Consider the following 144,179-nt stretch of genomic DNA (forward strand, 5'->3'; position numbering starts at 1 on the left):
ATTTAAAATTTATATTCCTAATTCTTCAAAATTATATTTTCTGAAGGTCTCACATATCCTACCACCATGTTCAGTAACATCAACTCAAAAGAATGGATTACTGATAAACACCACCGTTGTTTCAAGTATTGAAAACTAACTAAACATATTAATAAATACTGTACTTGTAATGGTTGAAATGTTGCAGTTTTTCCTTGAAAGTGGAGGCTTAGCTCATTTAATGTCGAAGTGCTATCTGCGAAGAAATTTAAATCTCGGAGCCATGGGATCTTGGCAAGTTCCTGACAATATTACCCAGTATATGACTTTAGAAAAATCTATTATCTCATGCAGAAGACTGTACAATCGTTCCAGAGTTCCGGAACAGTGCTCCTGATACGGTCGCAGGTTCGAATCCCGCCTCGGGCATGGATGTGTGTGATGTCCTTAGGTTAGTTAGGTTTATGTAGTTCTAAGTCTAGGGGACTGGTGACCTCAGGTGTTAAGTGCCATAGTGCTTAGAGGCATTTGAACCATTTTTCGTTCTAGAGTTTTCCCTCTACTACGCCGCCTTAGGTGTGGGTGAAAAATTGTGTCACCAGGCTCAGAATCTGATATAGTCAAAAGATTTCTGAACAATCGGTGACGTGCACGAAGATATCGCGGCAGTGATCACTGCTTCCTAAATTACTTCCCGTCGCTGAAAGGTTTCTTCCTTTTCACTACAATATGACAGACTTTCTAAGAGGCTGTTGGCACGTTACTTTCTTTCGTAGCTGGCTTTGTAAACTCACCTTGCTGTCATATTAATTTAGATTTTAATTCTCTAACTTCATATTTTCGTAATTCAGAATTAACAGGCAAGAGCCCGTTAAAGTTTGGATGATTTCTCGAAGATTATCGTTCTACATTACTCTGTTAGGGAACAGACACACTGATGTTACACAGTAAACACACGCGTTTTACTCTGAATCCGATAAAACAATACTGCTCTTCCCAATCACTGTTAAAACTGTATGTTCATTAATGTAGGTTGATTCTTATTTATTTCAGTAAATAGTGCCGTAACCGGTTTCGAACTGACAAGTTCATCATCAGACGGCTGTTCACAAGATTTACAAGATGTACTTTGCATAATCGTCAGTTTTCGCTGTATTAGTAGTGGCTGGTTGCTGTCTTCTTCTTTGTAAGAATCAACCTACATTAATTGTGCACAGCCACGGTCTCGCCATGTCAGTTTTAGACAAAATCTTTTAGCCGTATTGTATTAAGAACAATGGATCCATACGAGACGCGCTCCCGCGCGGGGTAGCCGAGCGGACTTAGGCGCCTTGTCACGGTTCTCGCGGCTCCCTCCGTCGGAGGTTTGAGTCATCCCTCGGGCATGGGTGTGTGTGCTGTAATTAGCGTAAGTTAGTTTAAGTTAGATTATGTAGTGGGTAAGTCTAGGGACCGATGACCTCAGCAGTTTGGTCACATAAGACCTTACCACAAATTTTCCAAGACACGCTACTGAACGTACACTCTCGAGCTATCATGTTATATTGGATAGGATCGAAAACGTTCAACAGGGGGAAGTTACCGGTAGAAAATACAATGTTGAAATAGAGCGAAATTATTGTTTGCGGCAAAGATTTTTGGGATTAGAGTGACTCTGTCTCCGGTTCTCAACAGCTGAGGTGTAATATTTGTTCAGGGAAATAATGGGTATATCTTTGAGTGTAACAAAAGTTATCTTCTGAAACTGTATTTACTTTTAGAAATCGTCGGGACAGAAATTAGCTTACGAGTGGCGCCAGGAGAACATATCCCGCGAACCATGGCGGTCGGGGGCGCTGCATTGGAGCGCCCTGCCATAGGCCATACAATGCTTGCAGAAACATATAAACTTCGAAACATCTGTCGATAAATGTAGAATTAAGGCACTGTAACACAGTAGTAATACCGTCAATTCTCTATGCAGCCGAGTGCCCAACCCAAACCAAGAAGATCCCAATAACGTACCTCGAATTACAAGAAACGGAATTCCTGCGAAAGGTATAGGGACCAACATTGCTGCCAGATGAGAGACGATGGTGCAGATCTAATTGTGAACTCTAACAACACTAAGAAACATTATAGATGCCATAAGTAGAAGACGAATAGTTTTCTATGGCCACCTGTACAGACTGGACCTTTCTCTTCCATAGGCTGTCCTATAAGATCTTCAGAGCAGCCAAGACGGGCAACGCTACTGGATCCCTGTGGATCAAACAAATAGAGAAAGATCTTTGCCGAACTTCGTATCAGGACGGACGTAATAACTAAGAAAAGTAACTACCATTTAGCTGATGAAAACAGACACTTCGTAACATCCCTTACAGAAGTTAACCACAAGGAGAAGAAGAAATGGTCTGAGGAACACGGGATAGAGTTCAGTAGGAAAATGAAGTAGCACTGACCTAACATAAAAGCTCAACTTACTAACAATAAAACGGCCACTAAACTCCACCTAGAGCATCTGAAGTGGCAGACGACCACAGAACAGCTTAAACACTAGCACCACTGTCCACAGGTGGCCCAAACAAATTAATAATAGTATACAGAAGCATTCCTATTGTTATCTGTTGGTATTGTTATTAAACCCACTGCGATAAATATTAATAGGGCAGAAATGTATGATTCCTTTTGTATTTTGCGTTTCTTTCGTTTATTTACGTCGTGCATGTTACTGAATTTTGGGACATGCAGAAGAAATATGGAAGTACTGAAAAGTTAATCAACTCCTCTGTTTTATTCGCAGTTAAGTATACGAGATAAATACCAGAGCGTCCTAAAAAGTAATGTATCCGAAAGTTATGTGTGAAAACTATCAAAGCTTATTAAATAAAACAAACATTATTAATATTCTACATCTTTATTCCTTATTTCTACATACTTATTTCTCAACATAGTCGCTCTGTCGACGGACGTATTTCTTCCAACGAGAGACCAATTCATTGATACCGTCACTGTAGAATGTTTGTAGATGGAGATAAGGCGCACGCGAACGTTCTCTGAACATGCTGTGTTGCGACCTCCTACTGAAATGTTACAGTATAGTGACGGTCTATAGAATGTGAACATCGAATCAAGTTTCTGGAATGAAAAAAAAAGAAAAGAAAAACATTACTAACCAAGATAATATTTATTGTTATTTGTGCGTCGTACATGAGCCGACGGTCGTCAAACCATAAAGTAAACCTTACTACGGGAACCTAATAGAAAACGCAATAATATTCAAACAAGTGAAAGTTTTTACATTAAAATATATATGAAGAATATTCAGTAGTGCCAAAATATGTGACAGTGACGAGTCAGAAATTCGAGGGACCAGCATGTCGAGAGAAATCTGTGAAAATGCAGCTAACAAAAGACTTAGAAGAAATTAATTCAGTTATTGGAAGAAGGTGATAGCAACAGATCATAAAACGAGTAATTCAAAACAATAAAGTGGGAGATGTGTCACGTGGCGAAATCATCAACAGGTAAAGTAACACCTTCGTGTGCAGATATTACCTGGAGGCACGCCATCTCTTGACGTCATTGGGCGACACCGCTCTAAGCGGTTTATGGCACGCCGTATCTGGCGGCCTGTGCCCTTAATCTGTTGTGTGGGCGCACCTCGCCTTCTGCTCCACTTCCTCCGCAAAAGTTTCGACAAAGTACACTAGGAGGCGACACGCGCGAGTTGCTACGAATAATGTTTCAGGGTCCCTCATTCTCAGTCACCCCTTAGATATTAACAGGAGAGGATCCTTCGTTTTCCTAGTCAGGTTTAAGTAAATTGTTTCATCCAAACGAGTGCTATAGTCAACGAGAAAAAAAGTTCTCACAATAGAGGAACGTAAATGGACAAGTTCGTAAAATAGTAAGTCACTGGGTTGAGTCTGCAATACAGCTGAAGTTCTGCAAATATTCACTACGTTGATGGTACGTGGCCAGAGGTACACTGGAAGTACACACTCACGCTCAGGACATAACTTGCCTATAAAATATGATTTGTTAGCGGAAGAACCTTCAGTAGGTACTTGATGACAACCAAGAATTCTACGGTAGCAAAGATCAGAGGATGAAATGGAACTTCTTTCCGTTATCCTCAAACTAGTATGATATGATTCTTGAATTTCTGGATGGATAATTTTCCTGCTGGCTGGTAGCTCTCACGCTTCTGTCGGACTCAATGAGGCATGACCACAAGAAACACAAACTGTACGTTGGCCACAGTTTTATGGGTATTAACTGTAACAGTCACAATTACCAGGAGATCCAGGCTAATATCTTAGTCTTAGTAAATCGCCCCTACTCATTTCCTTAACATGTGACACCATGATTAAATAGGGGAGGCTTTTTTTTTCATTAAGTGGACTAAATAGTCTGTTGATGCAGAAACATATTCGCTGTAGCTGAGAGCAGAATGTGGATTTCGCTAAACAGACGTGTATTTGCCTTCCGCGAATGTCCCTACTGTTTTGAGAACACTTTTACAGAACTTTATTGGATATTCTAACTGTCAGAGGCTTTCTTGAGAATGTAGCGATAACTTTTTTGGAATCCATAGGTTCATGGTGTAAATAACGGCACCGAGTGACTGTGCAAAGGAAGCGGCACTAAATAGAGAGGCGTAATTCTAGAAGAGGAACCAATGAGAAATTCCAGTACAAAGGAAATACTAATTAAAATGTAACTATAAAGCTATCGGATTATAAGATTAATTGTTGATCAACCTTCCGGAACTGCAAAAGACTAGGAAAATTAGGTGATGAGGAATGGATTTTCGGACAGTGAAGTTGGGAGGATTGGGAAGTTAGGAAATTTGTGGTAAGATGCTATGAGACAAAACTGCTAAGGTCATCGGTCCCTAAGCTTACATAATGCTCAGTCTAACTTAAACTAACTTACGCTAAGAGGAACACATCCATGGCCGCGGGAGGAGTCGAGCCTCCGAAGGGGAGAGCCGCGCGGACCGTGCAAGGCGCCCTAGACAACGTGGCTGCCTCGCGGGGCGGGGAGGAGGATTTGGTATTCTGCGAAGTGCGGAGCACTGGATTCCACTGTCACTTACTCAGCTACTTCCCATCCGTTATATTTTGGATGGAGAAATAGTCTTCTAGATCTGTGTCCTCCAATGCAACATTGAAATGGAAACAATTGCCATCAAATAAGAGTTTCAGTATCGTTTGGCACTTTCTACCTACACTAAAAGTGAACAGAACTGAACTTGTGAAGCACGTCGTCGTTTTCATATTTTTTCTCAGTCCCCAGACCATGACATACCGAGCCTTGTGAAAAATCAGTGATATCTTCAGCACCGGCAGTTGTAAGATGATCTGCCTTCTGAAACTGTATTGACAAGCCTTGAATAATAAAATATCGCCAGTTGATATTTTTGTGGTCTTTCCAAGTTGTTTGATTGTGCAGATCATGTTACTTTCTTAGAAGAACCTAAGTTGTATGGAATTGGTGGCCCTACGCAAAACTGGTTTGGACAATACTTAACAACCAGAACGCAAAAATTGGTGCTGAATAATTCAATCAATGTTAATAGGAGAAACTGACTAAGGAGAAACCATCATGGGAGTCCCACAGGTTTCAATAAAAAAGAGGGAGAGGGAACAGGACGCAAATCGTTATATGTCATGTACTTTTAAAACTGGATGATTTATTCAAGTGGAAGAGCCTCACAAGTTGAGCAAGACAGAAATGCGTTGGTGCACCACTGGATCTTACGAAAGCAGTTTTTCGTTTTGGAATTGATGGTTGGATCTTCTAAAGGATACCGCGTCAAATTCTATCCAACAAGCCTGTTACATCAACGAACTTCCTAGCTGGTTGGAGGGTCCTGCCCACAATGTTCCATACGTTCTCAGCTGAGGAGAGATGCGGCGAACTTGAAGCAGGGTGTGGCAAGCAAGAAGACAAGCAGTAGAAACTTTCGCCCAGTGCGGACGGGCATTATCTTGCTGAACGTTAAGTCCAGGATGGCTTGCCATGAAGGGCAACAAAACGTAGTTGCAGAATATCGTCGGCGTACCGCTGTTCTGCAAGGGTGGGGCGGATGACAACCAAACGCTCCTGGTATGAAATGAAATGGCACCCCAGACCGTCACACCTAGTGGTCGGACCACACGGCGAACTGCAGCCGGGTTGGTCTCCCATCACTGTCTCAAGCGTCTGGAGACACGTCAGCGGCCTGGAATCTCATTGACTGGAGTAGAATTGTGTTCAGTGATGAGTCCCGCTTCAGCTGAGCTCCGACGATGAGCAAAGACGTGTCTCCCGCTTGTCGTCCGCCTGCTTAGCTGAGTGAAGTCGGCCTTAGGCTGTGGAGCGATGCGGTACGTCCCAGCCCCTCCTTGACGTGTTTCCGGGTGTGTTGTTGTTTACCGCGCCACGGCGCTAATGTTTAGCGTTACAGTTACGCTCCTGAAATCCGATGGCTCTTTCGTATCAAGCTGCGTTTCCACACTACGTATCCAAGGATCACGAAGTAGAGGAATTTGTACGCTACGTGATACATGTTGGCCCGAAAAGCTGCTAGGTATCAAAATTGGTTCAAATGGATCTGAGCACTATGGGACTTAACTTCTGAGGTCATCAGTCCCCTAGAACTTACAACAACTTAAACCTAACTAACCTAAGGACGTCACACACATCCATGCCCGAGGCAGGATTCAAACCTGGGACCGTCGCGGTCGCGCGGTTCCAGACTGTAGCGCCTAGAACAGCTCGGCCAACACGGCCGGCTGCTAGGTGTCCATTTATCTATAGTCTCCAGCGTTGTTTATCTTTACCGAGCGAGGTGGCGCAGTGGTTAGCACACTGGACTCGCATTCGGGAGGACGACGGTTCAATTCCGTCTCCAACCATCCTGATTTAGGTTTTCCGTGATTTCCCTAAATCGTTTCAGGCCAATGCCGGGATGGTTCCTTTGAAAGGGCACGGCCGATTTCCTTCCCATTCCTTCCCTAACCCGAGCTTGCGCTCCGTCTCTAATGATCTCGTTGTCGTCCGAACGTTAAACACTAACCGCCGTTGTTTATCTTTAGTTCACTGACGACGAGGCCTGTGACGAACTTCTCAGACGCTCGACGGAAGGTTATAAGTTCTGCCACGCTGAAGGAAACGTGAGTGTGGTAACGCTTCAACGTGCTGGATTGGGAATACAAAATGTGAGCGTGTTTGAGCTATCATTTGAAGTTCCAGTGGAGGTGGTCACCCTTGCTGTTCAACCCTACGGCACAGTCCTCGGCCATACGGCCGAAAAATGGAAGACCTTCGAAACTTACCCTGTCCTTAACGGGGTGCGACAGGTCCGTATTGAACTGCAGCGCCTTATACATTCGTATCTCACGATCGGTGGTTGTAGGGCGATAATTATATACGACGGTCAGCCGAGAACCTGCTCCAGATGTGGACAGGTAGGACACATGCGTACCGAATGCCTGCAACGCAGTCTCTTGCAGACGCCCTCAGCCGATCAGATTCCACCGTCGATAGCGACCTCTATGTCGTTTACGTATGTTGCGGCGGCGAGACGGGAGACTTCAGCTGTCTATGACGACTCTTCTGTATTGGTGCAAGCCTTGGAGGCCCCTGCAATAGTTCCTCGGGAGCCCCGAGCGTCTTCCAGTGCCGATGCTTCTGTTGCCCTCTCTTCGAGCCCAGGCGCATCGCTACAACGGCAAGCCGACGGTGTGGTGGCAGTTGAAGAACAGGATGCCGCGTCCCCCCCTCCCCCCCCCCCCCCTGCCCTACGCCGGACACACAAGCGAGACAGCGTAAATAGAAATCGCTAAAGCGCCATAACAAACGGCACATAAGAACCGACGCAGTAGAACAGCCCGAGACAGCAACGATGTATGATGAGGTGCGTCAGTCCATAGACCAATCCGACACGGGCGATACTAACGTACCACACGGTACGACGTCTTCTCCCGCTACCGGTGGGTCTGGGCACTGTGGGGATGCGGGAGATCACCGAAGCTCCGACTCTCGGGATGCACCCACGATTACGTCTACCTCTCGAGATCCAGTGGTATCGACGTTCCTGAGACACTGGGCGCAGGAGATGGGGATGCAGGATGCGTTTCAGGACCCTGACGATACACCGATGCCGTTGGCAGCGTCTACGTTGACGGCGACAGACGCCTAGGCCGGCATGACTCACACACGTCGCTTCCTATCTATACGCCCTAAAGGCGCTCCACACCACGACTACTGCCCACCTGTAAAACCGAGGTCACCTCTCGCGACTTGATAGACCAGGCATACCGCCTCGCCACGATCAATGTCAACGGCGTTACTTCCGCTATCAAAACCCGTATGCTACAAGATACGTTACGGTCTGCGAATCTGGATGTTGTTTTCCTTCAAGAAGTCCGATGAAGACTCTGTGTCGATATCTACGGATATGACGCTTACACTATGCCTACAGATGTGGGTGGAGAGGGTACGGCTATTCTGCTAGGGGAAGGGATTATGGTAACTGATTATCCTATTTACCGTCGGCCCCGGGGGGTCGCACTCAAAGTCGTTACAGTTCGTCTGGTTAACCTGTATGTTCCTTCCGGCACCGACTGATGGAGAGAACGCCGCACTTTTTTTGCCGAAGTCATGGCTCTGCTCCTCCAGGGCAATGCCGGCCACTTGGTAGCAGGCGGAGATTTCAATTGTGTGCTCAGACCATCCGACCAGGAGCTGCACTGTACCACCTGCCCAGCCCTTCAGGCACTTGTAAAGGACTTGGCTTTGTTGGACACTTGGGTCATGCAACACGACGACCGAAAGGCATAAACCTACTTTAAAGGTCATTCCGCGAGCTGTTTGGATCGAATCTACGTCACACGCGGCCTGTGGTCGGCAGTTGTCGACGCTGAGATGTGGCCGGCAGCGTTCACGGATCACCTAGCGTTTGTGTGTACTCTCACCCTCCCCGGCCAACGCATCCGACGAAGTAGATGTCCGTGGCGCCTCAATGTGACCCGTCTTGATGAGGTAAACTGCAGACGAGAAGTTGTGTCCACATAGAGCAAATGCCACCGGCGGTTACCCGCCTACGGTTCCGTACTTCAATGGTGGTTACAGTGTGTCAGACCCGCCTTGTGCCGAACATTAGCCAGCTATGGACGACACAGAGAGCGCTGGTATACTGCGACCACTGATTTCTACTACACTGCTCTCCATAAACTGTCTGTACAACCGCCGTCACCGGAACGACAATCGGCCAAACACCACGTCAAGGCACAGTTTCTACGTTTCACCGTTGTATGTCTCGCGGGTGAGCGCGTGCGAGCGAGAACAACAGATGATGCTAGTGGAGGACGGCCTTCCCTGCACCATATCATTCAAGATAGGAGAAGATTGGTTCAAATGGCTCTGAGCACTATGGGACTTAACATCTATGGTCATCAGTCCCCTAGAACTTAGAACTACTTAAACCTAACTAACCTAAGGACATCACACACATCCATGCCCGAGGCAGGATTCGAACCTGCGACCGTAGCAGTCGCGCGGTTCCGGACTGAGCGCCTTAACCGCGAGACCACCGCGGCCGGCGATAGGAGAAGACGCAAGAGGCAGCTCATTACCGAGGTCGAGACGGAGGATGGACGACGATCTGGAACGCAAATTGACAGTTTCCCAGCGTTCACACAGTCATATACACTTCTCTGCGAGCGAGAGTACAACATGGATATAGGAGTAAAGGAAGTTCTGTCTCACCTACCTATCTCTCGGAACCCACAAGATGATGCTACGCTCTTGTCGGAGGTGACATTGGAAGAACTACGAGAGGCTATGTTGCGCGGTGCTCCCAACAAAGCGCCAGGCCCTGACGGACTCCCTCTTGAATTTTACAAAAGGTTTTTTGATCTGATGGGTCCAATGTGATGTACAGAGATCTCCCGAGCCCCGATTTTCAGGTACCATCTGAATTCACTGAGGGTCTCTTGATTCTGGTGACCAAACACGGAGGAGGCTGTCGCCCACTTGCTTTTCGCCCATTGTCAATGCTAAACACCGATTACAAGCTGTTGACACGCATACTCCGCGAGAGGCTCAAATCTACGGTAATGGCGGCCATTCACACTGATCAAACCTGCCTCGTAGGCGACACTAATGTGTTTACGACTTCAAGCACCTATAGGACGTGCTGGCCCTCATACAAACATGCTGCCTCCACGGCTTTCTTGTTGCACTGGATTTTGACCATGCTTTCGATCGTGTCGAACATGATTCCTGTGTGTAGTCATGGAATACATCGGTATCCCGCGCGTGACGACATCTATTGTGCTTAGTTTGATCCATGGGGCTGTCTCAGTCTGGAACCGCGCGATCGCTACGGTCGCAGGTTCGAATCCTGCCTGCGGCTTGGGTGTGTGTGATGTCCTTAGGTTAATTAGGTTTAAGCAGTTCTAAGTTATAGGGACTGATGACCTCAGATGTTAAGTCCCAAAAATGCTCAGAACCATATGAATCATGGGGCTGTCACGAGGATTATGGTAAACGGCTATCGGTCCCTCCCCGTTCGAGTCAACAGGTCCGTCAGACAGGGTTGTCCTCTTTCTGCCATGTTATTCGCCATTTCCCACGAACCAGCTCTTTACGGACTGCGGAGACGCTTGGAAGGATTTAGCCTCCACTCCGTGACCTTCCGATGTGCTGCATATTCCGATGATGTGGTGTCTTATCACGGACTGGTGAAGAAATACAAACGGCGCTTTCCTAGCTCCAACAGTATGGGGCAGTAGCAGACGGTGTGATCAACCTCCGGAAATCACGCCACATGAAGGTGGGACGAGGCATGCCTTTAGAACTGGCCACACCCCTGACAAAGGTCCCAATGCTCAAATGCTCAGGGATATCGCTCCATCGACAAATACAACGTGCGGTGGCCTTTACGTATCGTAAGGTCTCACGGCGACTCCACATAGAGGCTCGCCTCAACTAATTCAGATCGTGGGACATTTTGCAACGCACTCAATACGTCAACGTCTACATGGGTTTTCACCTTAACCATTACGCCCACATATTACCGATGACAGACACGATTGCTTCCAGGATATAGGCAGTGTTTGGACACGTGGTGAGCGATGGTGTTGTTTTTAAGATCTTACTCTTATTTAGGCCTTCCACAAAGGAGGTGTTGGACTCACTCACGTCAAGCACAGAGCGTTGGCGCTGTACCTTCCATCAACGCATCGATTCTGGCTTTCACCAACAGACAGTATTCCTAGCATCCTGATAGCAGAGGTATCCCCACACACGCTGTGCCCACACGTACCTGTTGGCCATTTATCGCTCTCGCTATCACATATTATGGCGTTTCCCGTGGAGCACAGCTATATGTTGGGGGCTATACCGGAGACACGGAATCCGACAGCAACGACTAATTATAGTGTTCTCCAACGCTGGTATACTGCTAACGACGTTGTACGACGCACCCCACGGTAGACTGGACGCGGGTTTGGCGAGCCATCCACGCGCCCTTCCTGTCAACTTTAATGCGGTCGACGTGGTATGTGGTCACTAACGAGAAATTTCCTACCCGACAAAAGCTACATGCCATTCACCTAGCTGACGACCCTATGTGTCACCGTTGCGTGACGGTAGATACGGACGAACACAGACTGAACTGTGGTCCCACACGCGAGTGCTGGAAACTGATCCGCCAGGTACTGGCTTTCCTGCTACGCCGCCCCTATATTTCAATTGTGTCCCTGGACCTCTTTCATCCCGACGCTGTCTATTTCCTGACGACCCGGATGAATGCGGTCAATTGGGTACAAGGAATAGCGATACACTACATGTACCGCGATGGCGAAAAGGAAGTGCTCGATTTGTGGCAATACATGATCGACGAGTTTCTGGTATTAACGAACAGAACGGAATACCGGGACCTTTTAGCTAACTACTGAGGGTTGTCGTTCATGGACCCAACGCCCAGCTGAGGTGTGCTGGCTGTGCGAAGAAACTGACTTGCCGAGTAATGTTTCTAGGATTCCCCTACGGTAACAGAAACAGTCTCTGTGTGCATCGGCCGCAGACGCTCCAGCGGTTGACGACTGGTGATGTCCACTGCAATTACGACCGCCTCTTACTGGTCGCCCTCTTCGATAAGATGGCCCTTTTTAGTTTACATTATCGGCATAATTTTTGGAGCATGGCTCCCTTGTTTTTCTTGCTTCTTACATTACAAGAAAAAAATTATTAATGGTGCGCTTATGTGGTAGGAGGGGAGAGACATCGTGGCTAGGTCTCAGAATTTGACCCGTACCCACCTTGTCTCCTCCAGCCTGCCGCTGACTGTGTTTATTAAACTTGGTTGGCAGCCCGGGGTAGATAACCGTCCAAAGGTTTGTTTTTAATTTATTGTTCCGTTTCCGTATACAAGAGGTAGAAGAAATGCAGTAATCGTTTTTGTCATAAAACGGGAAAAACCTCTCTTTTCTTCAATTAAAATAAAAAAAGTGGTAACGTGCTTCCCACCGTTGCAGTGGGCTCGATTTCGATTCCTGGCCGGGTTGGCGATTTTCTCAGCTAGTGGAGTGGGTGTTATATAGTCCTCATCATCACCGACGCGCAAGTCGCCCAATGTGGCGCCACCTGCATTAACACTTGCACCTGGTAGCCGATTTCTCTCCTCAATTCTTATATCCTTAGAATGTACACACCACACATTAGTGGCCAACGACAGCCGTAGTCTTGGCGTTGACCTATGAGACATGATAAAATGCTCGTTTCTCCCCCTACCATCCTAAATATTTTTCGAAAGCTTATTAACTCTTCCCACAGTTCTAGTAAACACCTGTGACAATCTACCGGGGCGTAACTTTCTAATTAATCAGCAGGTTGCCAACGTTCGACCGGCACCAGTATATCGTCTTTGGGCTAAACGATAATCTGCTTCTCAGCTAGATGTCTCAGTCGAAGTACAAGTAGTGAGATACATGCCAGCATCTTTCCATGTTTCTTTTATTAATTTATCCCTTTGTCGTATGTCGTCAGACTGAATGCTCACCTTAGTTTACCTAAAGCGCAAATCTAACGAAAACAATGGCACATTTCTTTCTGAGAGGTGGGTTATATTTGCAAACATTTTACAAATGACAAAAGGCAATCAACAGTTTAGAAAAGCGGTTATTATTCAAGAGTTGAAAAAAGCAGAACGATATAAGAGGGATCTGACAGATCTCTCTCAGTAGCTGACGAAATGCTTCAACGTGGGTGATATCGGATGCTGCAGTTCGCAGGGTGGAATCTGTGAAGCGATCAGATAACATTATTTCGATATACTGGTAGAGTGGCAACTTTGTACTATGACTTGGTACGTTATCCTCGATTTGTAAATGAAATCTCTCCATGCACATTGGCGTTGTACGGTGTCTACTTGATTATACATAGCCCTTATACCAAACAGCTGAAAGCAATAATTAGCCATACGGTATCTCGTAAAAAGGAGTGCTACAAAACACAATAATATTTTTCCCCTGTATTGGTTATCCTTTCCGACCTGTGGTACGTGTCATTGAATGACCGCCTTCTGTATATCCATATAAATCCAGTAGCCTGAGTGACCTGTAGAGACAGGCTACCGTGTTATGAGGGAATATTTACAGTCTTATTACATATATCATTCTACACGCTATCATATGTGACCAGAATAGTCTTGTGAAACTATCACTGTAGCGACATTCACATCCATTACGCATGATAGAATTTATTTTCTCCACGTCCTTCGTGCTCAGCATTAAACAAACTGTCTACGTCTACTTTCAAACTCTGAATTAAAATTATTACAGAATATTTAACCTCAGCCAAACAGGCCAGGAGGTTCGATCGACAAGGCGTGGGGGACGTGCGAATACATTATTGTGACGAATTATGATGACACTGAGCGGCAGGTTCCGGTTTTCAATCCCACGCCTTAAATGGGTAAAAACTAGCACACCAAATGCTGAGATCACGCACAAAGCTTCTCCAGGTTATTTATTACCTCGAACAGCCAACGCAACAGAATAGATTCCATACACGATAGGAAAATTTTAAAATACGTTCTCATTTTTTTTCATTTTTTATAACTGAGGCACTGGGAAACAGAACAGAACAAAGTACAGAAAGACAGTTTTAAGAAAAATGGTGTTCGTGAAAATCAAATTTCTAGACAAACAACGTGTCTTATAGTACTGAATTGTCTTTTAACTAAGTCTCAACATCCTATACTTCAAATGGTTCAAATGGCTCGGAGCACTATGGGACTTAACTACTGAGGTCATCAGTAACCTAGAACTCAGAACTACTTAAGCCTAACTAACCTAAGGACATGACACACATCCATGCCCTAGGCAGGATTCGAACCTGCGACCGTAGTGGTCTCGCGGTTCCAGACTGTAGCGCTTAGAACCGCACGGCCTCTCCAGCCGGCCATCCTGTACTTCCTATGAAAAAATAATTTACCCAGTTTATGTTATGAAATATTAACTAATATTTAAAATTAGATTTATTATTCATATCAAGTCACAAAATTTCCATTCAAAGGCTAATGACAATAGTGTCTTTTGTCAGGTGTAAAGTTTGTAATAAATGAAACTAGAAATAGAATATAAAGAACAGATGCTAAATGGACCACACACACAATTATGACCTATTCCAACACTTCATGGTCCTCGTTATCATTTTCATTAAGCACATTCTGTGGCTTGAGGTTCCGATAAAACTGCCGATATACTTCCGATTATCGAGTATTATTACTACGCCCATGATGTAGACACTAAATCATATTGTCAACCCTAGATAACAATTGAGCAGTAGAGAAGCAATATAAAGCTCTGTGCTTTGGGCTCGTGTGGAAATGAATATCCGAGAATTCGGTAAGACCGCTTTCCGTGAATGTTCATATAAACAATATGGGGCTACAGATGTAGATAAATCTGTTTCGCTGTAAGATGAACCGATTTCAGGATCATGCCTACGTCCTACAATCTCAAAATCGATGGTGATGATGTGCTTTAGGCCCTTATTGTTTTCAGTGCCTCAATTAATTTGTGGCAAGAATTTTAGAAGTACGAGGAACGTGCAGCAATATTAGAATCAGAAGATCTAACTATGGCTATGAGTGCACTATGAATCTTCCACCTGGAAAGTTCTAGTATCCCTGTGTGGTATGCAAAGGGCGAGCGTCTTTAAAGTTTAATATCCCAAATAAATATCCTCGTGGGTAATCGGCAGTATTAGAGTTGTTGAAATACTGCATTCAGAAATATCAATCAATAATACGAGGGTTGGAACTTTAATAGTGGCAACTATTTATTTACAGCTCGTACAAAATAGATACGTATTTGCAGCTCGTACAAAATAGATATGTGTTTCAAAGTTTTACTGACCTTCAAAGTAGTCACCGACATTGTGTTTAACCAGTTGTCAACGATGTGAAAGTCGTAGGATACTATTAACAGTGCCAGTTGTGTTAGAGCGGGGTGGTCTATTGCCCGACGAATATGTAGCAGTTCTGAAGCGAACGCCATGAAGCGTTTCCTTCAGTTTAGAAATCGAGTTGAACTCACTAGGGCTGAAGTCAGGGTCATTCGCTACAGAAATGCTACAAATTCGTCGGGCAATAAACAGCGCCGCTCGAACTAACACAACTGGCACTGCTAAGGGTATCCTAGGACTTCCTAATCGCTGGAAACGGGATATACACTATGCTGGTGATTTCTCTGAAGGTCATTAAAACATGAAAACACGTATCTATTTTGTACGAGCTGTAAACATATAGTAGCCACTATTAAAGTTCCAACCCTCGTATCAAAAAAAAGTACTGTGCTACAATATTTGGACACACGTAAAGATGTCTCTGGACAAGGCCTAGGAAAAGTCTAATATGTTTATAGGTATAGGTTTCATTCCCTTTTACTAGGTAAAAATCATTGTCATGCGTCATATTTCATAAATGAAATTTGTTTCAGTGACAGTCGTGTTGATAATGTCTGCAACATGAATAAATGAAAGCTGAGGTTTTGACTGATTCACCTTTATAATTAAAGCTGCGTACTCGTCATTGTGTTGAGGAAATACACATTGAAGGAGTGAACTTCATTATGCAACTTCCTCGTCAGTTTACACCTTGAATCTACTTACTCCACTGATCTCCGTTCTTAGATGAGAGACCATCTCTTGTGAGTCTTTTTCAGTGTAAGAATGGTTAGTTTGTTTAACAGTTTTAATCCTATTAGTATCAAATTATTTCCAATTATGCAGAGCTTTTTGTCTCTTTCGTGCACTACAAGGGTTATCTCTACTTCTATGGGAGACTTAATATTAACACGGACGTCTGCATAAAGAGAGAAGCTTTGGCATAAAAGTAATACGCTAACTTCGTACTTCTAAATTTTGCACTTAAATTATGCACAGAACCATGACATACAGTGTGATAAAAAAGTTTCATTAATGAAGTGATATAAAACACAGCAGCTAAATTCCTGAGATTAATTAGCTCTGTTTGCAGACAGGAAGACTCAACTACACCGTTTATTGTCTCTTCAGTCATAGACAGCCAAACACATTCCTTCTAACAAGCCTTCCCAATATTGCAATTAGGTCAGCAACATAACATGATAATGTATTTTAAATGCCATGTGCTGCTGGAAAGAAATACAACCGAATACATACAGTGGACTCTGCCCACTCAGGTAAGCTTAACTCGCAGTTAGCTGCCGGCCGATGTGGCCGAGCGGTTCTAGGCACTTCAGTCTGAAACCGCGCGACCGCTACGGTCGCAGGTTCGAATCCTGCCACGGGCATGGATGTATGTGATGTCCTTAGGTTAGTTAGGTTTAAGCAGTTCTACGTTCTAGTGGACTGATGACCTCAGATGTTAAGTCCTATGGTACTCAGACCCATTTGAACCATTTGAGCCGGCCGCGGTGGTCTAGCGGTTCTAGGCGCTCAGTCCGGAACCGCGGGACCGCTGCGGTCGCAGGTTCGAATCCTGCCTCGGGCATGGATGTGTGTGATGTCCTTAGGTTAGTTAGGTTTAAGTAGTTCTATGTTCTAGGGGACTGATGACCTCAGATGTTAAGTCCCATAGTGCTCAGAGCCATTTGAACTATTTTTTGAACCATTTGAACCAATCAGCTTTCTCTCTCTCTGTCTCTCTGTGCACTTGAACTGTCACTTAGCCGCTCCACCTAGATCACAGCTCTAACGTCTAAAAAATTAGAAAAACAGAGAACAATCATAATGTAAAAACTATATCTGGTTAATAACTGGAGAACTCCTCAGGCCGAACCCTTGATTTCCCCAGTCTAGACGATTAACTTAACAGCCAAACAGCCCTGTGCTTAGGGACTAGCTGGCGCTCGTTACCTTCACTTACGCTTATTTCTGTTGCTCATTTGCTTCATACGGAATGCCACAGGCGTGTATTTGTTTAAAGACTTTCTGAAGGTTTCCTTCTGGGCTGTTGTTGAGAAATTTTCACTTTACTGCGTCTGCCGCGATTGGCCAGTTTAGGCATTACAGGTCATTTTCAAGAATAATCTACAGACAAACACATCGAAAATACAGCAAGAATATTTTTGGCTTACTGACGTGTAAAAAACATATTTCACAACGGTCGGCCTACAAGTGTACTTACAGGAGTCAATATATTGCAAAATTATCCGAATCTGTTCGCACCCTTCCACTTCTAATAATTACACTTCCATTGTTGGCGCTACCTGCAGGTTTATTTAATTCATATAACCAGGAAAATTTCCACTGAACATGCGGGACGTTTTCTGAAGTTTAGGCCAGCCCAAGAAGTTCTACAAGAGCTGAAGCGTACACTGCGTAATTAATCGAAAGCGGATTACTTTGCGTCTGAGAGAAATCCAATATCTGCTTTCATACTGCCAACGGAAGGAAAGGTACCTTCGTCTCAAATTGGCTAAAAGCGAGCTTTCAGGCTATGGCCAATAAGAATATATCTGCTGGTGTGGTTTCTCAAACCAGCTAAAAACACATAATATGAAGAGTACTTATTTATTCGAGTCAGAAGCAAATATAACACGCGTCAATTACCATTAAAAACAAAAACAGGAAATAATCATTTAGCTACAGAACTGTTGTTCGAAAGCCGGCCAGTGTGGCCGAGCGGTTCTAGGCGCTCCAGTCTGGAACCGCGCGACCGCAACGGTCGCTGGTTCGAATCGTGCCTCGGGCATGGATGTGTGTGAAGTCCTTAGGTTAGTTAGGTTGAAGTAGTTCTATGTTCTAGGGGACTGATGACCTCAGATGTTAAGTCCCATAGTGCTCAGAGCCATTTGAACCATTTGTTGTTAGAAAATGGTGCAAAATCAGTTCCGTTCGGTGTCGCGAGCAGATTTTATACTGCGCAAGATGCAGGACATAGTTGACAGATCAGTCAATGTTCCATGGTGTGTAGTTACCTCAGACAGGACCGGCGCATATCCTTACATCAATGGCGACATGCAACAAAGTCCTCGAGGCCAAAGTATAACTAACTAACAAATGCTTCAGGAGCTGTAGTTCATCGAGTAGATGTGGTATGGAGGTTCAGAGGGGTTAGTGTTTCAGGCGTCCAGCAGCGTGTATTTCATCAATTATTCACGGCAATGCTGAGACGTCTTCGTTTACTGTGAAGATAGTTACAACGGGAGTGGATCATTGTGAGTGGAGCAATGTGCTTTATGTAGATCAGTACCCAGATACCCCGATAATCTGTAAGATAACTGTCATCAAATGTTAGTCTGGAGAAAAAGCGCTGACACATCTTGGAAATGTCAGTTCTGCTGTGGTGACTCCTGCTGTTCCGACGTGCCATGTTTGACGGGCTTTTGAAGTTAAGCCCTACATACACAAATCGTTAATCTCAACTCCATTGACGAAATTTCAGTAGTCATTAGAGATAGTGAGAGAGCAGAATGGGGCGCCCCGCGGAACTCACGGACTTCAAACGTGGTCAGGTGATTGGGTGCCACCACATGCGTTTGTACGCAAGATTTCCACACTCCTAAACATCCCTAGGTCCACTGTTTCCAATGTGATAGTGAAGTGGAAATGAGAAAGGACAACTGCAGCACAAACTCGTAAAGGCCGACCTCGTCTACTGACTGACAGAGGCCGCCGACAGTTGAAGAGGGTCGTAATGTGCAATAGGCAGTCATCTATCCGGACGATCACACAGGAATTATAAACTACATCAGGATCCACTGCAAGTACTATGACAGTTGGGCGGGAGGTGAGAAAACTTGGATGTCATCTTAGAGCGGTTGCTTATAAACCACACATCACGCCGGTTAATTCCAAACCGCTTGGTGTAAGGACCGTACATATTGGACAACTGAGCAGTGAAACAACGTTGTCTGGAGTGACGAATCACGGTACATAATGTGGCAATCCGATGGCAGGGCGTGGGTATGGCTAATGCCCTGTGAACGTCATCTCAAATGGCTCTGAGCACTATGGGACTTAACATCTTAGGTCATCAGTACCCTAGAACTTAGAACTACTTAAACCTAACTAACCTAAGGACATCAAACAACACCCAGCCATCACGAGGCAGAGAAAATCCCTGACCCTGCCGGGAATCGAACCCGGGAACCCGGGCGTGGGAAGCGAGAACGCTACCGCACGACCACGAGATGCGGGCGAACATCATCTGTCAGCGTGCGTAGTGCCAAGAGCAAAATTCGGAGGCGTTGGTGTTATGGTGTGGTAGTGTTTTTCATGGAGGGTGCTTGCACCTCTTGTTGTTTTGCGTGGCGCTATCACAGAACAGGCCTACATTGATGTTTTAAGCACCTTCTTGCTTCCCACTGTTGAAGAGCAATTCGGGGATAGCAATTGCATTTTTCATCACGATCGAGTTCCTGTTTATAATGCACGGTCTGTGGTGGAGTGGTTATACAATAACATCCATGTAATGGACTGGCCTACACAGATTCTTGACCAGAGTCCTGTAGAACGCCTTTGCGATGTTTTGCAACGCCGACTTCGGGCCAGGCCTCACCGACCCACAGCGATACCTCTCCTCAGTGCACCACTCCGTGAAGAATGGGCCGCCATTCCCAAAGAAACCTTCCAGCATATGATTGAACGTGTACCTGCGAGAGTGGAAGCTTTCATCAAATCTGTGGGTGGGACAACACCATATTGAATTCCAGCATTACCAATGGAGGGCGCCACGAACTTGTAAATCAGTTTCAGCCAGGTGTCTGGATTCTTTTGATCACATAATGTAACTATGTAACGAGCCACTGGAGACCAAGGATGCTTTAAGTCCAAATACTCAGAAAATATCCCTCAACAGCTTCTGAAATTTTGTCGGTGGTGTGCGGGAGCAACCTGTAGAGGTGTGGTATTGCAGCCTCATGTGTAACTTTTCAAAGGAGAAGATTGTCTGGACTTGGACCCTAAAAGCCTTACTTGTTGGTCATGTATAGGCAATCACTCTTGTATAGGTGAATATATTCGCTAAATGGACTGAATAGTGATGCCTCTTCACACTACATACTCCAGAATGTAATGCTGCAGAACATAATGTCTAGAGTGCACTGGGGAGAGGAAACGTAGCAGTCTGCCCGTTGCCATTGATGTCTCTTACTCACTTCTACGCAGATCCTTCTCATTATTAGGATCAACATCTAATACACGTAACTGCCCGTCTCACTGTCAGACATGCATAGTACATTCGTACGCTCACATATAACATTTTTGTGGTATAACAACTTTTCTCCTAGTTTTTACTAATGTCTCTTTATTTCCAATCAGTTCCTATTACATGCTGTGGGAAATGTTGAATGACAAATGTATTGCAATAAAATTCTTCTGAGGTTCTGCTAAGTAAATATCGTCTCGAAACTTCTTGGCGCTGACTGAGAATTCCTTGCAGGTTAAAACTGTGTGCCAGACCGAGACTCGAACACAGTTTTAACCTTCCAGGAAGTTTCATATCAGCGCACACTCCGCTGCAGCGTGAAAATTTCATTCTGGAAACATCCCCCAGGTTGTGGCTAAGCCATGTCTACGCAGTATCCTTTCTTCCGGGAGAGCTAGTTCTGCAAGTTTCGCAGGAAAGCTGCTGTGAAGTTTGGAAGGTAGGAGCCGAGGTAGTGGCAAAATTAAAGCTGTGAGAACGGGTCGTGAGTCGTGCTTGTATAGCTCAGTCGGCAGTCTGCCTTTGACAGGGCAGCAGTGCGGACCACGCTCGGCCGTCCACGCCGCTGCGCGCGAGAAGTGTTTGTTTACTTCCCCGTCACCGCGTTTCTCAGTCCAACAAGCTATAATGGCCAACTATTACAGGAAGAACACTCTTCAGCTCACCTTTTCAAATGAATACGCATTATCCAAAGAACTGGTTGTCGAACGCTTCCGACGAGAAGATGTGAAGACCACCATGACAATCTCATCGGCATACACATATCGATCATTAGTATCGTCGTTTATGTGAAGATGACTTCCGACGCTGCCTACAACGAGATCATTCAACGGACGCGACCTGGACTGAAATTTCGACGCTCCGGCGGCAATATCGGGCTTGTGGATGTGGATCACGCTGCACTTGGCCTTCTAACGATCCGTATATTCGAAATGCCTTTCGAGGAGAATGAAGATGAAGTCCTCGCGGTTCAAAACGGTTCAAATGGCTCTGAGCACTATGGGACTTAATATCTGAGGTCATCAGTCCCCTAGAACTTAGAACTAATTAAACCTAACTAACCTATGGACATCACACACATCCATTCCCGAGGCAGGATTCGAACCTGCGACCGTAGCGGTTGCGCGGTTCCAGACTGAAGCGCCCAGAACCTCTCTGTCACTCCGGCCGGCGAAGTCATCGTGGTGCTAAGCGCGTACGGAAAAGTCCACAGTCATATAGACGAGAAATGAGCACAGTTTACGACGTATCCTGTGCTTAATGGTGTGAGAAAGTCCGAAAAGATCTCAAACGGCACGTCCCATTGTACATTTCTGTAGGCGACTGCCGTGCGGTGATCATTTACGACGTACAACCCGAACATGGTCCGGTTGTGGCAAAGAAGGCCACGTCCGTAGTGAATGCCTGCAACGCCGCATCACACAACTACGGCACGACGATACCAACGCCGGCCGCGGTGGTCTCGCGGTTCTAGGCACGCAGTCCGGAACCGTGCGACTGCTACGGTCGCAGGTTCGAATCCTGCCTCGGGCATGGATGTGTGTGATGTCATTAGGTTAGTTAGGTTTAAGTAGTTCTAAGTTCTAGGGGACTAATGACCACAGCAGTTGAGTCCCATAGTGCTCAGAGACATTTGATTTTGACGATACGAACACCGACGGAACCACAACCGCCCTTCCAATCACCTATGCGGCGACACTGCAAGTCCAGCCTTCACAAGACGCAGTTCATAAGCGTCTTTCAGGACCGATACACCCGGAGGCGTCACAGCAACTTGCCAACGCCAGTGCTGCCCGCGAACATGACTTACAGCCACACACCCCTACGCTAGAAGTTCACAAGGATACCAGTGAGAGTTTTACGGAGACTGAAGACCGCATCATAACACCCGCGGCTTTTTTACCACAACAACTTGAATCTCTTCCTTCCTCAGACTACGATACACATTGCAAAAGTCGCCCAAACGACGAGAAAAACGGTACAAGAAATTAGAATCGGCCCCTCCGCAGGGCAAAGAGGTGGCGCATAAATTTAACGGCGTACACGATAAACCTGTCTTTCCTCTGTCATGGCGACGCGTCATCCACAAGACGGTAAGCCGCCCAGAAGCCACGGAACATAGCACGCCCGTCGTCACCGAAGCAATTGAGCCTACTCGGCCAGCGCTCCCACCTCTCACCAATGTTGAAACTGGCGGACATTTTTCATGGGCGGATGACGGCGATTTACCAACTCCGCCCGAAACGGAAATGAGATCTGTTCCTCCGTTCGACCAACGGTAAAATGAGCGATGTTTCTACGACGACTCCAGCGATTACTATGAATTTCCACAATCCACCACGGCAACCTTCACCAGCTACGAAATTATCAGCGGCACGGATCCCCCACCAGGCGTACCGAATAGCTACCATCAACAGCAGCCGGCCGCGGTGGCCGAGCGGTTCTAGGCGCTCAGTCCGGAACCGCGCGACTGCTACGGTCCCAGGTTGGAATCCTGCCTCGGGCATGGATGTGTGTGATGTCCTTAGGTTAGTTAGGTTTAAGTAGTTCTAAGTTCTAGGGGACTGATGACCACAGATGTTAAGTCCCATAGTGCTCTCAGCCATGTGAACCATTTTGAACCATCAACAGCAATAATATAGTCTCCCACGTTAAACGTCAACTGCTTAGCAACGAGCTAATCGCAGCGGACATCTAAATCGCCCTACTACAAGAAATGAGGACAGCAACTTCGTCCGGGAGTTATGGATACGACACGTACGCCGCCCCGGCGGCTATGGATCACACGGGCGCACCCATCCGCCTCCGAGAAGCGACTGCAGTTTACGATGTCGTGTATCTCCCAACGGCACAACGGGTGGCCATAACAGTTGAGGGAGTCAAAATCACAAATCTCTACTCCCCATCGGGCACAGATAAACGGAGGGACCGCTCCCAGTTCTACGCAGAAGGTATCACACCTTTTTTCCTCAGCAGATACGATTAGCTGATTGTAGGTCGAGATTTCAACTGTGTTCTCGTGCGTACAGACTAATACCCCCATTCCACCACATGTCCGGAACTTCTCTTCCTCGTCTGCCGCCTTCGTCTCCTCGACACTTAGAGAGTAGTACACGGTTAGCGCCCGGGGCATACACACTTCACGAGCCACTCCGCCAGCCGATTCGACACTCTAAAACGAGTTCTTCTCGACGCGGAACGTTGACTGTCTCCCTTTTCGGATCATGAGATCTACATCTGTACCATCAACCTACGTAGACAACCTACAGGGTGTTTCAAAAATGACCGGTATGTTTGAAACGGCAGTACAAACTAAACGAGCAGCGATAGAAACACACCGTTTGTTGCAATATGCTTGGGACAACAGTACATTTTCAGGCAGACAAACTTTCGAAATTACAGTAGTTAAAATTGTCAACAACATATGGCGCTGCGGTCTGGGAAACTCTATAGTACGATATTTTCCACATATCCACCATGCGTAGCAATAATATGGCGTAGTCTCTGAATGAAATTACCCGAAACCTTTGACAACGTGTCTGGCGGAATGACTTCACATGCAGATGAGATGTACTGCTTCAGCTGTTCAATTGTTTCTGGATTCTGGCGGTACACCTGGTCTTTCAAGTGTCCCCACAGAAAGAAGTCACAGGGGTTCATGTCTGGCGAATAGGGAGGCCAATCCATGCCGCCTCCTGTATATTTCGGATAGCCCAAAGCAATCACACGATCATCGAAATATTCATTCAGGAAATTAAAGACGTCGGCCGTGCGATGTGGCCGGGCACCATCTTGCATAAACCACGAGGTGTTCGCAGTGTCGTCTAAGGCAGTTTGTACCGCCACAAATTCACGAAGAAAATCCAGATAGGTTGATGCAGTAATCGTTTCGGATCTGAAAAATGGGCCAATGATTCCTTTGGAAGAAATGGCGGCCCAAACCAGTACTTTTTGAGGATGCAGGGACGATGGGACTGCAACATGGGGCTTTTCGGTTCCCCATATGCGCCAGTTCTGTTTATTGACGAAGCCGTCCAGGTAAAAATAAGCTTCGTCAGTAAACCAAATGCTGCCCACATGCATATCGCCATCATCAATCCTGTGCACTATATCGTTAGCGAATGTCTCTCGTGCAGTAATGGTAGCGGCGCTGACGGGTTGCCGCATTTGAATTTTGTATGGATAGAGGTGTAAACTCTGGCGCATGAGACGATACGTGGACGTTGGCGTCATTTGGACCGCAGCTGCAACACGGCGAACGGAAACCCAAGGCCACTGTTGAATCACCTGCTGCACTAGCTGCGCGTTGCCCTCTGTGGTTACCGTACGCGGTCGCCCTACGTTTCCAGCACGTTCATCCGTCACGTTCTCAGTCCATTGAAATTTTTCAAGCAGATCACTTATTGTATCGCTTTTCGGTCCTTTGGTTACATTAAATCTCCGTTGAAAACTTCGTCTTGTTGCAACAACACTGTGTTCTAGGCGGTGGAAATCCAACACCAGAAAAATCCTCTGTTCTAAGGAATAAACCATGTTGTCCACAGCACACTTGCACGTTGTGAACAGCACACACTTACAGCAGAAAGGGCGTACTGAGTGGCGTACCCACAGACTGCGTTGTCTTTTATATCTTTCACATCACTTGCAGCGCCATCTGTTGTTGAAAATTGTAACTACTGTAATTTCGAAAGTTTGTCCGTCTGAAAATTTACTGTTGTCCCAAGCATATTGCAACAAACGGTGTATTTCTATCGCTGCTCGTTTAGTTTTTATTGCCGTTTCAAATGTACCGGTCATTTTTGAAACACCCTGTATATGCCTCAGTGCAAGACCTTGGAAACTCAACGTCACGCTACTGTGGGACCCTGAAAGTCGACGATAGGTCACCGAAACGTGGGACGCTTGTGTTAAAAGCATCATGCGTTACCCGAGACCACACTGAAGTTGTGGTTATTGTGCGCCAAACAGACCGTCCAACGCACATTGACACGATATGGAAGAGCCAAAGCCAGGTGGAATCACTACACAAGAGATTTCTACTATAGCGCTCTACGCGAGCTCATGGACCATCGCCGGCCAGAGTAGCCGAGCGGTTCTAGGCGCTACAGTCGCAGGTTCGAATCCTGCCTCGGGCATGGATGTGTGTGATGTCCTTAGGTTAGTTATGTTTAAGTAGTTCTAAGTTCTAGGGGACTCATGACCTCAGAAGTTAAGTCCCATAGTGCTCAGAGCCATTTGAACCATTTGAACCATCCATCGTAACTGGACCGCCTAAAACAAGTTCAGCGCATCAAGGCAAAGATTTTGACATTACCAGGTGCCGTCTGGAAGGAGCAATTATACGATCACGCAGTGAAGATAGGATTAACGGTGAAGAACCTTCTATGCATCATTTTGTTAAAAATGTTCGCCGACGCCGACAGACCTCAATGACAACTTCAGACCTGCCTGATGGACGATGGCTGATTTCGAAAGCTTCCACTGGTGATGACTTCACAACGGACTACAAACTTCTCTATCAAGAAGAACCAATCGGTGCAGAGGCCATTGCTGAGGTTCCCCAGGAGATCCATTGTACACTAAACGCACTGATTTTGTCTCCCGGCCCGGATGGTTTACCACTCGAATTTTACAGAACCTTGCAAGATTTGATGGAGCCACGGTAGAGAAACATATACTGGGAACTTCTGTCCGACGCGGCATTTCCGCCACCAACGTTCATGGAAGGCTTACTCATACCCGTCCTGAAACCTGCAGGAAGAACACGGTTCGACTGTTATCGGCCGATCACCTTACTCAGTTCCGACTTCAAGATTTTCACACGCCTTCTATCTGTGCGACTCAAACATGTATTACCAGAAATTGTTTCCCACCGACAAACATCCTTAGGCGACAATAATAATATAAAGATTGCCCTCAGTGAATATCGAGACTGCCAGGCGCTTTAATCTCCATCGACTTCAATCATGTGTTTGACGCAGTGATGGACCGGATAGCGATTTCCCCGACTTTCACGCAGGTGATTTTGTAGCTCCTACGAGGGGCAACATCCAGGCTTCTCGTCAACGGCAGACTTACATAGCCCATACAGATCGAACGCTCAGTACGGCAGGGTTGCCCAATGTCGACGGTGCTTTATGCCACTGTGATAAAACCATTCACCTGCGGATTACGGCGGCGCTTGACAGGTCCGCCACTCCGGGATCATGCAGACGACTTGGCCCTCGTCGCACGTTCAGCAGCAGACGTACAAGCTGCGATGCAATAGATTACCCGTTACAGTTGTAAGTAGGTTGTTTAGGTTTTTTACATTGGTAACGCCACGTAGCGCTCTGTATTAAAAATCACTGGCTGTGCTGTGTGCAGTCAGTGGCTGGTTGGCATTGTCGTAATACTCGCCATTGTAGTGTTGGGCAGCTGGATGTTAACAGCGCGTAGCGTTGCGCAGTTGGAGGTGAGCCGCAAGCAGTGGTGGGCGTCGGGAGAGAGATGGCGGAGTTTTGAAATTTGTGACACTGGATGACATGAACTGCTATATATATTATGACTTTTGATGATATTAAGGTAAATATATTGTTTGTTCTCTATTAAAATCCTTCATTTGCTAACTATGCCTATCAGTAGTTAGTGCCTTCCGTAGTTTGAATCTTTTATTTAGCTGGCAGTAGTGGCGCTCGCTGTATTGCTGTAGTTCGAGTAACCAAGATTTTTGTGAGATAAGTGATTTGTGAAACGTATAGGTTAATGTTAGTCAGGACCATTCTCTTGTAGGGATTTTTGAAAGTCAGATTGCGTTGCGCTAAAAATATTGTGTGTCAGTTTAAGCACAGTCATGTATAATTTTTCCAAGGGGACGTTTCATATGTCGACCCTTAGCCGAGGATACCTTACTGGAATCTTCTGATTTTTTTCTTGTAGTTTGTGTAATTAGTGTAGCTTTTGTTTATTGCTAGCGCGTAATCATAGAGAGAATTTCCTTTGTAGTTGCTGTCTTTCATTGTTGTACAGTAAAACAGTTGTGGCATGCATGTAGTAAGAAGTATTTCGCAGCTGCGCTTGCAATTAACTAGATATTATTTTCAGTGCTATGTTAATGTGTTCTCTTATTTTTGCTCTTCAAATTGTGGTTTTCTGTGTTATCGTGTGAAATATTGTGACAATAATGGCGTGTAAAAAACGTAACACTAGGCTTCAAAGTACACTGAGAAATAATAGCGACGACGAGCGTAGCTTACCAGCACCACTGTGTAATGAATTAACAGACATTCAAAGTAGTAATTTGGTAACTATGCATAGGGAAATGGAGCGGGCGTCAAATAATGGTGTAGACAGTGAAACAGGTAGTGAACAGGGAAGCATTATCGATCGATCGGTCGGCAACAGCTCGCCTCAGGAATCGGGAATGACAGAGCACAAACTTGCAAATAGTGTAGATTCAGGTTTTGCGTCCTCACCGTTTTCTCAAATAAGTCAAGACACATTTTCTGTTTTTCAAACTGCGAATATTGCCTGTTCAAATGCATTGCCGAATAGCACTGAGGAACATGTTTCAGACACCAGTACATTGTTATTATAATTAATGCAACAAATGGGACAAAAGCTTCAAAAGTTAGACACAATGGAACAAAATCTGACACAAACACAGCAAAAGTTAGACGCAATGGAACAAAAGCTTCAAAAATTACACTCAGTGGAACATACTCTTGAACAAACACGTGAAGATTTAACTACTGAATTACATAAAATCGAATCGAAATGTCAAAATTCTGTAATGACGTAAAAACACAAATTTGTGAGCATTTCCAACCTATTTTTTCGCGGCATGAAAATGCATTACAGAATCACGAAGCAGCCATAAAAGAACTGCAAACTATTGTTCATGAAAATCATGAGACCTTGTAAGCTAAAATTGACTCAGTTGCATCTACCGATTCGGTTACGCAACTTGCAAAAACTCAAGAAAACTTAAAGGACACAGTAGATACTCTGAAAATTGGTTCAGAAAGACACATGGAGGAAATTAGTTCATTATCAGAGAAAGTAGTCGAACTTTCGGATCAGCTAAATAATTTATCTACGAAGGTAGATGATAATCTGAATGACACAAAACCGGTAGTCTTTAATGACACAGAAGAGTGCGAACAAATTATGAAATTCAAACAAAATCTGAATCAAATTAATACGCAACACCAAAGAGAAATCCGGGAAGTACAAGATCAGCTGACACAGGTAATACAAGAATTACGTATTTCAGAGGACACTCGCGCTCCAATACAGGAAGAGGGACATAGAAGTACCGAACTGCCACAAAATAATAACACAGGGCACTTCGGAGATTATGAAAGAAATTGGCAAGGTACACCGAATTTTGAGATGGAACCGCCGAAACGACGTAACAGTGACCGACATGCGACTCGCCGACATTATGATTTTGACTATACGCTGTTCATTACTACACGTAAATTCAAAACATTTAAGAATTCTGGCAACGACATTCATCCACAAGCGTGGCTCCATCAATTCTCTCATTGTTTTCCTCCCAACTGGTCATTGGAGCACAGGTTAGAATTTATGTGTGGCTACTTGGAGAATGAACCAGCTGTAAAAATGCGATCGGTCATTCACGAGTGTCACAGTGAAGGAGAATTTTATCATGCCTTCCTCTCAGCATATTGGTCTCAAGCTACACAAGACCGAATGAAACATAGCATAATAATGATGAAACATTTCTAACAATCTGAATTTTCCAGTCTTGTGAAATATTTTGAAGACATGTTGCACAAGAATCAGTACCTATCAAACCCATACAGCCCTTCAGAACTCATCCGCATTTACTTAATCAAATTTCCTGAACATTTAAGAAACATTATTTTGGCAGGACGTTGCAAAGACGCCATTGAAGCTTTTCAGGGATTCTTACAAGAATTAGAAATTGACACAGACCGTAGCCGGATACGAAAACAGGAACACAACAATTACAGGTCACATCCGTCGCAATTCCGCGATGAAAGAAATAATAACTGGACACGACAAGGCTATTCTCACAACGTAAATCATGACAAAAACAGACACCACCCGTATGACAACCGTTGGCAGAATAATAGTTACAGAGAAAGATCGCTTTTCCATAGTAATGAATGTGACAGAGACAACCATAGAAACAGGCAATATGGGAACTAAAATAATTATTATCAAGGGAGACAGAATAACTTCAGACGCAACGGTCCACCACGCATTTACGATCCCGGGAGAAATTCTCCACCACATGACCGACAAACAAGAAACTATGTAAACTACCGACATACCGACAGACCGGAATTTCATCAGAACTGGCGAGCTTCAAACAGGGCAGGGCCCTCTCGGCAAGGTGAATTTGTAGAAGTTAGGTCTCCAAATCCCAATAACGACGCGCGCCAACAAAGAGACAGACAATGACTCGCACCGCAGGCAGCCACCTGCGCCGGCTGGCTCAGAGAAAAATAACTTAGACGCTAACCTTGAGAAACATTTTAGCATTCTTTACCGACATATACCGCATGATAATTGCATTCAAGTTCAAACTCTGAGTACTATAAAGGGTAAAAATTGCACCAAATTTCAAATGCAAAACCGTTTATTGAAAGATAATCTGCTTTATAACTTAGTCTTTGCCATAAAATTTTTCACTTCACGTTACTAGTATGCTTTGTCAGACTTAGAAACTGTTAACATGCAACAATGTTTTGAAGTTCACTATCCGGTCTAGAACCTAGGGAACACATTTAGACAGTATTTACGAGTGCATTGTTATAGAGAACAGACGGCACAGTGTTATTGTGTGTGTACATTCTTGCTTGTTAGTTGCAGATTACGTAACGACTATAAGGCTGACATACTTAAAACATGTAACGGTACTGCTAATGAGATTTTAATGTAACATTTTGGTTTACTTGACAATACATTCTAGATTTAAAGTACTTTCTGAGAGATACCAGATGACACAGTGGTTAGTTTAGGTGACAGCTACATGATTTTCTCACGACGCTACTAATATGTGACACAATTTACATTGTTGCTTTTGGGGTGTTTGTGTTTTATATCTGCACAGTTTTTCTGAATTCTTCTGGAAAGTAAAACATGTTTTAGTAGTAACTTTGTGGTATAGCTACAATGAGACAGCCTTTTCCGTAGCACAACAATACGTTACATTATAGTACTTTCTTGATCACGATAAGGTACGTAATAACTACGATATCTATACGCATAGCATTTCACTTTTGTTTATCATGAGGTAAGTACATTGACTTCTGCAGAAATTAGCTTTCGGAGGACGATAACTACGACACTTCCACAGAGATTATCTTACAACAAGACACACAGTTTAGCGCTACAGTACACGTATTTGATTGATTAATATTGTACTTAATACATTTACTTCTAAAGATATTTGAAGTACAATGATACAAAGGTTTTCCGTGATACATTTCATTCCACTGCTATAATCTGTAACACCTGATGGTATAACTACATTAATCCTCAGGGGGGTACTTGCTTACTTTGTGTACCATGTGTTTGGCAAGCACAAGGAGCCCTAGCTAATATGGTATTTGCTTATACAACTTTACACATCGGTACCATATTTCTCTAAAATAGAATTACACAGCTATCTGATCATTTAACTGAGAGAGACAAATATTTATTTTACTATATCAGTGACAGATGTTTACGTAATTACACAGTTGGATAACTTCACACTTATGAAATTGTATTTGTCTGTACTGTGTGAACTCTTCATATTTTTTCGGAACCATTGTAATACTATGAGAGCTTTGAATGATGTATTTGGTATGGGATGATGATTTTTAAAGTACGTTTGAGGTAGATGACACTATTGAAATGAGCAGAGAATTTTTTTTTAGGTTTTGAAATTATTGGAGGAAGCTACGACGATTTTGAGAATTGACTGAGATGTTATGATATTATTACGACGACGATGTGTATTATGCTGTTGAGATATGTTTATGATCAATAAGATGATGCTACCGTATATGAGGAATTTGATTATGCTACGTATTTCGTATGTGAAATATTGAAGAAGTGTCGACGAAAATGTATATGTATAATAAGGTAAGGAATAATGAGTTGTGGTTAGGGACTCTGATTTGTGGAGAAGGATGTTGGAAACCAAGAGTCGTACTTTAAGAATTATGACATGTGTGTACATGCGTGAATGTATTACAATGTTGTCGAAAATTTTTTGGACACTGTTATATTTATAGGATTTTATTTTCTACACATTTGTAACGCAAATTCTCAACCTGTGAAAATATTTTTATATGAGACTGTCACTGTAGCGGAAACTTCTGTAGTAAATATTTCGGTAAGAAAGGTAAGTGACCGTGACGTAATGCGTTGTGAGCGGCCAGGTGTGCCAGCCGCCTTGAGAAAACGTCATTAGTGTGTGCCCTTTCAGAGGCACAGGTGGAGAAAAAAGGAGGCCATTAACCTCGCTATTAACATTCCTGTGTAGAAAGCATCGCAAATACGACACGCCAAAACTTGAAAACATGATTCTACTGTAGAGTCCTTAATTTTTATATTTACTAAAATTCCTAATGAAATGTTGCGAAACATTTTACATCCATTGTCTTTCTAGTTGAGAGATTGCTGATTTTGTTTAATATCTAGTTTCTAGCTCCTGCTGATTTTGTTTAATATCTAGTTTCTAGCTCCACTGCAGCATTGGTTCAAATGAAATTTTATAGATGTACTAACATAAATATGTTCTGTCTACAGATCCAGTATATAATAATAACAGGAACTGCATACATAATTTTCTTTTCAAGTACTTGGTAATTTATTTCATAGAATCAGTTGTGGTGCACCACTTTAATTATATAGGCATTAAGATGTGAATATACATTTCCATTATCTGCATTGTTGTCTTTAGTGTACTATATTTTCTGCTTGTGGGTTTGTCATGTTTAGATATAAGTTATTACATTTATTGCTGCTTGCTTTGACCATTTGCATTTTTATCATTGCTGTCTGTGTTAATTGTTTTGCACTGCTGCATTACCTCGTCCCTTAGTTTAGCATCTGAGCTCAGTAGATTTAAGTTAACTTAAGAGGGGGTAGACTATATAAGAGAATGAGTTGCAATGAATTGGAAGAAATGCACTGAGAAGTTATACGAAAAAAGTACAGAAACCAGGTATAGAGAGGACTTTTTGGAAATAATGAAAAACGAAGGGAGATCTCCGAGAAGTAAAGAAAGTTTTGCTTGCAAAATACTGCAGGAAAGCAAACCCTGTCCTTTCCATGTGTTATCCCACTATGTGTTTGTTTACCCTTGTGTATTTATGTTCTTCCTGTCTTTAAATGTTTATCTGATAGGACTTATGTTGTAGAATTTTTCTAATACTCAGCTACATGAACTATGATGAGGAATACTGTTATCATCAAATATAATTTGCATTAATAATATGTTATTTACTTTGTAAAGATGTTAGACATTATTAATTATGTTTTGTTTTAATGCTCATGTGTGAAGTTGATGTTTCAAAAGTTATTCTGATCTTTTATGTATGTACTTATGTTTTAATTCCTGTAACACTGATGAATATGTTATTTCGATTCTTTTGTAAAGCCTGTATTACTACAAATGTTATCTGTATTGTTATGTTCTTTAATGATGTATTTTGTACCTTTGTTATTGTATTCTTATGTTATAAAATTGTAACTGTCACCAGTTCATCAAATTAAGTAACTTGTAAATTACATTTCACTGCACACGTTTCTGTTGGTCATAGTATATGGACAATATGTGAGAAGAAGGGACTGATAGTGTTTGCACGTGTGTTAATAATTCAGTAAGGGACTGGATAACAGCATTGCTGGTTGTAAGGACATTTCCAAAACAATTTTTGTGAGTGCACAAGTGGTGGTTATGGACTTGCTGTATTCTCTGCAAGCCTCTTCAATGGTGATTGTGCACCTGCACAGTTGCAACAGATGGCTGCTGGCCGTCTCTACAAGGATTACAGTGGGTCTGCACCTTTGATGTCCCACCACTAACATTATTTCTACAAGGAGTGCAGTGGGTCTGCACCTCTGCTGGCCCACCAATAACATAATCTCTACCAGGACTACAGTGGGTCTGCTCTGTGATGACCTACCTACCAATAGTCTTCAACTTCGACTGACTCTGCTGTGGGTTTGCTCTGTTGTGGCCCATTACCTGTCTGAATGTCAAGCGTCAACACTGCCTTTCCGTTGCAAGGACAACACTACTTCAAGATGGCATGAAAATCCACTACTTCCGTGAGCATTCTCTTTTACTACTCAGACTTTGAGAAAAAAAAAACACTGTAATTTTACTGTGATGAATGATCAGGACTGTCTTTATGGGACTGTGGGAAAATTTTAGCTTTTGACCCACATTGTAACAATAAGTGTGTGCATTTGATTTCTTTGTTATTGTAATCATAATTATGAAAAAAATTCAAATCTGTATTGGCCAGTGCCCAAAACAAATTTTAAAATTTTTTGTGGGGAGCATGGGGGCTATGTAACTAGGCTCTTTAGGTTTTTATATTAGTAACGCCACGTAGCGCTCTGTATGAAAAATCACTGGCTGTGCTGTGTGCAGTCAGTGGCTGGTTGGCATTGTCGTAATACTCGCCATTGTAGTGTTGGGCAGCTGGATGTTAACAGCGCGTAGCGTTGCGCAGTTGGAGGTGAGCCGCCAGCAGTGGTGGACGTCGGGAGAGAGATGGCGGAGTTTTGAAATTTGTAAGACTGGATGACATGAACTGCTATATATATTATGACTTTTGATGATATTAAGGTAAATATATTGTTTGTTCTCTATTAAAATCTTTCATTTGCTAACTATGCCTATCAGTAGTTAGTGCCTTCCGTAGTTTGAATCTTTTATTTAGCTGGCAGTAGTGGCGCTCGCTGTATTGCTGTAGTTCGAGTAACCAAGATTTTTGTGAGGTAAGTGATTTGTGAAACGTATAGGTTAATGTTAGTCAGGGCCATTCTTTAGTAGGGATGTTTGAAAGTCAGATTGCGTTGTGCTAAAAATGTTGTGTGTCAGTTTAAGCACAGTCATGTATAATTGTTCTAAGGGGACGTTTCACAGTGCAGGGATAGGAAGCGCTACGAATGTCGCAAAATCGTGCTACATGAATCGACCGTGGCCTTCTCACAGACATCGTAGACCCCTTTCAACTGATGGGACACCCTTTGCTGTCTCGGCTTGGTGTACATGTGAGACATTCAGCGCACCTCGGCGTTCAGTTTTCGGGCGCTACTGCAACGTATCCGGGCAAACATACAGAATCACCCCCTGAATATGTGCCAGAGAGTCACCATCGTGAATACTCATGTGGCAGCCCGGATATCCCACATCACACTGATTCTGCCCATCACTGAGACAATGGCGGCTAGACTACAGGTGGGTTTCTGGTATTTTATATGTTCCGGACACATCTTCAAAGTACAGCTTTATGCCCTCACCTTACCGAAACGGGATGGTGGCCTTTATCTGGTTAACGTGAGAACCAGGACCACGGCACGTTACACGAATTCTGTGCTCCGGTTACGAAAAATCCAAAATGCTAGTTTTACTGGTATGTTGACCACCGAGTTCTTACCTATTTCGAGACGCCCACCGTCATTTGGCAAACATCCCATTGGCCGTTTCTTTTTGGAATCCAGCTACATATGCACCGAGCTCCCCAGGACCAGGAAGACGAACACACGCGACATGTACCGCCTTCTCCGAACGTGCCCACCCCAAAACTCCGTCGAAGCACATCACCCCCAGCTTTCATGGCCATCAACCATACCACATCACTGATACCACCGCGACGTGGTACCTCCTCGTCAACGGCAAATACACTACAAGACAGAAACTGCATCGCATCGCGCTGGTGGACTCATCCCTGTGCCTCAAGTGCAATGTCGAAGATACAGATTTACACCGTTTTGATTTTGGGGCAGCAGCAGCTGTCTGGACCCTCATACAGAAAGTTGTGGCTTTCTACCTCCGAGCCCCCTCACATCCTGTCCCTCCTACCATGCTGACCTACTTTCCATCGTCTAAGTCGCACTCCATCACATAGATCAGTGGCATGGCTATCAAATACATTTTCCGGAACGACTTCGTCGATCCGGCGGACTTCCGGACACGTCTCGGTCCGGAACACAGATTTAACTTGCCAGGAAGTTACATATCAGCGCACATTCCGCTGCATAGTCAAAATTTCATTCTGGAAATACCGTCTCATTTATTGCTGACGTCCAACTTTTGGACTGTATTGTAGCAGCATACTCTATTACCTCGCTGGAATTCATGCAGCTAGACGTGAATGTATACTCCACAACCCAGCATATGGCATGTCTTGTAGGAAATGTAGCATATACGTACATCGAGCTATACCTACTTTGCTAATGGAACTTACTTTTCGACTGATTACCATCGTTCAAAGTTTCACGGAGTAGCCTGACAATTTCTCTACCAAAACCTCATAAAACATGCTCTTTGAAGCAAGATTTTGTCCTGAAGGATTGACGTCAATAGTACTTGCATAAAGGAAAGGGTCATTGTGAATTTAGGAGTCAGTGTTGAAATTCCTCTTTCCGCTACAAGTTAGAAGTAGGAATCGTCAGTTGACAGTCTCGAAAATACATATCTACTGTATGTTCCTAAGCCATTCGTGAAACTGTACCTTGTCTCGCCTGACACAGACATTGCTTATACCCAAGCAGTCTCCAAATAGGTTAAGCTTGTCTGGAGTTCTTGTGTTCTGTAAGTGAAATATTACGTGTCGCTACAATGAAAAAGGTAAACTTTTAATGCAAAATTTGTTACTTTTCGTCTGGAATGTGAGACAAAGAGTGTACAGACCTTGAGGTAGTCGTATATGTTAGCTTGTAGAGCGAGCTACCTGAGTCTTGCAGACAGAACCAACACGAATATTGTTTTGCGGATGAAATAACTACTTTATTTGTGCTCATAATTCGTTACAAAGCGTAACTAAGTAATTCACTTATGTAACATGTGTATACAAAACTAGTGGTAAGCAAAATATTGTACGAGGGTTATTCGGAAAGTAAGGAACGATCGGTCGCGAAATTGAAAATACAGTGAAAATATGATGAAGGTTCACACAGATGCGTTGAGCCCTGTGTCTAGTACGCCCGTCGATCGCATCATGTCGTTCTTTTCAGTTCTGAGCTCACAGTGAGAACGTAAAGATGGCTAGAAATTAGCGTCTCCCGCCAGGTAAGAGGGCCTGGCGAAAGATTTCGCCTGGAGCTTTGCAATCCACATAACACAACTCTCGTGCAGTTCGTTCTACAAGACAATTCTCAGACACACTTTGCAGGGTCTATGAAGATGCTCCTGCAGCGTTTTTTATGGGAAATGTTCGATCACCCACAATACAGCCCATATTTGGCTACCCCTGAGGTTCATCTGTGCTCAAATGAACCGCTGGCTATGAACACAATATTTTGACACAGAGTAGAAAATTGTCGAAAAGCACTGGCGGCTGTCTTCTATAACGAGGAAATTGAAAAGTTGGTGCAACGCTAAGACAGATGTCTAAGTCTGAGCGGAGACCGTGTAGAGAAGTAGCTGGAAGGTACAGCTAACCGTTGCAAATAAAACAGTTTTGATTTTCACTGTGGTTTCCATTTCGCGACCTATCGTTCCTTTCTTTCCGACCAGTCCTCGTCATTAAGTTACTCTAGGTGACGAAAGTCATGGGATACCGGCTAATATCGTGTCTGATCTCCTGTTGCCCCGCGTAGTGTTACATCTCGATTTGGCATGAAATCAACACATCGTTGGAAGTCCCCTGCAGAAATAATGAGTCATGCTGCTTCTATAGCCGTCCATTATTGAGAATGTTGTGCACCATCTGACCTCCCGATTATATCTAACAAATGTTCGATGGGATTTATGTTGAACGATGTGGGAGGCCAAATCATTCGCTTGAACTGTCCTCAATGTTCTTCAAACCAACTGCGGACAGTTGTGGCTTGGTGACGTGACATCGTTGTTTGGGATCTTGAAATCTATGAATGGTCGAAAATTGTCTCCAGGTATCCCATTATAACCATATGCAGTAAATAATTGGTTCATTTGGGCCAGAGGACGCAGTCCATTTCACGTTAACACAGGCCATGCCAGTATGGAGTCACACCACTGAAATCGGGACTCATCTGACCAGGCCACGATTTTCCAGTTGCCTAGGGGCTAGCGATGTGGTCACAAGTTCTGGAGAGGCGCCGCAGGCAATGTCATGTTGTTAGCAAAGGCACTCGCATCGGTCGTCTGCTGCCATAGCCATTAATGTCAGATTTTGCCGCGCTGTCTTCATGGATAAGTTCGTCGTCCGTCCCTCATTGATTTCTGCGGTTATTTCACGCAGTGTTGCTTTCCTGTTAGCACTGACGACTCTACGCAACCGACACTGCTCTCCGTCATTAAGCGAAGGCCGCCGGCCACTGCGTAGTCCGCTGTGAGAGGTAATGCCTGAAATTTGGTATTATCACCAATGTCTTGACTTTATAGATCTCGGAATATTGAATTCCCTAACGAATTCCGAGATGGAATGTACGATGCCTTTAGCTCAAACAACCATTCCGCTTTCAGAGTCTATTAATTCCTGTCCCGGCGGGGGGGGGGGGGGGGGGGGGGGGGGGGGGCGTGTCAGGGATTTTCTCTGCCTCGTGATGACTGGGTGTTGTGTGATGTCCTTTGGTTAGTTAGGTTTATGTAGTTCTAAGTTCTAGGGGACTGATGACCGTTGCTGTTTAAGTCCCATAGTGCTCAGAGCCATTGGAATTCCTGTCCTACTGCCATAATGACGTGGAAATATTTTCACGTGTATTACCTAGGTACAAATGACAGCTCTGCTGATGCACTGCCGTTTTATACCTTATGCAGTGTGAACACGTGATAACAGTTTACCACAATCAACTGTTTTTATTTTTACTGGTGCGTAAAGGCATAGGACCAAAGCGCTTGACATTCATTAAAGTCCTACAGTTAGTCTACAAAAATATATTTTAATGGGTCACAACACTATCCTATCAAAAACAATCCACAAATGAAACATTACAGTCTTAAAATATCTCCAGACTTTATCACTAAGGCGAGGATCACGGAAACACCAACAAATTACTCTAAGTTTCGAGGTAACGTATAGAGTGTATCTCTAGTCAAATGAGAAAGTATAAAACCGACGAGGATAATTCGCTACTGTGTCTTACATACCCTCGCACTCTACCTAGCTTCAAGGCAACCATAAAAACTGAAGGAAACAGGTAACCATTCACATTTGCAACACTCTAAGGCTATAGGTAACATTTAGAGAGAATCACTACTCTTCGCTAAACGGGAACATTAGACTACCGATACACTGAAATAACCTTGGCGCAAGTGGCCGTACAAGCGACACAAATCAAATTTTCGAGTAACCATGATTTAATTCAGCTATAAATAAATTCACTAAAGGATTTAGGTGTTTCTCTTAAGTGGTTAATGCATTACAACCATGTTTTATATTATCTAAAAAAATATTATTCCTGAAAAATAAACAAAATAGAAATGGCTGTCAAATAGTTTTCTTGACTTTCAGATACATTTCTCGCCACCTATACTTACGTTCTCAGGCAGAAATGTTGCACTGGAAATATCTGTTATATTCAAAATATGCACTTATCTGTTTGGTGATATAAACCTGAAATGGAACTCAAAGTGATAAAAACCAATATAGAGGTACTAATTAGGCTACCGTTCTGTCCGCATAGTAGCTGCAAAGTCACTGCTCAAATAGACGCCTACGTTAAAGTCACCTAATGATATGCTCAATGACTTAAGATGTTGCAAAGTAAAGACAAAATCCCTGTTCTTGCGTCACTACCTGTAGTTCTTCATTAAGTCCATATTAAGTCAATAAGATGCTTGAATATTTTATTTAGAGATCCCCAGTAACAGACCGCTTTCTTCGCATGAAAAGCTAGCTAGTAAATAAAACATTTGTTCTACGAACGGAGTGAAGAAAGTGAGTGTGAAGATGGAGATCTAAATCCAAACAATAGTAGACGTTGACAGGAACATTACGCCACAGCTGCTTGAGCAGGAAAAGAAGTAAGACGATAGATGGAGTGTATGTTGCTCTTTGGATCGTCTATCAGTGTTATGGGTTGTGCGTAGAGGTATGCAGTGACGTCCGAAGTCCTGCGGCTACTGACGTCAAGTCTCATAGTTCACTCGGATACAAACCGAAGAGACATCCTCGATGTGCGGCGTTTTCTGTCAGTTGCTGCCGTGGAGTTGACGTCAGTACACAGTTTCACATGAACTGTAACCCTACTAGTAGTGCACCTCTACCTTGAAAAACAGCACCAAATGCCAAAACGATATGTTCAGGGCAGGAGATGACATAGTTCCTCGCCCTTGGAAATGTACGTCAAACCCATTGAGGAGGAGAGGGTGTTTGTAATTAACAAGTAGAGATTCTCCACCAGAATTTACTGGACAGTCGAAGGAAGTCAATTCAAGAAACTGCACGTGAATTTTGAAGGCCAAAATATACAGCCTCATCTATATATTTATTCTGCACTCTACCGTACCCTGTGTGCATAAGGATGCATGTTGTACGAGTAGCATTTCTCACAAACTAGTACATTCACGGGAGCTAGGCTGGAAGAAACTATATTACTCCTCTTTTGTGTGAGCGTGAATTTCTGTGCAAGTAGCCTCGTGGTCATTAAGAAAGAAATATGGTGGAGAAATTAGTATGCATTTTCGACTTGTTCTGGAACGTGGGCTCTCGGTATCTTTTGTAAGTAAGGCTCTTCACGCTGAACGACGTCTTTCCTCTATTGTATCCCACTATAGTTTGTTGACAATTTATGCTAAGACTAATCAAACCCATGAAGAACTGTGCTTCTTTTCTTGGAATATTTTCCGTTGTTCGTCCGAGTTAGGGCCTAGACAGGGGAACAATTCTCAAAAAATTGATATAGGTCACAAACACATTCGTTCTATGGGAAATTTATATTGAAATGAGACAAAATAGGTTACGTTTGAGAACGAGGACATCGACTTGGTTAATATCTTTATAGGGGTTGGACAAGGACGTGTTTTGTCGCTCCTGTTATATAATTAGCACTCTAAGAACATCTATCAGGAAGCATCTAGTAACATATACAAAGTCATAAAGGTTAACTGAGTCTTCGTCAACAACATTCGCTATGCTTATGGTACAGTACTGATTGCTGTTAATTATATGATCCTGAGCAGCTTGTCAGTGTGGTAGGAGATTACAGTAGTAATTTAGGTCTGCCCCTCGACACCAAAAAGACACATTTTATCAGTGTCACACGACAGCCCGAATCATTTAAAGAAGAAAATCAACTATTTAACATCTTCAAAACACAAATATTAGATAAGCCTTAGTACCTTGGGACGTGTCTCTGTGAAGACTGTAGATCAGATATGGTGATAAAATGTCGCTCTGAGAAGGTCCATAATGAAACTTCCTGGCAGCGTAAAACTGTATGCCAGACTTAGACTCGAACTCGCAACGTTTGCCCTTCACGGGCAAGTACTCTAATGACTGAGCCACCCACTCACGACTGCGGACCTCTCCATACAGCTTTCCTTCGACCAGTGCCTCGTCTCCTTCCGTCCGAACTTCACAGAAGCTCTCCTTCCAAGTTCGGGAGGTTGGAGACGCAGTCTTGGAGGAAGTACAGCTGTGAGGAAACGTCCTGTATCGTGCTTGGGTAGCTCTGTCGGTAGAGCACTTGAATGTGAAAAGCTAATGTCGCGAGTTGGAGTCCCTGTGCAGCACATAGTTTAAATCTGCCATCAAGTTTAATATCAGCGCTGACTCTTCTAGAGAGTGAAAATTTCGTTCTAGAAACACCCATAATGCTTTCACAAACCTCAAAAGAATTCTCACATATGCAGACTTAGAACTTGTTTCTATACGTGAAATGCTACATTTGGCCTGTACTTCTTTAAGGTTCCGAAGGATGGAAACTAAATATGCCTTCATCAAATAAGGTCGAGGATTCTGATGTGTGATTTATCTCATAGTGCTTAAAATAACGTCGATAATAGTAAAAATAAAAATTGTATTTTGCAAGTAAAAGAAAAATTAGCTGCTTGCGTAACTTCTGCGCTTTTCCGTAACCAAAGCCATTACTTTCGATGCAAGTACAGTTCACACTGAAGAACACGTGGAAAATCTATATACTTAATGTTGTTATTTTCAATTTAATAGGGCGTCGTTCATCATGATCAAAGGCAAGTTTCCTTTTGAAACTGATAAATGCGAAAGTTGTTTAGCAACAACAGAAACATGTTTCATGTAAACCCGACGAAGTAGTGAAGCGATGTATGATACGTAATTCTTTTTAATTTTTACCTGTTTTTGGGGAAATTATGTTTTGTAGTCGTATATGACAAACCTCTTTTTTTTTACTACAACCTGCCTCTGTTTCACGTTTCACATCAACAATTTTCGAATGAAACCTGAGTTAAACAATGACAGTTTCAATTTTTCTATATATGCTTTCCATTTAAAAAAGGTACCAGATAGAATATACAATGGTAAGACAGAGATTTAGGAACCAGGTTTTAAATTGTAAGACATTTCCAAGGGCAGATGTGGACTCTGACCACAATCTATTGGTTATGACTTGTAGATTAAAACTGAAGAAACTGCAAAAAGGTGGGAATTTAAGGAGATGGGACCAGGATAAACTGACTAAACCAGAGGTTGTACAGAGTTTCAGGTACGGCATAAGGGAACAATTGACAGGAATGGGGGAAAGAAATACAGTAGAAGAAGTATGGGTAGCTCTGAGGGATGAAGTAGTGAAGGCAGCAAAGGATCAAGAAGGTAAAAAGACGAGGGCTGGTAGAAATCCTTGGGTAACACAAGAAATATTGAATTTAATTGATGAAAGGAGAAAATATAAAAATGCAGTAAATGAAGCAGGCAACCTGCCTCTGTTTCACGTTTCACATCAACAATTTTCGAATGAAACCTGAGTTAAACAATGACAGTTTCAATTTTTCTATATATGCTTTCCATTTAAAAAAGGTATCAGATAGAATATATAATGGTAAGACAGAGATTTAGGAACCAGGTTTTAAATTGTAAGACATTTCCAGGGGCAGATGTGGACTCTGACCACAATCTATTGGTTATGACTTGTAGATTAAAACTGAAGAAACTGCAAAAAGGTGGGAATTTAAGGAGATGGGACCAGGATAAACTGACTAAACCAGAGGTTGTACAGAGTTTTAGGTACGGCATAAGGGAACAATTGACAGGAATGGGGGAAAGAAATACAGTAGAAGAAGTATGGGTAGCTCTGAGGGATGAAGTAGTGAAGGCAGCAGAGGATCAAGAAGGTAAAAAGACGAGGGCTAGTAGAAATCCTTGGGTAACACAAGAAATATTGAATTTAATTGATGAAAGGAGAAAATATAAAAATGCAGTAAATGAAGCAGGCAAAAAGGAATACAAACGTCTCAAAAATGAGATCGACAGGAAGTGCAAAATGGCTAAGCAGGGATGGCTAGAGGACAAATGTAAGGATGTAGAGCCTTATCTCACTATGGGTAAGATAGATACTGCCTACAGGAAGATTAAAGAGACCTTTGGAGATAAGAGAACCACTTGTATGAACATCAAGAGCTCAGATGGAAACCCAGTTCTAAGCAAAGAAGGGAAAGCAAAAAGGTGGAAGGAGTATATAGAGGGTCTATACAAGGGCGATGTACTTGAGGACAATATTATGGAAATGGAAGAGGATGTAGATAAAGATGAAATGGGAGATACGATACTGCGTGAAGAGTTTGACAGAGCACTGGAAGACCTGAGTCGAAACAAGGCCCCCGGAGTAGACAACATTCCCTTAGAACTATTGACGGCCTTGGGAGAGCCAGTCCTGACAAAACTCTACCATCTGGTCAGCAAGATATATGAAACAGGCGAAACACCCTCAGACTTCAAGAAGAATATAATAATTCCAATCCCAAAGAAAACAGGTGTTGACAGATGTGAAAATTACCGAACAATAAGTTCAATAAGTCACAGCTGCAAAATATTAATACGAATTATTTACAGACGAATGGAAAAAATAGTAGAAGCCGACCTCGGGGAAGATCCGTTTGGATTCAGTAGAAATACTGGAACACATGAGGCAATACTGACCTTACGACTTATCTTAGAAGATAGATTAAGGAAAGGCAAACCTACGTTTCTAGCATTTGTAGATTTAGAGAAAGGTTTTGACAATGTTGACTGGAATACTCTGTTTCAAATTCTAAATGTAGCAGGGGTAAAATACAGGGAGCGAAAGGCTATTTACAATTTGTACAGAAAAAAATGGCTCTGAGCACTATGGGACTCAACTGCTGTGGTCATTAGTCCCCTAGAACTTAGAACTACTTAAACCATTCTAGACCGTCCGCCAGCTTGAACAGTCCCCTGCTGACATGCAGCTTCCATGGATTCATGACGTTGTCTCCATGCCCGTACACGTCCAATAGCTCGTTACTATTTGAAACGAGACTCGTCCGACTAGGCACCATGTTTCCAGTCATCAAAAGTCCAACGTCGGTGTTAACGGGCCAAGGCGAGGGGTAAAGCTAGGTGTCGTGCAGTCATCAAGGATACACGAGGGGGTCTAGGCTCCAAAAGCCCATATCGATGATGTTTCGCTGACTGGTTCGCATGCTGACACTTGCTAATGGCCCAGCATTGAAATCTGCAGCAATTTGCGGAAGGGCTGCAGTTCTGTCACGTTGAACGATTGTCTTCAGTCGTCGTTGGTCCCGTTCTAACAGGATCCTTTTCCGGCCGCAGCGATGTCAGAGATTTCATGTTTTACCAGATTCCTCTTATTCAAGGTACACTCGTGAAATGGTCGAACGGGAGAATCCCCACTTCATAGCTACCTCGGAGATGCGGTGTCCCATCGCTCGTGCGCTGACTACAACGCCACGTTCAAATTCACTTAAATCTCGATAACCTGCCACCATAGCAGCAGTAACCGATCTAATAAATGTGCCAGACACTTGTTGTCTTACATAGATGTTGCTGACCGGAGCGCCGTATTCTGTCTGTTGACACCGGCTTCCCGGGTTCGATTTCCGGCGGGGTCAGGGATTTTCTCTGCCTCGTGATGACTGGGTGTTGTGTGATGTCCTTAGGTTAGTTAGGTTTAAGTAGTTCTAAGTTCTAGGGGACTGATAACCACAGATGTTAAGTCCCATAGTGCTCAGAGCCATTTGAACCATTTTTTGAACAAAGGGAACAAGAGAAGGAACTGGACATTACTAAGCAAACTGCATTAACTAACGACTTTCTCAGCTCAATGATAAACAAAATGCAAAACAAATAAGTAAGTAGAAAGAAATTCTGAGATCAATGGAAGAAACTAGTAATACAATCAAATGTGCAGGCAACATTCCTCTTGTAGGTTACATCTCGCAAAAGAGCACACTTGCTTAGGTCACACAAATTGAGAGTAGGTTTCTTCACTAACAATAAACTACAAGAAAAATTAGTGTACACCTTTAAGAATACAACAGATAAATTCTTCTATTTGGGAATGTAAAAAATTACATGTAAAACTTGCTCAACCAATTCGTTGGAGAGACTGCAGGAATTTTCATACTAGAGGCACTAAACACATGAGCTGTTGCATTCATAGTCAGTTAACAAAACTGCTGAAAAAAGCTTCACGATCGCTGAACGATACGTCACCACTTCCACACGATGGATGCAATAGGAGCTAGAAGTTTTATCAGGAGAAAAAATTCACACTGAAAAGCTATATAGTGAACCGAATAATTTCTTCGGCTGCTTCTCTTCTATATAACAACCACAGTAAATCGATAGATATATTCAATCCTTCACGCATTTATATCAGTATTTGCAACAAAGGAGTATGAAATTGAATGTAAGGCAGGATTGTAAATTGAAGTACTAATTGTTGTTACTGACAGTTGTTGTGAGTTGACAGTTTAAAGTAAAGTTCACTAAAACAGAGCACCTCTGACAGTATCCAGATTCTTTTTGAAGCGATGATGTTATAATATTTTGTATCACTTTTTATTTTATGTTAAGCAAACAGAGTGAATAATGGTTCGCGGGTGTGCCAACTTCTGCATTATGAAGGCTGCATAACACCTGTATTCCCGGCAGGGTCAGGGATTTTCTCTGCCTCGTGATGACTGGGTGTTGTGTGCTGTCCTTAGGTTAGTTAGGTTTAAGTAGTTCTAAGTTCTAGGGGGCTGATGACCATAGATGTTAAGTTCCATAGTGCTCAGAGCCATTTGAACCATAACACCTGTAAGCAGATACAAGTGTGACACTTTCTTCTAATATTAGCACCTAAAAAAGTCAGAGCCTTATTTATATTTCCCGACTGCTGTACAAATAGAAGGAAAAATATTGCATGGTAAGAGAAGCAGACCAACACACATGTCGACATTAATTACCGTAGTAATGTAACTTCCGGCACTACTTGAAAACGGGACTACACTCCAGAAACACATTATGACATGTGTGGAAAACCGTAAGTGATACAGTGTTCTATTATTTCAACCGTAATTAGTGAACTCTGGAGAAATGCGTGGTTTCATGAGTCGTGTATTTGTTACTGCTTACCTGTGTATTTCTAACATATATATCCCTTGTATTGTGATACGTGTGGAAAAGCCGGCCGGAGTGGCAGTGCGGTTCTAGGCGCTACAGTCTGGAGCCGAGCGACCGCTACGGTCGCCGGTTCGAATCCTGTCTCGGGCATGGATGTGTGTGATGTCCTTAGGTTAGTTAGGTTTAATTAGTTCTGAGTTCTAGGCGACTGATGACCTCAGAAGTTAAGTCGCATAGTGCTCAGAGCCATTTGAACCATTTTTGTGCGGGAAAACGTAAGTTATGCAGTGTCCTATTATTTAAATCATAATTTCTAAGCGCTCGAGACTCGCGTGGTTTCATAGTCGTGTATCTGTTACTGTGTATATGCGTATTTCTAACACATATATGTATTGGCCCTGGTGTTTTCTGATCTTATTCACCCGCCTTCAATTAGATCATTTCTTAAGTCACTGGACAGATTACAAAAATTGCTTAATCTATGTACAATCCATATTATTGACACATCATCCCACATACCTCCACCATTATCTGTTCTTTGAACTCTGTCTGTTTTCCTATCTCATCTAGTAATTAGCAATAATCTCAGTTCAATTTCTCGCTGAACATTCCTTACTCAACGAAAGGATTTCACTTTAAAAGTCCACTGCCATGAGTTAAAACTGGCCAATTTGTACAAGATGACAATTATTGAACTATATGAAAAATAAAATCATCATAACTTCTGAATGGTTAGCGCTGGGACGTACAAACAGCACTGCTGGCTGCGGGGCGTGATAGGGATTACAATGCGCATGTATGGTTTGGTTTAACGACGAAGCCCACTTTCATTTGGATAGATTCATCAGTAAGCAAAATTAGCGAATTTGGAGGACTGAGACTGAGAATCCACTTTCGCGATCGAGAAGTCTCTGCATCCTCAACAGGTGACTGTGGTGTGCAAGGTCCAGTCACGGATAATCGGTGCAATATTCGTTGTGGCACAGTGACTACCGAACGGCACGTGAAGGTTTTGGAAAATGATTTGATCCCCATTATTAAAAGTGACCCTGATTTCGACAATATATGGTTCATGCAAGACGAAACTCGACCCCATCGAAACAGGAGAGTGTTTGATGTCCTGGAGGAGCACTTTGGGGACGGCATTGTGGCTCTGGGGTACCCGGATGCCGTTATCATGCGTCTCGATTGGCCTCCATATTCTCCGGATGTGGACACATACGACTCCTCTTTTTCGAGCTATATTAAAGACAAGGTGTGCAAAAATAACCCCAAAATCATTGTTGGGTTGAAAACAGTCGTTCAGGACGTCATCGAGAGCATCGATGTTACAGCACTTCAGCGAGTCATGCAAAATTTCGCTATACCTCTACGCCACATCATCGCCAATGATGGCAGACATATCGAACATCTCATAACCTAAATCCGAATATCTGCAGTGACATTTACTTGTTGAATAAAGTGTGTACACACCGTAGTTTGTAACTAATTTACGTTTCTTTTCACATAGTTCAATAATTGTCACCGTATAGGTTATAGTTTTCAGACATGTTGAAACATTTTTAAAACTACATTTAGTTACTAAAATCACTCCAGGCTCGTTTTACTCTGCTCTTTATTTCCTTTTCTGTTCATCGAGGCATTGTCTTTAACTGCTCTAAACACAAAAACTCATTAAATTGGTTCTATTACTTCGTTGTACATTTATATTATTTGCTGTACATAACCTATCAGCTGATGTATAAATAATTGTATAATGTACCTGATTATGGAAGCAAGCCCCTTAAATGCATTGTGCTAATAAAATATTAGTAAATAGTTACTGCAGCAGCATAAATTATTCCACATAATCTTATAATAAAGTCGCAGACCACAAACAACATCCATAGAACATGTATAAATTTAAATTTTTTAAAAATGAACGTTGATAATGTATGGGCACTGAAAGCTGCATTGGATGAACGTCTAAACTGCACACTGATATCTACCTTGGAAGATTTCCTTAATCCTCACAATTACATAACTAAGAAATATCCCTCTAAGTCTTAAAAGGGATATCTTCTGCTGGTACATATAAATTTTCCCTTAAGCTTGCGAATAAACTGAATGAAAGACTAAGTAACACTCCTACTTACGTAAACTAGTTTGAAGGCGGGCCGGAAAGAACAATCAACATTTGCTCCGTTCCTGAACAAAAACAGGTGCCTTCTGTGGAGGCGACAAATGAAGAAACGCTAGTCCGTGACTTAAATAGCATTACTTCCTCCTGGCAATGTGCTGTGGAGGCCGTGATCCCTGTAAGTCCATTTCTTGCGTTGTTGTTCTTTGCGGAAGAAACTAGCTGCCAGCACCTGTCCGAAACTTTTTCAACGTAGTTGTTCCATCAAAGGATGGATACCTGCTGTGCAGAAGGATATGGCCTCGTTTACTAACAAGGCGTTCAGTTTGCATTAGCTGCAGTAAGTAAGACAGAAATCTGGAAGTTCTGATCTCTTCTGACTGATACAGTGTAGAAACTACTTCTTTTCTCAAGGTTACCTTACGAGGAACGGGACTACGCCATAGGTACATTGACGTTGCAGAGACCACTTCATAACTTTTCTGAGAAGTTGGGCTACATAGTTTATTTTACAAGATTTTTGGAGAGGTAAGACAGTGAGTTCGGGGCCGCCATTGTCCACATAATTACTGACGCAATGTTTTCCATCTGTAATAATGACTTAGCGTTTTGTTATATAACCATTAGAATATTGCGTATGAGATACTGTAACTAGTAATGGCGTACACACTCTCTTTCTGTGTAACAGTAACGGTTTCATATTGAATGAAAACTCTGTGTCTCTGTACAGACAATAAGCATATAACTCAAATACGTGAATAGTTACCTAGTAGAAGTGTAGTACACTCACTTATACCTGCAACTAGGAATCATTAGGCTTATTTACCATGTTTTTAAATCAACCTACTCCTAAAATTTTACTGGCATGTGCTTCTAATGAACTAGATCCTTGTACTTGAATTCATATTGTCCAGCTCTCTATCCTATTTAAAAATAAACAATACCCCAGTTCCACATTTTCTATCTAAATCCAAGCGAGCCCGACGATCTGCGCTAACAACACTCCTCAGGCTAGGCACAAATTGAGACGCATGTGGCGCGACGTAGAGCAGCGCGCATTTTTGTAACTTCATTGGTTCAAATGGGACAGCGCAAATTGTGACGCGACCGGACTGGGACGCGACATTCGCAAAAAATACGGTCTTACTATATGCTGAATTTTATCACTGAGTAGTGTTTCGTTTTTCGCCGTTTAAGCGCTCCATCTCTTTGGTTAATATATAATAGTTTAATGTTCCGTATATCTGCACAGTTCTTTTGTTTTGTTTATTCTTTTGTCAAGAACAATGCACAGTTCAATAACTGTTAGCCATTAACCACTGGGATTATATCTTCTGCCTCCACAATGTTTTCAGATCGTAAGAAGCGACAGACGATTCGTCGTGGAGGTAGTGAATAAGGAAGTAATGAATATTATAAAATCACGTGATTTAGAAGCAAAGCTGGAAAGTAAAACAAGGTTATCTACTTGCTGACTGTTATGCTGACGTATCTTTACGATCTGTTGCAAAAAGTCAAAGAGGGGTAATTTCTACAGATATGACCCCTTTGTTCATCTGGTAAAAAGAGTCCAAGTTTATCTACCGTTACTTGGATATGAATGTAATAAAAAATGGTTCAAATGGCTCTAAACACTATGGGACTTAACATCTGAGTTCATCAGTCCCCTAGACTTAGAACTACGTAAACCTAACTAAACTATGGACATCACACACATCCATGCCCGAGGCAGGATTCGAACCTGCGACCGTAGCAGCCACGTGGTTCCGGACTGAAGCGCCTAGAACCGTCGGCCACAGCGGCCGGCGATGTTATAATAGACATTATACTATCTACATGTGGACATCACATTTCCACTACAGGCTAGAAACAGTCAAAAAGCAGTCACAAATAATAATTTTTTAATTGCCTCGCCGTGTTGAGAAAAAGAATTTCAATTGTTGCTTACACATTATCAGCATTAATAAACTTATTATACAACAAGCTACACAAATGAAAAAAATGGTTGGTATTATTACGAAAGTAGGAGTACGCTGAAAGAGTGTGATGATTAGATATATTTAATTTGTTGAAATGTATTGCTGACAAAGACAGATCTACTTTTGTGCCAATGTTTTTCGAACTCCCACTCACAACGCACACATGGATAGCTTACGCATTCCTTTCGCACTCATTATCTCTCAGCTGCCGACAATGCACTGACCATTGTGTTGTGCGACTGATCAATTGTTTATTTCTCTCCATAACAAATATTTTATTCGCGAATCAAACATTGTCAGTTTGGCAAGCCGTAGGTAAGTAATCAGCATCTGGCATGTGCCTATCATTCCACCTGAAGGGAACGGTCATTTTAATACTGCTCAGATCAGGAGAAGGAATAAAATCCCTTTGTAAGTTTCCATTCCAGTCGTTCAGTGTTAAAAATACGATGGGTTACGGGGATTAAACCAAAATTCCAACCGAAATTGCAATTTATTTTTGTGTGAATTGTTAACCTTTTCTCATTCGAAGAAGGATCACCATTTATGAGTAACTGCCACATTTCACTTGTTGACAAGTTTAATTGTACTTTCTTTGCCCCAACACAGTGTAATTTGAATAAACTCATTTGACAGCACCTAAGAAAAAATGGTTCAAATGGCTCTGAGCACTATGGGACACAACATCTGTGGTCTTCAGTCCCCTAGAACGTAGATCTACTTAAACCTAACTAACCTAAGGACATCACGCACATCCATGCCCGAGGCAGGATTCGAACCTGCGACCGTAGCAGTCGCGCGGTTCCGGACTGAGCTCCTACAACCGCTAGACCACCGCGGCCGGCGACAACACCTATTGCGACAGAATTCTGAAACAGAGTGCCTCATTAAACGAGTAATTGGCAATCAAAGAGCTCAATAGCTTACGAAAAAGGTCATACTGTCGGTTTCCAACATAAGAGAAGGAATATCACGTTTGTTTTCTTACTAGGAAACTCTTGTTCCACTAGTTGTCGATAACTCTTAAAAAATTACAGTGACTGGTGTGAAAAAAATAAAATAAAAAGGGAAGTATAACTACTGGTATATCGCCATTGATAAGAAAGTTCCGTGTGTTTACAAATTGGCAAAACACTCTCCTCCTTGTGTGCTATCATACGCCAAACTCTTGTTTCGATATCTCAAGCACTTTAGAAGATATAAGAGATGTGAATGAGCGCTCTACATAGGATCCTTTTTCTCGAAATAGGAGGCAGATAGAGACTTCCTCCCAATTCTAAAGAAAAATACATCATGTTCGCTATATTTCATACGCAGCAATATATGGTGTAATACGCACCAAACGCAGAATCATAGCGGTCCCCATTTTTCATAGCAAACTTTTCCAATTCTGCGTAGCGTTTTACTAAAATGTGTATACCACAATAAGTATAACCATTAGCGAGATTATGGGCACTTCGTCACGGAGGTGACATATAACGCTAGAAGCAAGATAAAAAATTAAATATTTTTACTGAATAGTTTCTGTAAAATCATTTGGGAAAGATTACAATGTGCACGCCCTTCGTTTCTGTCAGCTCAGAGCGTCGCCAATCGCCGCGTGCGAAGTATATCACGCGTCTCAATATGCGTTGGACCCGCGCGACACGTGGTGTGGTGTCGTGTCACGTCACACGTGCTATACACGTCTCAATTTGCGCTTAGCCTTACAGGTATACACATCATACAACCCTAAACCATCCCCCTACCCCGTATATGTACTAGAATACGTTCACGACGTCAGCATCCTTGTTTGGCATCGCACTCTGCGTCTATTTCGACGACACGTTCGCTGTTACATGAAAAAGTGCAAGCTCGTTTTCATGTAAGCAGCTCTAATTTTGATGGAGCTTGAAAGCGGGCAGCCGATGTTGGCAGACTATTACCGAGAAATTCAAATGGCTCTGAGCACTATGGGACTTAACATCTGTGGTCATCAGTCCCCTAGAACTTAGAACTGCTTAAACCTAACTAACCTAAGGAAAACACACACATCCATGCCCGAGGCAGGATTCGAACCTGCGACTGTAGCGCCTAGAACCGCACGGCCACTCCGGCCGGCCATCAATTATACAATAGAATCTGTGAGAATATTTGTGACCGAGAAACATTCACACGCCATTGGCAGTTCCATCGACACATCAGCAGATATTTAAAAGCTAAATTGGTTTGGGACCACTACATAACGTACAATAAACTAAACACCTATAAACCCTAAGAAGTATTGGATAGTATTCCACTAACTCTCAGAAATAAAATACTACCCCGAAAAATCCAGTAACAGATACCTACATAACAACAGCATCAAATCCCGTCATTTTGCAACTTACATGGAAGATATCTCCTCCCAACTGGATCTTAATTTAGATCACTACATGGATCCTCGTGGTTATGGACGGAAACTCCCAGTACTTAGATAGCATTCTGCAACGAGGACTGATTAGCAGCTGCAGGTTAAGACATAACGCAAACATTCACAGGGAAGAAAAATAGCACGTCAAGTCTGTATAAAAATTTATACCGTCCATAGAATAAATGCCAAAAATTAACCATGAAATCCTTGATATCCTACAGTACCATACTGTGCACTAAAAGCCATAGAAAACATATAACTTCCACTCTTCGTAAAACCTGGTAAACCACACTCTCGCACCTCATTGTACATTCTCATCAACCCATGTCTGTATTCAGCAAAGAGCTTGGAAATAATCTCGCCCGTAGGATCAATCAATATCTAATGACACTCCTGCCAATTTCTAGCACTAAGTGTGCTTCTGCCCCAACTATTTCATACATACCAACTCCTTCAGCTTGCTCACATCATCATGCATCAAGTAAATAAACGCAATTCCACTGTCTGCGTCTGCCTTACCAGCCAACAAAACATTTTCCCGCGTATGGCATTCTGGTCTTCTGCTAGAAAGGAAAACTTACACGCGTCTAGGTAATTGTGTCTAGCTTACAGTAATCTTCATCGTTCACAATCTTACATTTGGCAATACTGACCATTCCAGTTTAACTAATTTTCATGCTATTGAAGACGTGCCTCAGGGCTCTGTCCGGTCCCCTCTGCTGCTTATTACATGAAGTGAAGACAATTTCAAACATCCTTCTACTCCTACCTCCTCTGATTTTCCGACGAGACAGCCTTCCTAGCTATCCACTGCGCCCTCATACTCTCCTATGCCTCCGTACAATCTCAACTACGTGTCCTAATCGAGAGTTGTAACAGATGGTGATTGCAAAGTAATTCGTTCACTGCGGTGGACTGTCTTAGCAGTCGAAGTGAGCCGTTGTGTGAATGTGGTTAACTGCTGAAAAATGCGGACGTCCCACGGTTACATCTGCATCTTCATAACTACTCCGCAAGCCACCATACTGTGCGTGGAGGAAGGTACCTCCATCGTTCCCTTTCCTATGTTGTTGTTTTAGTGGTCTTCAGTACTGAGACTGGTTTGATGCAGCTCTCCATGCTACTCTATCCTGTGCAAGCTTCTTCATCTCCCAGTACTTACTGCAGCCTACATCCTTCTGAATCTGCTTAGTGTATTCATCTCTTGGTCTCCCTCTACGATTCTTACCCTCCACGCTGCCTTCCAATGCTAAATTGGTGATCCCTTGATGCCTCAAAACATGTCATACCAACCGGTCCCTTCTTTTTGTCAAGTTGTGCCACAAACTCCTCTTCTCCCCAATTCTATTCAATACCTCCTCATTAGTTATGTGATCTACCCATCTAATCTTCAGCATTCTTCTGTAGCACCACATTTCGAAAGCTTCTATTCTCTTCTTGTCCAAACTATTTATCATCCATGTTTCACTTCCATACATGGCTACACTCCATACAAATACTTTCAGAAACGACTTCATGACACTTAAATCTATACTCGATGTTAACAAATTTCTCTTCTTCAGAAACGCTTTCCTTGCCATTGCCAGTCTACATTTTATATCCTCTCTACTTCGAACATCATCAGTTATTTTACTCCCTAAATAGCAAAACTCCTTTACTACTTTAAGTGTCTCATTTCCTAATCTAATTCCCTGAGCATCACCCGATTTAATCTGACTACATTCCATTATCCTCGTTTTGCTTTTGTTGATGTTCATCTTATATCCTCGTTTCAAGACACTGTCCATTCCGTTCAACTCCTCTTCCAAGTCCTTTGCTGTCTCTGACAGAATTACAATGTCATCGGCGAACCTCAAAGTTTTTACTTCGTCTCCATGATTTTTAATACCTACTCCAAATTTTTCTTTTGTTTCCTTTACTGCTTGCTCAATATACAAGCAGTAAAGGAAACAAAAGAAAAATTTGGAGTATTTTCTATTGCACTCGCAAATGCAGTGAGTGAAAAACGACTACCTATAAACTTCCATACGAGCCTTTATAACTCTTGTCTTGTCTTATCGTTCCTTGCGCGATGCGTATGTTGGTGGCAGTTAGATTGTTCTTTAGTCTGTCACAAGTGCCTATTCTCTAAACATTCTCAATAGCGTTTCACGAAAAGAACTTCCTATTTTAGTTCACGTAGTATTTCGGTAATGCTCGCATGTTGATCGAACCTACCAGTGACAAATCTAACACCATAGCTCTCAATTGTTTCAGATCCTCCAGTGTTTTCTCTTTATCCGAGCAGGTGGAGATTCGAAGCACTCAAGCAGTACTCAGGAATGTGTGGCACAAGTGTTCTGTACGCGGTCCCTTTTACAGGTGACTGTCCATTAATACTGACAATAGACTGTAGTCAATCATTCGTCTTGCCTGTGGTAGAGGATCTGATGCATGAGCTAGTTTAATGTTTAGCTATGATAGAATACAAGATCAACTTAAAACTCAACAAGAGTTTGTGGCGTTGTTGTCGGTACTGTAACGGTTGCTCGGTATGGTAAGTCCGTTACGGACTGGTGGGGTGCTGTTCTTCTATTAGGATTACCCTTTGCTCTTCTACCCGGAAATTGTGGGTTCGATGGCCCGGCGAAAACATCATAAATCCGCCAGAGGGGAAATTGACCACAGAAAGATAGACGGAACGGAGGAAAATTCTGTATTATTCATGCAGCTAGAGCGTATACAGGTCACTGAAGATCACGCATGTCGCTGGGAGGCAGTGCGTCTTTTTAGACAGTGCCGAGTTGCGCTGGCGACAGCGGCGGAGCCACCCAGCTGTAGCTAGCGCAATATTCATGTAGGCCAGCGTGACCATGCTTACTATAGCTGACGGTGGCTAGGCGAAATCTTCACTACATTCCATGAGCAACATGACGGCGTAGAATCTCAGTTCCCTCGGTTGGCTGGTGGAAGCTGTCTGACCAGACATCATAGTCCATTGCACTGTGCCACCGAACTCTGCGATGTTACCTTCGCTGCTGGAAGGTAGCTATTTTTAGCATCTTAATACAGAGATATTTTGCTGTCGGGCGGTGGTGGCATGCACAGCCGATTGACGCAGTGATGCGTCGACGTGTCGCTGCTGAAGTCTTATCACGTGCTGACGTAACGTGTGCAACGGTTAGCACATCGGCTGTCTCTTTAGCAACGTGCCTTTGGACAGTATGTTGATCGCTGTGTCCCGAAATTTCTTTGCGTCGGCGTCTTCCGCCCGCAACAATACGAGAATAGCACATTGGTAAAATTTTACTACACTGTGTGATTTGTTGTATATCAAACTGTGCGCTTCTCCATGCACTGTATGTGATTTCTCAAAAGTCTTGATCTTGTAATAGACTGCACTAAATAATCTAAATATTTTAAAAACTACTCCTAACAATCTCGGTACAGTTTTGAAGCCAGGAACAGTATAAAAGTTGATAAAGGTCGAACACGTCGGAGGTCTTTTTCACCTTGTGCACGACGCTGGACGTGACGATGCAGCAGGCTAGTCTCGCTCACAGCAGACAAAGGAATAAACCACATAAAATCCATCCACAATATTTGGATGCAACCCTCGAAGATTCCGCAGTCCTGATTCGCACCTGTCCGCCTATAACCAACAAAGCTCTCGAGTACTTAGAAATAACCAAAAAAATGGTTCAAATGGCTCTGAGCACTATGGGACTTAACATCTATGGTCATCAGTCCCCTAGAACTTACAACTACTTAAACCTAACTAACCCAGTCATCACGGGGCAGAGAAAATCCCTGACCCCGCCGGGAATCGAACCCGGGAACCCGGGCGTGGGAAGCGAGGAACGCCTCCGCACGACCACGAGCTGCGGACCCAGAAATAACCATTTATATGTAAATAGCCTGATACAAAGCCTAAACCCAACTACGACTACTGGAACTACTAACATCCAGCAGCTCTGGTCTACGTCCTTTTAGTATTATCCTCGCCTATAAAGTTTAGTTGCGTCTCATCCTAAGCTACGCCAGTTTTGGATTTTTACTCATTCCTAATTTTCAAATTCTGAAGAGAGTGCACTCTGACTCATCTTCCCCATCCTGCCGCCTTTCCCAACTCGCATCTTTGCCACACTCCACACTCCTCTTCCTAAAACTCCTTCGAAATCAGTGCATTAACCTAACCCACCCCCCTAATGTACTACTCTCTAATCTCCAATCAAGGCATCCTGGTGCTCCGTTATGCATATATATTATTTCGTATGCACCTCTGCTCCTTGATCATCCCCTCCTGTCGGTAATTCTGGCAACTGAGACTTCTCAACAATGAAACACACATGAAAAATGGCTTTCCTAGCAATCATACCTAAACAGATCTCATCCATCCTCCTACTCTCTTCCTCCTCCTCTCCCCCCCCTCCCCCCTCTCCCCGAGCGCAATCATTGTCGGAGCCTCTAGCGGCTTTTTCTGTCATTTCATAGTCTCCTTACAGGAATCATCTCCTTAGCTTCATCATGAACATTGTCTTTCTCATACAACACCATCGCCATCATTACAAAACTTCATCTACGTTTTGTTCCTAACTCTCAGCTATTACCTCGTTGTAAGACTATGTCCATGCTTGACTGAAAATTGGTTTTCATCTTGTTGTCAAGCATCTCCTGGCGGAGAACAGAAATAACACCAATGAAACAAATCAGTGTAGGTAATCGTGGATAGCTCGAGTTCTTACTAAGTCTGACGCTTCAAGAGGACAGAAAATATCGTATATAAGGACATTGTGGCGAAAAACTTCAATTCCAGATAAGCAGGGTGGTTAAACATGAGGTTAGAAAACCAACCGAGAATTCTCCGCTAGATAGAGGTACACCAAATCCCAGTTTTCTTTTTGAAGGTGTTTCCCCCATGAAACGACTTCAGTCGATGGAATGATGGATTGACGGAAAAGTTATGTGGTTCGAAAGTATTTTGAGAAAAAGTAAACTCTTTCGTGAAGAACAGTTCCAGTATAAGCTGGTATCCATAAAATAGAAGGAGTTGCCATTCCGCATTAATTATCCGTTGCCTTGTACAAAACAGGTTCCACATATAATTTCACTATTCTATTTATAACTTCTTATTGACTTTATTTACTAGTTTATTAATTTTAGTTACGATTAACAGACTCTGGCATCTCCAAAATCTCCCAAAAGCCGAATACTTTCCTACACCAATTGGTTCTGTCGTCAATATGGAAAAAAATTTCAAATGTAAACGTTGGCAATTCTTGTTCAATTTGAAGAAAAGATATTAGCAACGAACTGCTTGCACCTTTCGCAAGGAAAAACAAACCACTTTCCAATGATGTTACCATAGTGCTCTCAAGTACACCGAGGAACCGTCAAAGGGCAGGTAAACGGAGCTCCCTTACGCGAGGGCCTGGGGTATGGACACAGGAGCGCAGTTATAGCGGCTCAGCTCGCATTACGCAACACGAATGGGATGAGCAGACTCAGAGCTTACCGAGAGCGCCACGTGCCGTAAGCCGAGGAGAGTAGCAGACGTGCCATACGTAACCTCTGTGTTTGCTCTGCTTACCGCTGAGAGTCGCATTATTGTTCCACATAACTGCTCAACACGCAGAACATTTCCTGCACTGAGTCAATAATGGGAAATTATTTTCCACTCACTTACGTCACGAAACAACGTAACTTCACAGGCAAAACTAGATTATAACGCTCAAAAGTATCTCCTTGACACACTCCATCACCAGAGGGATATTAGTGTCCATAAGGCACAGTTAAAAATCTACAGTTAGTTTTTGGTATACCGTCTTGGAATTAAATTCGTTTTTTGCAAATTTCGTTTGAATAAAATGACCAACTTTAAGTCTTACATTCGTATAGCAGTAACATAAAAAATAAAAGTGATCGATGATACGACCCGCAGGACTGCTGCTGGCGATTGTTAGATACGCTGTGACCTCAAATGTCTCAGAACACACATTTTTATTTGTTCAGAACATGTAAACAACGTAGCTAATGATGTGCAGCTGCTTCTGGGGTTTTTAGAGATTGTTGCGGCACCAAAAAGACGCACTTCTGCAAACCAAAACGTTCGATGTGAGGTAGGTTTGGGATTTCAGCAGTGTGGTCCAGTGTCAGGAAGAAAGGTAATAAATTCAGGGTTCAGTTCATCAGAACTCAGTTAAAGCCTCTGCAAATAAATAATGCTATGACAGTAATGAAATGTTTTACGTATTATTTACATGCACGATGGAATCTAACGAAAGGGAATAAATTTTCGGAGACGGGTGACTGTATTGTGTACTGAAGCACATTCAATAACTAACGTAGTACTAAACGTGGAACCAAAATGTTGCTTCAAGGAAATAACTTTTTCAGTTCTTGGTGCAAGCAGACTTGTGCTCTTCTGTGACATTTGGGGACTGCAGTCGGAAGATGTAGACTTCTTGCCACGATAGTTAGACTGACAAAACACACGCCACAGACGGAGCAATACTCGACAGAGGTCGCAAAACTCGACGGGGAGCGGGCTTCAGTCAGCACCTATACGCTTGCTGCAGCGCACCACTTTATTTTTATTCACCTAGCTACGTGCACTATCACTCTCCAGAGTAAAATCTCTCCTGATGATGTCTACTTAGTCATCATCCGGAACATCATAGCAAGGTGTTCACGAGATCTGCCTACAATCTCGAAACCTCCTGGATTAATCATCACGCCGGCCATATTTCAAAATTCACATCAGATAAATCGTCAGGGAGAAGACGGTTAAACCGTCCAGAGGCTGAACAAGTTATCTAATAAATGATAGAGATTACCAGATTACTCAGTCTTTCCTGTTTTTTTTATTATTTTTTTTAATGAACAGCCGGGACAAGGGCCTCGTCCCGAAATGTGACAGAGTGACGCAATTCATCAAGACCGTCGCTGCCAACTTCTTAAAGCGCGAGGCAAGCCCAGCACTGACGAACGAGTATATTCACTTTAAGCGCCGAAAAGTGGACGTAGTTTCAAATCAGCTGTTCACACGGGCATCCAATCTGTCAGCCCTCTGCTAGGAATGGGTCGATGGCATAACCTGGACCAACTCGGACTGGACCCGTAAGGAGTCTTCTTCAAGGCAATTATGGACGTTTAATCTCTTTTAGCAATGTACCTGCTAGAAGTTACTTTTCGGTGTTCCGTGGTCACTTTCAGTGATCAGCCCTTGAACAATACAACGCTGTTGGGAAAGACATGAAAATGAAAATCAAGGCTATGCCTAAAACAATGCCTTTAAGTGGTTTCATTAATGGTATTGAATAAGCTCTTATACTTCCTCCCAGTGACGCAGCGAAAGAAATACGGCGGGAAACATACCATGCACTTGTCAAAATGCCTCCCCAGAAATGTATTACTTCCTTCATGGGTAGGGAGGCAATAAGCAAACTACGAGAAGATCCTCACACGGTGGACAAGTGCAATGCCACTCTACTGTTGGGAGGTCTTGTCCACAGCCAGATGATTTACAGACTATTGAGTGAATCAATGTACCGTGAGACTGATAAATGTCGTACAGGTTTAGACGAAAGAAATACGTCGACGTTGTTAAATTCTTCTTCTCTTACAGAAGAAGTTGCAAAAAGACGGCACAGTTCTTTTCCGTCCAGGTTGTAAGGTCTTCCCTAAATGCACAAGGTAGATCTGCCATTACTATCCGACCAACTAAGAGCAATAACGGCGCACAAGTTTACCACTTAGAAAAGCATCTTACTTTGTCACAAAGACCTTTGTTGGGTAAAAATCCCTCATCATTTACGCAGTTGTGCTGTCCTTATGAATAGACTAGAGTCTCTATGGCTTAACTGACGTGACATATTAGTAAGTATTGATCTGACCCCACGCTTCACTAGTGTTTCACTCATGAGAATTTTGAACAAATGGACGGGGTTGCCAAGGATAGTTCTTTGTTCCCGTGGAAGCTTAAATTTTATTAAAGCGAACATTGACGAGAGAGCACTTGTGTCGGCGGTAATTAGACGATTGCTTTGCGATGCAAGTGAAAAACGCGACTGACAACGCTTTCTGGATATCTTAGTCAGTCGGAAAGTGGCTGAGTCATTCCATTTACCGTTAGTCCACACATACGGTCCTGTACTTGCAGGTGTCATTATCTGTCCCAAACTATCGGCACACGTCGGTCGCTGGTGCACCGGGTATGTGTTCTATCTGACATCCTTGCACAAAGTAAAATGGGTATTCGTCATATGAGATTAGCATAGTCTTGACGCAGAGTAAACGTGACCAGTCACAAGATAAAGATGATGTAGAACTGTTGAAGGCCAAGGCGTTCCTTCCATACGTCGGCCACCGAACATCTGACCCACGTAAAATCCTAAAAAAAACTAATGTTAAGGTAATTTTCTGACACTTGCAAACACATACGCTGTTCTCGCTCGATAAAGGATGATCTAGGTTGGCGGAAGGGTGCTGTTTGCAGAATACCGTGTTAGTTGACAAATCCTACGTTTGTCAGACCACACGCACAATAGATGAAAGCTGTCTGGGTCGTAATTTCCACACTTGCCTTTCATAGGCATTAAGTCAACCATAGCTAAGCATGCGTTTCACGGGAGCTTGCTGTTTCATGAGGCACCGTATCGAAGATGTATAACGCAAACATGAAGAGCGGTGAAACATCATCCGCCAAGTCAAAACGCAGACGAAAGTGAGTGTGGAATGAACATGGCAGACAGTCATTGTAGAGGGCTCTGACGGAAAATTAAGGGGACGACAACAGCAAAGCCACTGCAGAGCTCAACATCACTAAAACAACACGAAGAAAGGTCCATAAACTAGGAATTTCAGGGCGAGCCGCAATTCCAAATCCACCCATTAGTGATGGAAATACCCGTAACGGGAAAACGTGATGTCGAAGCCGTAAAACCTGGACTATGGAGCAATGCAAGAAAGTCATTTGGTTGGACGAGTCTTGTTTCACACTGTTTCCAACATTTGGCCGTGTTGTTCTAAGTCATTATATGCCATTTGTTGCTTATTGTCTGCTGATTTGTTGTGTGTTATGTTGTGTTTGTTTGTGTGTGTGTTTCATGGTTATGTGTTGTTTGTTTTTGAATTTTTTGGGTTATTTTGTCTACTCTCTTTGCATCATATCCATTCTCCTGTGCAGTTTGTTTTATTGTGTTAAGTTGTTGCGTGTAATCATGTTTGCTCATGGGTATTTTGTTCAGTCTGTGAAGTAAATATCTGAAGCTGGCTTCTTTGTGAGTTATGGGGTGACTGGATAGGTCACACACAGGCTGGCTAATATACTAAAGAAACAAGGACTCAACATTGCATACAGAAGCAACAACACAATACAAAGGAGACTTGGAAGAAATACCACCAACACTGACATATACAGCCAGTCCGGTATATACGAACTTACTTTCAACTACTGTCAATCAGTATATGTGGGCCAAACGTGTGTAGGAATTTCAGAACCAGGCATACAGAACACCTCAGAGCACTGGAAAGCAATAGCTCACAGTCAACATTTGCAAACCACCTGATGGCACACAAACACCACGCAACAAACATTAAAACTGACTTACACATCCTAAAATCTAGTAGCTGCTTATACCAAAAATTAACTATAGAAGGAAACCATCACATCCAAACATCAATAGCCCAAGGAAAGAAAGTACTCAATGAATACACATCACTGTGCAACAAAACCATCTTCGCTAGAATAGAAGAACTATATAAAATAACACCCACACCAAAACTACTCAAGGGGGAAAAATCTTTCTCCCTCCCTCCGTCTCTCTCTCTCTCTCTCTCGCTCTCTCTCTCTATCTCTCTCTCTCTCTCTCTCTCTCTCCCTCTCTCTCCCTCTCCCTCTCTCTCCCTCTCTACCTCAGTCCTCAACACACACACGCACACCCACACAAACCATACACCACTGAAGCCAAATACAATTCAAACACGCGCGCCTCACCCAGCCAAACACGCTACGAAGCAAATAAATACCACACAGCCACAACAACACGTAATGGCAGGAAAAACTCTGCCTATGTTTTGGGAAATCGAAAAAGTGCAGTGCTAAGCGATCATAGGTGACGAAGTAAGCCTATTTACTTCGCCAACAACACAACGCATCACAATTTCAAAACTTTAAGTTACTCACAAATAAAGTGATACAGACTCATTTCCGTTCGTAAATGCAAAACAAACAAAAAATAAATTACATTTTTCTGTTTGCAGATGACAAGTTATATTGTGTAGCAGAATAGCTACCAAAATAAATGGACAATAGCATCGTGTAAGGTATGTTAACCAATGCATACATCCACTTTTCGCCAATTAAGCTATAAATGGAACTTTTATATATTGTTTTAAACAACACAAATGTTAATATGTAACACAGTTAAAAATAAAAATCAAACCTACTGAAACATGTATGGCTGTAACAAAACAAGAAAAAAGGTATCTTGCATAAGGTGGAATTTCTCATCCCATACTACCACATGTACTATTGGTGCCCGAGAAACTCGTGGCATAGAAAGTTCCAATAAGTAAGAAAACCAAATAAATCAAGTTCAAGACAAGACGAAAATCATTTACAGATATTCATTGATCGGGAATGTGAGATAATTTCCTACAGAATCATCAGTTCTAGTACGAGATTCACAAAATGCTTTCATTGAATCTAAAATCGAGAATGTTCTGGTGTACATTCTTAAAAACTTCGACTTCCTTCCCAGCAGCATAAACGAATTAGAATGTATCCGGTTGCCAATACAGAAATCGTTAGAAATTGTTGAGTACGTCAAATGGAAGCCGACTGACGTTAAAAGTAGTATCGGGCAGAGGGCAGCGAATACGCTTGACGCTGTTTAGACAAGAGATCTGGTCTACCTGACCTTTGCTACTATCTGCAATACATCAGTGGAGGAGACATGTGTCGTCCTGTGATGCGGAGAGATCAATTTCTTCCTACAGAAATATTTCTCCCTATCGGCGACAGCAGGGAATTCAGGAAGTATCTCATTGTTGATCGCGCTACAAAATGAAAGGCACTGTGTGGTAGCTAAGTAATGTCAGTGAAAATGGACACTTCAGTAAACAGATATGACATAAAATAATTTTCTTTTATCAGATTTACAGTACCGCACCGAATTTGAAATAAAAAATCAAGTAACGTAAAATTACCTTATGAATGAACATTTCGTGTTCCTAGTATGTTTAAGTGAATACTAAGATACGCTATGGCGCAATTCAGAAGTTAAAAGTACTGTTTTATGTCAAACATACCATAAAATATTTTCGCTATAATACATATTTTATCACATATCTCACCCATTTGTAGACAAGAACTTGTTATCACACGTAATCTATAATATATTGCTCTGTGAGCAGCTGTTTCCTTCTTTTGGTTCCTCTTCTTCTTCCTCTTTTTCTATATCAGTAATTCATTGTAAATATTTTGTAAAGCTGTATTTACAGTGGTTCAATACATGAGCTTTGCAGCGTTAATATTTCGTTTTCCGATAGCTGAAGTCTTCATATCACGTCATAGTAGCATTCAATTGCATAGAGCACGGCAACTCGGCCTGCGGGTCGCGCTAGGCGTGTTTACAGTCTACAGCCGCTTCCGACCGCCTCGACCTTCAATCGTACTATATTTCCCAGCGTCTTTTAAGCGAAGTTTGAATCACGATAGCAACATGCGCTACGTCACTATACGCGTCTTTTCCAGAGCGTTCGAATTATGGTAAAAAAAGTATAGCGTCCCATTAAAAAAACATGTACTTGCCTCATTCTCTCGGTCAATATAATGATTTTTGTGCATGTGCCAAAGTATGTGCCCCATAGTCGGGTATGATTCGCCGAACACCGCTTGTCGATACGTGCAATCGCCAACGGAATTATGGGGGTCTTACTTCTAACGCGACTCACTATTACATGAAATGAAGACTTCAGCTATCGGAAAACGAAATATTAACGCTGCAAAGCTCATGTATTGAACCACTGAAAATGCAGCTTTACAAAATATTTACAATGAATTACTGATATAGAAAACAGAGGAAGAAGAAGAAGAACCAAGAGAAGAAAACAGCTGCTCACAGAGCAATATATTACAGATTACGTGTGATAACAAGTTCTTGGCTACAGTAGGATGAGGCTTAAGAGAAGGTCTACGATTACCAACACTATCGACACGAGCCTGAAGGAAGCACTTTGAAACCACCCGTAGCGGCGGGAGACATTCAAAAAGCAGTAGATGGTGGTGGTAAAACTAAGTCATCTGCTACAAAACGGTAATGGGAAGTTTCTAACGAGATTTCGTACAGTAATTGCTGTATATCTTACTTTGCCTTAAAAAACTACGGAAAAATTGTAAATATTGCCTACAGAAGTAGCCTTGTCACATCCAAATAGAATCAGCCATTTCCGTTGTGGTAGAACGTTGTTACATGCTATTGATTCACTACGTTTGGATATTTGTATTTATAGTCAGACCACTACAGCTTTTATTCCTACGCTAAGCGGAAGAATCAGGAAAAAAATAAAGAAAAATGTATTTGGAGAGTCAACAGCTGGAAACTACAGAATTATATTCAGTTTCGGAGAGTATAATTTGTAATGTAGATCTAATTTTCCAGAGTTATTAGCAAAAGTGATATAAAGCCTTCTGGGGCTCTGAACAAAGAACTGTTATGCCAGAGAACGGCTGCGCTGGCATGACGCAACTAGCGGTCACATCGCCTTGTAGCCGCAGCTAGGCGCTAATGGCTAGCGGACTCTGCACGCTGAACTTCCAGCTCGCTCAAGGCTACTCGCTCACGGGCACTGTCGCACTCACGTAGCAGATCACTATAGTGGGATGGCTTGTAACGGAAACATTTAGCCACGAATGAGTACACTTCTTTTCCTTCTGCATATAGACGTCCGAGTTTCGTAGCACTGTGTTCGATAAGCAGGCGGAATGATCGTAGTTATTTTACTTTACCTCTTGTTTCCTCCTACTTGTTATTGTTATAGCCATCCACGTTGTGGAATGTAAACTTATTTCTGGGTACGCTACTGCTGAATACATATGGTGTCCACGAAAATGGCGTAGGCTGCAAGGGTATTAGGAGCCTTGTGCAAGTAGCGCCTTAACCGACCGATGCCCTACGTCAACATTACCACACAATTTTCTCACGGAGCAGCATATTCGTAGAAGTATCGACAATACTAAGGCACGCAGTATATACACACCATTGTCTATCCCAACGGTGACAGTCCACGTGTTGCTCCTCTTGTCGGTTAAAGCGTGTAATAATGAGTGAGAACTATTACATAATATCTCTTCACAGTTTGGAACAGTAAATAAAACGTTGGGAAACGGAGACACATAGAAAAAAGTAAGTAAGCTGCTTGTTATTTCAAAAGTAATCGCCACAACTGTTACTACATTAATCCCACTGTGAGACGAGACGGTCAATGTCTTCATGGAAAATATCTGCGGTCGCCTACGAAACCATGACTACATCCAAGCGAGCACCTTTTTGACCAAAGCAAATCGATAGCCATCAATGTCTTTCTGCAAGACTCCAAAAATATCGAAATCACACTGGGAGAGAAAGGGACTGTAAGGATGACGTGTAAGGGCTTCCGATTGAAACTTTTGCAGATTAGTCGATTCTTGGCAACATGTGGGAGGGTATTATCCTGAAACAGAATGACTCCGTCCACTAGGAAGCCCTTACACGTCCTCCATACAGTCCCGAACTGTCCCCATGCCATTTCCATATTTTTGTAGCCCTGAAGGAAGACAGTCGTGGCAGAAGATTTTATTTCGATGAAGAGGACCAACACTGGGTAGAATCATGGTTCCATAGGTTACATTTTTTCAATAAGGCATTGACCGTCTTTTCTCACAGTGAAATTAATGTATTAACGGTTACGGTGATTACTTCTGAAATAACAAACAGTTTACTTACTCTTTTACCATAAGCTTCTTTTTCATTTGACTGCCCCTTATGTATTCAGTGTTCCTGGCTAACAGAGGGCAATATTAAAGTCATGAGAACCGTAATACTGAACTTGGATGATTATGAAGGCATTTCCCAATTTTGAAGGGAGCCATGCTAAAAGAAAAATGTCATTAGTAGGAGGGCAGAGCTGATACGAGCACAGTTTTCATTACTGCCAAATTTCCTCCCCCTCCCGCAGCCTGGTACAGAGTTGAAGTGGTAGACGGGGCCATATTGCAATTTAATTATGGTCCAAATGGCTCTCAGAACTATGGGACTTAACATCTGAGGTCACCAGTCCCCTAGAACTAAGTAGCACATAAACCTAACTAACCTAAGGACATCACACACATCCATGCCCGAGGCAGGATTCGAACCTGCGACCGTAGCAGTCGTGCGGTTCCGGAATGAAGCACCTAGAACCACTCAGCCACCGCGGCCGGCATTTAATTATGCAAATTAATACATTTAATTATGAAAATTAGCATTTCCAGCCCCTCTCCTCTCCCCCTTATTAGGGGGAATTTCGAATTTTATGGGAATCTCGAATTTTGGCAGGAAATTGAAAAGAAATGGTGGGAAATTCAATGATGGCAGGAATGCCAAGACTCTGCTGACGTCCCAATCCCACCGTCCACGTGGGAACTGGGGGAAATTCAAAATGGCAGGTGCCCTTTCCGGGACTCGAACCCTAGTCCTTCTGGGCGGAAGGCACATGTTTACCCCTTGCAGTGGGAAATGCAGTCTCTCTCCAGCTGCAGGAGAGGAGGGTTAGATTAGCGCACTTTATTTATTTTGGGTGGCAAACAGAAGTAAATATCACACCTAATTACATAATTAATCATAAAGATTGGTCGTAATTACACAACAATATGCAAAGCGGTAAACAAGGAGCTCAGAAATTGACTATGTCAACTGCTATTCTCCTGTTGGGGAACAAGCGTACAGAACCAATTGAAACTGGTTGTAGACGTACTCAGAATGAATAATAACTCTACACTGGATGGTCCCTTTAACTACAAGTTGAAATTAATCTCCCTGCTCCACTTGCGAATTGGCGGGTAAAATGCTGGAGTGGAAAGTACTACCTTTAGTTTTGGTGGAGAATGTGTTCAAGAGAAGAAATGTTGGTGCTGGACAGATAGGAGTTTAAAAAGTATATTAGATGGAAGTATACTGCAGAGGACTGCATCTACAGCCTTCTACAAGAGGAATCGGAGGAGGAGATAATAGACGAGCGTAGGGGGAATACTTTTCAGCAAATAATGGTGACCCGGCCGCAGTGGCCGAACGGTTCTAGACGCTACAGTCTGGATCCGCGCGACCGTTACGGTCGCAGGTTCGAATCCTGCCTCGGGCATGGATGTGTGTGATGTCCTTAGGTTAGTTAGGCTTAAGTAGTTCTAAGTTCTAGGGGACTGATGACCTCAGAACTTAAGTCCCATAGTGCTCAGAGCTATTTGAACCATTTGAACTTGCGGTAATACATATTTTTAAACACACAATTTTGACGATAATAATAAATCAGTCATGATTCGACGAGAATAGATACAGTCAATATCTGTTAGTTTTATGAGCAAAATCGGTAAAGTTTCATGCGTTCAAATTAGAAATTGTCACGCACAAGGCCATTACATCCATTTCAGTCGGTTGAAATGCCAGTGCAGATCAGTATCAATACAGTCGTTTAATATGATCGAGAGCATTCCTCTTTGTTATTTTGTAACATCCAGAGTAGGTAAAAAAAGAACTATAAGCATCCAAGCCTTAACAATCCATATCTATTCTTACAGTGGAATCTCCTAGGGTTACCCTATAACATTTATAGTCAGTGTGCTAACATAAACCATAATTTCTCCATAGCTCTGTTTTACAGACCTACGTTTGTACGTTTGTATGTAATGTCTTGTCTCCTGTGCAGGAAAGAAAACAATATCCAGCAGGCTACAACTCGAACGGTTTCCTTCGGGCCGTGCTTGAACACATGGACCTCTCGCACGCGTCAGCAGGGGTGAGCCTACGTTTAGTCCACAGACGGCCGCCAGACCAGACACATCACTCTCGGATGGTCAGTGCGATAGAGATGCCCGATATCAGGAGTCTTATTCGCGGTGGTCCTCCAATCCGCGCTACACGACCTTCGCCAAAGACTTGAAGGCATCTGCATTGAAAATGTGACCTTCAGATGCGGTGCCTTTGCTGACTACGTGGTGCTCTAGGCATGCCTGAACGACGAAATCTAAGAAGCTCTTCAATGGTTACATCTCTACAGCGTGCTGTCAGGCAGAGTCGTCAACATGCGTAACACGACTTACATGGACGTTTGGAGAGACCTTCTCCACCTGAGAGTGATCCCCTCTCAGAAGGTTCCCACATTGAACGCACTGGGAGCGCAGCATTACAGTTGGGTTGGGTCGGGTTGTTTGGGGAAGGAGACCAGACAGCGAGGTCATCGATCTCATCGGATTAATGAAGGACGGGGAAGGAAGTCGGCCGTGCCCTTTGAAAGGAAACATCCCGGCAATTTCCTGCAGCGATTTAGGTTCAAAATGGTTCAAATGGCTCTGAGCACTATGGGACTTAACATCTAAGGTCATCAGTCCCCTAGAACTTAGAACTATTTAAACCTAACTAACCTAAGGACATCACACACATCCATGCCCGAGGCAGGATTCGAACCTGCGACCGTAGCGGTCACGCGGTTCCAGGCTGTAGCGCCTAGAACAGTTCGGCCACCTCGGCAGGCCACCAGAGACATCTTGATCGAACTGTGCCACATGACTGAGGATCTACTGGTGACGTGAGCGTCAAGCACCAGAGACTATTACCGCCTCTGACAAGCACGTAAACTCTGCAACAAGCTAGAACAGCAGCCGACAATCCACTGTACCAGTGTGTTGTAGGCCGTCCACACCCCATACCTCCCCACGTACGCTAGTTACTTGTGGTATGTGGTGGTGAACGGCAAATTAGCCACACGTCAGCGGCTCCATTCATCCATCTTATGGACGCCACTTTGAGCCTGCACTGCGCAGTCGTAGATTCCGACAAGCCTCAATTTACATGTGGTGTGACGGGCAGATGCTGGGATCTTATACAACGTATGCTGGCGCTCCTGTTGAGGTGACAGCGGGAGTCTACGACGCCGGACAAACTTCTACGCCCTGTTACTGTTTACTTTCAAGCCGCGAGAACAAACGCCGTCAACTGGTTGAAGGGCATGGTGCTGTATTACGCTTCGCAAGCTGCGCCCGGAAGCGTTCTAGACTTGTTGTTTCACCTGACGACAACTCACGAGTCGTTCCACAACCATGCATTGCACTGGACACGACCAGCGAATTATTTAGGAGCATTATTTGAGGATCCTCCAGCCCACAGTGGGATTTCAAGTACGATGAGGTACACTTGAAGACGACTCATGGAACATGCTTTTTCCTCCGAGGAAACGCTTTGGAAAAAGTTCCTCTCCACTAATTTGCGAGAAGGCGACTCGGAAGCTTCTGTTGGCGGTAGTAGGATCCGATGGAGAAACAAAAGAGAAAAAAAAGTTTGTTCAATTAAAGGTCTCTTGGTCCTGTAAGACGCCTTTCCTTCCTTCGCTCTGGGAGGGCGAGAACGGGATATTGCGGCCAGGCATCGGAAGGCGACCCCTGCCCTATTTGCTCCCTAACCTCCTCTCGGACGTTCTCTAAAAAGAAGATCGAATGAGAAAAAATTTAAAAACTGGTAAGACGAGTGCTCACAATAAGTGGGAAATCCTAGTCACAGTCCCGGTCCAGCACAAATTTTCACTGTTGCCGTTTTATTATACAGCAGATGGTTATCCATAATCGCAACTGTGAATACGTTTAATGTGTTTCATAACGGCTGTAGTCACCGAAGTGCCTGTTCCTTAGGAACACTGGATTGTAATTCGGAATAACACATTAACCAAATATTTTGGAGCGACCGCATTCGATTTGACGTTACACATTTCTAGTCCCGACATAAACAGAAAAGGGTGAATAACCTTATTAATTTAAATACAGATGGTAAAACGAATGAAACAGACTCTTTTAAAAGAATTCTTGTAAGCCGAGGACATCAAACTTAGCATAGCCATGTACTGCAACGATTATTACAGTGTTACCGATTTCCTCCAAATAGCCCTAACTGAGAAAAAAGAAGGGGTATTATTGTTAACGTCCCGTCGACAGCTTGGTATTCAGAGATGGGACACAAGTAACAGTTCTCTGGTTCATGCAGGCTCGTCGTCGCGATAGAACTTACCTGTCATCGTATTTCTAGCTGGCTAATTTAGGCATCCTAACCATTAACGCAAGCAATACTCTTCAATAGATCGCGAAATCAAATTGTTCAAATGACTCTGAGCACTATGGGACTTAACATATTAGGTCATCAGCCCCGTAGACTTAGAACTACTTCAACCTAACTAACCTAAGGACATCACACGCATCCATGCCCGAGGCAGGATTCGAACCTGCGACCGTAGCAGCCGCGTGGTTCCAGACTAAAGCGCCTAGAACCTCTCGGACACCGCTGCCGGCTCCCGCGAAATTCCTCAGGCTGTTGAACCTCAGTTCTCCATTAACATCTTACACAACTGAAACAGACTTTTGATCACAGAAGAAATATCATAATTCTTAAAGAAAATTAATTCTGTGTGTTACATTGGCCACGTTTCGAAAATATTGACTACCATGTTGTTTTCTTCTGTATTCATAATTAATTTTCACCGGGTGATGGGGGATATTAATGGATCTACGTTACAACATTTGTGCCAAATATGTGGTTACTTTTCATGGTTCTCAAAATACGATTAAGAGAGAAAAATATACGGCGGCCGGCGTGGCCGCCCGGTTCTAGGCGCTTCAGTCTGAAACCGCGTGACCGCTACGGTCGCAGGTTCGAATCCTGCCTCGGGCATGGATGTGTGTGATGTCCTTAGGTTAGTTAGGTTTAAGTAGTTCTAAGTTTTAGGGGACCGATGACCACAGATGTTAAGTCCCATAGTGCTCAGCGCCATTTTGAAAAATGTACCAAATAAATGAAATCTCTTTGATTTTAAGATTACTAATTAGATGCGGGATTGTTTCAGTAGTTTTTCATTCTATTTTATCAAATATTGACTAATTGCTACACTATGTATATCATAATAGAGCATGTCATGTTCAATATGGACTGTCGTTCAGGTAATGTTCAGTATTGGTGTTAATTAAGTTTAAGTAGGAAGATTACGAATGTAGAGGGATAATTTCGTCAACCTGTAACCAAATATTCCTTATTATTAACGTGATTGATTTGTGATGTTTGGTGACTAGCTATCGTTTCAGTAAATTCTAAAATCTCACCTACAGAGTCATCTTATAGAAATATGACTAGTGGGGCAACCAACAAAAGGAAAAAGCTTATTTTTATTTTTATCCGTCTGGCATGTTTCGTAGAAATTTGTTCTACCAGAAGCCGAGACACAGTGTATAGTATCCCAGCGAACAATTAAGTTTGAGGGCAAACTAGATTACCCAGCGCTTCTTTCGTAAGGGATATTTAACCTCTGGTAATCAGGGACTCGGGATAGCATTTTACTCTTATTTCTGTCTCTCATAGGTTCTGGGAGATACTCTCCGGGGGAAGAAAACTTCAGAACACGTATCTTGAAGAAATACTTGTGTGTAGACACAAGTATCCTCGATTTTACTGTGAAGAAAATTTGAGGATGCTGCCCGTGTTCCAGCAGATGCTGGGACAAACGGCGATCACTGCGCACATATCGATGTTATCTGAGAGGATACACGTAGCATCCGTTAAGACTATTCTGATTTCGCATAAAAAGGAGAATTGAGATTATGGTTTCAACAATCTACGCTATGTATGTAGAACAGATATATTGCTATCCATGGTGTCTTCACAATCGGTCTGTTAAATTATGGTAAAGTAAGCAGACTACGATCATTTCCTTAGTCGTAATTCTCCACCTGAGACACAGTTTGTCAGAAGAAATGTTCGACAACCATCAATATCACTGAGTGTCTATGATTCAGAAGTGAGTTTGAAATATGTCATAATGTGAAGCAACCAAAGTGACTTGTATGCTAAAATGTATTGCGTGTCACGTTTTGGAGCTCCGTTTTACTTCGGATTACAACATCTGTGGTGGCAATTTGTGTATATGTGACAACTTATCGAATGAGGAAGGCGTTGTTTTATCAGCCTTGTGGTGCGCCAGTAACCCAGCTACCCAAAGCCAATCTGTACGCAGTCAGTTTCAATATAAGTTACATAAACGGCTCAGTCTTCAAAGCTATGCACTAACAGCTGCCTTAGCTTTCATTCTTTTGTAAGTAATAAGAATCTGTACCAGTTACAAGAGAGTAAAAGAAAGCCTGAGATATGTAGCTGAACGTTTTGGATTTTTGAATGAAAAACTTGTTTTGGTTAGAAAATACTCTTTATCTTCTAATATTTAATTTAGTCTCGTCTCGGTCTGTATTATGTGCTCATTAGACTGTTAATTATTTGCAACAAGTCTTGTAATTATTCTTCACTTTCGTGAAGGATAGCAATATCATCAGCGAATTTTATCATTTATACCCTTCCACCCTAAACTTTAAGTAGCAACATGGAAACATTCTAAAATATTATCATCATAAACTTGACCGGGGGGAACACAGATTGTGAACTTCTTAAACACTCTAACGTTTATGTAGATGTTTCGACAAATCGGTAGTCTTTCCTCTTGTGTTCATTAGAGGTCTGAGGAAAACATACTTCATCTGTTATTACCATCATGACTATTTGGAATGAGCACATGAATCTTAACACGGACATTTTCGCAGTAAGTCGCATGGCATTATCTTAGTTCAGAAATGGCTCCAAGCACTATGGGACTTAACATCTGAGGTCATCAGTCCCCTAGACTTAGAACTACATAAACCTAACTAACCTAAGGACATCACACGCATCCATGCCCGAGGCAGGATTTGAACCTGCGACCGTAGCAGCCGCGTGGTTCCGGCCTAGAACCGCTCGACCACAGCGGCCGGCATTATCTTAATAATTACTTAGGAACAATGTGATTTTCCCTTCAGTCGCTGCGATTTAAGGATAATTTTCATTAGTAGTAGAAACAAGCGATACGCTATCATTTCAAGTGCTACATGCGACAGTCCTGTTAGGGCTAACCTTTTTGAGAAAATCTGTTGCTGCCTATGCACATTCCAGACTTCATTACTTTGTCGAAGAAGGATGGGTTTACTTGTGGTATGACACTAATGCATACAATTAATAAATTAGTTTTGAAATTATTAAAATTAGTTAGCTGAGTAATGGTCGCTACAATGAGGAAGCTGTTCGCTGTGAGGGGACGTTAAAAGTGTCGGTGTCGTTGCAAGTGCGATGAAAGTGACAAAAATTTCGGTCTCACGACTGAAAGAATCTGACGTAAAAAGAGGAACACCAGTCCTATGTGCACAGTGGACGTCGAGATCGGCGTACAATCGGCAGAAAAGATCATTACGTAGTCCAACTTGTGAAAATAATAAGAACGACGTTTCTTGCACAAAAGCCTTCGAGTCATTTTGTTGTTTTAGGCAACCACACAACTCCCCAGTCATTCGAAGACTTCTGCCTGTGTGCTCGGAACCGCTTGACTCCCACTCAAAACACTACCATATAGTAGCGATGTACGGAATACTGTGACTGCACTCAGCGACATCGCAGCGCAGGGATGTTCTCGCCCACGCTTGAACAGTGTGTCTGGACTCGGAGGATCACGCGCAACACATACTGAAATATGCCATTTTCAGTAGACGTGGAGTCATGGTTTGGATGGTATCATCATCAATCAGTTAATTGATTATATTGTTAATTTATTTTGTTTATAAATTTTCCGTTCAGCATTTTGGTTCAAATGGTTCTGAGCACTATGGGACTTAACTTCTGAGGTCATCAGTCTCCTATAACTTTGAACTACTTAAACCTAACTAACCTAAGGACATCACACACATCCATGCCCGAGGTAGGATTCGAACCTGGGACCGTAGCGGTCGCGAGGTTCCAGACTGTGGCAAGCAATAAACACCACCGCAACAGCGTCGGAAACATTTTACGCAAATAGTAGAGACACGGACATGAACTTTCCACTGCGTAGGAAGCCACGACTTCATTTCAATGGATGACAACAGTCGCTTAGAGAGGCCTAATTGCTGAAGTGATAGAGAGTGACGATCTCATGCCATTCGACTGCCTGGCGTATTCACCGAACCTGAGTGACATGAAATGTGCTCGGGACGCTTTAAGAGGCATGTTGTGCGGTGACCCTGCAGGTCTACTACCAATGGTTCAACATGCCTCCTCAGGCATACGAATTGAATGTCAACACAGATTCAGACTGATCAGCTGATATGCAGTGACAACGCTCTTGATCGCCTGACATTACTTTCATGTCTGTCTTTATAATGTTTAGACATTTTGGCCGCCCTTGCTGACAAACTATTACCAATTCTTATAAAAATATTCGACGTATTCTCAAGACGTTCTGATGATATGTTGAGGTACCCATGTAAACGAAAACTGTAGTCAAGCGGTGTAATAAATTTAAGTAATCTGTGAAACCGCGCCAATATACATTGGAACAGCGGATAGCTGTGCAAGGTACTGAATTGCATTATACCATTGATGTTTTGATGAACGCTTGCAGCCTCAAACAACGTCTAGTTAATGCCATCTAAGCGCATACAAAGTGCCGGGAGTGGTATTTGCACATTTTTGAAGTTACAATGTCGTTATTTTTTCTCATTCAGGTTGCTTGATGAGCATTTCTCTCTATGCTGCTGTCACGATAAATGGTTATAACATTATTTCGAGATATCAGATAATGGCAGGTATTGAATAAAGTTGTTCAAGAATCGTGAAAACACAATATCTCATGCATTACAGTATCTAATATTGAAAATTTAAGAGATATACTTACTACGGAATGATCCGTTCAGAATCCCTATTTGAACGGTACACAATATTAACAGCCAGTGTGGGAACTTTCGTATGGTCTCAATGGCAAAGAATAACACTGATATCCGATTATGTTAATTCTTATAACGAATAGCGGACTTCCGTCTCTTGGGAAACGTTTCGCTATCTACACTACTGGCCATTAAAATTGCACCACGAAGATGACGTGCTATAGACGCCAAATTTAACCGATAGGAAGAAGATGCTCCGATATGCAAATGATTAGCTTCTCAGAGCATTCACACAAGGATGGCGCCAGCGGCGACACCTACAACGTGCTGACATGAGGAAAGTCCAACCGATTTCTCATACACAAACAGCAGTTGACCTGCGTTGCCTGGTGAATCGTTGTTGTGATGCCTCGTATAAGGAGGAGAAATGCGTACCATCACGTTTCCGACTTCGATAAATGTCGGATTGTAGCCTATCGCTATTGTGGTTTATCGTATCGCGACATAGCTGCTCGCGTTGGTAGAGATCCAATGACTGTTAGCCGAATATGGAATCGGTGGGTTCAGGAGGGTGATACGGAACGCCGTGCCGGATCCCAACGGCCTCGTATCACTAGCAGTCGATATGACAGGCATCTTATCCGCATGGCTGTAATGGATGGTGCAGCCAAGTCTCGATCCCTGAGTCAACAGATGGAGACCTTTGCAAGACAACAATCATCTGCACGAACAGTTCGACGACGTTTACAGCAGCATGGAATATCAGTTCGGAGACCATGGCTGCGGTTACCCTTGACGCTGCATCACAGACAGGAGCGCCTGTGATGATGTACTTAACGACAAACCTGGGTGCACGAATAGCAAAACGTCATTTTTTCGGATAAATCCAGGTTCTGTTTACAGCATCATGGTGGTCGCATCCATGTTTGGCGACATCGCGGTGAACGCACATTGGAATCGTGTCTTCGTCATCGCTATACAGGCGTATCACCCGGCGTGATGGTATGAGGTGCCATTGGTTACACGTCTCGGTCACCTCTTGTTCGTATTGACGGCACTGTGAACAGTGGGCGTTACACTTCAGATGTGTTACGACCCATGGCTCTATCCTTCATTCGATCCCTGCGAAACTTTACATTTCAGCAGGATAATGCACGACCGCATGTTGCAGGTTGTGTACGGGCCTTTCTGGAGACAGAAAATGTTCGACTGCTGCCCTGGTCAGCACATTCTCCAGATCTCTCACCAATTAAAAAAGTCTGATCAATGGTGGCCGAGCAACTGGCTCGTCACAACACGGCAGTCACTATTCTTGATGAACTGTGGTATCGTGTTGAAGCTGCATGGGCAGCTGTACCTCTACACGCCATCCAAGCTCTGCTTGACTCAATGCCCCGGCGTATCAAGGCCGTTATTACTGCCAGAGGTGGCTGTTCTGGGTACTGATTTCTCTGGGTCTATGCTCCCGAATTGCATGAAAATGTAATCACATGTCAGTTCGAGTATAATATATTTGTCTAATGAATACCCGTTTATCATCTGCATTTCTTCTTGGTGTAGCAATTTTAATGGCCAGTAGTGTAGTATGTCGGCAGGTGTAGTGGTTGTAGCAGTAGCAAACTATGGAAACCTCTTCTTACGAGTACGAGGATAACAGTATTACGCGAATACTTTATTTTTTTCAAAACTGCCATTAACTCCATTATTTTGATAAACCAGTCTAATCTAAGTTTGTCCCCAGCTAGGAATTAGCGTCTTAGTATATCTGAAGTTAATACGGTGATTACCATATCTAACTCCTATAATAAAACGTTTATGACTGGGGATGGTTTAAACGAGTAGTAGGAAATGCTATTGAATATAACTTGAGCAGAGGCTAGCAGAATAAGAGTACAAAGCCAGTGCCCGGCAATTAGGGCACTCCAGTCCTTTTCAAAAGACAAGCATCACCACTGCGGGGAAGTGGGAATCAGGTAGCACTGGGGCTAGTGTATTGCATGTGGGATAAGCTCCACTGGACGGACACCATCTGTGTTTGCGTTCTAAATGGCAGGAACGTACCGAGTACTGCTTTTAACATAGCGTGTCCACCAGCAATTGGCAAGTGCATCGCGAACTAGCAGCACCAGTGCGTTAAATATCGTAATGCACTGCGCTCTGCATGAAGCCCATATTCTGAGCACTGTTGGGAAAAGAGCAGCTCAGAGAAAAGACCTGTAATGTGGAATGAGATGAGACCATATGGCTCTTTTGCACTTGAGAGCATGCCACCCACAACCATCAGGCTGAATTGCTGTTCACTCTGCAGAGAAACAGCAAAGAGCAGCTACCATTAGCTAAAGTCGTGGAATAGGCGAACAGAACTCTCCTGTGCATACTTGAAGGAAGCTGTTTTGGCAGAAACACGAAGTAGGACAGATAATGGGACAAGAGGTAGCCTGTTTCTGAGCTCTAGCGCTAGAAATTGCAACTACTGGTTACTTATATTAAAACTCAATGTGGAAGAGGATTGTAGAATTATCAGGCCAAATCTGATTGGACGGCACTCAGGAAAGCCAGTGTCACTAGCGATCAAAATAGTGTATCAGGGCCAAACTCAGAAGGTTAGAGTAAAATTAAATTTAAGCTTCTTGGTGGGAACGCTCTGTAGAAGGACTTCCATCCGAAACTCAGCCATGCAAGGGACATAGATTCTGGGCTCTGAGGGAGAGCAGCCATTGGTAGAGACCAGATGAACTACAATTTTGTGGCCACCACAGCAGCCATTCCTAGACCCTGGTAATACTAAATATGGTGACCAGCAGCAGAATTCACAAACCGAGTTGTAGGAGGCACATGAAGACTGCGGATTGATTTTAGGACTTTCACATAATTATTATTCAAGTACATTTACTAGCAACTGCGAACTGAAGATGTTCACAATCTAGATAGTAGGTGCACGCATGCTGCTTTCCATAGTTACACTCCTGGAAATTGAAATACGAACACCGTGAATTCATTGTCCCAGGAAGGGGAAACTTTATTGACACATTCCTGGGGTCAGATACATCACATGATCACACTGACAGAACCACAGGCACATACACACAGGCAACAGAGCATGCACAATGTCGGCACTAGTACAGTGTATATCCACCTTTCGCAGAAATGCAGGCTGCTATTCTCCCATGGAGACGATCGTAGAGATGCTGGATGTAGTCCTGTGGAACGGCTTGCCATGCCATTTCTACCTGTCGCCTCAGTTGGACCAGCGTTCGTGCTGGACGTGCAGACCGCGTGAGACGACGCTTCATCCAGACCCAAACATGCTCAATGGGGGACAGATCCGGAGATCTTGCTGGCCAGGGTAGTTGACTTACACCTTCTAGAGCACGTTGGGTGGCACGGGATACATGCGGACGTGCATTGTCCTGTTGGAACAGCAAGTTACCTTGCCGGTCTAGGAATGGTAGAACGATGGGTTCGATGACGGTTTGGATGTACCGTGCACTATTCAGTGTCCCCTCGACAATCACCAGAGGTGTACGGCCAGTGTAGGAGATCGCTCCCCACACCATGATGCCGGGTGTTGGCCCTGTGTGCCTCGGTCGTATGCAGTCCTGATTGTGGCGCTCACCTGCATGGAGCCAAACACGCATACGACCATCATTGGCACCAAGGCAGAAGCGACTCTCATCGCTGAAGACGACACGTCTCCATTCGTCCCTCCATTCACGCCTGTCGCGACACCACTGGAGCCGGGCTGCTCGATGTTGGGGCGTGAGCGGAAGACGGCCTAACGGTGTGCAGGACCGTAGCCCAGCTTCATGGAGACGGTTGCGAATGGTCCTCGCCGATACCCCAGGAGCAACAGTGTCCCTAATTTGCTGGGAAGTGGCGGTGCGGTCCCCTACGGCACTGCGCAGGATCCTACGGTCTTGGCGTGCATCCGTGCGTCGCTGCGGTCCGGTCCCAGGTCGACGGGCACGTGCACCTTCCGCCGACCACTGGCGACAACATCGATGTACTGTGGAGACCTCACGACCCACGTGTTGAGCAATTCGGCGGTACGTCCACCCGGCCTCCCGCATGCCCAGTATACGACCTCGCTCAAAGTCCGTCAACTGCACATACGGTTCACGTCCACGCTGTCGCGGCATGCTACCAGTGTTAAAGACTGCGATGGAGCTCCGTATGCCACGGCAAACTGGCTGACACTGACGGCGGCGGTGCACAAATGCTGCGCAGCTAGCGCCATTCGACGGCCAACACCGCTGTTCCTGGTGTGTCCGCTGTGCCGTGCGTGTGATCATTGCTTGTACAGCCCTCTCGCAGTGTCCGGAGCAAGTATGGTGGGTCTGACACACCGGTGTCAATGTGTTCTTTTTTCCATTTCCAGGAGTGTATTTCTTTCCTATCTAGCTAGCAACCGGCAACCATTGTACGACTTCCGTGAACTTAATGGTTTTCCCAAACGTTGTGTTGATTCTAACGAGTTCACTTCAGACCCATTATCCAATATTTGCATAGGTATTGATAAATACTTTGTAACAACCGTTAATATTTCATGAAGGTAACGGTTTCCTGTGTTTGAGCGCTTGTGCTTAATTTGAAATGTATAAGGACTTTTAATAGACACGGTTTTATAGTGACCATTGTTTCATTTAGTAGTTAGATGAAATCCCAACTTTAATCGTCTTGTGAGCTACAGTACCGTAGTTTCTTTTATGCTAGGGCCACTCCTGAATAATATATTCACTTCATTAAGTTATCGTTTGTGGGACACATGTAATTAAATTCACATGATCCTACGGGAAGCGACGATCTGTTTATGGGTCATGCCACACAGCACAAGTTTTTATGACATCCACAGGGGAATGCTGATGGCTCAACAGTAACCTCACAATTGGAAACTCAGAAAGCATATCTTTTGTTAAGGAATGTGTTCTTTTTAACTCGCTATCGTATGGTTATCTTTCTGTTGCAGGCGATCACAGTCAACCTCTAGCTTTTTATGGAACCACTGCAGTTTGTACCTAATTTTTAACGAGCCGCATTGCCTTTGGATACGCTTCACAATCAAACATATGAATAGCTGCATGTGCCTTAATGCGTTTACTTGCAGCATATGGCAAGAAAACGTTTCCTCTCTCTTTCTTGGAAGAAATGAAACTGAATCATTTTTAGGGGCAGTGGTAACGAAACGAATAAAAATTACCATTTAAGCACACAAATATTAATAATTACTATTATATTTAGTTTAAGATTCATGGACCCTCAATTACGTGACTGGGCACGGAACGTGCGAGAGCTATCTGAAAAGAATACACCTAAGACCTAGCAATTCAGGTGAGTGTGGTCATTAAGGAACGTCTGATGATGTGATATCGGAGTACAATAGACAGCCACTAGCGTCGGATGATGACAGGAATTTCATCCATCCAAAAACTATAACAGTGAGAAAGAGAGGCTGTGACACAAACTTAAACCATTAAAATTTAAAGTTTACTTGAGGAATTAGAAATCTACCTGAAGGAAAATAACAACTGGATGAGCCGCTCCAGAAACCCAGGCAGCCGGCTTGCGTGAGCTGCTCACAGGAACATGAACGACAATAACAAGAGCCGGGAAAGATGAAGCAGGACATGAAACAGCGACAGAGCTGAGAATCGCAAATGCTGAACACTTACTCAAAGAGGACGCGCTCATTGGTCCTTTCTTGTGGAAAGCATTTGGCTGGAGCGATTTAGGCAAATCACGGAAAACCTAAATATGAACGGCCAGATTTGAACCATCGTCCTCCCGAGTAAGATTCTAGTGTGCTAACAACTGCACCGTCTTCCTCAGTGTGAGTGCAATGGATGTGGGTACAATGAAGTGTTGTATGATAATGAGAGAGGGGAGAGTATGATACTCGGTGCCAGCTCATAGCCCACTCCTGTCCAAGAGCACCAAGGGGTACACTGAGCTTAACATATCCATCCGACGGACGAGTCACCATCAGCTGTGTGACATTCCCTAACTTCATGAGACACTGCTAAAAGTTTAGAATATAATCCACGACAAACGCGCAAAGAATGGTGATCAGGAACTTAACGCTACCAGCTTCTCTCCTGATCAAATACTACCATCGAAAATTCTATCCCCCAGCAGCTTTCGAACCGGCTTACCACTCAGTCGAGCACCACGGCACAAATGTGCGTTAACAACCTCGGCTACAATGGTGGGTAACATGCTTCTGACTAGGTGCATCTAGAGCCTCTCATGGAACATCAAGGAGTTTGAGTTCCAGACATCCTCAGAAGGTAAGGTCGTGGAACGACTCATCAAGCGCTACGTTCAGAACCTGAAGAAAGAGATCACTCCGGCCAAAACGTGGTAAGGAAGGACATTATCCCACGTCTGCATGATTGTACGTCTCCTGGATTCCACTTACTGTATGCTGGAGACGAACACGACCTGGAGGTTTGGGCACAAGTGCGGAGAGGACAGACTGGAGAAGAACTTCTTTTTCCTTTTATAATGAAACATGAGAATGGTGGTAGTTAGTAGTTTTCTATTATCTTTAATTTTTTTAAACATTTATTTATGTCTACGATTTAGTGACGTATATTGTATTCTAGTGTGCAAAACTTAAGGACGAAAGTAATCTTCGCATGATGCGTCACCGCCAAGAAATAAACTCATTCAATCTTGAACCCTTCATAGAATGAATTGCTACAATCACAATACAGTACAGTAGGTAACTGACGGAAATGTGAGATGGACCGAACAGAAATTATACTTCTACTCAAAGTCATGACAACAGTGCATGCTCTGCGACATGCTCCTATGAGGGCCACAAGGCTTGTAAGTTCTTGTGGCAGGGCGTTCCGTTCCCCTACCAGCCTGATTGACAGCTGCTAGGTGGTCGCTGGTGATGTGGACGTGCTGCAGTACGTGTCACCAAACACATACCACAGGTGCTCGATGATATTTAAGTCGGGGGAACTGGCAGGTCAATCCACTCACCGAATATACTCTCATTCCAAGAGCTGCTCCACCTGCGCTGTTCGATGCGGCCGCGCATTGTCGTCCATAAAAATGCAGTCAGGTCCAAATGCAGCTCGGAAAAGACTCACATGGGGAGGGAGTTATAGCGTTTACCGTTGAGTGTACCATGTTCAAAGATTTACAGTTCAGTGGATCCATGCAAAATTATGCCTCCACACGCCATAACACCTGGACCTCCGAAACAATCCTATTCGCCACAGTTCGTGGTTGCATTGCGTATTCCCACTTCTCGCCATAGCAGACTACGTCCAGAACCACAACTCGGGCTGAATCAGCTCTCATCCGAAAAGAGCAAGCGCCCACACTTCTTGCTGGGCCAATCCCTACTTACTTAGCACAATCGCAAAAGATGCCGTCAACGCCGGCCGGGGTGGCCGAACGGTTCTAGGCGCTACAGTCTGGAACCGCGCGACCGCTACGGTTGCAGGTTCGAATCCTGGATGTGTGTGATGTCCTTAGGTTAGTTACGTTTAAGTAGTTCTAAGTTCTAGGGGACTGATGACCTTAGAAGTCAAGTCCCATAGTGCTCAGAGCCATTTTGCCGTCAACGCGCGGGTGTCAAGAAAACACAACGTACTGGAAGCCAGGAAAAGTGACCACTCCCATGCAGTCTCCGTGCTTCTGAGAGCGTGCAGCCTTGTTAAATGTGGTAGTTTGCTGTGGGTCCATATTTGCCTGGTGCACAACGTAGCGTTCACCTGTTGAAGTACGGGGTTGAACAAAAATACGGAAACGCCAAAAACACAACACATTGCCATGTCTAGTATGGTGTAGGAAACCACTGGTATTCAAAGCACCTTCCATTCGTCTCGGAATGGATATATAAAGTCCTGTGTGTTTTTCCAGGGACTCTTCTTCCCGAAAAATTGTAGTAGTAAAAGCAATGATGATGGAGTTGGATAACGATGACGTAATCTTCTCTCAAAAGTAGACGATAAAGGCTGGTGAATGTGATGGTCAGGGAAGATGCAATACAATTCATCTTCATGCTCACAAAACCAGTCTCGGACGACGAAAGTTGTGTGAACGGGAGGCCTGCCGTCGCGGAAGACAGCATCACAATTAGAAAACATTACCATATGGTTGTCCTGATCAGCCCAAGTCATCGCGTAAGTCTTGGCAGAACTGCGACCTTACAGAGAAACCATGAAGCCAACGGAATATCACAATGTGGCTGCTCAAGTAACCACCGAACCCCCACCATGTTACACTATTTGGAAATACAGTCGACGGCCAATAGTTGGAAACAGTGTGAAACAAGGATCATACGACCAGATGATTATATTCTGTTATTCCATAGCCAAGGATCTGTGACTTCGGCACAACGTTTGTCTGTTACGGGTATTTGCATCACTGGTGAGTAGTTTTGGAATCCCAACTGGCCCTGTATTTCTCTGCCTGTGGAGCTCCCTTCGTGTTTTGTAGGTGCTGACCTGGTTTGCTAGTGAGAAGTTCAGTTACGCAATGACTTTAGCTCCTGTCGTCCCCTTATTTTTCGCCACTATCCTCTTCAAGGACTGTCCGTCACGATCACTCTACACACACTCTTGTCCGCGTTCTGGCTTAGTAGACAGCGCTTTTCCGCTTTTCGTGTGTGTGGTATAAATCTTCGATAGAATCCTTCTTGAAACACCTACCTTGGGTACGGAGTCACCCACCATATGAGTACCAGAAATTTACCTACTTTCGAAGTCACTTACCTTCGGCATAATGCACTCACAACTACACAGAACACACTCTTCTGACAAAAACTGACTCAGTGTTGAGGACATTTAGTAAGTGCCATTCGTGGTCAGATACAACAGCGCAACATACAGACTTGCCTAGCATCTGCATTTACGTTCAAGCACGCATTTCTCGCGCTGTTTCCATATTTTTGTCCAACTCCTGTAACTGATCGTTGTCGACCACTTTCCTTTGGGCATCAGCGCCTGTGGTTCGGAGCGCACCTCCGGCACTTGAAACAATCCAGTGAGCAAACTTCTGGAGCGTTACTCATACATTTCGTCCTTTTTCCAGCTTCCTGGTGATCCTTCTTCGTATGAAGATACCCAGATGTAGTTTCCGGGCCATATTGTAAGGAATATTGCAGAACAACTGCTCGCTGATTGACGTTCAATAGCTTTCTCTGTCCCCTCAACTGCCTCGAATTGCAAAGGCCAGACCCACTTGGCGCTATTGACACGCTGACCTCAAGCCATGTGACATCTAGCTTTCTGTGCACGACTGGGAGATTTATGCCGACGTACTTACACACTTTCATTTATTTCCACTGAGTTGTTAATATCTTTCTTTATTAGACTCGTCCTTGATTTCTACAGAGCAGTGTACACTCATCAGCCAGAAAATTATGACCATCCATGGTATAGCCACCTTTGGCACGGATAACAGCGGCGACGTGTCGTGGCAAGGAAGCAGTGAGGCTTTGGTAGGTCGCTGGAGGGAGTTGGCACCGCATCTGCACACACAAGTCACCTAATTGAAAATCTCTTGGCCAAGGAGGGTCGATTCCTGAGAAACAGAAAGTAAGAGGTCTGGACAACTCACACAGTTAAGTGGCAAAATACACAAATTAATTTTATAGTAAAAAATTAATTACATAATTGGAAAAATATGGCCTGTAACGGGAGCTACACTGATGTTTGTTGTAAAATATGCACCATAATAGTATGCTTCGTAAAATACTCGTGCGTTATTGTACACTCACGTTTCAAAGAAACAAAACCCATTCAATGACTGTAGATAGGACGTTCGTATTCGCAGGACATGTACAATAGTAGGTTCTGCAGAAACGATTAGCATTTAAGTCCCGTCGGTTCAGCATGTCGCACAGGGTCTGCCGTGGCCGGCCAGAGTGGCCGAGCGGTTTAGGCGCTTCAGTCTGGAACCGCGCTGCCACTACGGTCGCAGGTTCGAATCCTGCCTTGGGCATGGATGTGTGTGATGTCCTTAGCTTAGTTAGGTTTAAGTAGCTCTAGGGGACTGATGACCTCAGATGTTAAGTCCCACATTGCTCAGAGCCATTTGAACCATTTGGTCCTCCGTGGGCCGTGATAACTTGTTCCATGCGTGAATAAATCGACACGTGTAAGGAGAAAATGGTGTCCGTCGTTTGGTATAGCCATCCATGCTGCATTCACCTGGTTTTAAAGTTCATTTGTGATGATTGGCGTTGGGACACAGTGTTGCACTCGTCGTTTCACCATATCCCACACAATTTCGTTTGGCGTTAAGTATGGCGATCTGGCTGGAGAGGGCAAAAGGCTGACACCCTGTGACATCAAGAAGGCACGTGTTCCTGTAGCAACATGTGATCGTGCATTGTCTTGCTGAAGAATAGCGTCTGGGGTGTTGTGCAAGAAGGGTATGGCTGCTGGTCGCAGAATGTAATTCACAGAGGTCATACTGGCCACAGTGCCCTAACACGCATCAACTGTGATTTGCGGTTGCACCCAATAGCACCCCACACCATAAGGCCTTGACTTGGCGCTGTATGTCTTGTGCGAATGCAGTCACTGTGATGGCGCTCCCCTATCTGTTGCGAACCAAAATGCGCCCATTATTTTCAAACAAAGAGAACCTGAACTCGTCCGAAAGCCCTATCTGATGCTATTCCTGTCCCCACTCACGTCTTTCAGTACACCATTGCCGTTTAGCATGTTTTTGCATTTTCGTCAAAGGTAAATGGACAAGTGGATGACGCGCACGAAACCCATGTCGTAATAAACGGCGACAGACTGTCACCTCTGATATTGTACGATGTGTTACACTGTTCCATTGCTGTCTGTGAACCATCCGGCACACACCCGTTGCGCTGTCGAAACACTTCGTCCCACACGAGCAGCCAGTTCTCGAATGGATGCTTCGCTTTCTCTCATGCCAATAAAAAAATGGAAATGAGCGTATGGCATCGTCGGCCGGGAGGCCCCTGTTCGGGGAATTCGACCGCCAAGTGTAAGCCTTATTTCATTTGACGCCATATTGGGTGACTTGCGCGCCAGTGATGGGGATGAAATCATGATTAGGACAGCACAACACCCAGTCGCTGAGCGGGGAAAATCTCCAACCCGGCCGGGAATCGAACACGGACCCGCGTGCATGGGAGACGAGCACGTTACCACCCAGCTAAACAGGCGGACCTCACACGAATAATGCACCGTCTTTCAAATTCACTGATTTGACGGTGCGGTTTGGGCATACGTTTGCGAGGCATCGATCGCGTCTGCCGAAGTCACGCTTATCCAGTACCTTCATTTTGTAGCAACAACAATAGCCGCAGGCACATTTTACCGGTAAGTGGTGTTGTGCCGCGATATCGATGTTGGCTCTGAATCCGGTTCAGATGCTAATCATTTCTGCAGAACATACTAATGAACATGTCTTGTGAATATGAACGTCCTATCTCTCGTCGTTCAAGATATTCTTTTTTCTGAACATGAGTGAAATAATAATAATAGTAATAAGTTAGATTTATGTTTGTATTATGCGTTTCGGAGAATTAAACCACAGTCTTCAAGGGTACGTGTTAAGAATTTAAAGTGATGCAAAAGACGTTTTCATATGTACGATTCTTTTGGCAGCCTGTTATTTAGAGAAACCAATTTCAAGATAGAGGCGTAATTATCCAAGACGCCTAAAGGAAACATAAATTAACTAAATGGTCTCTGATATTTGTGTATTTTTAGTAAATATTAAGAAGTCACAACTATACCTAACCTAAAATGTTTGCATTCACCGGAAGTAAATAATAGTGATTGAGTTAATCCATGAGTACCGCTTCGCTGTGTCAACACTCACTTCGTCTGAGTAAACAACGAAGAAACAGAGAATGAAATCAGCGTTTCCATGCACAGCTTTAATACAGTGACACAGTTCCGAAACATTATAAACGGTAAGACTTTCCTTACAGCAGTTTCTTATACATTTCTTGATTTACTCTGACTGTGTAATTTTCACGACCCGTCCTTTCGGAAGCACGTTTTGCTTATGAGTCCTGCTTAAGTAAACATTAGGAATTTTGTAAATGGGATTACGTCATGAGACTGGCAGTCTACGAAGTCAATTGATGATCCTCACTCTCTCATAGCCACCAGAACACTTTTACAGCGCTCTGTCAGCGACATCCGGCATCGATTATGCGAAGTCGCTAGGCTCTAGCGCTGTTCTCCGTCTCTACACTTTTTTGTTGTAGGTACTATTCTTCTGATTACAGCTATATGGAAAATAAATTCGATTGATACAATTTATTAATTTCTCGTTGCTCATGGAATGAGTTTCAATGTTCCTGACGTCTTAATCGGAAGATTTACATGAGCATCAGAGACGAAAGTTCTGTATATATATTCATTCATAATTGTACATGAAATGTCATGAGAGTCTCTGTATATAATGGTTTCTGCAAACCAAATAAAAGGACCAACAGAAATAACGACAAGGAATAAGTTCAATGTACTTAATTTAGCATAAAATGGCATGAAAAGACAGATACAGATAAATAACATATGTTGGGACTCAGAAATATTTGTAATGTCAGTGTTTGATGTACTACAGCAACACCATATTATAGTGATATTAGCAGTAGCTACAGTGCATTACATGCCCTTTATGTTGGTTTCTATTAGCTCCTGTCAGCTCGCGGTATTAGTCTCGAGAGGAGAACTGCGAGAACTAACAAGTCATCCAAAAGCATTTCGGAGCAAGCAGTTCGGAAGCTTTCGTCTAAAAATTAAAGCAGTGAATAGTTTCGTTTGGGTTAGTGTTGTGCTGCAGAATGAAATCACCAGTGTGAATGACGGAACATTTGTAGACCTGAATATTCATAATTGTACAAGAAATATCATGGAAATCCCCACGTGCATCGACAGATTACCAAAAGACAGATAAAGATAGTTTCTTGACCTATGACATCAATGGTCTACGGTATTGTTCGGATTAGTATCTTAAAATAGTTTCCTACCATTTTTCAGGGTAATACGGGACTTATCAGGGAAAAGAAGAATCTTCCACTGTGTAGAAACAACATTCTGCTGTCTTTGTTATAAGATTGTTAAGTGGCTGAGAGTGAAGTATAAAGGCTTGTATCCATTGTTTACAATGGCTCAATTATGTCCTTCATGCTTTTGATGCATTATGTAAAGATTTATTTTACGACCAGGTACCTTTGCAACATATGTAAACACGTAAAACTGCAACCAATAAACAGTCAAGGGTTTTAAAACATCTGAAATGGATAAGCTTAGTCTTTGCAACATGCCGCACCACGGAACCTCAATAAAAATTAAATTATCTTGCCATCCAACGTAAGGTTCCCATCTATGACAGTCAAGTGAGCAGTATGTACTAGGTTACTTTCCTCACACCTTCATAAAGTTTACTGCGCTCCATAGTCAGTATCATTCTTTCATTAGTTGGAGCAAAAATTTGTGAGGCACGATTACGGCCCTATTCCTGCGAGACTGTCATAGAAGATATCTGTCACGTACGCAGGTAGTCACTCACGTGCGTCTTCGATAACAAACACATGGTTAAGAGCTGTGGCCATCGTGACTCAAGGACAGAATGACGAACATTTAACTTAGTGGCTCCATTTGTCTGAGTCTGACCTGACTCGCATCTGCCAACAGCCTTCGAAGGCAGTTCATTATTCAGATTACACTTCAAAACCATTCGGCTCTAGATAGTTACCTCAAATGTCTTTTCACACTTGCAACTCACTAGTAACACACCTACTACTACGCTTCTACGACACCTGTAACAACGAGCATTAATTTTCACGTGCCAAAGTAATAAAGCAACCATACGTTTTTAATGGAAGAATATCCTCTTTTTAATGGCGTACACGTATGAGAAAAAACATAACCCCAGTTAATTTTTATAGTGAAACTTTTCGTAAGGGTGTCCGGGAAATGTTCTTCATGTGACCGCCAAGGTATCACTGCGAGTCCGATGGTGCGATGTTAACGCTGTAACTCAAATGAATCAGCACAGTGCTGGTTATCGGGCTCTCACTTGTAGTACTGGTATTTGAATGTCACTCATCTCTAATACTATACTGAGACCGCTAGGTATAATTGGGCAGTGGGGACCGATGTGGAGATACTCACAAGGAATTCCGATAGTAGAAGTAATTTAATCGCCATTATTTGTCGGTGATGCTTAGAAGGCCCAATATTCTGACTGCACCACACTCCTTGAGGAATCACAAACCACTACGCTAAGTTTCAATGAAGTGACTATGTGTGTAAAAGGAGCTACACTAAGTACAATCTTTTTATTTCCTTAATCTCCAGTAGCATCAACAATTACAACAGCAGAAACAACAACAACAACAACAACAACAACACACACACACACACACACACACACACACACACACACACGCACGCACGCACGCACGCACACACACACACACACACACACACACACACACACACACACACACAGCTCAACGTCTAGAAGATTTTAGTCCAAACTTTGCTCTTTCTCTTTAAAAAACTATAATAATATTCTTGTATATTAACTTGGTAACAACTTATAGATGTGTTGGGCTGTTTCCGTCCACGAATTTTTACGTGAGCGATATGTTATTTCGGACGTATGTTGGTATTTTTGATTATATTTCCACATTTCCTCATTAATTACGTCACTAATCCGAATTCAAGTACAAAATCGTACTACGTTAAACTTCGTAATAAAGTGGTTTGTCTTCCTCGACACGCTTTTATGATTCTTTCGACTTTTGAATGTATTCTGGATGCATTTTCGTAAAATACTCTTGTGTCTGTAAAATCTAATTCAATGCTATAAACTTCTGCTTTCTTTCATCCTGACCAGTATGCCTTTTTCTGATGAAGATATGAAATACAAATATGAAAGCAATGTATGAAGTTAGAATGCTAGTAATAATAATAAAAGCAACCAATAACATTTGTACGTTTTACTTTAAACCAGTACTACATGATGTGGTTCTATGATGTTTTTCTGCGTAATAACTAAGTCCAATTTCTATTCAGATCCGTTACACTTCACAATAAAGTGCTATTCCGGTATTTCGATTTGTTGATCGAGGAACACAACAGCGAAAGATAGGGATTCGAATCGTTCTTTTCAAGAATTAGAATTTAGCGCAGTGGACACTGCACTACGAATCTCCGTCACTTTACTGCCGTCCGTGGCTTCACCATGGCCGTCTGCCGGTAGCTAATTGCTGTGCTCCATCATTAAAGGCAGGACAGAACATTAATATTTACCGTTCCCTCGATTACCATGTGATTGGAGACGGAGTACAAGCTTGTATGTGAGGAGAATGATGACGGAATTCGGTCCTATATAAATCGAGCTGGCCAAATACACGTTCAGTATCTAACCAACTGCACTTGCTATATTGGTTCGCCGGCATGAAGTTTAACAGTATCAAAACATGTCATTGTTCTTCTTTTTATGCCACTCTGAGTTCACAAGGAACTAAAACGTGACGACCGACATTCCATTCATAGGTCTGCGCCCTCTCTCGTGCTTTTACGTTTGTGGGTCGCTTAGTCCACCACAAGAACTGGGTGACCGACGAGGCAGAAGGAAAGAGCCAGTGGTCGATTCATATTCTAAGGCTCATTATGTTAGAGTGAGCGGAGTGGAAGCGACGCGAGAGGTCACCTGCTGAGCGCTGCCTTCTGGCACGCAGCCCGCTGCCACGTGTCACGCAACGTGACAGGTCGCCAGGCGCCACAGGTCAAATGTTGCTTTTAAATAATGTAACCAGCACAAACTATGCGAATCGTGAACAGGAGACGTCGAAACGTCTGAGGACACCGCAGTCTATCTATAGAGTCTCAATGCGTCAGCCTGGTTGCAGGACCACCACTTGATAGGAATAACGGCTTGAAGAATTGCCAACAGTACATGCTGGTGACATAAATCGCTGTAAATATGTGTCACGTAAGCTAAAATCTTAGATATTATGAAGTCTTGCAACGTACTAGATGTGAAGGCATTTGGTCACTGTCAGTCGGTTAACGGAGTTCTACCTGGCTCTTTTCTCAAACGTCTTCCACGATTATCTCTGCTCAGTTGCGACTGCTGAAGTCAGGAGTAAATGCCGTGGTTGGCAGAGGGCAGATTACAAGGGCCGTCATTGCCTTGGTCAGGTGTAACAGTGGAACGACGAGCCACAGCTTTTGCACGATACTCGATATCTCACTGGGAGACAATGACACCGAGAAATCACTCACAATCCAGACAAGCCTTCATCTACATCAAGTAAACGGAGAAATAGCCGCCTTAGCCACACGTGAGTTCCACAAATTACTCAGAAATTATTAAATAGGCCAAAATTTAGGAACATAACACAGTTTACCATAACCGCCAACGCTGCAACCCACACCGTCATCTCAAGTAGTATAAAATTCCGCATTTTAATGTAGATCGACAGCTGGTGCTGTGAAAATGAGAAGATTCAACTAGTACTCTCTAGCTATTTGAATAGCGACAAGACCTCAGAATGCTAAGAGCAGAATGAATGTGGGTCAGTCTCAAACCAGATCGTTAAATGTTCTTCATTCTTTTATGAGAAGACTCAGTGGTGATAAGTACGGTAGGAATCAGCTACGTTTGTATCACTGATGCTTCGTCATAGGAGGACATTCGCGGTGAGCTCACCAACGCGTATACTGGACAGCAAACTAATGAAGGTCCATTTTCTTTACAGGTGAAATCTCGTTTGACTCCCGAAATGGTAGCGTATATGTTTTAATTTAATCGAAAACCAGTACCCATTACTATCCTTCAAGGGATCCCTTGTGTATATAGAGTATCTCTAGAGGGGTATACATTGCCCTCCAAGTATTGAATCGTAGTGCTATGACTGTGAGAGGTAGCTCGTATGATACTTACATATGTACTTATGTCGGTAATGATTCCATTCTTTAACAATAGAATTCTATGCACAACAGACTCGTCTCGTGGACGGATATCTTCAACGGTTAATAGTTAAGTCAATGGAATGGAAAGGTTTGTTTTCCCGTGTAGATGCCACGAGAAATGTTTAAAACATCTTCTGCAGATGTTTTGCTGATTTCGGACATCCTCAGCAGAGTCTTGCCACGAACAGAGCAACTTTGGAAAAAAACACGGTTTATTTGCTACCTAGCGGATGTGAACCGTCATTAACAGTATCACACGTGTCTGTACGTGCTGTATCACTTAGCGTCAGTGTCACTTTCGGGTAAAAACGAGACAAATCAACTGTGCACTTCACATATTTTGCACAGTGGTCGCAAAATACAACTAACCAAACAAATATATCATTCGCCTTAAGATAGGCAACCCAACTTACGTCAACTGTCCCAGGTGCAGATGAAGTGAGCTGGGTTATCTAACTTAAGGAGCTTGAAATATTTTCGTTTTACTTTCGCTACCCTTATATTTGGGTAAAAATTCTCAGTCTGGAACAGTGTTCTCATGTTTCATTAGTCTGGAATGCCGTGGGCATGTTTTACTTATGCCACGCAATATCTGGTTATTACAGACGCTAGCATCGGTGCTAGATTAAGGAAGGGCAAACATACGTTTCTAGCATTTGTAGACTTACAGAAAGCTTTTGACAAAGTTGACTGGAATACTCTATTTCAAATTCTGAAGGTGGCGGGGGTAAAATATAGGGAGCGAAAGGCTATTTACAATTAGTACAGAAACCAGATGGCAGTTATAAGAGTCGAGGGACATGAAAGGGAAGCAGTGGTTGGGAAGGGAGTGAGACAGGGTTGTAGTCTCTCCCCGATGTTATTCAATCTGTATGTTGAGCAAGCAGTAAAGGAAACAAAAGAAAAATTCGAAGTAGTTATTAAAATCCATGGAGAAGAAATAAAAACTTTGAGGTTCGCCGAAGACATTGTAATTCTGTCAGAGACAGCAACGGACTTGGAAGAGCAGTTGAACGGAATGGATAGTGTCTTGAAAGGAGGATATAAGATGAACATCAACAAAAGCAAAACGAGGATAATGGAATGTAGTCGAATTAAGTCGGGTGATGCTGAGGGAATTAGATTATGAAATGAAACACTTAAAGTAGTAAAGGAGTTTTGCTATTTGGGGAGCAAAATAACTGATGATGGTCGAAGTAGAGAGGATATAAAATGTAGACTGGCAATGGCAAGGAAAGCGTTTCTGAAGAAGAGAAATTTGTTAACATCGAGTATAGATCTAAGTGTCAGGAAGTCATTTCTGAAAGTATTTGTATGGAGTGTAGCCATGTATGGAAGTGAAACATGGACGATAAATAGTTTGGACAAGAAGAGAATAGAAGCTTTCGAAATGTGGTGCTACAGAAGAATGCTGAAGATTAGATGGGTAGATCGCATAACTAATGAGGAAGTGTTGAATAGGATTGGGGAGAAGAGAAGTTTGTGGCACAACTTGACTAGAAGAAGGGATCGGTTGGTAGGACATGTTCTGAGGCATCAAGTGATCACCAATTTAGTATTGGAGGGCAGCGTAGAGGGTAAAAATCGTAGAGGGAGACCAAGAGATGACTACACTAAGCAGATTCAGAAGGATGTGGGTTGCAGTGGGTTCTGGGAGATGACGAAGCTTGCACACGATAGAGTAGCATGAAGAGCTGCATCAAACCAGTCTCAGGACTGAAGACCACATCATCATCATCATCAGCATCGGTGCAATATTATGAACAATGGGCACTCCATGCGAAGGAATGTCTCTTTTGGCATTCACAAGTTGCAGCAGATACTGATATATGTGTGTCTACCAGTCATTGAAATAATGGGGCCCTCTAACCTAACGGGAGCAGTTTATGTCTGTGTGATGTTCTCATATAAATTTACATTCCATCACAGTATATTAGTTTGTATTATTTCTCATACTGATCATGTTTCTACATTACAATTAGACTGCACAATGTCACAAGAAATAAAGTAAATGTTGCTTTCACTACTTTTATTACCATCAGAATTGCTCCTATTATGATTCATGCATTTATTACCTACCACCGCAATCACTCACTTGAACTTTTGTCAGTAGATTTACACTGATGGCTTTATGGACATTCTGGAAGAATCTGGTTGCAAAACACCTCTCTCGGCGTAGGTAGCAATGGTACTCCTTTTTTTTTGTTGGTAGCCTGTATGCTGGGTAAAACCTCTGCTCTGAGAGCACTATACCATATCTGATGTAGAGCGCTGCTGCGTGACAACCTGCAACACCCAGGAAGTACGTGTTTGTTCTCACCTGCAACACATCAATAGATATGTGTTTTATGCAACTTATAATCAGTTATCCTGAATTTCTCTGTAACTGCGTCAGTGTGGTTCGACAAACAAACCTTGAATATATACCTATCCATCCCATTTGCATCACTTGACACTACTGATAACTGTTCCAAGTCATACTAGTTTTAAGTGTGAGCTCCACCCAGTTCATTTTAGTGCAGCTGTATGGGATTAACATTTTAGGGCAATCCACTTTATTCTAGTATTAAATTATTTTAGCTGCTTGAGATTGAAAATGTTTAGAGCCACCCAGTTCAATGTGTAAATTAAGTCTTCCGTTTGGGTGGAATTTCACTTGTAATACTATTAGTGTAAAAACTATACCTCTGCAATAGCTGCAATCAGCACTGGAATGTCACGTGAATTTTTTTTTCAACCAGTACCATTATTTGTTAAACCAGCAACTGTGAATTAAAAAATTTCAAACAGTAACAATAATTGTGAATTTAAAAACAGTATTACTTCGTGTATTGTAAAAACAACAAGATTTGTGAATGTAGGGCTGTATTACTACTGTGAATATTTACGTCTCAATAGAAAATTGTTTTATTATTTCACAAATCAATACGGTTACAAATGTATAGAAAGGCTGTGAAAGATGCACAATATATTAGTTTGAAGCACGAGGGAGGTGACATTCAAGATAAAGTAAAACAAAATGTATGTAATTATTGCATGGAATTTCGCTTATCGTGCTGCGCATACAGGTTTTTGGCAACAGGCGCCGCGTGATCGTGTCCGTATCCAAAGACATATAACAAATATGGCTGAAATTATATCTCCTGTGCTTGAAAAAAGTCACAGACTTATGATCTGGGCAAGGCCACATACTATCTAAGTAGGAGCTGGGTGAAAAGAGAGAAAAACACAGAATATGAGGTTAAGAAAATTCATTCATTTTCATGAATCCAACTTAAAAGTAATTCCAAATTTTCATAAGCAGACATAACACTATTTTCACACACCTTATTCTTCTTGTACTGATGGATAGCAGGGCATCCGTAGAATTCCAGGTTTTGAATAGATACAAACTTGAAGATTCGCAGCATTCATGTGATCTTCTCCTCTCTTTCGAAGTAGATGATGATCTCAGGGTGATCGAATGCTCGAAGCGATGTCATTATTTCTTTATAAGGTGTATCAGGATCGTCGCAGTGGATTCCATGAAATAAATGTGTTAGCCACTTCACACTCCTCCGTGTTTTAGCACTGCTCACATCCTTGAAAGGCCTCGGTGATGCAATTCTTGCCGAGAATGTCTCCATTATACCAGCATCGTCTGTGTATGCTATGAGTGCAACATCTTTAAATATGAATTGTCTACACTCATCATCACAGAAACCTTGAATGTCGGTTACGAAGTTCATACTGCTAGTTTTCATTGTGAAATGCTCTAGATATGCCACCGCACTTGGTCATCTATACAGCACGCTGAACAACGCGAGTGAGTGAGCAATAGTTATTTACACGGTCATGTAGAACCAGAGCATATGCTGCAGTGTGTTCTGGGAAATTTGATTAGGGTTCAAATTCAAATCGTACATCTGATTTAATTATCTTATTCTACTTAAAACAGTCTATTAAGATGAATGGTTTTAGTTCCTTGAATTTCCGTGGATTGAGTAGACATCCTTCGTCTTCAACACATTCATAGTAAGAAGTACCGAATCTGGCCTACATGTCAAACGCTATACTATATACATTCTGATTCCACTGTAGCAGTAAACTGTCATACGCACAGAATTCTGAATTCAAGTAGACTCTGGCTTTAGTTTAATTACGGTTGTCAAATACCGTGGAGTCACTGCAGTATATCAGCGGTACTCTTCTACTGTTCTGCCCACAGGCTCGTCTATGAACCATCCTGCATTTCCTAATCCATTAAAATCCGAGGGAGATGATGAGACATATGTGTACGATCAGTCTCTACCCCATTACGTTCCTATTGTATTTCCTGTAACAGGAATGCCAAAGCATTACGTGCAAGCTTTGATCCCTCTCATTACTACCATCCATTTTCTTAAATTATCCATCCAAATATATCAAACTCTTGCATGAAAGAGTTAAATCGTTTTAGTGCTGGATGACTATCCTAATTTCATCTATCTTGTTAAATGTCGCTAAAACATAAGGTTTATGCGATAAGTATTCCTGGCGTATGATTTGCTCATCATATTCCACAGGGTGAGATATTTTGAGCGACGATGTCATTGCGATGTTTCAAGTCTACTGATTTAAGAAACTCGTAGTTCGCACGTGCTATCACTTTAAGGTTCTGCTGCGAAGTGCTGGGATGTGCGCTGTGTGCGCTGGTTTTATACGTTACGCCCATCTTGTCTTAGATGTAGCTATACAACGATTTCCTAAGTACGAAAGTCAACAAGTTGGTCATTTTGATCCACATACGCAACTCCAGATAGTCCAATGTCTGAACTGTTGCTGGAAGGTATGGAGCGTTGGTAGGAGTCTCAACAACTTTATACCCTGTTCCAACTGATGGGAAGGATCCATAAATTGAATGAACCAATGTCTCGTTGAGATATGAGTTCGTTCAGTGTTACACTGAACATATATTGTACTGACAGAGAGAACATCCACTGACTGATCAGATCTGTAAATTTACCGGGATTTGGCTTCAAAACCTGTCCCTTTGTGAAACTCAGTAGTGGGCCTATTGTACCTTTCCTCTTAAAGTCAGTCGAAGCATTCATGGTCGTTATTTCAGATTTAAGTGACTGATGTTTGCACGGAGCTCAATCACCTATGAATATTGTTTTAAAACTGCCTTTAAATCAATTTCCACAATTTCATTTCTACCATTAATTTCCGGACGCAATCTATTGTTAGCCTCTGTGACATATGAGATTATGTTTTATCTCCCCAGTTCAGTCAGCGTGCCTGCTGGGGTGGCCGAGCGGTTCTCGGCGTCACAGTCTGGAACCGCGCGACCGCTGCGGTCGCAGGTTCGAATCCTGCCTCGGGCATGGCTGTGTGTGATGTCTTTGGGTTAGTTAGGTTTAAGTAGTTCTAAGTTCTAGGGGACTGATGACCTCTGAAGTTAAGTCCCGTAGTGCTCAGAGCCATTTATTTCAGTCAGCGCGATACTCCGATCTTCAATGCTTAAATTAACTGGTAGAAAGGAATTCGCACGTAATACAGACGTTCGTTCTTTTAAAGTCAGAGTGTACGACATTGCATCGAAACATCAACTGGTGAATGGATGTTTAATACCCGTCCTTATATATCATTCGTAAACGTCAGGAGGAACATTATACATACATGACCACACAGAAATGTATTAAAGTCATGGTAGCGTCGAAAATTGTAGAACACATGTCTTCCACTTGTGAGGTTTCGTTGTAATTCTTCTGCGGGTTGCAAGTCACCAAATAAGTCGAAACAATTGATTTTACTTGTGTTTAGCTTTTTAGCATATACTGCCAAGTGAGTTACTGGTCCTCCTGCTACATCCGGATTCACAGTTGCGCATTCTCATGCTTTCCACATAGTCTTCGGTAATGTATTCCGTATATACATAGCTCAGAATCTCGGAATGTTGACTTTCTTCTTAACAAAGTTACGCAGATCTGTATTTGTAAGCGCTCTGTCTGGTCGGACAACTAGGGGGCTTTATTTTGTTGATGAAGTGACCTATTCCTCTATTGAATGGTATCAAGTATAGCCCTTTTCCGGTGGCTGCTGCCTCCATCATGCGGTTATGTCCTCGTGCCTTCTAGAGTTGCTCCCGAGAGTTTTGTGCATTCTTGAATGTCCTGGCAATAGCCACAGCATCCCCAGCCAGTGAACTCACGGCTGAGAGACTGGCTAGGGCAGGAATGAGGAATTGAATAATTCCACCCGACATCTGGGGTATTGATAGAACACTAGGTAGATTAATCGACCTTCTTCTTCTCTCTCCTTTCTGCTTCCGGGCGCTTATAGCTGAATACAGCGCTGTCAGGATAGAGTATTTCGTGCACAGTTTGGTTGCTATCTTCTTCCTTAGCGCCCTACGTGCAACTCTCATAACGTCACTGAACCTCTTCACACCCAAGCCCAACGTAACTTTACCACGCTTAGTTTTTTCAACTGCAAATACTGCAACGTGTTGACTTATACCAACATCCCTTCTCGCTCGTACTGTCTTATCATTATCAGCTAAAATTCGACCGGCGGTGTGATGATCTTTATTTGCCGATTATGCGATGTCGCGTTCCATACATGCCTTGTCGAGCAGATTTGTCCCCTTATCATCTGGTGCCAATCGTTTTTGAAGTTTTGTTGCAGGTCCACAGTACTTATGTCGAAGAATGGCTTATTCGACTGTTAGTTTATCGAGAATACCTCCTCCTCGAATGCGTCTCCTATCACCCATGTTATGCTACTGAGGTGGTTGTGGTCAGCGCACCGTGTCATATAGCAAACCACCAGCGTCTATCCAGCTGTTTTGTGATGTGGGAAAACCCAGCCATTTAACTAACGTTCTATTCTCTCGACGCCGTATGACCCTCTCTGCGAGATACTACACATATCGTTGCAAGGTCTCTGTAACTCTTCTGTGTAAAAGCGTACTGCAATTTCAATACCACTCTTGTCCTTTAAGAGGCAAGTTCTATGATTCTTTCACTGCACTTTGGAAACTGTGAATATCTCGGTTGACTAGTTTGACATGTATGACTTACCAAATACTAAATCACCTGAATTTAACTGCTGTTTGCACGGATCTAACATTTTAATACGATTGTGTACTGTATCTAGAAGTCTGTTATCACGAACATCGATCTGTCTCATTTATATTGTGCGATGTTTGGTTCCATTATACTGTGCAATTATTGGCGGGAGGGCATCGATCCGTTTGTGTGAGCCACGAAGATTGAGTTGCATCCACATTTGGGTTTTCACTGTTCTGTTCTGACGTTCCTTGATATTCACATTCAGGTGGCTGAACGTCTAATGCCCAGGCATATTTAGAATAAGTATCAATGATCATTAAAATATATTTGGCTACGTTATTCACACGTAAATATTTTCTCATATCGACAAGATCCGCCTGCCACACACAGGTCATCCAAACCTTTAATCGTAACATAGCTTGAAAGATATGTTTTGCGTGCTGGTTTGTGCAGTTCATTAACTACAGTCTCCATATTTATTCGATGATACCTCTCTCTCTATGCTCTGAAATTATTGAAACAACTTCATTCGAATGAGCTGTATTACCAGCGTCAGCTGATGCCATGAGCAGCCGTGGCTGGTTTATTATCTCATTGGGATCGAAGTAACATATATACTGCGGGACTCGATTGATTACTCTTTTATGGTGATTGTCAATACCATCACCACTGCTGTTTGTTTCACAATTCAATATAGGTATTATAATGGTTTTGTAGTTCATATTGCTTCGGCTTTTTGTATTCTTATGCAGATCATTTAATCGGAATATTTCACGATACATTTCCTGATCATTAGGCGAATCATTTACAGTTTTTGTGGATCTTAAGGCTCAGTAGATTGTTTGTTCTTTGAAACTGTTTTTTTTTTTCATTTAAAGTTACAGACCCCAACATATATGGTTTTTGACCATTGACACGAAATGTTTTATCTATCCTAGTGTCGCCGTGACGGTAAATGAAATCGGTAATAGCATCATGTCATCGTTGTGGAGTTTCGCTGAGAGTTCATCGACAGATTAAGTAACTGGTTTAAAGGTTTCTCGCAGTATCTGCTCCCGCTTCAAAAATGCCCTAACGTCAGCAATCTCAACTTCTCGCCAACTGCCTTCGGTGCCTCGACGACATCTCATTGTATTCTAATCGGACTTCCGTGCAGCGTGATATTTCATATATCCGCTCTTCTTCTTCTTATGCTGCTCCCCCTTTTCGGTAACAGCTATTTCCCTTTAGTTAAGTCGTCTACTTTCTTCTCAGTTGCGTTAACCCGTTCATACAATGACCCCTTCTCAATAACAGCTATTTCCCCTTGAGTCAAATCGTTTACTTTCTTCTCTATTGCATTAACCCGATCGTTCAGTGTATTGTTCAGTCTCAGAAGGGTATGACAATACGTCTCTATTTCCTTGCGTACGCTTCCAACTTTACGTTCGAGAGTTTGAATTTTCGCGTCCATGTGCAAGCAAATGTTTTGTCTATGCACACCCATCCTATTAAAGTGAGCTCCCGGCATGCGTGCGAATTGATCCATGTTGATGCGTATACTGATTTACTCACCTCCTTGCATGTTTATGTATATAGGAACTCCTGGAAGTTCCGTCTATAGCTGCGATCATTAAGTTTTTTTCTTTTTTGTTTTATCAATAACGATAAACCCATACTATAAATGATTCCAGCAATCTGCACATATATTTACAAAATCATTGAACGACATATAGGTTCCTACCTTCAGACTGTCCTGTTTGAATGCTATAATTAGATTGTCACTATCCCCGCTGGAATTTTTGGACCCTGGAATATGTCTTACTCAGATAAAATACCGGGTGATCAAAAAGTCAGTATAAATTTGGAAACCGAATAAATCACGGAATAATGTAGATAGAGAGGTATAAATTGACACACATGCTTGGAATGACATGGAGTTCTATTAGAATAAAAAAAATACAAAAGTTCAATAATGTCCGGAAGATGGCGCTTCATCTGAATAGCAATAATTAGCATAACAAAGTAAGACAAAGCAAAGACGATGTTCTTTACAGGAAATGCTCAATATGTCCACCATCATTCCTGAACAATAGCTGTAGTCGAGGAATAATGTTGTGAACAGCAGTGTAAAGCATGCCCGGACTTATGGTGAAGCATTGGCGTCGGATGTTGTCTTTCAGCATCCCTAAAGATGTCGGTCGATCACGATACACTTGCGACTTCAGGTAACCCCAAAGCCAACAATCGCACGGACTGAGGTCTGGAGACCTGGGAGGCCAAGCATGGCGAAAGTGGTGTCTGAGCACACGATCATCACCAAACGACGCGCGCAAGAGATCTTTCAAACGTCTAGCAATATGGGGTGGAGCGCCATACTGCATAAACATCGTACGTTCCAGTAGGTGTTTATCAGCCAGGCTAGGGATGATGCGATTCTGTAACATATCGGCGTGCCTCTCACCCGTCACGGTTGAAGTTACTGACGTTTTGCTGTCCAGCGCCATCTGTCGGACATTTTGTGAACTTTTTTTGTTCTAACAAAGCCGCATTTCATTAAAAGCATGTGTGTCAGTTTTTACCTCTCTATCTACATTATTCCGTGGTTTATTAATTTTTAAAATGAATACTGACTTTTTGATCACCCGTTACATCAACAGCCATATAGCGACGGAAACAAAAATGTCGCCAAATTGGATTTTGGTTTTCCACAGCTAAATCGTTAAATATGAACACTGTATTTGGCTTTGCCTGTTTCGGTGGAGGGATATTACTGGTCTCGCTGAAAGGTGTGTATATCACACCATCTAAACCCAGCAATATCTTCTGTAATAGTTGGTATTTGAGCTAAAATAGTGTTTTTGAAAGTACACATACGTGCTCAAAGCGGACTCCATCTGGGTGTGTAAGCAGCGACATGAGAACATTTGTCTTGCCACAGTTGGGTGGACTTACATTTATTGCACGTTTGTTGTCGGGATGGAGTACACCATTCTACTTACGGTATTCTTGCACACCGTTTCAGTCGATTGTCACAAAGTCTTGGTGCTTCACCCACGCTGCCATGATATCTACTTCCAATAAGTAGTGATTATTATCGCCAAAAATTAAGCTATAAATCAAAATTAATATTTTTATTATCATACGTTAAAGAACACCTATACAAATATAAAAGTATAGCACCCAACATAATCAATGCAGTGAAATACATAAATATAAAATAACACAAAAATGATAAATGTGTATCCTTGTGAATGTAAATACCTACTATGTAACAACAGCAAATATGTTAATGAGATAACATTTTATCCAAGTATTTTAAAACATGAAACTGGCCTAGAAGTATATTGTGTCCACAAAACTGCATAATTTCCCACGATTTACTTACTACACGTGTTTTTTTTTTTTTTTTTTTTTTTTTTTTTTTTAAACATCGCTTGTGCACGATGTAATTGTGGTTACATACCACTGCAAAGAAGAAAATATCTGCGCCACCTATGAGTTGGTTTCTAGACAGACAGTTGGCAGGTGGTGACCGGAATGTAAAAAAAAGCAGAGAGGTTGGAAGTTGTCATAGCGAAACATATGTTTTTTTCCAATCTCCTATCGTTCCCGAAATTAAAACCACAGGGAAAATCCAGTGGATATTTGCACAGGTGTGTTGCGCACTGTCTGCAGTATGCGGGTCTATCGTGTCACGCCGTACTTTCCAGTTCTGAGCACACAGTGAGCACGTAAACGAGCCTAGAAAATAGTGTCTCCGGCCAAGTGTAAAGTCCTGTTGAGGGTTTCGCCAGATTTAATTCAGCTCACAAAATGTAACTTTAATGCGTTTCCTTCTTCATCATAATTGCCGGCCGCACGTTGCATGGGCAACGAAGACGCTCTATCAGCGTTTTCAATGGGAAGTCTATGACTCCCTCCAGACTTGGCTCCCTCTGACTGTCATCTCTATGTTCACATCTACCGTTGGCTATGAGCATTTTGTCACAGACAAGGAGCTGCAGACCAGCGTAGAGAATTGGTGGATATCACAGATGGCTTCCTCCCATGACCAAGATATTGGAAATTTGATACCACGTTACGACAAAAATATCGGAGCGGAGACTATGAAGAGAAGTAGCTGGAACTTCTAGTTAAACGCGGCAAATAGAGCATTTTTCAGGTTCTCTGTGGTCTCTGATTTACAAACGATTTGATGGTTAAAGAAACAGTCCTCGTATTTTGGTAAGAAAAAGTCATTTCAGTCGACGTACAAAACTTTTAAAAGAAATTTCTGCCCTGTAATTTTTTATAGTCATCGGGGAAATGAATCACAAGTACGGATAGCCTTCCACTTAAATCTTTCGACCTGCTCTTATTAATAGATGGATAGAGATAGAGATAACATGTTTATTTATCTTTAGTCCAGTCTCCAAGACACTGAAGCCAATTAGCACTTTGAAACTAGGTTGACACAAAATTTCGTTGCTCTTCGTTGTCCGTATCGTCACTGACTGCCGTCATGAACTCTGACACATTCATGAACTTATGTGAGCTGCATTATAATAAGAGGTAAAACTAACAGTTCAGTGTCTTATGTGCATAAATATCTCAGTCACTTCTGCACATATTACAGTTGAAGTCCACCGGTACTTTTTGTTGGATTACAAGTTACCAGCGGACAAATGCTACTATCGGAGCACAAAAAACGCGAATATGTTCCTGTTTATTTAAAAGATTCTGACTGAAAAGGAGAATACTAGCTGCCTCATTCCACCTTTCTGTAACCTTTAAAAATTGCCCAGAAATTTTGGCATGCGAACTTATTCGCGCTTTTTTAACATTCCGCTCATCTCAACATACCACAAGCTCCCATAACAGTAACTCACACCGCTGGTTCATCGCTGTAAGTTGCTCATACTCATCGACTCTGAGTTTCCCTTTCTCATTCAGTCATTCAGCCCAATTCATTGTCATTATGTCACTGTGCCTCTTTGTCATTGTCTTTTGTATCACAGCCACGGACCCCTTCGTTCTGTCCTGCTTCTAAAGTCTCGTCTCACTGTCCTTGTGCTCTCCATTACTGCTAATGTCTCAATCCTTCCTTTCATACTGCTGCTGTCTCTTCTCACTGTCACTGTCTCGCTCTTCCTCGTTGTCATTGTCACATACTCTGACTCTCATTATCACTGTCTCTCCCCCATTTCCATTTTCTCTTTCTCTTTATTTACATCCCTGCCCCTCACCTCCCGTCTGCTATTTCTCCTTCACTCTTTCTCTATCACTGTTCCCAGATGATAACGGAGACACTTTACAGCAAAAGGGCTTTCGGAGCCGAAGGCCTACTCGTATACCCTTGATGACTGCACGACACAAACCTGTACGCCTCGCCTGGGCCCGTCAACACTGAAATTGGAGTGTTGATGACTAGAAACATGTGGCCTGGTCGGACGAGTCTCCTTTCAAAACATATCGAGAGGGTATGGAGACAACCTCATGAATCCATGGCCCCGGCATGTCAGCAGGGGACTGTCCAAGCTGGTGGCGGCTTTGTAATGGTGTGGAGCGTATGCAGTTGGAGTGATATGGGACCCCTAATATGTCTAGACACGACTCTAACAGATGACAATGCGATACCCCACACGTCCAGAATTGCTACAGAGGGGCTCCAGGAACACTATTCTGAGTTTGAATATATCCTCTGGCCACTAAACTACCGAGACATGAACATCATTGAACATATCTGGGATGCCTTTTAACGTGGTGTTCAGAAGATACCTAGAGCCCCTCGTACTCTTGCGTGTTTATGGACAGCCCTGCAGAATTTATGATGTCATTTCCCTCCAGCACTACTTCAGACATTAGTCGAGTCCATGACACGTCCTGCTGCGGCACTTCTGCGTGCTTGCGGCGGCCCAGTACTGTATTAGGCAGGTTTACCAGTTTCTTTGGCTCTTCTGTGGATAGCTTGCGTGTCAACTGGCTCCATTTCACACGAGATAAACGCCGCTACGTACCTGAAAGATAAGTTGTTGGGAACTGGAATTCATCCAGCATGCGCTTTACAGAGGTTTGTTGAGTGTTCCGGATGAGCCACCTAAGACAGGACATTCCACGTGTTCCAGAACGAATATATATATTGAGGCGCGGCTATAGCGGATAAAGGAGCGAATTTTCTAATGTGCTTTCTACGTCTATAGCCACCGAATTATGATAGAGGCAACTAAGCTTCAAGAGGAACTATATTCATTTCTCTGAGATAATGAAAAAATCTATTTAAGACTACTTCGGCGACATAACTGGTGTGGGATTGATCAAATACTGACAAGATAATAACGCTGCAAAATACTGCCACACTATTAGGAAAGAAGGTTTCAGAAATGTCTGCCATGTACCAAACATAGCTCAAGTTCAGTTCGTGCGTTTACTATAATGACTCCCACATCAACTGTTCAAAACGCTGAATTGAGCACTGATGTAAGCTAGCAAGCGATTTCTCATAAATAAGACTGCACGTTGAGTTTCATCTAGGCCTGCTTCAGCACAGGCCTCTATTATATGACATATCCGAGTCGTCAGTGTTTCATGGTGTATATCATATTTCAAAATTCAGTCAGAGATAAAACTGCAGGAAAGCGTGTTCGAACGATCTTTTAATGTTCCGTTAAAAAGTCCAATAATTTTCTGTGAGGAAAGAGAGTGAGATCTTACATATCGGTGCCACAAATAATGTCCTAATGTCTAGTGGGATGCCTTCTAATAACTACGATAGCATATCAGTTTAGAACTGTATATACTTGATTGTATGTAGAGTCCCTTCATAAAACAGGGATCAGTGATGTGATTCTTGGGAAAGTCAGATCATACATTTACAGACGAAGGTCGTTGTTTATCCATTCCTCTCAGGGAGCATGGATTTTCGTTTGACCGGTAGTAAACGTTGCCAAGATTGATCTGCCTGTGGTTTTTAAATGATGTTTCATCAGCAAATAAAGTCTTATATAGAAACGCCGCTCTGCATGATAGTTTTCATAGACACTATTGAGAGAACCGTAATCAATTTTGAAAGCCATTGTCGTGAAGCAACTGATAAAGCAAAATGCTGAAAGGGCGAAATACGCTGGCGTATAATATTCGTAGAACACTCCTTTGGCTGAGCCCACGAGCACATTCCAGCTGCATCGTAGTGGCATGTGAATTTGTCCATTGTGTGTCAGTGCTGTTAAAACATTTCATTTATCAGATGTTGTTCCTCGTCATTGGTGTATTATATTTTTCATAATCCAGTTTTTTGAATTTTTTATAGTGTTTGGAAAGACAGGTTGTGAGGATTTAGCACGTACAGGGTACTTTCAACATAAAACTGGACCTTTGCTCGAACAGTTTAGCGACATCCGCAACACACGAAAGCCAAGTCCACATTTTCAACTTTATACACATTATGAAAGCGTGACTAGCATCGCGAGGTAGTTGTCTGATCGCAGTAACGGCAAAGCACGGTTAAACACGTGCACAGTGCTTGAGTTACATACGTTACTACACTACGTACAGTAACTCACACAGTTGCGGGACCTCTTCTTCTGGCGGGGAGACAGTAGTTTGGGGCAATGTTATCTTGAGACTGTTTGACCAAGTTCCACAAATGTTTTATTACTAAAGTCCTTTCCGAAGGCTGTTTCCAGTACCACAAGAAGAGGTAAGTTATATAGTTATATTAAAAACTGTGGATTAAAATTTAACAAAAATTGCGCATCGGCATCTCCACTCTTTCTACGTGTACGAGTATTTAGGGTGGCCTCAGGCTGTATGTGTAGTTGTAAAGTCATCGCCCTATGTGGTTTTCAACGCATTCGGAACCAGCTGCCGAAGTGTACCGACGATGGCAATCGAGATGCCATTTTCCGCTTATGAATTTCAGTGTTGGTATTACTGCGTTTATTCTAAATCAGTTGCAGTGAACAGAGGCACACATCTGGGTCGGTGAGTTCTGCATCACATATCGAAAAGGTTTATTTTGCATCGTATAACTGCTCACTGGATATTGTGGCCCAGTATCGAAATTACGAGTATTGAGCTGCACTGTGCATTGGGCGACCACTGTGTGGCTGAAGTTAAATACGCGGTTATCAAACGACATGCGTACCTTGAGGCCGCCTGCCCCGACAAGTATCGGTATAAGATTGGATGACATACCAGTCAAATGGCACGAACAATTATTCCTCGTGGTGACAACAGTGGTCTGCCTAGAACACAGTAGTTACATATAATAATTCAATTTCTTATCAGTGTTTTTACATGATGCCCTGTTCGGAAAACCAAAAATTGAAAAAAATATTGAATAAAAATCAATAAAAACAGGCACATTCAACTCGTTCTCTCTCTCCCTCTCTCTCTCTCTCTCTCTCTCTCTCTCTCTCTCTCTCAGTTTGCCACTTGATCTGCCGAGCTGTATGTGTTTAAAGGCCCTGTGAAATGCCGATTTCGCGTCCGTCGCATTAGTGCAAAAGGAAGGTTTGTCGTGTGTGCCACAGTTCATCGTGGAATACATATAAGATAAGGAACAGCATGCCACAGATGTTTACATATGCTTTTGAAAACAGTAAAGCCACGGTGAAACATGCGATGAGTTCAGTCACAGTGACAGAAACAATCATCTTCTGAGGATGTAATGTTATGTAATTAGACTACATCGCCGGCCGCGGTGGTCTAGCGGTTCTAGGCGCTCAGTCCGGAACCGCGAGACTGCTACGGTCGCGGGTTCGAATCCTGCCTCGGGCATGGATGTGTGTGATGTCGTTAGGTTAGTTAGGTTTAAGTAGTTCTAAGTTCTAGGGGACTGATGACCACAGATGTTAAGTCCCATAGTGCTCAGAGCCATTTGAATCAGTTTTGAGACTACATTTTCCGTTTCACGTACGTTTGTTGGCCATTGGCGTTTCGAATGTTGGGTTCACAACATCCCTGTGATGCGCCGAAAAGTTTACAGGATAGCCTCAAGGTAAACGTCTGGTGTGGACTGATGAGTAATCTGATCATCAGGTCATTTTTCTTTGCAGAGTAGACCTTCAAAGAATCAACACAACTGTGGTAATCGAATACGCCTTTTCACAGATTGAATAATACCTCACGTCTGTACCATGCGGGACAGTTCGCAAGCCTACTCGGAACTAAATGTTCCCTCTATTACTGATTTAATTTTTCTGGCACTGTTGTTGGGGCGAGGCAGACTCATACCGTGGTTGCCACATTCCCAGGATATTATGCATTTGGAAATTTTGTTTTGGAGCTGTGTAGATGACCTCGCTTAAGCCACTAAAGAACATCGTTTTCATGACCTCAGGACTAGACCATCAGCACCTTGACTCTAGAGAGATAGAAGCGAATGTAGGTAAAATTTGGCACAGAATTAATACCTTCGTGTATCCAAGTGAGACCAAATTGAAGCGGCAAAGCAAATTTACATTGCTACGAGGTAAGCTTGTGAAGCGCTCTTGTGTATTTTCTTTTTTATTAGGTTGGACAATGTGGCGCAATGAATTTAGAGCATTATGAGGCGAACATCCTGCTGTATATCACGGGTAACTACGAGGAACTGTCCGTTCCTGTGAGCATGAGTTATTTACAGTGATGCAAACCTTCATTTTTTCAAACATTCGTTGACAGAGAGGGACTCGAACGTCGAACTTGGCCTTCCATGACCAATGCTTTCACGACTTAACATTTTTCTTCCACTTATCTAATACACAAGCTATTTCAGAAACACAGGGGGTGAGGAAGGTGACGTTGATAATGATTACGCCGCTTTTTGTCGTGTGATCATATCGAAAAATATCAAAACAACCAGTTTTCGTGGTCTCTCTAAGCGTAATTCCGTACAAAAAGTAGAGGAAAACTTCTTAATGCGTTTAGTTTTTTCTGACGCTCTCACGGGCAAATAGCTGCACGTGAAAACAGTTGTTTGTATACGTATACAGTCGGCATAAAGGGCAAGGAAAGGAAGTTGAAAGAAGGTCGTGGCAGCGGTCAGCGCCGACGTTGGCCTCGTCCCAGGTCTCGTGCAGGGAAACGTGATCGCTGTTGTAAATGCACAGGCCGGCTTCTGTTACGTAAGGCGCAGTGGCAGCGAAGCGACGCAATAGCTGCGCCTCAGACGCGCCTCGGCGCTACTCATCTGGTCTCTGCGCCCTGCACTCTGTGCTCGCTGCCCCGTTTTATGAGCCATTTCAGATTACGGCCGCCTACTGGCCAGATGGATTTTGCTCCAGCTCTGCTTCGCACTCGGAACTTACTTCTGTAGTAGACACAAAAGAGACCGCCTCTTTATTCGCACTCCTTAGATTACCAACAGAGAAGGGTCTCACAGCTTTAAAGACATTCGGCTTGTAATGTGATGAAGCGGGATTCAGTTCTCTGTCCGGCCATCCTGATTTACTTTTCTTTGGCTTCTCGGTGTTCCAAACGCTTCTTCCGTTCATCCTTCCACAATGTTCTATCTTCAATGATTTCGGTGTCTACTATATCTTAGACTATGCCGTTCATTCATCTCTTTCAGAAGTGGAGTGGTTTACTTCAGTATTAACCGTATATTACGGCTAATTGTCTCATTCCCGTCTTTTTATTTCTGAATTTGAGCCAAAATAACAGTGGTCCGTTATCACAATGTAGTCGTAAATAATTTCTTCTGTTATTTTTTAAAAAGAAAGCGTACATTTCTTATGAACTGATTGCTGTCCTTTGTAGAAGTTTACACATTCTTTCACTCTCGCAAAGTACTTTTACTGATATACATCAGTGTTCCATCCATTTAAATCTCAAAGAATTGTATTGTTTCTTGTACATTTTCTCTGAAAGTTGATTTTTGCAGAAACCACTTAATCTGCGCAGGTTAAGACTCAAAGGCAGCTTGGAAAGAGATATCAGCTGTAAGTGGACATTAGAACCGAAATTTGGCGAACGACCCCAACAAGAAGATGGAAGGATTAGACCTCCCAGGGGAACTGCAGTCATCTTTGAATCGCCTCAGAACTAGTGTTGATAGATTTGATGAACACATGGAGTCCTGTCGGACAATCTTGAATGTGAGTACGGTGAATTTGAATCAATGGCCCATTTACTGCTATGTGATGTACATGGCTGTGAGAAGTAACTGACCGACATACACACATTTCCCGATTCTGCCGTAGAGTGGGTGAAGATTATTTGTAATATACTGTAGTAGAAAATTATACGATTAGTTGTGAATAATACTGTAACTGAATACAGAACAATAAGAATATTTTAGGTAACACAGTGTGGCGCAAAATAGGTTTTATGAAGCGCCTGAACATTTATAGAGCACGGTGTGGATGGGCTCCATTCCGCATGAACCATTACAATTTCTTTCAGGCGACGCTCGTAGGCGGGATCGTTAACCTGGACACCTCAGCGTTCATTGGTGACAGTGTGGAGCGCCCACTTATCATAGCGATGTCAACCCGTGTGATTGTTTCTTATAGTGTTATCTAAAGAAGAGAATTTCAAAGATGTATCTTCTACAATGGAACTACATACTGAAATTTCCAGAGAGTTTCACGCATTACAACGTGATGTTCTTCGGAGAGTCATCACAAAATTCCGTTCCAAGATCTACACACGCATTTCTACACGAGAAAAGAACTTTGAAAACTTTCTGTATTAAGTTTCACGTTATCTGATATAGCTTAGCGTAAATTTGATAAGACAAGTCTATAACCCCAATTTATTTATTAGTAAACAAAAACATTTCAGCACCTATTTTGCGCAACCCTGTACATTGCGCTGCATATTTAATCTCGCGATTTCTTTTGGAAACGCCGAAAGAGTAAACAATAACTTCATCAGTATATACTGTAACACTGTAATAAATATGTGTGCTCTGTATTCCTCAATTCTTGCGATAAACGACCATATACCTAAAAGAGATGTAATGTTTTGCTGATACTGTTTTCCGTTTCTCTTTCTACTTAATTATGGACCATCAATCCATCAGTTTCGTTATATTAGTTAGCCTACATTTCATACACCAGCGTCCATGCAACTGCTCTTCATGGAGAAAAGTTTCTGCTTTTATCCAACTTGTATCTTTCTAGTCATTGGCATAAATGCTATTTACGCCTATTTTTCAGTACGTGACCCATTTTCGGTTGCACCTGACGGTGGAGTCCTGTACTCCCTTTCTTGTTGCATGTGTAACAACGTCTGTGTCGCCTGCAGACAAAGAGGTATAATGTTACGCGTATGTACGAGAGCGAAAACGGTTCAAACGGCTCTGAGCACTTTGGGACTTAACATCTGAGGTCATCAGCCCCCTAGACCTAAAACTACTTAAACCTAACTATCCTAAGGACATCACACACATCCATGCTTGAGGCAGGATTCGGTCACGACGGCCGACTTGTAAGCGCGCGATTTGGCCGTGTGGAAGTAGCATGAGGGGAGGTGAAATTGTTGTACAGCTGGACGTTAGCGTGCTCAGGGCTCAGGACACGCTGCAACAGGTCTGACTAAGCGACCGGTACAGGTGAGTCCAGGTACAAAGTGCAGCAGTGACGCCAGATATGGGTAAATCCCAAAGCTTGGATTTTGGATGGCTTTAGCTCGCTTGGCCTTTGTGCAAAAGATGCACCAAAAATGACGGAGTGTCAGAAAAGTTGAAAGATCGCTTCTTACAGCTCTTTGAGAATCTATAATAATTTAAGTCAAATATTAATGGAAATCTGAGTACATTGGCGATCTCAGGAAACTAAGGCGCATCTTTTCCCTTTTATTTGAGATGCCCTTTCTTTGTCGTCTACATCAATTGCAGATGTTAGAGTGGAACCCTTGTTATTAAATTATTCACCTAACTTTTACTTTGTATTTATGCATACTATATTAACTCGTATTTCTGGCCAATGCATACACTATATGACTGAGGGATCACTGCTACAGGTTATTAATTGCAGTGAATTATCTGCAGGGCATGAAGCAGAACTGCGCGATTCGACTCTGTGACTACATCGAGCTATTATATTTAAACAGAGCCGTAACCACAGGTACAGACGCAATTGGTTTTCTCGTTTGGGATGATGTTTAGTACAGCAGCTACACTACAGTACCCTTGAGATATCGTCGCAGACGGAGACAGTGGAACATATCCGATATGCATATGTAAAGAATTAAGAAAACCGAATACGTGAGCTATTCGCGAATTAAATGTGCCACAACACATTGACTTGTGTATTCTACGAAAGCGTCTGTGTTATAAGCGGTATGTGCTGCAGGTCACCCCTTAAGTTGAGACCAGCAGACAATTCAAAACGCGCTGTTTTCTGCACTAACAAGCAGAACTTCTTAGAAAGAAATACGTTCACTGACACTTTGATGGTTAGTCAGAAAATGACTTTTCACTATAGCGATATATCAGTAACCGTTATTGTAGGGATCTGAAGCGTTGAAGCCTTCTTGCCCAATTGTGGGGCAAGTGAGAGAGAGAGAGAGAGAGAGAGAGAGAGAGAGAGAGAGAGAGAGAGAGAGAGAGAGAGTTATCGAAGGTAATAGGAATGATACTTCACTTCACATACCCTATGTGATCAAAAGTAACCGTACACCTGACTGAAAAGACTTACACACTCGTAGTGCCCTCCATCGGTAGTGCTGGAATTCAATTTGGAGTTGGTCCAGCCTTAGCCTTGATGACAGCTTTCTCTCTTGCAGGCATACGTTCAGTCAGGCGCTGGAAGATTTCTTGGGGAATGGCAGCCCATTCTCCACGGAGTGCTGCACTGAGGAGAGGTGTCGATGTCGGTCAGTGATGCCTGGAACGAAGTCGGCGTTCCAAAACATCCAAAAGGTGTTCTATAGGATTTAGTTCAGGACTCTGTGCAGGCCAGTCCATTACAGGGATGTTATTGTCATGTAACCACTCCGCTACAGGCCGTGAACTATGACAGGTGCTCGATCATGTTGAAAGTTGCCATTCTCGAATTGCTGTTCAACAGCGGGAAACAAGAAGGTGCTTAAAACGTCAGTGTAGGCCTTTTCTGTGATAGTGCCACCTAAAACAACAAGGGTTGCAAGCCTTCTCCATGAAAATCGCAACCATGCCATAACAATACCGCCTCCGAATTTTACTGTTGGCACTACACAGGCTGGCAGGTGAGCTTCAACGGGCATCCGCCATACCCACACCCTGACATTGGATCGCCACATGGTGTACCGTGATTCGTCACTCCACACAACGTTTTTTCCACTTTCCACTGTTCAATCGTTCAATGTTTACGCTCCTTACACCAAGCGAGGCGTCGTCTCGATTCATTGACGTGATGTGTAGCTAATGTGCAGCTGCTCGACCATGAAATACAAGTTTTCTCACCTCCCACCTAACTGTCATAGTACTTGCAGCGGATCCTGATGCAGTTTGGAATTCTTGTGTGATGGTCTGGACATATGTCTGCCTATTACTCATTACGACCCTCATCAACTGTCGGCGGTCTCTGTCAGTCAACAGACGAAGTCAGCTTGTACGCTTTTGTGCTGTACGTGCCCCTTCACGTTTCCACTTTACTGTCACATCGGAAACAGTTGATCTACGGATGATTAGGAGTGTGGAAATCTCGCGTACAGACGTATGACATAAGTGACACCCAATTACCTGATCATGTTCGAAGTCCTTGAGTTCTGCGGAGCGATCCATTCTGCTCTTTCACGATGTCTAATGACTACTGAGGTCGCTGATATGGACTACCTGGCAGTAGGTGGCAGCACAATGTCCCTAATATGAAAACGTATGTTTTAGAGGTGTCCGGAAACTTTTGATTACAAAGTGTAAGTTGTTGTCACCCATTTTTAATAAGAGCGCTTCTTACGACCATGAGTGAATCACAGAATTTACAAACTAAAGAAAATCGTTTATAACCATATCCTGTGTGAATCGTGTATGGTATTGCAATGCAGAATAAATCAGCTACACTCCCTTACGTTAAAAACTGACCTCTCAAGTTAGAAACTTATGAATACTCTCCGGTGATTACTTTAGCGCACCATGTAATTCATCAGATCTTCCATTTAAAACTAAAATTGTTAAACGACATTTTTATTGTTTCTGTCAGCCTCGAATCGAACAAATGATAACAGCAGCTACGTTACTACTTTACAATTTGCGCATTTGTGTTTCTAAGACGATTCATACAAGCTGTTTCAGCATATTTCTCTACTGTTCAACTCCTACTTTGTTTTAATAGTTTTAATGAATCCACCCCAGTTCGCTTATCATATCCGTGACAGTCTCTACCTACTTCGTGATAACAAAACGTTTTCAGTATCCTCTGTCAGTCCGGTCTGGTAACCATACCATACCGTGCAGCAGCACTCCAGAAGAAGACAGAAAAATGTAGTATAGGCAGTCTTTTCAGTAGATTTGTTCTACCTTCTAAGCGTTCTGCCAACAAAACGCAGTCTATAGCTCGCCTTCCCCACATTTTCCGTATGACAGTTCCGATGTAAACTGACTTGGAGTGTTATTCTTAGGTATTTAATTGATTCTACGATTTTTAAATTTGTGTTATTTCTCTTGTAACCGAAATTTAGCTGAACTTCTTTGGTTCTCGTCTTGAGGACCTCATAGCTTTTGTTGTTAAGAGTCAGTTGTCACTTTCCACACAATACATATAACTTGTCTAAATCATTTTGCAGTTCGTTTTGATCTTCCGATGAGTTTATAGACAGTAAACGAAAGCATCATCAGCAAATAATCTAAGAAGACTGCTGAGATTGTCTCGTACACAGTCTGTATACATTAAAAATTCCTTAGGGAACATCAGATGTAACTTTGGTTTTACTAGATGACTTCCATTCTGTTACTACTAACTGTGACATTTCTTATAGAAGAAACTAATCCAGTCACACAGCTGAAAGCAATTGAGGTTCGCTTAAATACTTTCTTCGGGAACTCCAGAAAGGACTTCGCTTTCACTAGCTGACTTCGGTATTCTCACCGGACTTGGACATCGAAATGAGATGGACACATTAGTAGCGGGTACTTACGGTTGGTTATTTTCACGTCCGTATCGTACGCGGCGTGGACTTCGCGTCAGTTGCAAGACCGCTCTGGTGGCGTAAGCTTGGAGAGAAGAGTATGCGCTTTCCTCGTGCAGTTGTTTTTGGCTTTCACGCTTTAGATTGCTCTCGCTTTGTCCTTTCCGATTTGTGAACGGTTTTTGCCGTCGGCCACTCGGTCCTTTCGGTCAGTTGCCGTTTCCCCAAGAACCGACCCATGACACTCGCACACGTAGGTTGTGCTTTTCTAAAATGACTTCCCGCTATGTATTACGAACTGTGACCGTCCGGGCAGGATATCTCTAATCCATTCGCACAACTGAGACCCAGTCCCACCGGCAAGCGGTTTAGTTAGAAGCCGCTTATGAGGAACAGTGACAAAAGCCTTCTGTAAATCTAGAAATATGGAATTCGATTGAGGTCCCCAGTCGATAGCATTCATTACACCGTGTGAATGAAGATTCAGTTGTGTTTCACAAGAACGGTCTTTTCTGAATATTTGCTGGTTATATGTCAATAGACCATGTTCTTCGAAGAATTTCGTAAGGTACTTAGAAACACTGCTTATGTTTCAAAATCCTATCTATAGCAACTGGTTTAGACTTTTTAGCAAGGCTTCAGCAAATAATCTGTTTTGTATGATAAAACGAGATTTTTCCAACAGAAAGGGCACAGCCGGCCGGTGTGGCCGTGCGGTTCTAGGCGCTTCAGTCTGGAACCGCGTGACCGCTACGGTCGCAGGTTCGAATCCTGCCTCGGTCATGGATGTGTGTGATGTCCTTAGGTTAGTTAGGATTAAGTAGTTCTAAGTTCTAGGGGACTAATGACCACAGATGTTAAGTCCCATAGTGCTCAGAGCCATTTTTAGAAAGAGCATAGAAATTTGTACATTTGGAGCTGTACTTTACTTTCACCATTTATTTTGTCAGGTAGTCGAGTGCGTGTAGCTGTGTTTAATTGATAGTTTGATTCTGAAATTTAGTTTCCCTGTGTTTTGAAGTCGTCCTGTCCTTATTTTTATTAAATCAGATAATGAGTTACTAAGAAGTGCAAACTGGTTACGTTACCATTGTTGTGACCCTCAGCTGAGAAACGAAGTATAGAAAGCACGAAAAGTCTTTCATTTTTATCTTACGTGAGCAGAACGTGAAAGAAATCCGATGCCTCTGTTATAGGTTTATGACTGCAACTTACGAAACACTGGTAATTTACAAATAAACGGTGACACAGAAAGGAAGAATGTGGTATGATACGTCACCCAATCACAGTGACACAGGAATGGAAGAAAAATTTTATTTGAATAGTACGTCACATTGACATGATGTCTTCCGCTATACTTGCTGTGAACGTTTTTCACTGACTTACTAAAAGTAATATTCCTGTGCTTTCACCGTGATACCACTGTAATAGTATCCAACAAATGTGACGTAATTCTAAATCGCCTGGAAAATAACGAACGTGGGTATTGGCAGAAACAGTGTAATAAGTTGAAGATAACGAAAAAGGTTTACGCATATTTCATCTTTTCATCAGTTTTCCTTTACGAAAGCGCATTTACCTCTCAGATTCGACTTTAAGTCATTTTCGAGTTAACGTCTGTGAAGACCACCAAATACTAATTACAATACGAGACTCCGTCAGGAGTGGAGCACATTTTTAATTTTTGGTGTCCTGATAACGGCACATCAACTATCTCACAAAAGTTGGTCGCTATGGAGCGATGTACATGGTGAAGAACTGACACAAGGGATAGGACAGCTGAGAGAGAACTGGCCCAGGGTCAAGTTAGACAAAAAACCCGATCATCAAGCTACGTGGAACGTTACGACAGGGCAAACATGAAGTCGGAAAGACGCAAGATGCTCAGTTTCAACGACCAGCACTCTCCCCTCTCACTTTACTGGTCAGTAGTCCAAAGTAAAGAAGAAAGGAAGTACAAACAGTAGTAGGTATAGGCCAGTTTGAGGACTGCGTAGTTGCCAGATTCCCACACCCCCTCCTCATCCCCCTAAAAAGTCATCGATAAAGTATCATAACATTCCCAGGTTCCCCTTTTCTTCCCCACCTGTTGACATAAACCAAATGTACAAAACAGTGGGAAATTCAATATGACGGGCAATTCCTAATATTTCAACCATGCTAGGGAGTTTTCCCTACTCCAATGACACCACAGCTCAAGGTTCAGTTGCTGTAAGTTTAAACACATGGGGAATCAAGGATTAGTAGTCAGCCTATTGGTGGCACATCCAAGATGGCTGCCCTTGGAGTGCAAGGACAGCCTCTATGAAGTCAGAATCAAAATTTGCGATCCAAGATGTAGGACCTGGAGATGCAAACACATAACTACAAACTAAAAATTCAAGATACAAATTCAAAATGGTGGACTTGTGAGTATGAGCACAGCCATCTGACATCACAATTAAAGGGTGGAATATGAGCTCAGCCTACATGGTTCCCAGATTACTTCTGCTAAGTATAGAATTCATTATGGTGGACCTAGACTTACAAGCACAGGCTCATCTTTGTCAGGTCACTTATTCTGAGTTTACAATGAGGGTAGCCCTAAGACTAAATGATATCTCTGACATCGCTGATATAACGGCTTAACAACGTACCCCAACTGCACTTATGCTGTTTAAATATTTTCCACCATAGATTTGGAGCTAACTTGGTCTAAGTTCAAAACTAAGTGTTGTTTGAACTTTTGCAGTAGGAATAGCATAGAAACATTTATGTGTTTATTTAAACAAATATCACGGAGAGAGGGGACATGCCATCTCTCCACATGTGCATCAAGCCCAGTTGACTCTCCCACATCCCAGCCACCACCCTAGGGCGAGGACTGCCAGATCTCTCAGCTCAGCACATAGAGCTGCCAGGCCTCCCGCTGTTCCGCTGTCTGGCTAAAATAGCAGTTCCATTTATCTTCGGACAGCATTTCTTGTGGGGGCTCAATTTTATTTCAACAAAAATATATGTTAAGTTAATTTCACGCAAACTCTCTGCTCTAATAAAAATTTGTTTAGAGGCTTTTTAAAGGTTCAAAGTTACCGCAATTTAATAAGATAATGCGATTCTGAGACTTGTAGGTCAGAACTACACTAACAAAAATTCTCAGATATAGTTCAAAATTACGATAATATTACAAAATTTGAGGAGGTATTTATGCTGTATTTTTAGAATTTAAATGTAACGTAGTTTTAATAAAGTTTCATAATTTATCGATCACCTGCTATTTATATTTCACGGCAGTGCGTCGCAACCTCAGTAGAGTGTGAGCTCAAATATTTATTATTTAATTGTTTTTTTCTATGTTCCAGACAAGGGACTCCATAAAACTTAAAACTGAATTCAATGTGTAATAAAAAGAGGTTCAAGCCTATGACTTAATCTACTTAAAAACTGTGCTTATGCTTAATACATGAAGAAAGTTTTATAAAATTGTGTTAATTATTGTTATATGTGTCCTCCGGCAAAAGAGATTCAGCTTCAAAATGAATCGCAGTTCACTGACATCCGATAAAAGGATCTTAAATTACATGGCAGTCAGACTGTTGCGTACAGAAAATAATACAAACTTTACCGAATTTTTACTCTAAAACTAAAAAACATTTCAGAGATGACTATTTAAATACGTTTTCTATTACAGTAGTTGACTCATGTAAAAAAATAAAAAGAATTTTTAAAAAGTTGAGGTAAATTTTTCACATTTTTCGCTGCGTTTGAAAAGGAATACTCCGAATGCAGACCACAGCCTCCAACATCAACAAAGTGCACAGCACCCTAGGTAACGAACTGCAGGAAATTCTAAACTCCAACCTCATATTTCCGATTTCCAGCACCAGTAAGATGTTTATGGTGGTACTCCCACCATTCCTCTAAAATCTCAACCTACATGACACAAATTAAAATGAGAGGGACATTTGAAAATGCAAGTGGAACATTGTGCTTCAGCCCATGTTGAAAAATGGCGGGAAATTCTAAATAGTCATACGTTTAAAATGACCTTTGACCCACACATACATTCTGCAGAAAAATTCAAAACTCATAGATGCAGATTTGCTGTCTGAGAAGAGCTTGTGCAATGAATCAGAAGAAAACAAAAAGGTTCTATGTGTGTCATAAATTCAAAATGAAAAATTGAAATGTGGGATGCATGGCAGCTCTTAAACTATCTAGCTTGTTTATAACCGACCAACCCAGGTTCACCAAAAATGTTTGAGGCTAAATAGTGGAGTAGGGGAGACCAGCTTCAGTCAGTAGAAGGGGCTGGTTGGCACACAGCTGCATAGCTTGGAGTATTTCTAAAGGTACACCATCCACCGAAATTTCAGTCTTCTTGAAGTGTCACGAAGGAAGAACCAATATTTTAATGTTTTTCTGATGGCTGAGTACATTTTTTCGTCGTAAATCTTTTTACCCTGGTGAGCTTGTAGATCGAATTGAGGCGTCACTGATGGGGGCTGTCGAAAGGGTGGTTAACTGTTGTTGCATATGTGACAATCTTTCGCGTCCGATGTTTGGAACTGTATGGTATCCATTCTGTTGTTGATATCCGTGTGGGGCTATTAGGCATAGTTAGGTATGGAGTCAGCTGACTTACGAGAACTCACCTCACACCTATATCAACTAACCCCTTCATTACACTTCATTAAAAATAAACACCTTTTGTAAAAAAAATGAATACATAAACAACACCCCAGAAGACATTCACCCTCTGCCCAATAGCAGGCCACAACAGCAGTCCATCGTCGCCAAGGGAGAAGGCTTACTGCTATTCCAACAAACAGTTCTACCAAAGATAGGATTGTGCCTGAAAGGGAATTCAAAAAGAACAAGTCACGTACGCTCAGGAAGAGAGACATGGATAAGGTTGGTAAGTCGAAGAAGTAAAAACTTTCTAGTAAACAGCGATTTTAACTTTCTTCTACATATTCTGATGATAGTATGTCACACGTTACCCATGTCGAATGTAACGACAGATTGGCCTTGCTTAATGACAACTCAAGAGCTGAAGAACCTCTGTATGGTGAAGAGATTACACCTTTAGTCTCCTGCCAAGAGGATGGTGAGGGTTCTCATTCAACAGTTGCCCCTAACCCTGGAGAACCTCAACAGGTCACATCGAAAGAGACCAATAACGATTCCCCCACAATCTCATGAACGTTTCATCAAGCTGAATGCTATGTAAATGACTTTGTTTTGGTGAAGTACCATACCCGTCAGCCAGTACCTTGGAGAAATTGTCGAAACCGTGATCACTGTTCACACCGAAATCACGCAAGGGGTCAACAATGAAACCAGCATCATAACACTTAAATTCCGGATAAAAACGGTAATGTGTCATGAGAGTGAGTACTTAAAGTTTCATAAACGCTGTGGAGCATTTTGAATTTTCTAGTTAGATGGCAATGACTCACAAACAGAGTTCCAACTTCATTAATAATGGCTGCGCACAATTGTAGCAGCCAAAAGCATTTTAGTACGGCGATTGGTATTCCTTTCTATTGGTCATAGCAACGCTGGTGCAGTAAATCACGTTATTTTTCCTTGAAAGTTACTCATGCTTAGAGAGCAACTATCTTCCAGGATCTTTCCCTATCTACGATCCAAATTGAATACGACTCGACCATAAAACTTGACACCCTGCTATGAAAGGTATATGCTGTAATGTGACAGTACTATGTGAGGTAGTGGGATCAGCCTGACAGCACGCCACATGAGCAAGAAGACTCTCAATGTGAGCACATACGTCATTGGTACTCAACCTTTTCGAGAAAATTCTTAACTTTAAGAAGTTGTTCACTTTTGTGGGCATTTCGCCATGTACTAAGTCCTGTGTAGAGCATCCCAAAAGATGCTCTGTTTATAGCTCGCTCGTCTGAAATGAGTCTAAGCGCCTATGGCAGAAAAGCAGTGCACCATCACGTTTTGAGAATTGTGGGGTGAAGGAGGAGGGGGGGGGGGGGGAGAAAGGGGGAAATGTTTTTGATCCAGCAGTAGAGCTCTTTCTCATTGTGGTAGATTATCCACAATTCTACATGCGTTGCATACCAACAAACGAATTGGGAAATGTGAAAGGGAGCTAGTGACTTTATTTATAACATCACCACCATCTCACTTGCAATCCTTATGGACATACACATGCATGGATATGTCGGGATTTTGCCTCTCAAATTAACCCTATGTCTTGGAGCCGCATAGGAAATTCAATACCGCCATGGTTATAATACCCACAAATACTAATAATTTTGTATTTACTTGTACACTGTGCATTTTTCTTACAATTTTTCTCGCAGTCGAGAAATGGCCATACAAAGCAATAGTTGTCGTCGTAATTTCGGACATTAATAAAAATATGTTTTCAAAGACAGTTACCAAGTACTCACAGAAGTAGCTGAAGTTCATGTATGCCCCACTGCAGAAACTTCCTACGACTATGTGTCTAAGTCCAGCTGCACAACCCGATGCTGCTGAGTTCCAGCTTGTAACAAAGAGAGAGGTAATCCCATATTATAGGGTGCCCATTCGTCCCGTTTTTCCCGCGACAGTCTCGTTTTTTACCAAAATGTCCCGCTGTCCCGAAAGTTTTTTTAGGGACGCCCAAATGTCCCGTTTTTTTTATGATTCCGCTTGGCTAGATTATTTTACGCTACTGGTTGTTTGACTTGCTATTAGCTGCGCAATTATTTAGTCTAGGAAGCGTGTGATGATTTTCAGCATACCGAACCGTCAAAAATCGCAAGTAATTTTAAACGCAGTATAGGTTACGAATAACAACGAAGATTCTTATCGTCTAAATTGATCCACTGAGTCCGTCCTTTCAGTCCAGAGATACTCTACACCACTGATACTTGCTCTCTGGCTTTCGTCACCACACTGTTAAGGTTTTGCACTGTGCAATCCCTGTTTCATTACGCCAAAACGAAAGTGTAATTTTAACAGCAACATAAAAAGCTACTTTCTTTTAATCACTGGTAGTGGAGAAACTGTAGAATTTACGTTGTGCAGATCAAAATTTGCTATTGGTCATGGTTGAAGGTCTGACATTGTGAATCACATTAAGACGAAGAAACATGAGTGATCAACCGAAAACAGCAAATAAATGCGTGAGTGATTACCATTTAATCTTAAAATCAGTAACAGAAATGGATAGGCAGTGGGCAGCACAAGAAGCTAAGTTTGCATACCACAGTGGAATGCAAAACCATAGCTTTAAGTCAATTTACTGTACTACAGCAGTTGTTAAAATACTTTTCTATCCTTTTCACATGAGGACACACAAAATGTAATGCAATCATTTCGAATGTTATTGCACCGTATGCAGCTCAGCAGGTTTTAAATGAACTGAAAAGTGCTCAATTCATTTCTGTAATTATTGATACATCGAATTATTTGGATTTGAAGTTGGTTCCTCTCCTTATCAGGTATTTTCACCCTGAAAATGGCATCACGGTGAAAGTGCTCGAATTGGTTAATTTAGCTGGAGAAACTTCAGATTTACTTCAGAATTATGTGCTGGAGGTTTTAAAGTAATATGATCTTGAGGGGAAGGTGATTGCAGTTTCTGCAGACAACAATAACAGCAATTTTGGTGGAAAGCAGAGGAAAGGAAAAGACAATTTGTTCTATAAACTGCAACAGAACACAGCGAACAATATAGTAGGTGTTGGCTGTCCAGCACATGTGGTGCACAATTCCTTACAAATGGGCTCAGATTGCCTACCCATCGACTGCCAATTAATTGTAAACAAAATCTACCAGCATTTCCATATATATACAGTAAGGTTTGAATCTCTGAAGTCATCCTGTACGTTTACTGAAACTAAATACAAAACTGTACTTGGGCATAGCAAGACAAAATGGCTATCTCTGCTACCAGCATTGGAAAGAATTGTAGCGATATTTCCTTCTTTGAAATCATATTTCATTTCCCTTGATAAGTGTCCTGTTATCCTTAAACAATTATTTGATAACCCTGTGTCTATTGTTCTTCTAGATTTTCTTGCTAGCCAGCTAAAATCTTTTGCCACAACAATTAAATGTGTTGAGGAACAAGAAATCACAATAGTGAAAGTTTATCAAGAAATAAACAAATTATTGGGCAAATTAGAATGTAGAAAATCTAACAGATTTCTCACATCCTTTGTATATGAGACTCTAAGAAAGCTGGAAGAAGAGGGTGAAATTACTGTAGAACAATTTCATATTTATGCTGACATCTATGACTCTACTGAGTATATTAAACAATAGTGTTTACCATTTCTCACACCTTTTAAAGCATTTGACTGGGGTAATACTGAAAAGGAGCAGCTACAGTGGTAGCATACTCAGGAATGTTGTGTTCGATGAATTTTCATGTGCACAGAACTTCATAAAAAATAGAGAAGGAGACAAAGAAAGTGTTAGTGCAACGTGGTGTAAAATATTTGCTTATTTCAAAAGTAAAAACATTAACATGAAAAACATGATTCATTTGGTGGAGTTTGTCTGGAAATTCCTGGGTCAAATGCTGCTGTGGAACGTGCGTTTTCGTTAGTGAACTCTTTGTGGTCAGATGAAAAAAAAAAAAACAGAATGAAAGTTGAAACAGTGAGAGCCTTGCTCATTGTCAAAACACACTTTTATGGTGTATCGTGTACTGACTTTTATGATACAATTTCAAACGAATATCCACTTCTTGATAAAGTGCATAAAAGTGAAAAATACATTGATAGGGTGGCAGAATAATTGTAAAAAGTGATTTGCAATCATCTGAGCGCACGTTGTAAAGGTAAACTTGTATGTGTATTACATTTAGTCAATACAACATTTATGTCCCGTTTTTCTCTTCATTGTCCCAGGTTTTTCTCTAATTTATTTTAAATGTCCCCTTTTTCAATGAAAATGAAATGGACACCCTACCATATGAATATCTGGATTTGACATAGAAACTTAACGCAACGACATCGTCTGGCATAACATGACTTAACCACAACACGTTGTGATAGACTGACAGGTGTTCAACATCTCTAATTTGGGGTAGTATACAAGCCTCTATACGGTGAGAGATGAACATTCACTTGCAGTCTTTTTCGAACGATTTTGGAGTGAATGTATGGAAACATACTTGTGGCTCCTGCATTGTGCAACACTACGTCAGGTTTTAGCGGGATGCTGTCCTCAAACACACACATGTCAACCCTGAATCCTTGACCGACGTGGGGGACTTCGCGAATTTGTCTGTAGAAACGCACCATTTAGTGCTGTTCAAAGCATCCAGCGGGTTTAAGTTATACAGGGCCCTCATTTTAACTGAAGAGATTGACATATCTCGAAAACTACCCATTGGATAAGAAAAAGGAAACGCGTAATTCCAATTTGCTTGTCTCGAAAGGGGACCTTCAATGACATCACACTCGGCCCCCATCCCACCCGTGCGTGGGTGGCGGGGAGTAACTTTTAAATCTTCAATGGAAGCGCCGTTTTTTTTAATCGCAGATTACAATTCTATGACAAAATCGTCGTACGTCTCCTTCGTTACTCCACAGGTGGCGCTGTTATTGGAGGAGTAGAGATGGGTACACAATCGTAGTTTCCGACAGACTCCTCAATAGCCCTTGAATATTCAGTGGAACGTGGGACCCCACATCTGTGCTGCGAGGGTAGGATAGGCCAGTGTTTCTCTAACCTACAATTAGAAACCCCTTCGCAAGGTTGTATTCCTACAAAATATCGAACTGGGGACTACTCGACGCTCCACTGTGACCGTGACTCGAAGCGAATGCTACTCTTCTTTTTCAATTAGAGTGAGTGTTCAAACGTATTACAGCCGATCAATACACTTCGTGATACGCTTTTCAAACGAACAGTGGGAATGTCAGCACGGGCATTCCTAATGTGGTCGAACATGTCTTCACGGCCTCCTGGCACTTTCTGGTACACATTATCTTTTAAATACCCCCACAGAAAGAAATCCGGTGACGTCAGATTCGGCATTCTAGCGGGTCAGTTAATAGGGCTACCTTTGCCGATCCGACTAGTGTAAACACGGTCTAAAACCACAAGTGCTTCAGTTGCCCAATGCGCTGGGCAACCGTCATGGTGAAACCACATACATTGTCGAACGCCTAGGGCCAACTCCTGGAGCAGTACCAGTAGTTCCTGTTCCAAAAACGTTCAATATTTGCGTCCATTTAACGTGCCATAGTTAAAATACGGACCAGTGAGTTTGCTCCCATGTTGCCACACCATATATTAACCAACGAAAGACGTTGATGGTCAACTTGCCGTAGCCAGTGGGGACTGTCTACACTTCAGCAATGCATGTTACGCCGGTTAACGCTAACATGGTTCGTGACTGTAGACTCATCGGAAAATAGTTCCTCGGCAGAGAACGTGGGAGTCGTCTGCATTTATTGACGCGCCCATTCACAAAACACTACCCGGTTAAGAAATCGGCGCCATGAAGTTCTTGATGCAGTGACACGTGGTATGGATTACACTTATGACAATGCAGTATTGTTACAATATTACCTACCGATACACGGGAATCGCAGTGTAATTGCCGTGGCTGAGGTGCACTGCCGCTAGTACTGCTGTTTTATTAGCTTCTCTTGCAACACGTTTGCTTCGGTCGCTTTTGCCGGTCTGTACGCCGCCATCAGAAAATGGTTCAAATGGCTCTGAGCACTGTGGGACTCAACTGCTGTGGTCATTAGTCCCCTAGAACTTAGAACTACTTAAACCTAACTAACCTAAGGACACTACACACATCCATGCCCGAGGCAGGATTCGAACCAGCGACCGTAGCAGTCGCATGGTTCCGGACTGCGCGCCTAGAACCGCGAGACCACCGCGGCCGGCCCGCCATCAGACATCAAGGCGTTCACAGCCTTATAAAAGAACGAGCTTTCACTGGAAGACGCTCGGTATACAAAACAACAGCAGCTTCAACAGTTCTAAATTCTCTCTAAATCTGAATGATTCCAATTCTTTCTTCTGCAGTTGCAGCATGCCTGTTCTCCAAATGATTGGTAGGTGTGCAGGTAATAAACCAGCGCAAGTACTATAATGTTTAGAGCCGTTCTCTGTTCTGCGTCTGCAAGACGCGTGAGCTCCATTCTCAGTGTACTGCCTCTTATGACGAGTCACACGGCAACGGTGGCGCGTCTAGTAGTCTCTGTTGGATATCTCTGAGGAATACAACATTGCCAATGGGGTTTCCAATTAGAAGTATGAAATACTGGCCTGTCCTACCCTCGCAACATGGAGGTGGAGTCCCACGTGCCATTGGATATTCGAGGGCCACTGTGTAGCATGCAAATTACCATTATGTACTCATTTCTATTCCCCCGATTATAGCGCCATCTGTCGTGAAACAGAGAAAATGCTTCAGGCAAAACGTATGTGGATTCTGCCGTACAATATGCAATAAAAACCGAACGTTGACATAGAAGATTTTCATGTTACCCCCTACTACCCACGCAACGGGGGACGGCGGGAGGTAGGGAAGGAGGGAGGGGGAGGTAGTACGTATGTGTGGTAGCGTTTTATGTCCCTCTCCGAGGCAGGCAAGCAAATAGGAATAATAAGTTTTTATTTTTTAGACCCGATGTGTAGTTTTCGAGATATTTCAATCTCCTCAGTTAAAAAGAAGACCCTATATAATATACACTCCTGGAAATTGAAATAAGAACACCGTGAATTCATTGTCCCAGGATGGGGAAACTTTATTGACACATTCCTGGGGTCAGATACATCACATGATCACACTGACAGAACCACAGGCACATAGACACAGGCAACAGAGCATACACAATGTCGGCACTAGTACAGTGTATATCCACCTTTCGCAGCAATACAGGCAGCTATTCTCCCATGGAGACGATCGTAGAGATGCTGGATGTAGTCCTGTGGAACGGCTTGCCATGCCATTTCCACCTGGCGCCTCAGTTGGACCAGCGTTCGTGCTGGGCGTGCAGACCGCGTGAGACGACGCTTCATTCAGTCCCAAACATGCTCAATGGGGGACAGATCCGGAGATCTTGCTGGCCAGGGTAGTTGACTTACACCTTCTAGAGCACGTTGGGTGGCACGGGATACATGCGGACGTGCATTGTCCTGTTGGAACAGCAAGTTCCCTTGCCGGTCTAGGAATGGTAGAACGATGGGTTCGATGACGGTTTGGATGTACCGTGCACTATTCAGTGTCCCCTCAACGATCACCAGAGGTGTACGGCCAGAGTAGGAGATCACTCCCCACACCATGATGCCGGGTGTTGGCCCTGTGTGCCTCGGTCATATGCAGTCCTGATTGTGGCGCTCACCTGCACGGCGCCAAACACGCATACGACCATCATTGGCACCAAGGCAGAAGCGACTCTCATCGCTGAAGACGACACGTCTCCATTCGTCCCTCCATTCACACCTGTCGCGACACCACTGGAGGCGGGCTGCACGATGTTGGGGCGTGAGCGGAAGACGGCCTAACGGTGTGCGGGACTGTAGCCCAGCTTCATGGAGACGGTTGCGAATGGTCCTCGCCGATACCCCAGGAGCAACAGTGTCCCTAATTTGCTGGGAAGTGGCGGTGCGGTCCCCTACGGCACTGCGTAGGATCCTACGGTCTTGGCGTGCATCCGTGCGTCGCTGCGGTCCGGTCCCAGGTCGACGGGCACGTGCACCTTCCGCCGACCACTGGCGACAACATCGATGTACTGTGGAGACCTCACGCCCCACGTGTTGAGCAATTCGGCGGTACGTCCACCCGGCCTCCCGCATGCCCACTATACGCCCTCGCTCAAAGTCCGTCAACTGCACATACGCTTCACGTCCACGCTGTCGCGGCATGCTACCAGTGTTAAAGACTGCGATGGAGCTCCGTATGCCACGGCAAACTGGCTGACACTGACGGCGGCGGTGCACAAATGCTGCGCAGCTAGCGCCATTCGACGACCAACACCGCGGTTCCTGGTGTGTCCGCTGTGCCGTGCGTGTGATTATTGCTTGTACAGCCCTCTCGCAGTGTCCGGAGCAAGTATGGTGGGTCTGACACACCGGTGTCAATGTGTTCTTTTTTCCATTTCCAAGAGTGTAGTTAGGGGTACAGAAATTATACAGGCGTGCCATGAAAGTGCCTCTGCATATTCGATTGCTGTCTAATGAAGAAATCACCAGATCGGGTAACTGATTCTTGAGCAGGTTATGTTGTTGAGGTAGACTTGACGTACTGTTAGTAGTTTGCATGAAGCAGCATTTTGCCCGTATGTCCAGAGCACGACGTGCTGCAAAATGCTTCTCAACTAAGGAAATAAAAAATAAAAATAAAAATGGTTCAAATGGCTCTGAGCGCTATGGGACTTAACATCTCGGGTCATCAGTCCCCTAGATCTTTAAACTACTTAAACCTAACTAAGCTAAGGACATCACACACAGCCATGCCCGAGGCAGGATTCGAACGTGCGACCGTAACGGTGGCGAGATTCCAGAGTGTAGCACCTAGAACCACTCGGCCACTCCGGCCAGCTCTTTACAGCTCAAGCTGCTGCCAACGCTAAAGGGGGAAATGAGGTACTTTGCACATTATCGAACTCTACCTCAATATCTTCAGTTGGAAGTTGAAACTGGACACAGCCACACATATTTCCTCCAAGAAGCGTCGCTATTTGAAGGAATGCATTTAGGTAAACAGTGAAAAGCGGGCTTCCGTGACATACAACTCTGAGAAAGATTTTAATAAACTTATGAATAATGAAATTTTTGTTAAAACTATTGACAATGTTGGAGACCACTTCGAAATTCACCTAACAAAGAGATGATATGGGGGCCGAGGGGAGGGGGGCGTATGGTGAGATAGATTACATCGCGAAGCCAAATTTAAACTTTCCTACAGTTTTCAGTAAGGAAATCGTCACATTGGGGATGACGAAGTTTTCGACAGTATTCCCAAAATATGGTAATGTAGATGTGTGTATATTAGATGTGCAATACATGAAAGCCACATGTAACACTCGTTGTGAGTTGCATGATGACTCTACCACACATCAATAATCAATAAGTGAAATAAATTGCACAGCAACATTATGAAAAACCGGTTCCAAGATAAATACATGTCGAAATAGAAACTGCTGGAAACGAACACAAATTTTTAATTTTCAATACGGGTGAAATTGTTACGACATAAAAAAGTTCAATTTATTTGCAAGTATCACATTTCTTGTGGTAAAGGACATTCTTCTGTTTTAAGGTGCAAGATGGTGCAGGTAGAGAAAGTACGATATAACTGTCCACATGTTATAAAACAGAGTTAAAAATACTTAGCATATCACCATAAAAATGTCTAACTGAAGAATTAACTATATCTTCGAAATAGCTTTGATACACTGGAGGGCCAAAGAAATTGGAATTCGCATGCGTATTCAAATACAGAGATATGTAAACAGACAAAATACGGTGCTGCCGTCAGCAACGCCTACAAGTGTCTGGCGCAGTCGTCAGATCCGTTACTGCTGCTACAATGGCAGGTTATCAAAATGTGGGTGTGAACGTGGTGTCTCCGAGGTAGCGATGCAGTAGGGATTTTCCCGTACGACCGTTTCACAAGTGTACCATGAATAACAGGAATCTGGTAAAACATCAAATCTCCAACATGCCTGCGGCCGGAAAAAGATACTGCCAGAACGGGACCAACGACGACTGAAGAGTATCTTTCAATGTGACAGAAGTGCAATCCTTCCGAAAATTGCTGCACATTTCAATTCTGGCCATCAACAACTGTCAGCGTGCGAACTATTGAACGAAACATCATCGTGTATCCTTGATGACTGCATGACACAAAGCTTTACGCCTCGCCTGGGCCCCTCGACACTGACATTGGAGTGTTGGTGACTGGACACATGGTGCCTGGTCGGACGAGTCTCGTTTCAAATTGTATCGAGCGGATGGACGTGTACGGCTATGGAGACAAGCTCATGAATCCATGGACCCAGCATGTTAGCAGGGAACTTTTCAAGCTGGTGTAGGCTCTGTAATGATATGGGGCGTGTGCAGTTGGAGTGATGTGGTTCATCAAGTCAGTATTCAGTCGCGAACTCATAAGGTGCACACTGTATCGCAGACGAGTATCGGTCTGCAAAGCCATTACGAATGTGGTATTCGTACTTTAAGAAATTCGTGGAAACTGTTTATTGTTGTTTCTTGTGAGCATTCATTCATGTGGTTCGAAAATCACGTGTACATATGACTCTGACAGGTGACACGTACGTAAGCATCCTGTGTGATCACCTGCATCCATTCATGGCCATTGTGCATTCCGATGGACTTGGGCAAACCCACCAGGACAATGCGACACCCCATGCGTCCCGAATTGCTACAGAGTGGCTCCAGGAACACTGTTCTGAGTTTAAACACTTCCACTGGCCACCAAACTCCCCAGACACGAAGATTATTGAGCGTATCTGTGATGTCTTGGAACGTGCTGTTCAGAAGAGATATCGACACCCTCATACTCTTACGGACTTGTGGACAGCCCTGCAGGACTCATGATATCAGTTCCCTCCAGCACTACTTCAGAAAGTAGTCGAGTCCATGCCACGTCGTGTTGCGGTACTTCTGCTTTGTCGTGGAGGCCGTACACGATATTAGGCAGTTGTACCAGTTCCTTTGGCTCTTATACAGAGCTTTAAAGTGTAGAATGCGAAAGATTTATAAATGCTACGCAAAACACGACCATATGTCTAAAAACAACAAAAACTTAAAAAAATTCGTTGAAACAGCTTATAGTGGTCTCTTGTGCATATTTCCTCATGTGATTCTAAAACCAGTCATTGAACTGAAATACTGACCACAAAAGATAATGCGTTCCTAGGTGCACTACCCTCTAGGTACAATACTGTCCCCTACCATACAGAGAACGGTGCCATCCAGAGATGAGCTAAAGGTGTGCGGCTTGTGACCTTAATGACTGTCACTGTTGATGATTACTTGAATTGTCTGTATAGTGGTTTTGGCGGCGCTGCACCTCCTCGGCCACATATGGTGCCTCAAGTCAACATTCAGTCGCGGAGGCATAAGGCACATACTGTATCGCAAATGAGTATCAGCTTGCAAAGTCATGACGACGAATCTATCATTTGTGCTGATCTGATCAGAAGTCAGCTATACACACATTATTCACTTGAGTGATAGAATGCAAGGGACAGTCAAACGTGAACGACACAGATGGTAAAAAAATATAAATAAACTGTTTATTATTTCAAAAGTAATCGTGATAAATTGTCAACACATTTATCACAACGTGAGAGAAGAGGAACAATTTGTCTGAAGAAAATCAACGGCTACAATTGTCTTTCTTCGGGGCAGCAAATATAGAAATCGCTTGGGAAGGGACCAGGTCTATATGTAGGATGCGTAAGGACTTCCCATCGAAACTTTTCCAGCGTAGTCAAAACGGTCTTGGAAACATTTGGGACTGTCACATGACAGACTATGTATAATTATAAGTTTTTAATATCATGTATGAAAATATTATGAAATTTATGAAGCCACGTAAAAGAAGGAGAAAGACTCACATCGGCAGCTTGAACGAGTCATCACCTGTCACCTACGTGACATAGCCTGTTTAAGGATCAGGAGCCACGCTGGACTGGTGCTTAGCTATAGCGTTGCAGTGTACATGAGAGTTGTGCCTACAAGCAGTCACTATCCAAGTAAACCGCTGCAAGGTAATTCCCTTCCTGCACGCCATGTTTGGCCTGCTGTTGCAGACACCATCTGATGAGTCGCTGGTACCAGAGCCAGCCAGGCCTGTGTGGACAGCAAAACTGAAGGCCATGTAACGGAGCCTTGTGGAGGTGCTGCACCCCAAGGAAACCATAACAAAGGCTCCGTCTGCCATGTTGATCCACTAAGTGTCGAATGATATAACCCCTGCAAACATTATTAAGTGCCGGTAATACTAAGCCAACCTGGTGAACAAGAAGAATTACGATACCAAGTCATATTACGCTGCATTGATAGTGTGTCACTTCGAGTCAAGAATGAGCTCACAGATGATTGGCAGTCGCTACAAGAAGATAAGGCGTACATTCTGGTGATTGGACAATGTGATTCTCACACTTACAGGCGTATGTTTGACGTACTAAAGATGGCGTGAGTTAAGACACGCCAGTCAAGTGCGTGTCAAGTTCCATCTACATGACTGACTTAATCCGACGTTGTGGTAGCCATCCGCAACTATAATCCTTTTTTTGTTTTGTTCTTCTTGTATAATGAGTGAAAACATACATGTACGTTTACTGAAGTGAAAGACGTGTCTACATGTCTGTTTAACTAATTTTTGTGTCATTTTGGAATTATTTTTGTCTCATGAACTGAATTTAACGGAATGACGTGTTTCGTGGTTAATACTTACTTGAATGTACAAATTTATTAGAATCCGGCTGCGTTTTCATATCCTCTGAATTTAGGTTATTGTCAATCGATAAATAAGCTCTGGAAATCATGTGATTTTATGATTCGTTGGGTGGAAAATTTGCACGTTACTTATTGGTGAAATTCTTTATAACTGAGTTTAACCTGTGATGTCATTGAGGCCAAATCTGATTTTTGAGAATCGTAGTTTTCCTTTTATGTACTGTTTTTATGTCATTTGTACTAATCTTAGTACTTACAGATCATAGTATTTTAGTGTCATCACTATATTTAGGGCATTACTGTGGAAGGGCACCATTTGCTGAAGCGATGCCAGCCAGTGAACACAGAGTATTTGCATCACTGTTGCAGCAACAGGGCTGCTTATACATTGCGACATAGACTAGGCCTGGCACCGATGTCTTGCCAATGCAGCGGTGAGATAGGATATTTACAGGATGGGCCAAGTGGTTTCCCCACTGTCAGGCTGCAGAAATTATCTTAGGAACGTGACTGAAGCAGTATCTCCACGCAACTAATCAGCTGCTATCCTGTGTAAATAATCGTCCCTTTTAGCGGAGGTATTCACAGCCCAGGCAGCGCCTCCAACAACGAGGATGCTACACAAGGCATGATCACATCGTAGATCAGCAATAAGCCACCTGAAATCTGATCAGCCATCTCCACCGTACTATCCACTAGCCTCAAGTCCTCCTGCTTGGATTTTGTGGCTCTCCACTAGTGGGCCACTTCCATGCACACACTGGCACTCTTGCTCAGGAAGCAGAGATATAAGCGGCGAGATTTAGCATGATCTATGATGTCAGCATGCGCAGTAGCCACGTGCTGCATTTGTGTAGTGGGGGAAAGAGTTGGCTCAGACGTGGTGCGACTGCCTCTGCGTTCACACCGCTTGCCTGACTCGTATACAAACCATTAATTACAAGACTGACGCAAACGATCTTATTTGTTTGAAAATTGTGTCTCATGTTGTTAATGTTACGAGTATACAGGGTGTTACAAAAAGGTACGGCCAAACTTTCAGGAATCATTCCTCACACACAAAGAAAGAAAATATGTTATGTGGACATGTGTCCGGAAACGCTTACTTTCCATGTTAGAGCTCACTTTATTACTTCTCTTCAAATCACATTAATCATGGAATCGAAACACACAGCAACAGAACGTACCAGCGTGACTTCAAACACTTTGTTACAGGAAGTGTTCACAATGTCCTCCGTTAGCGAGGATACATGCATCCACCCTCCGTCCCATGGAATCCCTGATGCGCTGATGCAGCCCTGGAGAATGGTGTATTGTATCAGAGCCGTCCACAATACGAGTAAGAAGAGTCTCTACATTTGGTACCGGGGTTGTGTAGACAAGAGCTTTCAAATGCCCCATAAATGAAAGTATAGAGGGTTGAAGTCAGGAGAGCGTGGAGGCCATGGAATTGGTCCGCCTCTACCAATCCATCGGTCACCGAATCTGTTGTTGAGAAGCGTACGAACACTTCGACTGAAATGTGGAGGAACTCCATCGTGAATGAACCACATGTTGTGTCGCACTTGTAAAGGCACATGTCCTAGCAGCACAGGTAGAGTATCCCGTATGAAATCATGATAACGTGCTCCATTGAGCGTACATACAGACGAAACTAAAATGAGCTCTAACATGGAAATTAAGCGTTTCCGGACACATGTCCACATAACACATTTTCTTTATTTGTGTGTGAGGAATGTTTCCTGAACGTTTGGCCGTACCTTTTTGTAGCACCATGTATATTTACATATCTTGAAACCAAGAGGATATTCATAAAGATTATCTGTGACATTTCCAGGCCGACACAGAAATTAGATCATTTACAAATACGAAACGTTCAAAGAAGATGCTGTGGCAGAAATCGATGATTCTGACAGACGTATCATTTGTTGGACAGTATGTTAAATCCACAGTACGACTGGTGAACACACTATGTTCAAAACAATGTTTCCAATTTAGAAAAAAAAAATTTTTGGTAGCCAGGAGCGTCACCAAAAATCAGCAACGATTTAAGATGTGGCAATAATTAGTGGAATGAATGACGTTCAGGAAGTTGTTTGCAGTATTTGCCAACTGTTGAAAAGTGCAGTAACAGTGAGAGGCCTGTTATACACACTAATGAGACTTATGTGCACTTGTTACACACTGTTCTTCATATTTGGAGCGGTAATAAGGACAAAGACTTCTTGGATTTGTTTCCGGGGTTACGAGAGATATTATTTTGAATGTTGCTCCTTAAAACAGGTCTGCGACAAATGTGTTGTTTATATTTAAGCCTGGGATGAAATATTGTTTCTATGTTTACAATAATGTTCAAGTCAATCCATCACAAGCCATTTTTTTCCTGAATGTTGAAATAATGAAATTGTTTTCATATATATGTATTATGTTTCATGAAGCTACGTAAAAAGCGGAACTCTACTTTCTTATTAAACTCAGCAAAAGAATCTAAGTACTAAAACTTGATCGTACCTTTCCCATGAATGAGCAATCAGTTTTATAGATTACTTTCTTACTTAAATCTTATTTAAATCCAGTGATCTAATTTGCGCTGCAATCAAAATTTATTTGTGAACGTATACTGTTACATTTGGGTTAGATGGTACAGTTTAAATGTAAAGCAACAGTTTAGTATTATAAGGTCGGGTATGCCCATCATTACAGTCTCAATCATAAATCCGAAGAGCAATACCTATTGACAGGATCGAGAATGAAATTTTCAGCCTGCACCGGAGTGTGCCCTGATATTAAACGTCCTTGTAGATTAAGACTGTCTGCTACGCGGAGACTCAAACTCGGGATCTTTGCCTTTCACAAGCACCAGATGAGCTGCCCAAACACAAATCGGTAGCCGTGCTTAGAGCTTTACTTGCGCTATTAACTCGTCGTCTAGCTTCCAAACTTCGTTTTCACATCACTGCACACTCCGCTGCAGAGTGAAAATTTCATTCTGGAAACATCCTCCAGGCTGTGGCTAAAACACGTCTCCTTTCTTCCAGGAGCAATAGTTCTCCAACATACGCAGGAGAGCTTCTGTTAAATTTGGAAAGTAAAGGGCATGGTACTGGTGGAAGTAAGGCTGTGAGGAGAGGTTGTGGACTGTACTTGGGTAGCTCAATGGTTAAGTCTGGCTTTAGCGGCCACCAGGAGTGAACATGCCGTACTTCTGCCTGCGGACGCTGTGAGCTCGTGTCTGATTATTTACATTGAGACTTAGCCTGGGCGCGGGCTACGCACACTGAAATCGTGGCAAATAAGTTCAGGAAATCGATATTACGTTTCAACTTTTGCCCGGTATTTGCGCTATCAAAAAACCTTTCCTCCGTGAGAAGGCGAAGATCCCGCTATTGGAACCTCTCGATTCTCAGCAACACCGTTAACGTTAAAATGCTCAGTGACGCTGCATGTGAGCGGGTTCTGAACGCGGCCAAACAGGTACTCCGTTTCCGTCACGCTGACGGTAACGTCAGCGTTGTCAAAGTCTAACATGCTGATTAGGCGTTAGTGATATTTGCGTGTTCGAACTGCCATTCGAGGTACCTCCAGAGCACGTCACAGCGGGTTTACGGTCATACGGTGCTGTTCATGATCATAAGGCAGAACGCTGGGTCCACTTCGGCGCATACCTTGTCCCTAACTGGTGCACCAGATCACAATTGATCCGCGCAACCATGTTCCGTCTGACCATCAGTGGTTGTCAGGCCGTAATCATGTACGACGGTTAGCTACGTACTTCTTCTGGGTGTAGAAAAGAGGGACACATCAGAAAAAAATGGCTCTGAGCACTGTGGGACTTAACATCTGAGGTCATCAGTCCCCTAGACTTAGACTACTTACACGTAACTAACCTAAGGACAGCACACACATCCATGCCCGAGGCAGGATTCGAACCTGCGACCGTAGCAGCAGCGCTGTACCGGACTCAAGAGCCTAGAACTGGTCGGCCACAACGGCCGGCGCACATCAGATCTGAACGTCTGCAGCGACGGATAACGCAGCTACCAACTGGAGGAGGAATACTTCCCTCGTCGTCGACGGTACTTTCGATCACATACGCAACGGCGCTTAAGCCATCCAGAGGCTCTCGGAATCCCATGAACATCTGGTGGAAGTGTTCCGCTCCTTCCTGACCGACTGCGAACGAGGTGAATGTTACTAAGACGAATAAGGTGCTACAGTCATTTTTAGGACTCTCAAACTATTATAGGAAATATGTGAAGGTTTTATGGATGTGGCACAAATCTTGATGTAAGTATTAAAAAAATTCAAATGAAAAAGTACTGTCAAGCCGTATTTCAGGGGTTAAAGAAAGCTTTGATGTCAAGACCAGTTTCAATTTTCCAAGGAGGAAACTGTGCTGGCACGCAACACATCCACTCAGGCGTTGGGGTTAGTTTTGAGTCAGGCGGTGAACTGTGAAAAACATCCTTTGGCTTGTCCGTCATAAAGGCTGAATAACGTGAAGAAGAACTACAGCACAACAGAGATGGAAATGTTCAGGCATATATACGTAATTATGTATCTTCGATGCTTCTTGTATGGGAAAAATTCAAGGACGTAACCAATCATGCAGATCTAAAATGGTTATAGGGATTGAAGATCCCTTCTACCAGGCTGACAGAGTGGATATAGATGATGAGTGAGTGTGATTATGAAGTGGTGTATAAGCCAGGAAAGCACAGAAACGCAGGTGATTTGAGCCAGAAAGTGGCAGCAGTACAGACACTACGATATGTCTTGCTGAGTGTTGGACATCACAAGCTGCTGCGGCCAACTGCAAGCTGTACATGACACAGTCACCATTTAGCCTTTTATCTAAATTAATTACGTAGGGGCCACACATGGTAGTACCGGCTAAGAACAGACCAAAGTACTAAGACAAGCACATGATCACTTACCATCAGGGCATGGCGGCTGTAGGGAAATCAACTGGAGAGTTGCAGAAAGTTGCTGGTGGAAGAGGAGGACAGAAGACGTGAGGAGTTGTTTTCACTGTGTGGAACAAGCAGACATGAAAACTGGGCAAGTACCACTGCAAAGGTTACCAGAAGCAGCGAAACATTTTAAAATGGTACGGATTGATAATCTATGTCCATTTAATTGGACTTCATTGAGAAACCATTTTGTTTTAACCATTATCGACCACATTTTATGGTACATGGAAATTGCCACTATCACAAATCCGTAGGTTTGCTGATTTGGCCGGCCGCTGTGACCGAGCGGTTCTAGGCGCTTCAGTCAGGAACCGCGCCACAGCTACGGTCACAGGTTCGAATCTTGCCTCGGGCATGAATGTGTGTGATGTCCTTAGGTTAGTTAGGTTTAAGTGGTTCTAAGTTCTAGGGGACTGATGACTTCAGATGTTCAGGCCCATAGTGGTCAGAGCCATTTGAGCTTTAGTGGTTGTGGTTGCACAAACTATGGTCAATAACTTGTTGCTCAACTTTCATGTGCTGGAAATGGTGATTACAAACCGAGAGACAAATTTCACGTCAGATGTCATGAATCGAATGTGTCATTTGCTACATGTGCACCGTATAATTGATAGGATGCTGAGTTACTATGTAAACTCTCACCATAACGAATGGGGTATATATATATACCTGTAATTTGTCACGTCAGCTTACAGCTCACAAGTTTTCCTTGTATGAGGAGATTTACGCGAATAAGAGGCTATCACCATTTGATATGGTTAGATCAGAGAGCAGAGAGGGCAGAGAACAAGTTCGTAGTTTCGTCACAACGGTAAGAGAAGTATGAAGGCATGTGGAGACAGCAAATAATATACCCTGGAATGTCAAGAGCCAGCAGTAAGATGCACAGGGAATTTACCACACTGTAGGGTGGGGCAGCAGTAATTTTGCAAGCCTGTATACCTCGAAGCATTTGTAACAAGGTACCAGCGACCATACCAAATCATAGAAACTATGTAACCAAGCTCCAGTTGCCAACGAGAACAGCTATAATTCGTGTTGGATGCCTATGACCATTCCTAGACACTCCACATTAATTTCCTCAGGCATGGGAACTAATCTCTGACAAGAAGGTGAGGGAAAGTAAGCAGAAGTGTGAGTTGTTGTGCGATTCATGTGGGAGGTACGATACTGACTGGCTTGAAGAAAGTGAGGAAGAATTTTGGGTGTATTTCCTGACAAACGGCAATGTAATTATCGAGTTGAGAGGCTTTGGGGTTCAAAAATGGTTCAAATGGCTCTGAGCAGTATTGGACTTAACGTCTGAGGTCATCAGTTCCCTAGAACTTGGAACTACTTAAACATAACTAACCTAAGGACATCACACACATCCATGCCAGAGGCAGGATTCCGACCTGCGACCGTAGCGGTTGCGCGGTTCCACGATGTAGCCCCTAGAACCGCTGGGCCAAATCCGGCCGGTGGCTTTGGGGTATTATGTGTAGTTGCCGGAAGGTAATATTTCGTGAGATCGTGTGATGGTTCATTTTTGTGTGCCACAGTATTAAAATATTTATTTTAATGGTTTGTTATCGATACATGTGTTAGAAGTATGAGCAGTGAGACCAAACCATTCTGAATGGGAAGAGAGAATGATTGCAGACCATGTCCTCAAGTTGCTGTACACCGGTGCCAAGGATGGATGAGAGTCTACTCATGGCAGTCCTTCATTTCTTTGCTGAGGGGGGCGTGAGAGCACTGCAGGATCAACATCTGGAAAGCAGAGGGCTTTCTACAACACAAGAAAACGTCGTGACCACCAGCCATTTATGGACCTATAGACAAATCTTTGGGAGATGAGGAGCGAGGTGACAAATTGAGGATATTTTTTCCGGACTACAACAAGATGCAAAGATGTACTGAGAGAAATTTGGAGGGGAAGGGGAGGGAGGAAGTATGTTAAATTACTTATGTCCAGTGGATGAGATCAAATTCACTAAGCAATAGCTGTGTTGCTTCATGCTATGGGACTGTGCGACAGGGGTTGATTAAATGCTGGGGAGAGAATACTGAAAACTGTGTTCGAGAAGCGAATGGGACCATAGAGATGGTGAAGGAAATGGCGAAACACAGTAAGACAGTGGTACAGTGACGTACCACACAAATAACTAGATTGAAAAAAAATGAGGTATTGAATAATACACACCAGTAATGGAAATCAAAAAATGAGATAACGGTGTACGTAAAGGCATCAGTTGACGCTGTGAATCGGATCTAGGAGTTATAAAGACGCAGGTGGATGTGGTGGACGAAAGGGTAACAGCTCCAAGGCTGTTGCTATTATTACCGGACAATATTTGGGATGCACAAGTAGTAATGATGAGCTTGCAGAAAGTCACTGACCATGCAGTACACGGATAGCTGAGTTCAGTATTACTATCACTGGAACTGTGCTTGATGGCATTACTGAAGGTACAGGAGCAGCTGCCACCTGAGTTGGGACTCATCGTGGAGACTGGTAAGTAGATTCTGCCAGCATATTATCATGTGGCAACAAATGAGGTTAACACAGACCAGACACAGCTATATGTACTAGTTCAGTTCTCGGTAGTGGATGGTCACACGTAGTTTAAATATTTCACCCTCCTCTCACCGTTACCCATTAAGTTGGTGGATCTTAGGAAAATTTGTGTTGGGAAGAACAGGGAAAATATTGCTAATTTAAGAAGAAGGTGGTAAGCATTTGGTAATGACAGCAGAATAATTCCAGCACCGTCAGATGGAAAGGATTATGGTGTGTTCAATCCAAGTGATAGAGGCTGGCAAACATGTGAGGTTCAGCGGGTCTTAGACGAAACTGACAGCTAGAGTTGTTTGTCGGACATCCTGGAACTTAGTACTTGGTTCCAGCAAGCATTGCTACACGGGACTACTACATGTACGACACTGTAGTGGTGTATCAAACTGCTAAAAGCAAGATAGACTTACAAAAGAGAAGCAACTACAACTGTGTGGTAGTGGGTTATTAGTTTATGGAGCAGCGCGCAAATTTAAGAGACTGATATTCTACATACCAGCCAATGTTACGAAGAGTTCCAGTTAGAACACGACACAGCCACAATTTTACCGGCCGTACCGACCACTGGGGGTCCTTCCAGAGCAGAATTTAAGCTTCCTCAATAATTCATTGAAATCATACCTAATCCACCTCTTGAGCCAACTCATGTCAACGCAACAAGGGCATATTCTATAAATAACCATCGTATATAGCAGATATATTCTCAGCACGTTTGTGTCTTCTTCGATGAAGAAACTACGCGAGGCACCACTGCATCATAGGTAGAGAAGCAGCCATCACGAGCCTTGTTAGAGGCCTACGCTACGCCTTCCACTAGCACCAAATCCACTTTCTTAGACTTGATGACCTTCCAATATGATATTCCTCTTGGACTTATATGGATATGGTGTCTGTTCTTTCAGACATGTCCGAAAGGACAGACACCATATCTTTATCAGTATATAGTTCTGGCAATACCGGCCATCACCTTCGTCTTCTGTGTGGATGCACACATATTCCCCGAACTCTTACGGGACTTGGTAAGAATGTCTTCCACGAGTAATGAGTGTGTTGGGGCGGGACACTACGTATGTAGAGTGTGGACATGTGGGTCTCGCGGGAGATAATCCCTGCAATCACACTATTCTCTGTGCCCTCTGTGGCTCAGATGGATAGAAAGTCTGCCTTGTAAGCAGGAGATCCCGGGTTCGAGTCGCGGTCGGGGCACAAATTTTCACCTGTCCCCGTTGATATAAGTCAACGCCCTTCAGCAGCCTTCTGAAGTTTCAGTCCTACCCAGTGGCATGCGTGAATCAGGTGGGCTGGATGTGTGGCCTTGCGTGGGATGGCAGTGCAGATGTTCTCACTGTGTGATATTACACGTAAATAATGACATAAACACTCCTGTGCTATACCTGCCATAACTGTTTAAACAGTACATAGTTTTAAACTTACAACACGTCAGCTCCAAACTTATCATAGATCAAAGTGACTAATGCCTTCAGAATCTATTTACGGATTGACCGCACAGTGCCGTGGATTGGAGTAATGCTCTGGGTTGCTGAACAGCTCCCGACTACACAGTCGAGCTTCTCACCCGAGTCTTGAATTGCGATATCATAGGATCTTCCCATTGTAAAAGGATATTTTTATCTAAGAAACTGGTGGTTCGGGCAATAAGTCAATAAGTTCACGAACCTCTTGTCGACCCCTGCTCACGAGTGTGGATATTTTGACATTGGTCTCTCAATATATATATTCCATACTGTCATTTCTTGTTAACAATATTAGCTTATTCCCAAGAATAAGCAACTTTCAGTCGGTTAATACTCGGCAGAAATCAAACCTGCATTTGGATCGGACTTCCTTAACTCTTGTGCAAAAAGGTGTGCAGTATACTACTGCTTCCATTTTCAATAAGCTACCACTCGAATCCAAAAATCTTAGCAGTAATCCACGCGCTTTCAAATCGAAACTGAAGAGTTTCCTCATGGGTCACTCCTTCTATTCTGTTGAGGACTTCCTTGAAAAACTAAGCTGATTCTTATTGTATTGTTGATTGCGTTTACATAAACTAATGGACTGACTTTATTCTGGTTCATAAACATTAATTTTTATATGTTATTACTTTTATATTGTAATTTCATGTAATGAGACATTCCAAGACCTTGGAGATTTGCTCCTCAATTTGGTCCTACGGAACTTGACGGGTAAATAAATAAATAAAAAATTTAATCTACACACGTAAGATGGGCGGTGATTAAGTCCTAAGCTTTAATGTTAGAGGATTGGGATTACTATTTTAACTTAGGACTACCATCATTTTAAACTTAGGATAAGTGGCCTGACAAAAATGGAGGCTGTGTCCCTATGCATAGGTCTACAATCTTGAATTTTACACTAAGCGCAAGTGACCTGGTAACCACGCAGGCAGTGCTTTTCTTCAAATTTTTAATTGTGATGTCATATGCCAGAGCTCATATTCTCAGGTACGTTATTGTAAGGTGTCAGGAAAATCCAACACCTTCCATGAAAACCCTGACATGATATCAAATCCGGCAGTATGTCACATAGCTCCAAATAAATCCTGACATTAAATTAACCAAAGTAATACGATCAACGAGTGAGCAAATGGAATACCACAGACTAACACAAGAACGCCTAAATGCATCTCATACCTTCCCACCGTGAAACAGACGCAGTTCCGAGGGGAGAAACGATAACAGAAGCCGAGAGCATAATCGTGTAGGCTAGGAGGCCCTACGATAAGGGACGGACACCCACGTCGTCAGCCGACCGTCAAAACCACCCCCCAGCCCATTTTAAAAGATAGAGCCCTCCAGAAGAACAGCATAGATCTTACGATAACACTAAAAGGGCCACACCAGCTGCAAGTTTCAGCGTGAGACTTTTTCGCGTCTCTGTTACGTTGCAAACGTTAGAAACATTGCCCCACAACGAAAAGTATAGCGTTTCTCATTGGATAGACAGAATTTTTGTAGGCGGAGCTAAGGTTAACATTGAGACCCTGATTGGTCAGTTGAAAACATAGCCAGATAGCTTTTTTTAAACCAACTTCAGTAAATTGTGGCAAGGAGAAGTTAGGAGAGAGTTGCTTCCGAGACGGCGAGGTGCGCGGAGTTGTGCCACCCGCCCCCCATGACGCTGCCTAACCAACGACAAGGTAATGAATGCACACGACGCCGCATAACAGCGCATAAAGCTTCACTCAGAACTGCACAAGTCTCATCTGTTACACCCCCTTTTTGCGTAATACTAGTGTCGATCGTCAATTAAAGCTCATGGTATTCACATTTGCTACGTAAGTTAAAATCTGAAACGCGATGATTTTTCTGTTATATAGTTACTGAGAAGCCACATCAGCCACTGTAATTTACGACAAGTTAGATAAGTAATTGAAGATAATTGAGGGTCACTGTAGACCATTTTGATAGTTTTCCCTTTTCTGAAACTTAATT

Source organism: Schistocerca gregaria, chromosome X (assembly GCF_023897955.1).
Source record: "Schistocerca gregaria isolate iqSchGreg1 chromosome X, iqSchGreg1.2, whole genome shotgun sequence".
NCBI lineage: Eukaryota > Metazoa > Arthropoda > Insecta > Orthoptera > Acrididae > Schistocerca > Schistocerca gregaria.